Source organism: Amblyraja radiata, chromosome 31 (assembly GCF_010909765.2).
Source record: "Amblyraja radiata isolate CabotCenter1 chromosome 31, sAmbRad1.1.pri, whole genome shotgun sequence".
Taxonomy (NCBI): Eukaryota; Metazoa; Chordata; class Chondrichthyes; order Rajiformes; family Rajidae; genus Amblyraja; species Amblyraja radiata.
The window spans coordinates 11443633-11562593 of record NC_045986.1 but is presented as its reverse complement, the minus strand read 5'-3'; the positions used below and the strand labels follow the sequence as shown (position 1 = coordinate 11562593).

The 118961-nt window shown below is 45.1% G+C and overlaps 1 protein-coding gene across 5 annotated transcripts; it reads left to right on the top strand.

Annotated features, from left to right (window-relative positions):
• Positions 1 to 9106: 9106 nt before the first annotated feature.
• Positions 9107 to 85878, top strand: spsb1 (splA/ryanodine receptor domain and SOCS box containing 1). 5 transcript variants are annotated; one of them, XM_033048558.1, is made up of 4 exons: positions 9107 to 9247; positions 67044 to 67091; positions 68510 to 69339; positions 84757 to 85878. In XM_033048558.1, the coding sequence occupies exons 3-4, from the start codon at positions 68649 to 68651 to the stop codon at positions 84882 to 84884; spliced, it is 819 nt and encodes a 272-aa protein (XP_032904449.1). In that variant the 5' UTR covers positions 9107 to 9247; positions 67044 to 67091; positions 68510 to 68648; the 3' UTR covers positions 84885 to 85878. The 5 variants fall into 5 exon arrangements, with proteins under 5 accessions (XP_032904449.1, XP_032904448.1, XP_032904452.1 ...); XM_033048557.1 differs by lacking the exon at positions 9107 to 9247 and adding an exon at positions 22424 to 22549; XM_033048561.1 differs by lacking the exon at positions 9107 to 9247 and adding an exon at positions 61687 to 61781.
• Positions 85879 to 118961: the final 33083 nt, after the last annotated feature.

Here is a 118961-nt window from a genome sequence, read left to right as displayed (position 1 = left end):
CAGAAAGGCTCAGCGAGAACTCAGTTGACATGAACCGGGCGACTGTGGTGTGAGGGGGAGTTTTGTACCCAGCTGGCGTTACGGTGAAAACTGATGGGTGACAAAGGTTGTGGCAAGCATCAACCCAGGGCAGCTGTGGTCCGAGCCCCATGTCCCCGCGGCTCTGTGCCCCTCTAGGTGCCGGCACTGAGGCAGAACCCTTCCACGTTTTATTCCGGGGTAAATCTGTCATTGAAAGACTTGAAATGCCTCACGGAAGGAGGCTTTCTCCCCAGTGTCACACGGAGAGGTTGCAGCGGCATTGAAACGCCAAATCCCACCTGCACTGGGTCACAGTAAATCCCTTCCCAGAGCTACACCGTGGGCTGGATAAATCAAACAAAGCTGACTGTGTATTTCTTGTTCATCTCACCCCCCACCACTTAGTCGGCACAGTGGCGCAGCGGCAGAATTGCTGCCTGACAGCACTAGCAACCCAGGTTAGATCCTGACCAGAGTCAGTACGTTCTCCCTGTGACCACGTGGGTTTTCTCTGGGTGCTCCAGTTTCCTCCCACGCCCCAAAGTCTTACAGGTTTGTAGGTTAATTGGCTTGGTAAACTTGTCCCCAGTGTGTGTGGGATAGTGCAGGGATCGCCGGTTAACGCGGACCCGGTGGGCCGAAGGGCCTGTTTCTGCGCTGAATCTCCAAACGAAGCTTTTTTTTTAACCTAAAATAATTTTCATCAACTATTTACAAAAATACAAACAAACCCACCACCAAAATACAAAATAAACAAATATTCTTAAATATTAAATAAGTATTTCCCCATCCTTATTGAGAATACATTCCACCCCCCCCCCCCCCCCCCCCCCCGCGGTGCCCAGCGGTCCCGGAAATCCCCCAGGGCGCCCGTGAACATGTCCCTCTCTAAAACCACCCGGGCATGGACGTAACCCTGGAATAGGGGCAGGAAGCCGGCTCGGGCAGAGCCCTCCCCAGCTTGGCCAGGCCCAGGAGCAACCCAACCAGGACAACTTCGGCCCTACCCTCTCCCCTACGCACAGGGTGTCCGAAGATGAGGATGGTGGGTGTGAAGTTCAGCCAGAAGACAAGGAGCAGCCCCTTTAGATATTGGAACGGGGGCTGCAACCTAACGCACTCCATGTACAAGTGGTACACACACTCATCCAGCCCGCAACAGTGGCAGGCGGTCTGTGAACCGCGAGAGAAACAGGTTGCAGGGAACTCCTCGGTGCAATACCCTCCACCCCAGGTCCCCTGATGTAGAGGGGGAGAATCCCTGCGTAGAGGGACCCCCTCCGGGGGGCCCCCTCGCAACCGGAGGGCAACACCGACTGCCACTTGGTGGACCAGGGTGAGGAAGTGCAGGGTGTGGAGAAGGAGCCCGTACAGGACACGCCGCCCTGCGTCTCGGAAGGAGATGAAGGGTGTCGCGGAAAGGAGGCTCGGGTTGTGTGGGACCGGCGCCCAGGAAGGAGCGGGGGTTTGCCAAGCCGCAAGTACTCCACACGTTCGAGCCTCCCCGACACCCGGTGGGGTGGGACAAGGGCCGGCCGCTCTCCGCCGGTCGATGGCAACCAAGGTCCAGACTCTCAGCAGGTCCCGGTAGAAGCCGGGCATCCTCTGCAGGACAGCACGGCTAACGCCACCACCAGTAACCACGTACCTCCTTGAAGGCAGCGGCTCTGTTGACCTCCACAACCTCTGTGGCAGCGAATTCCACTAATGCTCCAACTTGTTTTAAATTTGAATTTTCTGGATGCTGCGCAGCAGAAGGATACATTTTTCCGTCATCCCAGGACGTTTCAAGGGAGCACAGGACTTGCGGTTCCAGTAAGGGGATGGGGGGCACAGGGAACATCACCTGGTGAACAAGATGCCGAACCTTCAGATGAGAGATGATCAGAATGTTATTGTGTTGCTGATCTGTGCCTGGTTAACCTCAGTTCTTGACAGGAATTGACATGTCATACATCACTGAAACAGGCCCTTCGGTCCAACTTGCCCACGCCAACCAATATGCCCCATCTATGCTAGTCCCACCTGCCCGCATTTGGCCCATATCAATCTCAACCTTTCCCATCTACGTACCTGTCCAAATGTCTTTTTAAATGAAAATCTGGAAGGTAACGTTTTTTACGCAAAGGATGGAGGGAAGGGGTGTATGGAATGAGCTGCTGGAGGAGGTAGTTGAGGTAGGTACTGTTGCAACCTTTAAGAAACTTTTAAGGTGGGTACATGGATAGGATAGGTTTGGAGGGTCATGGGCCAAAAGCAGGAAGGTGGGTCTACTGTAGATGGGACATGGTGGTCGGCATAGGCAAGTTGGGCCGAAGGGCCAGTTTCAACGCTGTATGACTCCGTGACTAAAGGTTGTCCTTGCCACCATGTGGTGGACTTCACTACAAGTTGACTCGGGCAGCTGCAACTGAATTGCCACCAATGTTACATGACGTTTAAACATTTCCAGGTAGTTGGCTTTTGTGAGTATTAACATTTAACCCTGAGTTAGTGCCGCTGATCCAGAAGAGTTTAGGTTTGTTATTTCCACATGTCCCGAGGTACAGTGAAAAGCTTTGTTTTGCATGCTATCCAATCATAATAGCATAAACCCAAACTCAAGTACAATAGGTAGAGCAAAGGGGAGATACAGAATATAGTTCTCAGCATTGTAATCCGTCAGCTCCAGAGACAATCCATTCTATATTTTAGACACAAAAAGCTGGAGTAACTCAGACTTGAGTCTAAGAAATGATCTCGATACGAAACATCACCCATTCCTTCTTTCCAGAGATGCTGCCGGTCCCGCTGAGTTACTCCAGCTTTTTGTGTCCATCTTCGGTTTAATCCAGCATCTGCAGTTCCTTCCTACACAATTCTCCATCTCCACGCCCTTTGAGTCTGAAGAAGGGTCTCGAGCCAAAACGTCACCTATTCCTTCGCTCCATAGATGCTGCCTCACCCGCTGAGTTTCTCCAGTAATTTTGTCCACCTCCACCCTCTTTGATGTCTTTTTCTCACACACTTCCTTATCTCTGTATCTTCCCCTCCCCTGGCTCTCAATCTGAAGGAGGGTCTCGACCTGAATCGTTGCCCATTCCTTCTCTCCAGAGATGCTGCCTGTCCCGCTGAGTTACTCCAGCATTTTGTGTCTATCTTCAGTTCCAGAGACAAAGTCCAATGGCCGCAATGAGGTGGAGGTGAATCACACAGTACCCTTGCTTATGGAAGGACCGTTCAGTAGCCTGATAACAGAGGGGAAGAAGCTGCTCCCAAGTCTGGTGGTGCATGCTTTCCAGCCTTTGTGTCTTCTACATATCGGGAGCTGTTAGAAGAAGGATTGACCAGGATCGTTGATTATGTTGGCTGTGTTTCTGAGGCAGCGTGAAGTGTAGATGGAGTCTAAGGTGGGTGTACACAAAGATGATGGAGAAACTCAGCGGGTGCAGCAGCATCTATGGAGCGAAGGAAAAGTTTCGGGCCAAAACCCTTCTTCAGACTTCTATGGTGGGGGGTCTGGGCTTGTGATGTGAGCTCTGTGGATGAAATGTTCTCAAATGTTCCTTTGCATTGAGAAGCCAACAAGTTAAGGCGTTATGATCTTGACCTATATATATAGGGTCTTGTTCATCAACAGATACTTTGTGCAGGCGAAGAGTTAAAAAGAATGTTATTTGTAAAATGGAATGACGTGGACGCATCATAGTTTTGGTATGAATGTCACAGACGCATAGCATTTGTGATACCAGGTGCTGGAACAGTATCAGGGTGAGTCAGTGGTGCTCGAAGGCCTTTAAGATCGGCTCCAGTGGTTCGAGGGAATTGCAGAGAAACTGAAGAGTCATCAAACTTGGGACAGCACAGTGGCACCGCTGCCACACAGTGCCAGAGACCCTGGTTAAACCCAACCCCCTCCCCCAGCGCTGTCTTTGTGGAGTCTGCACGTTCTCCCAAGTCTGACCAAGTGTGTTTCTTCCGGGTGCTCCGTTTTCCTCCCACATCCCAGTAACGTGCAGGCTGGAACGTTGTAAACTGGCTGCTGTAAATTGTCTCTGTAACGAGGATGAGCGGCAGAATCCTGGGATGTGGAGGGAGTACATTGCGGTTAAGGGGCATTACGTGCTTGATGGTCAGCATAGACGAGATGGGCCGAAGGGCCTATTTCTGCGCTGGACGTGCTGACTCGTTTACCATACTCTCTCCTTGATGGGAACTTTCCATCAGTAAAGTTAATTTTAGCAAGTACATTTGAGACTTGAATTACAATTTTCAGGAAACCTATTTTTGTAAGTCTTATGTAGAATAACTCAATGTTCTCATTTCTTCGACTGAGTGCATGAAATGTTAAAAAAACGTGACACCTGAACATCAGGGGCGCAGCAGTAGAGTTACTGCCTTACAGCTCCAGAGACTCGGGTTCAATCCTGACCTCGGCTGCTGTCTGTACGGAGTTTGCATGACCTGCGTGGATTTTCTCCGGGGACTCCAGTTTGACCCATATGGCAACTTTAAACCCAGAGACAGGCCACAGAGTTGCATATTGTACGAGGAGATTCTTAGCCAGACCTTTGCTCAGTATTCAGACATAGCAAGGAGGGCTGTCGAAGGTGAGCGTCCTTTTGATCATCTCTTCAGTGTGGTGGGCATAATAATAATAAGGGGGTATCTGTCCTAGATTCTTAACATGATAAAGTGGAGCAAAATGTAAGGAAGATGACAGATGGGAAGTGGGAATGATAAATGAACTCCAGTAATTCAGGAAACACCATCACTCTGGGGATAGTGCGCTCGGAAGAACAGGTGATCTATCTTTCTGGAAGAATGGATGTCACTGCTAAATGCGTCCTTTTTTTTTAAATGAAAGGACTTTGGAGGGTAAAACGAAGTGCCGTGGCCCTGCCTGACACTGTTATATCGGGTTCCAAATCGCAGGTTGCAAGCTCAAACTCTGGACAACGTCGTCACAGATTCATTCAGCACTAGGGGGCGGTGTTGGTCAATTTATGCAGACATCAGAAACTGCAGATGCTGGTGTACAAAAAAAAAGACACAAAGCGCTGGAGTAACTCAGCGGGTCAGGCCGCATCACTGGAGAACCTGGATCGGCGCCGTTTCCGATCGGGACCCTTTTTCGGACTGGGGTGGCGCAGCGGTAGAGCTGATGCCTCACCGTGCCAGAGACTTGGGTACGATCCTGACTACGGATGCTGTCTGTACGGAGTTTGCATGTACACCTTGTGACCACGTGGGTTTCCTCCTGGTGCTAAGGTTTCCTCCCACATTCCAAAGACGTGTAGGTTTGTAGGTTAATTGGCTTCTGTAAATTGCCTCCAGTGTGTAGGATGTGAAAAGCGGGATGATATGGAACTAGTGTGTGAATGATCGATGGTTGGCGTGGACTTGGTGGGTTGAAGGGCCTGTTTCCATCCTGTATCTCTAAACTCTATAAAGAGTCCCGACCCGAAAAGTCACCTGTCCATGTTCCCCAGAGACGCTGCCTGACCCATTGAGTTACTTCAGCACTGTGTCTTTTTTTTAATCACTTTATTCTTGACCACAGGAGGAAGTAAGGACAAAACAAACATGCAAATCTTCTTATCGAGTCCATATCACAATATTAGAAATTATTCAGCCAGAGCTGAACACACTTCTCGGCATCTGCATACAATGCGTCTTGCGCTTCTTGTGCGCAGTGGTGGAAACAGGGCCGCGACGTGAACGCTCTTTCCTTGACCCCAACATACAAACCTACAAATTATACAGGAGGAGGCCATTCAGCCCATCAGCTCCTTTCCACCATTCGATTAAATCAGGTTTTATCTGTAAATTTAGCTCCATCAGCCTGCCTCATTCCATGAATGTCAACTTGGTCAATGATCCAATGATACTTCATTGCCACACCTCCACCTCCAGTTTAAATTCCATTTGGAATATTTTGGAAAACCCAGAAACCAAGGTGCAATGAAATGCTTTGTTTCGCAACAACCCGGTAAAATCATGTGGAAGACCTCACGTAGGCAGTACACAAGAGTTGCAATTTTTTGATGCAGACCAAGATACAAAGGTTCACCAAAGAGTCTTATATACTGCCTGCCGCCCCTCCTGCACATGCCAGAATCCCCCCCCCCCCCCCCAATCAGGTCACTCCTTCGTTCACACTGACGCCACTGCATTGCTCTTCGTTCTCAGCCCGCCGGGTTCCCCTTCATTTTTTAAGGCGTATGATAAGCTCACCTTCAGCAGCCACAGCAGCAAAATTGAGTATAAGAGTCGGGAAGTCTTGGGGCAGCTTTATAAAACTTAGGCTAGGCCGCACTTGGAGTATTAGGTGTTCTGGTCGCCCTATTACATGAAGGATGAATAGTGAAGAAGGGTCTCGCCCGGAAACGTCACCCATTCCTTCTATCCTGGTCACAGGAGGAAGCAAGGACAAAGTTACTGTCCCGCTGAGTTACTCCAACATTGTGTGTCTATCTTAAGGATATGGAGGCTGTGGAGAGGGTTCAGGTTTACCAGAATGTTGCCTGGGTTAGAAGGTATTAGCTCGCGGGAGAGATTGGACAAACTTGGATTGCTTTCTCTGGAACATCGTAAGGTTGGCAGTTGTCCTTATAATAGTACATAAAATGATAGGCAAGGATAGGGTAGACAGTCAAGACTTTTTTTCCCCCAGGGTGGAAATCTCAAAGACTAGAGGGCAGAACTTTAAACTCAGAGGGAGAAAGTTGGAAGTAGATGTGGTGCAAACTTTCATCCAGGGTCTTGAGACCCACAACTTGGAACCACTTTGTGAAATGTACATTCAGTCGAAGGGGCAAATTGGGTTGGACAACACATATCCAGCAACGTCCACAGACTGAGGAAGGATGACAAGGAAGCTTGCAGCACTCTTCTGATAGCCAGGCTGCACTGGTGCCAGCTGCAGGAATTGGAGCGCGCGCTCCGAGGTTTGTGGAGACCTGCACCAGCGTGGGAGAGATCATCAAAAATGGGACCCAATGGAAAATAGAACAGGAGCGGCGAGTTATTCCTGTCGGAATGGTCTCTCTTAACATTACTGACTTTACTGGTATTGTTTTATTGTGGAGGTTTACAATTGGTGCCCGCTCACTGTATGTGATTGTATCGTTCGTCCTTCTGAAAGCCAAGATCTTTAAATGGTGGCGAAAAATTTTATGGATATTTTTGAGCTAGACTTTTTCCATTAAAATGTGCACAGTTGTGAAAATCTATTTTTCCAAAATGGGTATTTTTTAAGTCTTTTCAGATTTTTTATATATGAATAATGACAATCCGTGGAATGAATGCACCTGTAATTATGTCAAATTTAAGATTTAATAAAGCTATTTTAAATCCAATTTGATTGGTATTGTGCACCTGACTGGGAGGGGGTGGTCTGGTTTTTGAGGAATGAAGGATTTCAACGCTTTTGTTCAGTCACGATCTTTTCCAACATAACATTCCTGGATTACTCCGTTGGGAAAAATCATCATCCACCATTCAGCATCCCAAACTTGATGCAGTGCAGTGCATCGTATAAGCTGCAGTTGTCCATGTCCTGACCAGGAGGTTATCCACCCATTATTAATTGACAACAAATTTGGTAAGATCAGTCTGAAGAAGGGTCTCGACCCGAAACGTCACCCATTCCTTCTCTCCAGAGATGCTGCCTGCCCTGCTGAGTTACTCCAGCATTCCGTGTCTACGATTTAAACCAGCATCTGCAGTTCTTTTCTACATATTTGGCAAGTTTATTGTCAACTTTATTGTCAGAAGAGGCTGAGGGGCTTGTATACACTGCTTACAGAGGTGCATAAAACCATGGGGGGAATAGACAAGGTGGATACACACAGTCTCCCAGAGTAGGGGAGTCACAAATCAGAGGACGTAAATTCAAGGTGATGGGGAAAACATTTAATAGGAACTTCAGGGGCAACTTTTTCACGTCAAGGGTGGTGAGTATATGGAACAAACTGCCAGAGAAGGTAATGGAGGCAGGTACTATAACAACATTTAAAAGACATTTGGATAGGGACATGGATAGGATAGGTTTTAGAGGGATACGGGTCAAACACAGACAGGTGTGGGACTAGATGGGGCATCTTGAACCAAAGGGCCTGTTTCCATGCTGACTCACCTGACACTTCATTCTGTAAACTTGGGACAACTGTGATGATCGGGACATTGTATTGTTACAGCACATGGAGCACATTGCCGCATTAGTTTGAGCAACTGCCTCACGGCGCCAAGGATCCGGGTTCAATCCTGACCTCAGGTGCTATTTAACGTGGAGTTTGCATGTTCTTCCTGTGAAAGATAGGGTTTGCTCCCATGACCCAGACATGTGGGCTGGCAGGTTGATGGGCCTGTGTAAAGTGCCTGTCGTGTGTAGATTCGTGGTGGAATCTCAGATGAGTTGATGAGGTTGTGCAGAGAATGATAAAGATTGGATTAATGTAGGATCAGTGTGAATAGGAGGTTGATGGTCGGCATGGGCTCGATGGGCTGAAGGCCCTGCTTCATTGCTCTATGACTCTATATATGTCATCAACCCCATTAAGTTCCCATTCCTACCCAATGGATAGGAAAGGTTTAGAGGGATATATGGGGCAAACGCAGGCAAAGGGGACTAGCTTAGATGGGGTATCTAGGTCAGCATGGACTAGTCTGGCCGAAGGGCCTGTTTCCATGCTGTATGACTGAGTGATATGTAAATGCTATCATTAAGTTCCCATTCCTACCCTATGGATAGGAAAGGTTTGGAGGTAAATGGGCCAAACACAGGCAAATGGGACTAGCTTAGATTGGGTATTTTGGTTGGCATGATGAGTTGGGCTGAAGGGCCTGTTTCCATGCCTGATGACTCAGACTCTAAGTGCTTCCTGTCTCTGTTTTACATTTGAACCAGCATAACTTTGTTTAACTTGTAACCTGTCCAAATATTTCGAAAACCCCATTCATTTCCTTTTGTAAATCATGGGATGGGTGTTGCTGGTGAGTCTGATAATTGTTGCCCATCCCTAACGGCCCCGGGGAAGGTTGTGGTGAGCTGTCGCCTTGAACTCCGCCTGTGCTTCTGGTGTCGATGCATCCCCTGCGCTGCGGGATAGGGTGTTCCAGAGTACACCGAGGGAACTGGGATATTTTTCCAGTGCAGGCTGGTCTACCACTTCGAGAGGACCCGGGCTTCCGCCCTCGTCACTCCCAACAACAGACGGTGAGGGGAGCGGATGGAGTAACACAGGTGAGAAACTGCAGCGCATTTTGTGAATGATGCCACTGTGTACGGCTGGTGGCAGGGGTTATTTTTTAGAGATACAGCGTGGAAACAGGCCCTTGGGGCCAGTGAGTCCACACCGACCAGCGATCCCCGCACACTAATGTGCAAGATGACGTCCAGTAAAGTCTGATCAAAGATTGTCTGAGAGTTCGAGGGCGATGAGTCAGCAGCCACAGAATAGCTTCAGTAGCTCCGTGGCCCGTCCAGCTACCTTCAGCTCAATAGACACAAAGTGCTGGAGAAACTCAGCGGGTCGGGCGGCATCTCTGGAGAACATGGATAGGTGACGATTCAATCTCTGAAGAAGGGTCCCGACCCGGGACGTCACCTATCCTTTTTCTCCACTGATGCTGCCTGTCCTGCTGAGTTACTCCAGCACTTTGTATCCATCTTTGGTATAAACCAGCATCTGCAGTACCTTCCTAATATCTTCAGGTGGGAGTTGGGCACAGTGGACGTTATTACCGGGGGAGGTTTGATGATGGTGTCGCCTTTCATTGTCCATGGCAACTGGCGCCTCAGTCTTTTATTTTAGTTTGACAGATGCAGCATGGAAACAGGCCCTTCGGCCCACCAAGTCCATGCCGACCATCGATCGCCCGCTCACACTCGTTCTATCTTATCCCACTTTCTCATCCACTCCCTATACATTAGGGGCAGTATAATAGGGCCAATTAACGTACAAACCAGCACGTCTTTGGAGTGTGGGAGGAAACCCACGCGATCATAGAGAGAACATGCAAACTCCGCACAGACAGCACCTGAAGGTTGGGATTGAACCCAGGTCTCTGGCGCTGTGAGGCAGCAACTCTACCTGAGGCCTGAGGCGCCACCGTGCTGCTTCCTCCACACAGTCGGTGCAGATCCAGTTGCTTTGCTGACACGACCTTACTTGCATTCACCACCCCGCCCTTGTACATTGTGCAACTCTTGCGGGTTGTAAACCTCGCCTGCTTTGCTTCCTGCAGCAGGGAAATGATGCTGATCGTCCATCAATGGGGTGTGTCAGCGGTGGGTGCAGTCCTGACCTCGGGTGCTGTCCATGTGGAGTTTGCACGGTTCCCCCTGTGACCGCTTGGCTTTCCTCCGGCTGCTCCGGTTTCCTCCCACATCGCGAAGACGTGTGGGTTTGTGGGTTAATTGGCCCTCTGCAAATTGCCCCTTGAGTCTAGGAAGTGGATGTGAAAGTGGGATCACATAGAACTGCCTGGAGGTGGTGGTGGAGGCAGATATGATTGTGGCGTTTAAGAGACTTTTGAATCGGCACAACATGGATGTGTAGGGAATGGTGGGATATGGATCTTGTGCAGGCTGGTAAGAGTTGGTCTTGGCATCGTGTCCGGCATAGACATGGTGGGCCCAATGGCTGTACTGTTTCATGTTTTATGATGCCATTTCAAGAAGCATCTCATGGCCAAGCTCCTTTGAGACCTTCTGACAAAATGCACAGTGGCGCAGCGGGTAGAGCTGCTGCCTCGTAGCTCCAGCGACCCGGGTTCAATCCTGACCTCCGGTGCTGTTTGTGTGGAGTTTTCACGTTCTCTCTGTGATCATGTAGGTTTCCCCTGGGTGCTCTGCTTTCCTCCCACATCCTTAACCAACATGCGTAGAAGGGGCATTTTGGTTGGCATGTGACTATTCCAACGATGCGTGGATGGAGTGATACAGCATGGAAAAAGACCCTTCGGCCCAACTCATCCATGCTGACCAACATGCCCCATCGAAGCTGGTCCCATGTAATCCACAAAGATAGACACAAAAAGCTGAAGTAACTCAGCGGGACAGGCAGCGTCTCTGGATAGAAAGAATGGGTGATGTTTCGGGTCGAGACCCTTCCTCAGACGGAGTCAGGGGAGAGGGAGTTACAGAGATAAGAGATCAAAAGAGATGCAGATCAGGGAAAATGTAGAACATTCTTAGCTCGGAGAAGGTGACAACAAAGCAAACAGCGATACTATGTAATCAGAGGGACAGTCAGACTGGTCGGCGCAGAACCCTCGTTGGAGAGAGGAGGAGAACTTCTTCAAAGTTGATGTACCATGAGGAGATATCGCAGTGGAGCACGTTTGACCCATATCCCTTTAAACCTTTCCTATCCATGTACCTATTCAAATGTCTTTTGAATGTTGTTATTGTACCCACCTCCACCACTTTGTCTTGCTGCTCGTTCCACATACCCACACACAACTCTCTGTGTGGAAAAATATGCCCCTCAGGTTCCTATGAATAATTTCCCCTCTTCCCTGAAACCTCTACACTCTAGACCTTGATTCTCCAACCCTGAGGTAAAACCATTATGTGCATTCACCCTATCGATGCCACTAAAGAGAATGTGCAGAGAATAACAATATTTGAATTAATTTAAGTAGTCGATTGTTAGTACAAACAAGACAAGACAAGAGACATTTATTGTTACGTGCACCAATTGGTACAGTGACATTTGGGGTCACCATACAGCCATACGAATAAAAAGAGAAGAACAGAACACGATAGTCTTTAACATAAACATCCCCCACACAGCGGAATCAAAGTTTCCCACTGTGAGGGAAGGCCCAAAGTTTAGTCATCCTCCTCTTTGATGTTCTTTGGTGTTCACCTCCCGAAGCCCGCCCACGGGTGGCCCGATGTTCAGGCCCTCTCGCCGGGATGATGGAACTCCGTCGTCGGAACGGGAGAACATCCTCAGGGGCTTGGACATCCGAATCGGCAACTTCCTACCGGAGTCCGCGGCTCCCGAAGTCCACAGGCCGCGCTGGGCGGGGATTCAACGCTGGCGGCCATCGGCAAAGGGATCCCAGGACTCCGCGATGTTGAAGTCAGCGCCGCCCGCGCTGGAAGCTCTGCAAAACACAGCTCCACGATGTTGAAGCAGCAGGCCCAATACTCCGGAGATTCAAACGGCGATCCAAGGTAAGGCATCGCCCGCTCCGCGGTGAATCCAGTGCTGCGCTGCCGCTACTGAAGCTTTGGCCGGTCCCCGTCAGGGAAGGCCGCGCCAATCCAGTTGGTAGGCCGCGAGGAGGGGGGGCGAGGACGCGACTTGGAGAATAGTCGCTTCCTCGCCAGGAAGTGACTGGGAAACGGTTTCCCCCTTACCCTGCCCACCTCCCCCACATAGAAAAACTAAAGAAACCCCCACAACATACTTTTAAACAGACTAAAAATTATAAAAAGATGGAAAAACAGACAGACTGTACTGTAGGCAGAGGCTGCCATCATGCGGCGCCCCTTGTGGACCGAAGGGCCTGTTTCCGTGCTGTACCTCCACATGCCGGGCGGCACGGTGGCGCAGCAGTAGAGCTGCTGCCTCACATCGCCAGAGACCAGGGATTGATCCTGACCATGGGTGCTGTCTGTATGGAGTTTGTACGTTCTTCCCGTGACCTGCGTGGATTTTCACCGGGTGTTCCGGTTTCCTCCCACACTCCAAAGACGTACAGGTTTGTAGGTTAATTGGCTTTGTATAATTGTAAATTGTCCCTAGTGCGTGTAGGATAGTGTCAGCGTGCGGGGGTCGCTGATAGGTGGGCTGAAGGTCCTGTTTCCACGCTGTATCTCTAATCTCAACTCAACTCAGGCTGTTAGCTTTGCAGAGATTTAAGTCTTCCTTTACTTTCAGTTCTCTTGTCTGTCTTAAGGTGGCAGTGTCTCCCCAGTTAAGCGGAGAGGGCATTAACAGTCCTCCAGCAGAGCTTGGAGCTGGATGTTACAACACCATAAGCTAAATATTAATAATGAGAATAGACACAAAAAGCTGGAGTAACTCAGCGGGTCAGGCAGCATCTCGACAGAAATAGGTGACGTTTCGGGTCAGGACCCTTCATCAGACAGAGAGTCAGGGGAAAGGGAATTGAGAGATGCAGATGGTGATATAGCTAATCATAATATGATGATATAATAATGAGAAATGATTTTTAAAATATCACTAATAGTTTGGTTTAGTTCAGAGGTGCATCACGGAAGCAGGCCCTTCGGCCCACCGAGTCCGCGCCGACCAGCGATCCCCGCACATTAACACTACCCTAAACCGGGAACAATTTACACTTATACCAAGCCAATTAACCTACAAACCTGTATGTCTTTGGAGTGTGGGTGGAAACTGAAGATCCTGGAGAAAATCCACGCAGTCGCGGGGAGAACCTGCAAACTCCATACAGACAGCGCCCATAGTCGGGATCGAGTAAAGTAAACAAAGTAATCTCCTAAACGTACTAAAGTTAAACTAATCTCCTAAATTTACTAAAAACAATATTTTTAATAACTAATTACCTCTACCTGCGCATAATCCCCATCCTTCCATTATATCCATGTGCCAATATGTAACCAACGCCATCCTGATAGTGCCTCCACGCACCAATCACTCTCCTGCCCTCTATGGCTCTTCAAACTTTGGCCCTCTCATCTTAAAGCTATCTTTGACATTTCCACCCTGGGGAAAAAGGTTCTGACTGTCTACCCTATCTATCCCTCTCATAATCTTATACACTTCTATCAGGTCTTCCCTCAACGACCGACGATCCAGAGAAAACAACCCAAGTTTGTCCGACCTCTGGCGTAGCGGTAGAGCTGCTGCCTCACAGCGCCAGAGGCCTGGGTTCGATCCCAACTGCGGGTGCTGCCTGTACGGAGTTTGTACGTTCTCCCTGTGACTGCGCGGGTTTTTCCCGGGTGCTCTGGTTTCCTCCCACACTACAAAGACGTATAAGTTTGTAGGCTAATTGGCTTGGTATAATTGTAAGTTGTCCCCGGTGTGTGTTGGATCGCTTTGGTGTGCAGGGATCGCTGGTCGCCGCGGACTCGGTGGGCCAAAGGGCATGTTTTCCGCACTGTATCTCTGCACAAAAGTCGAGTAAACTCTTCATGTAACTAATACCCCCTCTAATCAAACAGCAAGACACCAAGAACTGCAGATGCTGGAATCCTGAGCAAAAAAAAACAAAGTGCTGGAGTAACTCAGTGGGTCAGGCAGCATCTGTGGAGGAAATGGACAGGTGACTTTTTGGGCTGGGACTTCTTGAAGTGGGGTGTTGGTGAAGCTCTCTCTCTGGTGATGTGTTTGTCTAAGCCAGGGACCTGTCTCTGCTCTCTGCTTGAAGTAAGAGTTCCCATTACACTGGAATACGTGCAAGGGAGTTCTCCCTGAAGTCCAGACCTAAATTTAACACCCAATTAACACAACCAACAACAGATTACCTGATTATCACGTTACTCTTTCTGGGACTGCATTGTCTGAAAATTGGCCAAGTTCCTTTGATTTCCACAATGGCTATTCTCAGCGCATTAATTGCTCGTAAACTGCCTCAGGACATCTGAGAAGGTTATTGATGAGAGCTGCATTCATGCAAACCTTTCCTGATAATGGAGGCAAAATGCATCAATTATTAAATGCAGTATAACTAGATGACGTAACCAATAATAATAGTTGAGGAGATAATTGCGTTCTGATTGCAACACAGCAGAAGTCACCAACTTGAAAGTGACCTTCAATTTTCCACCTGTTCACTCCACACGCATCTCATTATCCACTCCTGCATTATTTCTGTTCCAGTCTGAAGAAGGGTCCCAACCAGAAACCTCGCCTGTCCATTCCCACGCCAGATGCTGCCCGACCCACTGAGTTCCTCCAGCACTCTGTGTTTTGCTCAAGATTCCAGCATCTGCAGTTCCTCGTATCACCCGCATTATCCCTGCGAGTTGCTGAGAAGAGTGTGTATGACGACAGTGTTGTCACAGGAACGGTTGTAGCTTTGTTCATGCAGAAGGCAGGCGATCATCGGCATTAGACAGGGCAGGCCACTCGGCCCATCGACCCTGTCACTAACCCTGATTCTCTGCCGTCGCTGAGTTACTCCAGCATTTTGTGTTTTTTTTTCTCTGCAGCTTCTTTAGACTTTAGTGGGAACAGGCCCTTCAGCCCACCGAGACGGCGTTGACCAGTCATCACCCCGCACCTTAACACTATCCTACACACGCCAGGGACATTTTCACCGAAGCCAATTAACCCACAAACCTCTACGTCTTTGGGGGGTGGGAGGAAATTGAAGCACCCGGAGAAAACCCACATGGTCACAAGGAGAACGTACAAACTCCATACCGGCAGCAGCAGTAGTCGGGATCAAACCCGGGTCTCTGGCGCCGTAAGGCAGCAACTCTACCGCTGCACCACCGTGCCACCCTAAGCTTCTCTGCGCTGTTTCTGAAACGCTTGATATTTCTTGCACAGATTAATTTCTGGAACACGTTTTCTGGAAACAAGCAGATTTGGTTTCAGAAGGGAATACCTAAAATATGTTTGACTTGAAGGAAAGAACAGGGAGAATTAAACAAAATGGATTGTTCTGTCCCAGAGACACGATGGGCTGATTGGCCTCATTCTCCGATCTCATTCTGTGACGGTGTTCATTTACGTACTAAATAATAAATTAATTACTATGCAATCACAATACGATACAATACAGTTTGTATACCTGCATCATATGTAACCTGCATCAGCCATGATCATATTGAATGGCGGTGCAGGCTCGAAGGGCCGAATGGCCTACTCCTGCACCTAATTTCTATGTTTCTATGTTTCTATCACTCAGCCCTTGTAAAGCCATCCGTGACAAATGCACTTCAGGTTATTTTTTTATGTGGGGGTTATGAATGGGCAACATTTCGGGCCCTTCTTGAAAGGCCTGTCCATTTCCTTTCTCAGATGCTGCCTGACCAGCTGACTTCCTCCAACACTTTGGGCGGCACAGTGGTGCAGCGGTAGAGTTGCTGCCTTACACCGCCAGAGATCCGTGTTCGATCCTGACCACGAGTGCCGTCTGCACGGAGTTTGTATGTTCTCCCTGTGACTTGCATGGGTGGGTTTTCTCCGGGTGCTCTGGTTTCCTCCCACACTCCACAAAGACGTACAGGTTTGTAGGCTAATTGGCTTTGGTAAAATTGTAAATTGTCCCTAGTGTGTGCAGGATAGTGTTAGCGTGCAGGGTGATTGCTGGTTGGCGCGGAGTTGGTGGGCCGAAGGGCCTGTTTCTATGCTGTATCTCTACACTTGGTGTTTTCTGAAGTTTCCAGCATCTGCAGTTCCTCATGTCTTCAGGTCAATGTTTCTATCGGTCCAGCTGATGAATACATGGCTAAAACTCTACAGGGGCTGCAACATTGTACCGCTGCTGACATATTCATTTCACTTGCACTTTATGTGCAATGTGACAAATAAACCGTATTGTATTGTATTGTAACATTGTCCAGCAACACTTGCCGTGTACAATGTTTGTGTGGATTGGTATGATGGCAGTAATCTTAAACTTGCTTTTGACCATGGGGTTGGCTTTGTCTAGTTTACAGATACAGCGTGTGTCCGTGTCGACCAGCGATCCCCGCACATTAACACTGTCCTACGCACACTAGGGACAATTTTTACATTTACCAAGCCAATTAACCTACAAACCTGTACGCCCTTGGTTGGGGACGTGAAAATCCCACTGTGTGCAATCCGTAACGAAGCATCGATATATTTATAGTTTCAGTGCCAGTGGAAATTTAACTCTGGGATATCAGTACACTTGAGCAGTGGTTTATGACAGTGTGTCCTCTTTAAAGTTTAACCAGTCGCTAAGTACTCGTCGAGCTCCTAGCCGTTCTCTGACGAGCTGTGCCATCTCGATTATTGGACTGAGGATATGAAATATTCATGGCAACAAACCTGAAGCCAGGAAGGAGGAAAGATAAATATTTCCACCATCGCCACTCTTGGCTTCGACCTCACAAATTGAGGTTGGCCCACGAGAATAGTCATGCCAAGGATTTGTTAGTCACTTCTTCCAAGTGTAACAATGCAGATTTCCTACTGATGGGTTTTGATCTTACAGCGGCCAAGATGGGTTTTGATCTTACAAGCGGAAACATAGCAACACCCGGCAAACATTCAGTCAGAATCGCTTTCCCATTGGAAGAGAACACAAATACAATGTTAATCTTGCTCCAGTACTTACTCGAATGGCTTTTTTATGTGGAGTTACTCCAGCACTTTGTACCTTTTTCTATTGACTTACTCCAGCACTTTGGGTCTTTTTCTGTAGTTACTCCAGCACATTTTTTTTTGTTACTCGATCACTTTATGGCTTTTTCTGCAGTTACTCTAACACTTTGTGCCTTTTTCTGTAGAGTTACTCCAGCACTTTGTCTTTTTTTTGTAAACCAGTCCCTTGTGTCTAAACTAATCTTAATGTTTGGAAGATAATTAGTGTTACAACACCTTTCTCTGTATCACGGCACGCGTGACAATGATAAACGGATGTCCATATCAATCTATTGCATAAGACTGCAGGGAAGGAAAGTGAGTGTCTGGTGGTGGTTTCTTGTTCAAGAAAGTGGACGTTACAGAGGATAATCCAATGTCTGTGGGGTCCAGTTTGAGTCTGGATGTGACACTGAGGAATGCGTGTCCTATTTAAGAAGTAGAACTCAAAGAAACCCAAACTGAATCTTGCAGGATTTATCACGAGCCACATTCTATCATAGAGGAACGTCCCCTAGGATGAGTCTTTCCAAGTTGGGCAGTAATGGGCGGCAAGGTGGCGCAGCGGTAGAGTTGCTGTCTTACAGTGCCAGAGACTTGGGTTCAGTCCTAACGATGGGTGCTGTCTGTATGGAGTTTTACGTTTTCTCTGTGACTGCGTGGGTTTTCTCCGGGTGCTTCAGTTTCCACCCACACTCCAAAGAAGTACAGGTTTGAAGGTTTATTGGCTTCGATAAAAACTGTAAATTGTCTGTAGTGTGTGTAGGATAGTGTTAGTGTGCGGGGATCGCTGGTCGGTGTGGACCCGGTGGGCCAAAGGGCCTGTTTCTGCGATGTGTCTCTCAGAGTTCCGCCCGCCCGCGGCCTACATCAGCTTGAAGCCGCAGTCTGCGGTGCTTCTAACCGCGGGCGCGGCGGGGACTTACCATCCGGAGCGGGATCCCTCGCCGGGGATCCCTGGAGAAGAGCTCCGACCGCCGGCCTGCGGCCTACGTCATCTAACAAGCCGCGGTCTCCGGTAGGGAAGCACCGATTCGGGACTTACCTTGCCTGTACATCTGGGCGCCCGCAGCGGCGACTGCGGAGGTTTATGGTCCCGACCACGGGGAAAAATGGAGGAGGACTGACTGAACCTCGTGCCTTCCACCACAGTGAAGAATGCTGTGGTGGGTGTTTTTGTGTTACATTTTGTTATTGTGTATTGTGTGTTCTTTTTTTATTGTACCGCTGCTGGCAAGTTCATTTCATTGTACTTCATTGTGTATGTGACGAATAAATCTGACTATTGACTATTGAACTAAACTAAACTAAACTAAAATGTGATTGTTGCGCTGAAGAGGACGGACATCCTAGATATACTCGTGTCTTTGTCTTTGTGTCTTTTATAGAATTTGATAAGGTGAGCGTGGCAACGTTTAAAGAAGGTGTGTGGGGCAATTTGTTAACACAGAGGGTGCTTGGTGTGTGGAATGCGCTGCCAGTGGTGCTGGTGGAGGCTCTGCTCTGTGATCTTTGGTCGGCATTGCAGCTGAAATCTTGGCTGTACGGATTAAATTGGTGTAAACTGAGATCATAAATAGTTTCTGACCCAAGGAACTGCAGGCACTGGTTTACAAAAAGACAGAGTGCTGGAGTAACTCAGCGGGTCAGACAGCATTCATTAGATCATAGGTCATAGGAGCAGAATTAGGCCATTTGGTTAATCAAGTCTTCTCCGCCATTCAATCATAGTTGACCCATTTTCTCCTCCCAATCCCATTCTCAACTATGACCCCCCCCCCCCCCTCCATCACTGCTATTTCACGGTGAGTTCACATCCTGTCAATGCCAGCTGGAGGCTTCCTGAGTTGGTGCTGGGGTGGCACAGTGGCGCAGCGGTAGAGTCGCTGCCTTACAGCGCCAGAGGCCCTGGTTCAATCCTGAATACGTGCGCTGTCTGTATGGAGTTTGCACGTTCTCCCCGTGACCTGTGTGGGTTTTCCCTGTGTGCTCTGGTTTCTTCCCACAGTCCAAAGAAGTGCAGGTTTGTAGGTTAACTGGCTGTAATTGTAAATTGTAAATTGTCCCTAGTGCGTGGAGGATAGTGCTGGTGTACGGGGATCGCTGGTGTAGAGTGAAGATCAGTTTGGGAGAGGCTTCCTCAACCACAGGGTGCTGCCCTGTCCAGCCGGAGACACCTCATCTGTGGCTGCTTCCACTGAACAACCTTGATTCCGAAATGTGACTCATCGCAGGCACTTCCTCCGGGCTGACTCAGAGCAAGGTTCTTGCATCACAAAAAAATTGTACGACCTTCTGGTGAATAGAACGGGAAGTGAGTGTGCCACACAACAGCACAGAAACACCAGCAGGCCCAGCAGGTTTCCTCAGACCTGACCTTCCAACATCTTTCATCAGGTTTACTCTCCGTCAATGAGCCAAATGGCCTTCTGTGCTCAGAAGTTCATGAGGTCATAAGAATTGGGGTAGAATTAGGCCATTTGGCCCATCAAGTCTGGCAAAATTGCATACAGTTTTGGTCCCCTAATTTGAGGAAGGACATCCTTGTGATTGAGGCAGTGCAGCGTAGGTTCACGAGATTGATCCCTGGGATGGCGGGACTGTCATATGAGGAAAGATTGAAAAGACTAGGCTTGTATTCACTGGAGTTTAGAAGGATAAGGGGGCGATCTTATAGAAACATATAAATTTATAAAAGGACTGGACAAGCTAGATGCAGGAAAAATGTTCCCAATGTTGGGCGAGTCCAGAACCAGGGGCCACAGTCTTAGAATAAAGGGGAGGCCATTTAAGACTGAGGTGAGAAAAAACTTTTTCACCCAGAGAGTTATGAATTTGTGGAATTCCCTGCCACAGAGGGCAGTGGAGGCCAAATCACTGGATAGATTTAAGAGAGAGTTAGATAGAGCTCTAGGGGCTAGTAGAATCAAGGGATATGGGGAGAAGGCAGGCACGGGTTATTGATTCAGGACAATCAACCATGATCACAATGAATGGTGCTGCTGGCTCGAAGGGCCGAATGGCCTCCTCCTGCACATATTTTCTATGTTTCTACTCCGCCATTCAATCAAAGCTGATATATCTAAATACATCTTTATTCCTACTACCAAAATGCATGACTCCATACTTTGCTACACTTTATTCCATCTGCCACTTCTCTGCCCACTCTCCCAACCTGTCCACGTCCACGTCCTTCTGCAGTCCCAGCTTTCTCCACACTGCCTGCCCCCCCTCCACACTGCCTATTTTCGTACCATTTGCAAACTTGGCCACAAAGCCTTCAATCCCCTTGTCCAAACCATTAATTTACAACGTGAAGAGTGCTGTAACTGTTGGAGTCAAGGCGTCATACAACATGGAAACAGGCCCTTCAGCCCAACTTGTCCATGCCGCCCAATATGCCCCATCTAGGTGTTATAGTTTAGATGTTGGAGGTACTGCGCTCACCGAGTCTGCGCCAACCATGAACCCCATACTCTGGGATGTCGGAGGAAACCAGGGCACCCGGGTAAAATCCAAGCGGTCACGGGAAGAACATACGAACTCCGTACAAACAGCACCCATAATCAGGATCGAACTTGGGTCTCTGGCGCTGTAAGGCAGCAACTCTACCGCTGCAACACTGTGCCTGGGTTTGGCCCATATCCCTCTCAATCTTTCTTATCCATGTAGCTGTCCAAGTGTCTTTTAAATGTTGTTATAGTACCAGCATCAACTACCTCCTCAGGCAGCTTGTTCCACATACCTACCACCCTCTGTGTGAAAAGGTTTCCCCTCAGGTTCCTTTTACATCTTTCCCCTCTCACCTCAAACCTATATCCTCTGATTTTTGTTTCCGTACCCAGGGTAAAAGACACTGTGCCTATATATTGCCCTCATAATTTTATACACCTCTTTTAGATCACCCCTCAGCTTTCAATGCTCTATATTTCACTCTAATCTTTCAGGGGAGCAGATGGGAAAAGCCCACTGCTTCCATGGCAATAGACAATAGACAATAGACAATAAGTGCAGGAGTAGGCCATTAGGCTCTTCGAGCCAGCACCGCCATTCAATGTGATCATGGCTGATCACCCCCAATCAGTACCCCATTCCTGCCTTCTCCCCATATCCCCCGACTCCGCTATCTTTAAGTCCTATCTAGCTCTCTCTTGAAAGTATCCAGAGAACCGGCCTCCACCACCGTCTGAGGCAGAGAATTCCACAGACTCACCACTCTCTGTGAGAAAAAGTGTTTCCTTTGTTACTCTTTCCTGACAGTTCTAGGATAGGTACAGCCTAGGATTTAGGGTGCGCCACTACTAGGTGGTGATACGGTGGGATTTAGAGAACATCTCTACTAGGGGCGATACCGTGAGATTTAGAGTGCGCTGCTACTGGGGGCTGTACGGTGGGGATTTTAGGGTGTGCTGCTACAAGGGGTGGTGTGGTACGGTGGGGATTTAGAGAGTGCCTTTACTCGTGGCGGTGCGGTGGGGATTTAGGGAGCGTTGCTATTAGGGGCGGTGGGGGTTTGGGGTGTGCCGCCACTAGGGGCAGTGCGGTGGGGATTTGGGGTGCGCCGCTACAAGGGGCGGTACGGGTACGGTGGGGATTTGGGGTGCGCCGCTACAAGGGGCGGTACGGTGGGGATTTGGGGTGCGCCGCTACAAGGGGCGGTACGGTGGGGATTTGGGGTGCGCCGCTATTAGGGGCGGTACGGTGGGGATTTGGGGTGCGCCGCTACTAGGGGCGGTACGGGTACGGTGGGGATTTGGGGTGCGCCGCTATTAGGGGCTGTACGGGTACGGTGGGGATTTGGGGAGCGCCGCTACTAGGGGCGGTGCGGTGGGGATTTGGGGTGTGTTGCTACTAGGGGCGGTACGGTGGGAATTTGGGGTACGCCGCTACTAGGGGCAGTACGGGTGCGGTGGGGATTTGGGGTGCGTCGCTACTAGGGGCGGTGCGGGTGTGATGTGGATTTGGGGTGCGCCGCTACTAGGGGCGGTACGGGTGCGGTGGAGATTTGGTGTGCGCCGCTATTAGGGGCGGTACGGTGGGGATTTAGGGTGCGCCGCTACTAGGGGCTGTACGGTGGGGATTTAGGGTGCGCCGCTACTAGGGGCTGTACGGTGGGGATTTAGGGTGCGCCGCTACTAGGGGCTGTACGGTGCGGGCAGCGCTGGCGGATAAAAGGTGGCCGGAGAGTTGCCGCCATAACCGGCGCGAGCAGCGGGACACGACAGGAGAAGGAGAGGCTCGGGGTCGTCGCACAGGTAATGAGGGCCCACTGGACCGCCAGGCTGCCGGGAGGGTCAGGTCAGGGCTGGCTCACCGGGCCCGCTCTCCCCCCTGCCGCCCGGGTCCCCGCTCCCCCTCCCCCGAGGCCGCATCCCCGCCTGCAGCCCGACCCGACCCGACCCCCAGTCCCTGCATTGCTGTGGCGCCTCGCACTTGCCCGCTGCTCTACCGCCGAGCACGGGCGGGGGAAGCCTGCAGTTCGGCCCGCTGCGTCCGTACTAGCCCACTAGTAGTAACTATGTAGACAAAAATGCTGGAGAAACTCAGCGGGTGCAGCAGCATCTATGGAGCGAAGGAAATAGGCAACGTTTCGGGACGAAACCCTTCTCCATAGATGCTGCTGCACCCGCTGAGTTTCTCCAGCATTTTTGTCTACTTTCGATTTTCCAGCATCTGCAGTTCCTTCTTAAACACAGTAGTTGCCCCTCTACACTGTGCTTGTTCGGTCCCTGCAGCTACATAACTGATGTTGAATCCCCCTCCACTGCAGCTGGCGGTGCCTTCCCAGCCCCAAGTCCTTGTGTCATTTTTACTTACTTTATTTTTCTCAATCTCCAGCAATGTTCCTCATATTCTTGGTCCTCTGGTTAGTCTCACTTGCACCCTCCCCGCTGCCCTGAAGCGCCCCTTTGTTTGCAAGAACTACCGTCCCCTTTGGTTGTGTTACTTTATTAAATCTCTCGCCAAGAGGCAAGAGTTGTTTAATTGTCCTGTTTACCGACCAATGGTACAATGAAATTCGTACTTGCAGCAACTTAACACGTCTGTGAATGCAAAAGTCGGCAACTGTGAACTTCTATGAACTGCCGTTGGTTACATCCAATACTTTGGTTTTTGCACTGAAGATTTTTTTTTTAATTGAATAAAGTAAGAACTGTAGTACTAGTGCAAAGACCAAAGTCTTTTGCAACCAAGTATATGGAAGTTTATTGTTACGATTTCCAGATCTGGGCACCGCCGTGGTTGTTCTCATAGCAATAATTTAAAGTGTGGTAATGACCTGGTTGAGAGAACAAAATACTTTTGGCCGGAACATGGGAGGATGGTGATGTGAGCTTGCCTACCTACTCCTTGAAATAATATGGTTGGGTCTGCTGTATCCACTTGAGGGCAGTTGGCACTGCAGTTTAGTGTCTAGTCTTGGAAGATGGTACATCTATTATTGCAGTATTTTGTACTTTACTGTCATACTGAGTTTTGTGCCTGGCATTTTGTTCAGTACTTCTCTTTCCCCAACCCACCCTACCTATAATTTATTTTCAGATTGGCTTGATTCAACCTGTAGGTTACTATATAATTCCTCTGTGCAACCCCCACTCTGTATTTGATGCTACCACAGAGTGCCTTCTCCAGATCTTCAGGCCAGCCTCAATTGTCCTCATTTGCTTTATTCCACTGCCCCCCACTCTTCTGTTTACTTACTCAGTTGGTGTGCAGCGATTCCTTCTATGGCCCCATCTCAGCATTGTTCTCTGCAGAAATGTTTGATAGTTTGCACAGATGGTAAATGCATACTCATCTGGAGCGGGGTCTGAGGCTCTTTGCTGCTTTAAAAAAACAAAACAGCAACGGTGTATGTTTGGCTATGTTTGGGTCTTCCAGCCTTGCTAAAAATAATGAATGCAGAAGGGGAGAGGGAGGAGGAAGGGGAAGAATGTTGGAAGACATTATAGATCTAGTCTCTAGGTTCATTATGTGAGCGCAAGTTGCATTAATACTCCAGTAGTTTGCTTTCTCTCTGCCTTGTTCCAAGCATGAGTTCTGTGGTGAAATTACTATCAAAGTAGTGTTCTGGCATCCTTGAAACTTTGGTACCAGACCAGCTGATTTTTCAAATTATTAGATGCGATTCCTATTAATAACCCAGCATCTTGATTCATGTTTGTTTATGATAACATTCCCAGTAATTCTGAGTTTGGCGAGAACTTGGCAAATGGTGTCCTGCAGGGTCAGAATCTTAAAGTAGGGTTTTCAAACGATAGATTATTGGAATTTTACTGTGGTACTTCGAGGATCTAACTGTCGGTTGCATGTGGTTTGAGGAGGAGGGTATTGGGAAGACAATGGTTGATGAGTGTAGATGAATCTATTCCACTATGACTATGTCCTCTGGAGTATGAAGTATTTGGCAATTTATAGAATTGGGTAACAAAACTTAATCGTTATTTAGAGACACGAGAAACTGCAGATGCTGGAATATTGAGCAATGCACAGTGTTGGAGGAACTTGATGAGTCAGGCAGCATCTGAATTAGGGGGGGGGGTCTTTTCTTCAGACTAATTATAGTGGGGAGGGAGGTGGAGAGAAAGTTGGAAAAGCAAAGTAGGATTGGGACAAAGCCTGGAATGTGATAGATGGAGAAACGCAGAGCTGCAGATGCTGGTTTCTACCAGTGATAAACCACAAACAAAGTAACCTAGATGGTTAGGCAGCTTCTCTGGAGATGGGCCCTGACCTGAAATGTCACCCGCCTGACCCACTGAGTTACTCCAGCATTTTGTGTCTATCTTAATTGATAATTGGATACAGGTGAAACTTTGGGCAGAAAAGATTCCTGTTATCATGGGGAACGCTGGAAAGGCTTAGCTAGTTGGACTGCATCTCTGTAAAGAGGAGCAGAGTTAATGTCTTGGGTAGACAAAAATGCTGGATAAACTCAGTGGTGCAGCAACATCTATGGAGCGAAGGAAATAGGCAACATTTCGGGCCGAAACCCTTCTTCACATTTACACTATATTGCACCCCAAAGCTATTTTTGGGCACTTCAAATATCCAGTACAGCTTCATTTAAAAAAATCTTTGACATTGTCAAAGACTTTTTTAAATGAAGCTGTGCTGGATATTTGAAGTGCCTAAAAATAGCTTTGGGGTGCAATGTAGTGTAAATGTGACCATGCAGTTGTTTCTGTTTTATTTGAAATGCGACAGACTGGCCTTTGGTTCTGACAACATATGTTGCTAGTTTTAATTTTAGAAAGTGTGAAAATGGGCTCTTGTTTCATCATGTCCATGTTGACCATTGATCACTCATTCACATTAGTTCCATGTTGTTCCACTTTCTTATCCACTCCATACTCTGGGATGTGGGAAGAAACCGGAGCACGTGAAGCAAACCCAGGTGGACACGGAGAATGTGCAAACTCCACAAAGACAGCGCTGGAGGTCAGAATAGAACCATGGGTCTCGTGTTGAGGCAGCTCGACCAGCTGTGCCACTGTGCTGCCTTTGTTTTATTTTAAATGCAAAGGTATGGCTGTTGGTGGTTCTGCCAGCATCATGGAATGTTGGAGTTTGAGAAGAGTTTTGATGGACGTGTATAAAAGTATGAGTGGCATGGGTAGGGTATACTGTTAGAACCTCTTTCCCCAGGGTGGGAGTTTCCAATGCGAAGGGACATTGGTATAAGGCAAGGGTTCCCAACCTGGGGTCAATTTCACCTGCCCAGGGAGTAAATTTGTTGATTCTGGATTTGTACATATTTTTTCTCATTGACTGACTGTGTTTGGTACTGGTATGCCGGTATCTGTTCAGCATTAGTTGTTCATAAATAAGTGACATGACATTGTTATGTGCTATTAAAGTTGCCAGGGGTAAACGGGGCCAAAAAGGTTGGGAACCCCTGGTATAAGGTGAGAGGAGGAAATGTTTAATGGATATGTGCGCGTGGAGTTTTCTTGCAGAGGAGTGGGCACTTGGAACGCATTGCCTGGAGTGGTGGTGGAGGCATAGTGGCATTTCAGAGGCTTTTGGATAGGCACATGGGTATGTAGGGAATAGAGGGATATGAATCAGATTTCAGATTCAATCTTTATTGTCATTGTGCAGTGTACAGTACAGAGACAACGAAATGCAATTGGCATCTCTCAGAAGAGCGAACATAGAATAATGAGCAATAAATATATATACTGTTCAGGCAGATGAGTTCAGTTTAACTGGGCATCATGTTTGGCACAAACTTGATTGTGGGCTGAAGGGCCTGTTCCTGTGCTATACTGTTAATATTCTAACGTAAAGTTGGTGGGTCTGCAGTGTTGAATGCATATCCTGCTGTGATCATTGGGTCGGTTGTACTTATAATGGCAGCATTACTTGTAATGGGCAGATTTGTGCGACTGGCACCAGCATTTTGTTCAAAGCTTCTGAGTCTATATTTAATGGGCCATATGAGCCATGGACATTCTATGCGGCATGCACAATTCATTATATTAAATGTGTCCCAGTGCTAATTGGTCGTGCTATTTATGGGTGCATTTTGATAACAGAGTGACTCTGCATTTCTGGCAACCCATTGTCATCAGGTCGCACGTCATTCTGTTTGTTGCTGGGGATTCAGTTTGTGTTATGTTAAACCTGTTGCGCTGCCTGTCGTGAGGTGCTGCATTCTTGAGGAACCCATCTCTCCCAGAAGCAAGGTTCACCTTTGGGTTGCTCTTCTCAAAAACTTTTTGATTAATTTTGAGAGCAGCAAGTTTTGGATCTCCTTATTAGTTTTGGTTTTGTAGATACAGCGTGGAAACGGGCTCTTCGTCCCACTTAGTCATCAGCGACATCACCACGGAGGTCCGCTGGACTGGAGAGCGGCATCTTCGGCCTGGATCGATCGCCTCAACGCAGAGGGAGAACAAGGAGGGAAGAGACGGAGACTAAGACTTTGCCTCCATCACAGTGAGGATGTGCTTGGTGAACTCACTGTGGTGGATGTTTAATTTGTGTTTATTGTATGTTTTGTTATTATCGATTCTGTGTATGACTGCAGGCAACATAATTTCGTTCAGACCGAAAGGTCTGAATGACAATAAAGGATCTATCTATCTAGTCCATGCCGACCAGCAATCGCCCATACACTATCTCTCTACCACACACTAGGAATAATTTATAGGAGCTATTTACAAACCTGCATGCTTTGCCATGAGGGATGAAACCGGAGCACCAAGAGAAAACCTATGTGGTCACTGAGAACATACTATCTCCACACAGACAGCACCCATAGCCCAGATTGAACCCAAATCTCTGATGCTGTAAGGCAGCAAAACTACTGCTGCTCCATCTGTGCACTAGTCTAATGCATAATCATAGAGCAAGCAGACATCACCTGAGCTTGTTTGGGGGTAGGATGCTGTGGCCCCATGCTGCAGCCAGGCCGGTTTCTGGCTGTGAATTGTACATCAGCTATCAATTGTACATGAATTGTTCAGCTTTGAACAACCCTTCATGTTTTGCTATGTCCATGTGCTCTGCCAAGTTGCGGTGGGGTTAGATTTTAGGTGTTTTCTGTCCTACTTTTGATTGGGATTCATAGTTCTTGTGTGGGATGTGCTGGGTTGATATTCTACATTTTGGATGATGAAGTTGGTTTGGATTTGTGGTGTCATGCTTGCAAAAATTGGAGCACCGTATTGAACAAATGCAATAACAAAGGTGGTCTCTTCAATATTCATTTTAAAATAAGAGGCTGGCTGTTGGTGACTGTCCACATAACATCATTTCCAAACTGTTAAGTGTTTAATTTTCGGATGTACTGATGACAATGACATTCTTGCATAAGCTTCGCTGGCCTGTAGACTCAATGCATACAGATAATTTATTTATTGTTTTTGTTACATTAATAAGCAGAATACCAGAGCCAAAAAAAAGTCATTTGTGCAATCGGTGTCCATAGTTGTGGTCAGTGTGTAATGTTCAAGATCCTGCTGTTTAGAGACCAAATGCTGGAGTAACTCAGTGGGACGGGCAGCATCTCTGGAGAGAAGGAAAGGGTGACATTTCAGGTCGAGACCCTTCTTCAAAGAGAACTTCTTCAAAGAAGGGTCTCGACCTGAAATGTCCTTCTCTCCAGTGATGCTGCCTGTCCCACTGAGTTACTCCAGCATTTTGTCTTATCTTCAGTGTAAACCGGCGTCTGCAGTTCCTCCCTACGAAGATCTTGATGGTTGTTGGAAAGGAGCTATTCTTGAACCTGGTGGTCAGTTTTCGGACTCCTGTACCACCTTCCCGATGATAGGAGTGAAATGAGAGAGAGGGAGAGAGTAAGTATGCATCCCCATGGATAGGAAGGATCATGCATTTTTGATGACTATTCAATGGAATGAATTGTCTGAAGTGCTGTGGATATTCATTTTAAAAGTGGGTACCAAAGAAATCAAAGCCCATGATAGGAAGATGGAAAAATGTTTACTAGCATGGCTTGAGAACTTTAATTGTATAGAATAATTTTTTTAATGTACAGGTGCACAACCTTTTATCCGAAAGCCTTGGGACCAGACACTTTTCGTAATTCAGAATTTGTCGGTCTTCGGAATGGAATTTTTTTAGCGTAGATTTTAATGGCTGGCTCAGTGGTAGAGTGCTCGGCTCGTATCCGCAAGGTCGCGAGTTTGCGCCTTGATCCCGGCAGTTACTCGGTCGCGAGTTTGAGTCTTCAATGTCGTTTTTTCTTGCAGAATAAATGTTTGTATGAAATGCAGTGTAGGAGAGGTGTACTGACTGTGTGGGCAGAACTTTGGAAGTGATTGCCCACCAGTCTAAAAAGCCGCTGTGTCTCCCTGTCCCTGGGATAGCAGGCGGCGATCAAACAGCACAATACCCCCCTCCCCCTCCAACTCCAGAGGAATCCGCTCCCCGATGGGCCGCTACGACGACAAGTGGCAGTTTGCCCACAGCCCGAGCTGCGCCCCCTCATCCGCCACCCCAAGAACAAGACGTACCTTGCACACCATCAGCTTCTGCCCCTACGTGTTCCTCTGGAGTTGGAGCGGGGCTGGGCTGGAGTTGCTGCTGGCTGTGGGTCTCTGGGATCTCCGTGCTTGCAGTGGGCCTGGGGGTCGGTGTCCCGTTGGTCCTGACGTCTCCGGCCACCCCCCTGGACTGGATCTGAGACTGGGAACTGTACCGCCCTTGCCCCCTCCCTCTGCAACTGCAAACAACCCCACTCTCCTGCAAGGGCGGTACAGTTCCCGGATGATGGCAGGTGGCCGGAGACGTCAGGACCAACAGGAACCCGCTCCCCGATGGGTCCCTACGACGCCCCGAGCTGCGCCCCGTCATCCGCAACCCAGGTTCCTCTGTAGTTGGAACCAAAGATCTTTGGTTGGAACGGGGCTGGGCTGCTGCTGGCTGTGGGTCTCTGGGATCTCCGTTCTTGCAGTGGGCCTGGGGGTCGGTGTCCCGATGAGGGGGCACAGCTCGGGGAACGGCTTCTGGTGGTCCTGACGTCTCCGGCCAGTTTGCAGTTTTCCTCTGTAGTTGGAGCGGGGCTGGGCTGGGCTGCTGTTGGCTGTGGGTCTCTGGGATCTCCGTGCTTGCGCTTGAAAACGTTCACCGAGGGCGGCCCGCAGAGGTGACAGCGGAACCTCCGGTCGGTCCTCGAAGAAAGGGGAACTAAATCCCCATTCATAAAAGAGAAGGTGAGGGTATATTGCGCGGGAAGGTTAATCATTGACAATATGCTGCTGCCTGCCCGCTGAGTTAAAAAGTTCCCACGCAAGACTCACGATACACTGTGTATCGTGAGTCTACCGTGGGAACTTTTTAACTCAGCGGGCAGGTAGCAGCATATTGTCAATGATTAACCTTCCCGCGCAATATACCCTCACCTTCTCTTTTATGAATGGGGATTTAGTTCCCCTTTCTTCGAGGACCGACCGGAGGTTCCGCTGTCACCTCTGCGGGCCGCCCTCGGTGAACGTTTTCAAGGACCTTTCTTCAAGGACCGAAAAAATGGCCGCTATTCGGAGGTTTTCGTTATTTGGATCTTCGGATAAAAGGTTGTGCACCTGTACTTAAAAATAAAAATAAATAAATAATAATAATAAATAAGTAAGTTGTGTATGTTGACCAGGTTGCGTTTGTGTTGAACCAGTAAGTGATGACGTGCCTGATCCACTACCTTGAGGCCCAGGATCTTCTGCGTCATCACATGAAGGTCAATAATGAGTCTTCTGGGGCTGTGGTTTATGAACTCACGCCTGGCCCGCCGGAGGTGTATCTGGGTATTGACAGCTTCAGAGTTGTTCTCTGCTCGAGGGAAGTTCCACCTCCAGGATTGACGGGGACATTTAAATGGTGACGAGTGTTCGTGTTGCCGGCACGTGCTGGTAACATCAAGCCCCGAGGGCTGTTGTCCGTTAGACATTGGAATGCAGTGCTTCATTGTTAATACTCGGATGGAATACTTTCGCAGTTAATATGCAAAAATTGTCCATTAATAGATAGACACAAAAAGCTGGAGTAACTCAGCAGGACAGGCAGCATCTCTGGAGAGAAGGGATGGGTGACGTTTTGGATCGAGACTCTTCTTTCTTGGTCTTGGGTATGCAAACATCAATGGTCAGTTATGCAAACCAAAGGTTGGGTTTCTAGCTATGATTCTGTGTTACTTGTGCAGTAAAATAAATGGGGTCTCCTATGGTATGGTCTTCAGTCAGTGACATGGTTGACCTCCACTGAGTCTTCATTCAATGTTCTTGCCTGTTTCCCTAACATTAGTTCAGATCCATCACCAGATTGAGTACATTTAAAGACTTCTTAGATGTGTGTAATCCAAAAATTCAAGATTAGATGGGACAAAATTTGCTTCTAGTTAGTCTCAGCAGACCAACTTCATCATGACTATTTTCTCCCGTTTTGAAGAATCCTCTTCCAGCATCTACCTGTTCAGTCTTTGGGTAAGATTCCTCCCCTGCAGTCAGAAAAATCTGGTTTCAACCATCAGCGGCTAAAATGTATTGTTTAAGAAGGAACTGCAGATGCTGGAAAATCGAAGGTAGACAAAAGTGCTGGAGAATCTCAGCGGGTGAGGCAGCATCTATGGAGCTAAGAAAATGGGCAATGTTTCGGGCCTGGCCCGAAACGTTGCCCATTTCCTTCGCTCCATAGATGCTGACTCACCCGCTGAGTTTCTCCAGAACTTTTGTCGACCTCCGCTAAAATGTATTTTTTGCTTGTCGTTCAATCCTCTTGGTGCTTGATCTTTAGTAGTTCTGAATTAGTATTAAACTGTTTTTTGCTGCTGATGAATCTGTTTCCTGATACATTTCAATTGCCGTTGTATTGGAGTTTGAATCCTCTGTCATCTTGACGAAGGAGACTGAGGGGATTTTCTCTACTGATAAACTGTGAAACAGATTGGTGCAGTCTGCTGTAATCCCGCATCTGGGTGAAGACAATGGACCTTCTTCAATTCACCCTTTTGCACAGCTTGCATTGAATGGTGATCACAATGATGCAAACGTGCGATCTGTTCTGTAACAATGCAACAGGTGAGGCTTTGGTTATCAATTTTGAAGTGCAAGCATGCAGTTGACGGCCAAACACCAGGTGTCGTATTGAATGCGGGGCCAGAATATCAAAGTGAAAAATGCCCTTTGTATTAAGTGGCTTTGTCACTTTCAAGAAATGCCACAGTGTTAGTTGATTCCTGGACGGTGTCCCGGCAGTCTTCTGTAAACACGAAATGCCCCCAGGGCCTGAAGATGAAGACTAGGTTGCAGCCGCATTAACGCGGACAGTAGGCTAGTGTCTACTATAATCCACATGTCAGAACTGTTACAGATCTTTGCTGGACACCCCGAACAGCAGCAATGGCTTATTTTCTTATTGTAGTGAAATTCATTCAAAGACGTTGCATTACTTTTGAGCACAAAAATGGGCTAAAAACCAGCTTAAAAAAAAATGTTAGTGTCTTAAAGACAAGAGGTGAGTTTGTCAAGGAAGCAGGGCTGATCGTGGCAATTGTAAATGTAGGTGGGTATTATTGTGAAAACACAAGGTATGTGCTCCAACACCAGGATAAGCGCTCAACTAAGAAAAGCAAGGCAATGCCAACAGAGTATCCAACCTACCTATACACACTTGTGCTGTAGGACAATAACTGGCCTCATATTCACTAATAAGCTGTCTACATGTGAACAAACACACAAGCTAAATATTTAACCAGGTAACCCAATCCAAATGCTACATGAGAGTTTAAAATGCCTTTAAAAATGCACAGTTAAACTTATAACAACAAAAACGAGGGTTATAGTTTTATAATATGCCATTATATTATTGGGGTTTTCTCGTGGGCACCTCCCTCCGCTGGCGTTTTGTTGAGTTGGGCCCACAACATCTCGGGAAGGATCAACGGTTGGTTCTGGTGTCCCAGGACCCCCCCCCCCCCCCTCAATACCTGCTCTCACCACCTAGAGTGGTTGGTTAAGGTATGGGGCATAACTGGTCTAGAATCGTGCTACAAAGCTTGACCCAAGCTGGAGTGAACCCACTGGGCAAACTGAGTATTTAACGGTAACCTGGCTTGCTGGGTGGATGGACTATTTTGAGCAACTTGTGGCAGCACTCTCATGGCGTGCACACCTTCAATCTCTGAGTCCAGTGTATAATTGACATGTGTACTGGCAATGAACAATGAAGGGATAAATTAAACTTGCCTTGTTCTTGAGTTGCCACATCTATTATATCATATCCCCCCCCCTAAAGGTTGCTATTAAGAGGCTGAGTCTGATGAACAGCCCAGACCCAAAAGTCACCTATCCATGATCTCTGTAAAAGCTGTCTGACTCGCTGAGTTACTCCAGCCCTTTGTCTGTTTTTGTTTTAACCAAATTTAAACTTGTGTCTTGACAGCTTTTTTCTGTAATTACTTTGGGTAGTTCTGTGGCCTGTGATTGTTAAGGATTGGCACATGTTTCTTTTTAAATTCTCTCCATATCAAATCGCTGAGCATTGTCAATAGTTGTAGTTAATGGCCAAAGACTGTACATGTAGATGACATAGTGAGAATCTTTCTGGTGCACAGACTGAGCCAGCATATTGGAGGCACAACACATCTCTCCATGTTCTTTAGTGCCACACTGAACAGAGAAAAATATCCCTCAAATCTATAGCCTACTAAGTGGGAGTAATTCTTCCAGAATAATAATTCCTTCACCAGAAATTCCTTCTCGGCAGCAAATATGTTATTGTAGCTATGACTTTGTTTTAAGGGCATGACTGAAATCATCTTAGTTAATCTGGAAAATATCCATGCCAACGGTAAAAGCAAGCTGATCCATCATTTCCCTAAACTTGTTTAAAACAGTTAGCAGCTGTTAAGTGTCTGGTCCTGTGTGACTGTTTTGAAGCTAACATATTTGTTCATCTGTCAGAGCAGCCTGGTATTAAGACTTGGGATTTTATTTTTAAAGAAAATAACTTGAGGTTACATTTTGGGAAAATTGCTATTTAAACCAGGAAAAGAATTGACAAATATTTGAATGTCTCATCCCCCCCCACTTGGGGAACTCGCAACTTGGGGAACTTGGAAGTCCCAGTGAGGGCTTCCACTAATTCTTGTGTTACGAGCTAAGATCCCAATGGGACATTCTGGTTGGGCGGATGAGTAATTTGGGGACTGGTGGTATTTAAACTGGACTAGTGCTATTCTCGACACCATTCTGAGAAGTAGAGTGTCAAATTCCTATGAATTAGTGGAATGTTGTGCTTTCCACATGAGGTTTTGAGAGCCTCTGTCTTGGTGACATGGCTTGGCATTTGGGGATGGGTGGTGGTGGTGTCCATTGGAACTGACTTAATTGGGGTCTCTGGAGGATTTTGCAGATAATGTATCTTTGGGGCCCCCTCTCTATTTTGAGGGCTGTGGCTCAAGTCCCAGAAGTACACGAGGGTAGATTCAATGAAGCCAGGTGACTGCTTTGTATTGGCTGAGGCATCTCTTCCACTATTGCTCTCAATGAGCTATGGACTGGTGCAATGCAGGGAAGGAACATTGATCATTGTTTGTGTTCATGAACTGGAAGTGTGGGAAGCAGCTTTTGTTGTCGACATTATTCTTATTGCGAGGTTGTAGTGGTGTAGTTGTTTGCTGGAGAAGGTTCCAGTTCAAGTGAGTTTATTGTCATGTGCCCCGATAGGACAATGAAATTCTTGCTTTGCTTCAGCACAACAGAACATAGTAGGCATTGATTACAAAACCGATCAGTGTGTCCATATGCCATTATATAAATATATACACACATGAATAAATAAACTGATAACGTGCAAATAACAGATAATGGGCTATTAATGTTCAGAGTTTTGTCCGAGCCAAGTTTAATAGCCCGATGGCTGTGGGGAAGTAGTGAAAAGGTGACTTTTATAACCACTAAACAGGTTCGCTTCTTAAATCTCGTTGCACTGACGTGCAATGACAAAAGATATTATTATTATTATTATTATTATTATTAAACAGACACCACACAAACTGTTTGGTAGACCAGTTCAAAACTTTACTTATTATTGGCCGATGGAAGGGAGGAAGAACTCTAAGTCAAGTGAGCAATTACAGACACTTCACCGTCCTCCCCCACTTCTCTGAACAACAGAATTACATCGCATTATATAGTGTTTCTTTGTCACCTTAGCACATTCCACAGACATTAGTCATGGTCAGAGGTACAGGAAAAGGCATCACATCAAAGGCATTTTGTCACAATCCCTTAGATCGGTCTAGCTTCTCCTCTCTTGTCACCTCCTCCCTCATAAACATAGGACACTTGGTTTACGACATCTTACTTCAAAGAGATGACTCTAGCTCTCTCTTCCTCTGTCACCTCGTCACTTGGGAGACAATGTTATAGTATTTATTATCTCACACACCGCAACCTGAGGCAAGCCTAATTTGAGACTAAATATAAGCTGTAAGCTATCCCAGAAGCCAATTTAATATCTTCTTATATTTTTAACTAAAATTCGGCTTCATCAGTAGCTATTCCTGAACCTGGTCGTTGCAGTCTTTAGGCCCCTGTACCTTCTACCTGAATGTAGCAGGGAGATGAGTGTGTGGCCAGGATGGTGTGGGTCCTTGATGATACTGCCAGCTGACAAAGTGTTCAAGAAGGGACTGCAGATGCTGGAAAATCGAAGGTAGACAAAAGTGCTGGAGAAACTCAGCAGGTGCAGCAGCATCTATGGAGCGAAGGAAATGGGCAACGTTTTGGGCCGAATGGCCTGAAACGTTGCCTATTTCCTTCGCTCCATAGATGCTGCTGCACCCGCTGAGCTTCTCTAGCACTTTTGTCTACGTTAAATACTGACATTTGGTTAACCTTGCTTCCTACAAATATTGCAGTACTAGTTGCATCAATACATAATTGGGACATGAAACATTTGATGCTTGGTTATTTTAGAGAAGCTCAATGGCAATTCTCTGTTACTGCATGAAACTCGTAGTAACTTGTTTCTGAATGGAAGCCGTGCTGAGTGTGCATTTTCTTTTGGATTTGTGTGGTTCACTGTTCCACTGTATGGTGAGTAGCAGCCTTGGGAGGAGTGATTCTGCTTTACCTTGGCCTCGAGCATTAATCTTGAGTGAAGAATATTGACTAGTGCTTGCATTGTCACGTGTGCAGTGTTCTCCGTGGTGTTTTCGTTAGTGACTCTGGCAACGAGGAAATAATGTTTGGATCGTGTACCTTCCTCCCCGACGTTTTTGATCAGTGTGCCTGGAATCATCCCATCTATTCTGATTTGTAATGTTTGCTGTAGGTCATTATAACCTGTGATTCTAAAGCAATCTTAGCAGCTATTTTTCTTTGTACTAAGCATTAGGAAAGATTAAAGGTGGAATTATAGAGAAAGCAGTGTGATCTGCTTGGTTCAGCCAACTTTTCAAAAGAAATGGGGAACATTTTGTGTTGATAACCAAAACTGGAAGAAGTTGGATTTAAACTGCATTTAAAGTACAGAGGGAAGGGATTAAAATACAGGGCACAAGGGATAAGTGGTCGTTGTGCAACATGAGTGTGGTAAAGGGATTAGTAAATGAAGATTAGAAGTGGGATGAAGACCAGAGAGAAACTAACTCGAGCTGCAGCTCCAGCTGTGTAGTCCTTATTGATATGGAAGAGGTGAATTAAGTGTACTGTTCATAATTTCTGAATAGTTGCTGGATTGCAATGTGGGCTGTGAGGAGGAAGTAGAAAAGCTTTGGAGGTGCAAGAAACTGCAGATGCCAGAATCCTGAGTAAAAAGCAGTGGGTGAGTAACCCAGTGAGCTCGGCAGCATCCGTGCAGTGAATGGACAGACAGCATGTCTATCAGGGTCCTTCAGAATGAGATGAAGACAAGTAAAGCTTTACTGATGCGGATATCAAATGGAATATAATGTGGAAAAGCAAATTCGTCCAGTTTGATAGAAATGTTATTGAAAAATTGTATATTTGAAAGGTGATGTTTGGAAAGATCTGAGTGTTCTTGGACATGAGCCACAAAGTGAACACTCAGATATTCCCAGCTATTGGGAAGGTTAATAGCATTTCTGTTTTGGTGAGGAACGGTTTGTGTACGAGGATTGATCCATCTTTCTTTAACTTGCTTAGCGCCCTAGTGAGACATCTTATTTTTTCCAAGTCGTGTGTTTTTGCCTTGTGATGAGGTGTATTGAAATTGCATTGGATTTTATCCTAGGAATAATGGAATTGTCTTTCTAAATTTCATTTGGAAGAATGAGCTGGTCCCATTCAGAGCTTTTCCTTTTGTGGGTTGATGGGGGTGAATGTTGGCATGTTTTCCCCCAGCTGGTGTCTAGAATCATGTGTAGGTCAAATGGAGATTGTTGTTCACGACTGCAGTAGTTTTCTTTCACATGTTTTTACCCTGAACCTTTAGAATTCACTAAACAATAGTGGTCTAGGGGTGGGGTGGTCGGGGGGGATATTTAGCAATGTAAGGGATTGGAAGGGTTATTGTTGGTACAAAATGGGGAAAGTCCACTTCATCTGTAGATCAATTTTATTACTAAGTGATACTACTTGCTTATTACTAAGTAGAATTGTTTTCTCTTGTTGAGAATAAAGTGTTTTTTTGCTGGTATATCTTTGGATGCAGCACAAAAATAACAGCTGTTTGTAGTGTTGAAACTGTCTCCTGGTGAAGTAATGAGACCATAGAGATGCATGTCAGAATAGAATTCTTGATCTTGCCTTGTGTTTGTGTGGAACATTTCCTTGGCTTGATACAAAAAAGTAACCATTAAATCACAATGGACCTCCTAGCTCACTCCATTCTGTCACGTTAAGAATCCTCTGCTTTAATTTTCCCTACTTTGCATCTGCAAATAATCACAATACTAAGCTTGTCTTTGAATATGTGCAGTATGAGCCAGTCCTATTGAAAAGTTCTTTTGATGCTTGAAGGGGTAGAAGTGTAGAATATATGCATGCTACAGCAGGTCAGATGACAGAAATTTGTCATCGTGGCATTTGCATTGGGGCCTGAAATCTGACTCTGAATAATTTGTCCATGAAATTCGTGTGAGGAAAGTAAATACAATTTATTAATAAAAAAATTAATTAAAAAAATTATATCTTGTTTCTTCAAGCATGTGCAGATGACATGGGTTTGCATCACAGAAAATTGTGTTAATGTGTGGCGATCGCTGGTCGGCCTGGACCCGGTGGGCCGAAGAGCCTGTTTCCGCGCTGTATCTGTCATATTTTTAAAAAATGTTAAAGGTGTAGGAGGAAGGAACTGCAGATGCTGTTTTAAACCAATGATAGATGGAGTCTGAAGAAGTGTCTCGACTCGAAACGTCACCCATTCCTTCTTTCCAGAGATGCTGCCTGTCCCGCCACTGAGTTGCTAAATGTTAAAGTACTATTTTTGGCAGCATGCGTTATTGTCTGTTAGGAGTCTGCTCGTTTAGATTTGTTCAGAATATCACAGCAGCAACTTTGTTTCTCTTGGTGTCTTTTTTGTGTCCCAAGAGTTTTAATGGGAATTTTGGTGACCAAACATGTGATGCTGAGTTACAGGGGTATGTTCAGGCAGGTAACAAAGTGCCAAGGAAGAGGACATGTTTTTGGTCAAATATGTAATGGCTTGAAGATTTAACTTGTCACAGTGGGTAAATTATGTTAATAAATGTGGTGAAAGGCCTGTAAAATGGCTGCAAATCAGTTCAAGCACAAGAAGCAGAATAAAGAATTGCTAACTAAGGTTGGATGGTAGAAAAAAGGCATTGGGCTAAATAACCTTATTAATCCTGGCATTAAATGTAAGGGTGATGAATAAAAATCGGAGGTGATTTCATGGAGCTGATTCCTTTGAGCATTCCACAAGCCGAAAGAAATTACTTCAGAAAATTGGGGCTGAAATGAAAACTGACTAATTTAAAATTTTCTGTTCCAAATCCCCAGAAGTTCAAATGCAGTTAAATATTCGGTCATCTGTTGCATTAAAATTCTATAGTCTGATATGGAATATTGCCCGAGTTTTAATATTTAAAATCTCTGCATGGAAATTTATTAGATTGTTGGTGCAAAGTACATCAGAAGTACTTTGGCAGAAGGTGTTTTGTGTACTGAGGGGGCACAAGGCCTTGTAAAAAAAACCCCCAGGGCATTGTCTGTCTATCTTTGCTTTTTTTTGGATGCCTTCTTGTTCCCTAATGTGTGTGGATGTGAAAGTGGGATAACATGAAACTAGTGAGCAGGTGAGTGCGGATAGGGTCCCTTAGCCCATCGCGTTCCTGCTGACTATCAGTCACCTGTACACTGGTTCTATGCTATCCCATCCTACACACCAAGGGCAGTTTACAGAGGCCAATTAACCTACAAACCTGCACGTTTTTGGGATGTGGGAGGAAACTGGGCAGCTGGAGAAAACCTACAGCCTCCGAGAGAAAGTACAAACTTCATGCACCCATAGTCGGGATTAAACCCAGGTCTCCGGCTCTGTAAGGCAGCAGCTCTACAACTTTGTGGTAGATGCTGTAACATGGGAGTGAGTTCACAGATACAAACACTGGCTAATATTGTGATCGTCTGTTGACGCAAAGCAGTGAAAATTAGAAAGCAGAGGATTCTTTCTGACAAGCAGAACGGTGCGAGCTGCAAGGCCCTTTGTGCTTTAAGGGTCAGCCCAAGGGTCAGAGGCAAGGAAATGTTCTACCACATAAACTGGGTGCAATCATGTTTTCTATGAAGGTGTAAATGTGGCTATGTCTTATGACATAATTAATGTCTGGCCATCAAATTTAATTCGGTGACTTAATGTGCATTTTGACTGTATGATCCAATAAACCATGCATGAATGATTTGCAGTGCAATTTAACACACGACCTGGTCCAAATGGAGTTTGTTTTTCTTCATGAAGGCAAATACTTAAAAGCAAATGGCTTAAATGGTGTGATTTGTAGTGTTAATTTTGAGCCGTTGTTGCCTGCTTGAGTGATTTGGTTCGTACCAGGGCTAGCTGTGACTAGGCAAATTCATTTGGAACACTTCACCAGACTAGAAAAATCTCATCTTCCTTTTATGGACTATGAGCAGCAGTGTAGTGGGTCCCAATGTTGTGTAATGGCTGTTCTATTTTAATACTTACTACCTTCCAAAAAAGATTATTTTCCATTGGTTATGGAAGTTAATATTCTGTCCATGTGAAATTCCTCAAGTGCTTTGTGCAGAGATTGATGGAAAGTTGCCAAAGTAACCTTTCCTCCTTCTGTTGGAATTCAGACTTGGGCATAATCCAGTAAGTGCTGTTTTGTGTCAGACATAGGGTTTACTGTCTCGCTAGTACAAATTGTCATTAGATTTTGGATATCTTTCAACCGAGTCTGGTATAATTATAGAGTCTGTCACTGGAGACTCTAGTCTTACACTTTTATGCTATTCAATTTATCCATGATGATAGGATTGGCAATGCATTTACATGATTCAGTAAATGGAGGTGGGGTTTTGCGATGGTACTTGATAGTTTTTATCATAAAGTCATTTATGTTTCATCAGTGGTTCAAACTGTTGAGTTTTCAAGCTATTGTGTGTCACCAATGCTCCTACTGTCTCAGGTTGGCTGTTGTCAAGAGTGTTTTACTGTCATATATCCCAGATAGAACAATGAAATTCTTACTTGCTGCAGCACAACACGATATGTTGTACTGACCATGGGAGGATGTGTGGGCCACATCATTGTCGATCTAGCCCATTGCACAAACCTGCTATGTCCACCCACTTTGTTCTGTATGCAGATGCCCTGATGAGCTTTAAGTGCCTTTAAAATTCTTATTTGGTGGACATAGCATTGGTGGTGTCAACCACTTCAATTGGAAATGGCCTTTGTACCAACGTGCCATTGTAACAGAGCACTGCCTTTTAGTTTGTCATTGATATGTTGTGTCATGATTTGGGCAAATGATTGGGTTTGTGTTATTTTTACAATCCATGCATTTTTGGATGCAAGTACCTGAGCAAGCATTGTATGTGCTGAACTGGATTGTTGCTAAATACTCTGCTCTGCAACAGTATGGGGATACATGGATAGTGTAGTGCAAAGTTAGGAAACAGACGAGAAGAAAAGAACTGGCAAGTGTGTAGGAAGTAACTGCAGATGCTGGTTTAAACCAAAGATAGACACAGTGCCGGAGTAAATCAGCGGGTCGGGCAGCATCTCGGGAGAACATGGATGGGTGGTGTTTCAGGTTGGGACCCTTCATTCTGAAGAGATGCTGTCTGACCCACTGAGCTACTCCAGCACTTTGTCTACTTTTAGCGTGTACCTGCGATACAAAGTAATGTATCTTTATTCAGTCCAGGCATTTAATGCTAGAGTCAAGTATTGAAATTCCAGCAGGAGCTTGTTGGTCTGTTAAATCCATTGTGCGTTTAAAATGTTATATTCATGCAATGAAACGTAGTTGTACAGCAATGAAGTTGGCCCTTTGGCCCACTGCGTTGACCAAGCCTCGATTTTATAGTGTTTTATTCTCCCAACATTGCTTTCGACTCCTTTGACTAATTCCTTCCCCCTTCTCCCTGGGAGACTGTTATACATCAGTAAGTGAATAGTACAAGTTTGTTGATTCAACGTGGAGTCTTGTAGTATAATATTTCACTTCAACAATGACCAACCAAAGAGGATTATGGCCTCTTCTGTTTTCACCAGTTGACTCCTCTGTGCAGACTGTGGGATGTCTGCATGTTGTACTTCCCTTTTTCTGTGGGAGTTCTTTTTCGCTTCATGGAATTGAAACTCTGTCACAAAGGGAATTTTTCAGCTCTAGAAACTGAACCTTGCCTAAACTTCGGGTGCTTATTGAATTTTAAACTGGACGATATGTGATCACTTTGCCTGTCTTTTGTAAACTCTGTATATTCTGATATTCCCAAGTTCAATTGACTTTGTACTTGATCACAATCTAGACTAAAGTGAGGTTTTATCTTTAAGTTCCTCCCTTTTTGTTTCCCTTGCAAAAAAATGTGGTGGCACTTCTTTAGTTGAAATGCAGCAATTCTTCCTGGTCTGTTCAGTATTTATCCTCTTGTTTCCAACAAGATGACTTTTTTTATAACTGCTCTGGGTTCACACCAGAATTTAGTCCATTTTGGAATGATGCACATCTACCGGGTGCCTACAGTATATTGAGTTAGAGGTTCAAACTACTTCAGTCGATGATATGGTCAATGCAGCAGCCATTTCCACTGTCCAGATGCTAAAGTATCTGAAATAGCACTTCCTGATCGGGATTACTGAAGATTAAAGCACTGAGATGACTTCCCAGCTATTATCTTGCTGAGGTAGCAGAGGAGACTCTAATTTTCATCCGAAAGACAGTGGCTTAGTATTTTTTTTAAACCATTCTGTAAGGTCTGGTGTACATTGAAACTCTGACAGACAGCTAGTAAATTGCCTGTACGTTAAAAATGGTGTGCCTCGTATCTGTTCAGAAATGTCGCAACAAATTAGTGGATCATGTATATTTAACTAAATGCAGGGCAAAGGCAGTTTGCATGTGGTACTTGGGGGCTTGCAATCAAACCACGTATTGGATTCGTGCCTGGAGTAAATGACTCCTCTGATCCTTGCCTCTTACCTCTGGCCCCCAACAGGCCAGGGCCGTCAAGTTGCATGGATTCTCGGCCCAGTTCCAGATCGAGAGTCTGAAGAAGGGTCTCTGTGTTCTCCAGAGATGCTGAGTTACTCCAGCCCTGTCCTTTTGTGTATTAAACGGCATCTATAGTTCTTTGTTTCTACTACGTGCAATGATACTCTATTACTCGGACAATTGGCTGTAACGGCCATTTTCCACTCCCCATGTTCTGCTATAACAAGGGTTTAGTTGACTGTTGCTTGGAAACTAAACTAGCTTTCATCTGTGCCATTGAACATTCTTCACAGCCATCTGGCAGGGCCTTGCAAATGAGGCTTGATGCATTTCTTTATGTGTAATACAGAATCTGGAGGTTATTAACATGTGCTGTTTTCTTACTTGAAGTGCTCTAAGAGAAGTATATTTACTTGTGTGAGGTTGGTTCTGTTTTATCCACCAGTGCGATATTAGTGGAGATTTGTCATCTTGGGGAAACCCACAATGGCATTTGAGGATCCAAAAGGAAATGAAATGTTATATAAGAAGTTGGTGAATTACAGGCTACGATTGTTCCTATCAAAATTCTGAAAACCAACATGAAGGATTAAATTGGCTATTCATCTCTTCAGGGCATGTAGTGTTAACCTGCCTTAATTCTAAGAAAAGGTGCAAACCTAGCAGTGGGTTGTGTGTAGCAGCATCTGATGAAGATGCCACAATTGGCTTGCTGGAAAGATAAAGAAATGAAATTCAGGATGTGGTCACAATAGTGTAAGTCTGAAGGAAGTTGATCAGACTCTGTAGTAAAAGGTGTTCCATACCAATTGGTGAGAGCAGCTTTTTGTCCCTGGGTGTCAGCCTTGCCTTATTGTTAATTGTTCACCTCTGAATCAAAATCCCTTCTGGAAACTTGAGTGCGACAACTTATTTTGTAAGATCAAAGGAGTGCCTCAGGCATTAGGTGTACTCTCGGAGCTGCTGTACTTGGCGCAAGTGTGGCTTGTTCCTCCCTCCTATGCCACAGGGATCACCCGGGCCGCCTTCCAGTTCATCTGGGGGTCGAGGGCGGGCTGCAATTCGGGGGGGGGGGGGGGGGGGGGGGGGAACTGTGCCCAACGTCGCCCTCGCCCTAACATTTAACATTTTTCAAAGCATAGATATAAATCTGCACATGCATGGCTGGGACTTATCTTGTACACTAAGCATCTCAGGAGAAAAAGAATGAGTGAGGTTTTGGGTCGAGACCCTTTTCAGACAAGTGTGCAGTCCCAACCTACATTATTACAGCTCTTGTGCTTTTTAATATATGTACTTTTGCTGTAACACTATTTACTGTGCTCTGGTGTTTTACCTTTATGGCCTGATTGTGTATTATATGACTTGACTAGATAGCATGTGAAAGTTTTTTTTGTTACCTCTGTCCATATAACATGCTCCCATTTGGTGGTGATCATTGCCTGATTAGGCCATGTTTGTTTCAAATAAAGTCTTGTTAAACCTTTCCTTAAAGGCTGAAAGATGTTCTGGCAGAGAAGGTGTTGCTTACACAGTGGACTTGATGCCTAGTGTTGTGCACTGAATGGAGGGCATTCCTTTGCAGAAATTTGTTGCATCCTTGGCTTGAGCTTCAACTGAGTTTGCACATGAACAAATCTGGAAATTGTTGCTAAATTGTATGTGCACTTGTACGATGTGTTTTGAGACTCAAGTCAACCGGGCCACGAGGTGTCTCTGCTTTAATCATTGACTTGATGGTCGGGCAACTTGTGTCACTTGCACCAATGATCTGCCATAATATTGTCATCAGATGAAGCATTTGAGTAAAATGAGAAGAAAAATCATTGCTCCAGCAATTGAAACAGACTTCAGTGATACAGCGTGGAAACGGGCCCTTGGACCCACCCAGTCCGTGCTGACCAGCGATCGTCTGGTACTCTAACTCTATCTTACAACTCACCAAAGCCAATTGAGCCACAAAGCTGTATGTCTTTGGAACGTGAGTGAAAAGGTTAAAACCCACTGGTCTGGATAAAACCCACGTCTCTGGCAGCAACTTTACTGCTGTGTTGATGGAGGTTATGCTGAAGGCAAGAAGACTGTTTGTTTCCTCCAATATGACTCTTCTGACACATGACTTTGTTTTCAAGTGGAACGTGCTTAATGCTTGTTACTTGCATGGACAGATCCAGTTTGCTTCTTTGTCATGTTGAAGTGTACACAAAATCAAAGCTGCCTACAGCCTGCATTTATTATATTAAACTGTTTGAATCTGCCTGACTTGCTCTCGCTGTATCCTTCAAATATCTGATTTTTCTTGATCTCTGACAATCAATTGTGGTCCAGTTCTTGTGTTGGAAATAAGTCTTGCAAAGAAAACTAAACATAAATTGTGGCTCCACACTGCAGGAACTAGCACCTTGTGCAACGCAGACCGTTTATATCATCAGCACCATAATGCTGAATGTGTGCTTGAGCAGCTTGGCAAAGCATCCTCGGTACTTCCCAGATCCTTGATCTGGAAGGGCACAGGTAGGAGGCACAGGAATGTTTCACTCCATGGGTTCTTTACAAATTGCAGTGTGCTTGTTTGGAAACTTCACCATTCCTTCATCACTGAATCCAAATCCTAAACTCCTTACCTAGCTAAACATTCACTTCAGTCTGCCGTCTTCAATAGTGGCTCCAAGTTGCAACATTGAGGCAGTGGTGGATGCACAAAGCCTCGCTGAAATAGTGGACAAGGTGGGGGCTCTGCAGCATCTTACTGCGCCTCAGCGTTCCTGGTCCAGGTACACTCCAAGGTATTTGTACTCCCTGGTAAATTGCACATCCATACCATTGATGGAGACTGGACAAGGGTGTTTCCCTCCTCCTAAAGTCCACCATTAACTCCTTGGTCTTGTCGGTCCCTGATGTATCGAGGTCTTGTCTGTGTAGAGCTGCAGGTGATTCACCCACACCACTCAACAAAGTTGTTGACTGCCACTTTGTATTCAGCTTCCCACCCCTCACTGATGCAGCCCACAATTGCAATTTACTGCCTTCTACTTGCCTTCCTTGCGCACTGCCAATGTTAGTTTGTCATGTTCTTGTGCCTTGGTCACCCTGACAGTTGAAATAGGCCAAAAGGCATAGTGCTAGAGTAACTCAATAGTTCAAGCAGCATCCTTGGAAAACATGGATAGGCGATGTTACACACCCCGACCTGAAACATTGATCCATGTTCTCCAGAGATGCTACTCCAGTGTTTATTTTGTTAAAGAGCAGTACCTTGTATCCACAGTCCACATTGGCAGTATAGTTAACATTCGTAAGGGGTAATTTTATGCCTCTACACCATAATTTGAAAAAAACCAATTCTTCCATTTTCCACTCCAAACATGTTATAAAGTCTTTCCACAGTGTAATTACAGGCAATCGAAGTGTTCAGTCGGTATTAATCAAATGCAGCAGTGCTAACAAACCAGGTGATCTCATAATTGAGTGGTTGACCTGGATGCTGAATGTGTTTTGGTTGGCAACCTGCCAGTTAACTTCAGCCAATGAATTATCAGGGGAGCCCCAAAATCTCCAGTTGGCAGTCTCCATTTTGCACATAATTAAATATTACAAGCTGCTGTTTTTAGCACCTTTTGGTGGTGCAGAATAGCTAAGCATGGTCCCTGATGAATCGAGGTTGGCTGCTGGAATCTTGTGAAGTTCAAAGGATAAATGTTGTTTGAGTATCCCAGCTCCAGAAAGATTCCTTGTAGTAATCTGTGACTGTGGGTAAGGACTTTGGGGATGAGTAATGTTTTGTTTACCTGGAATTTGTATCAGATTTTGCATCAACAATTGAATTGGATTTATCACGATTTGTTCCATGCGCACATTAGAGAATTGCATATTGTAAACATTGTCTAAGCTGTAAATGCAAATCTTTAAGATGCAATCAATGAGGGAATTTTCAAAATTACTCAAACGTGTGGAAACATCAGCTCTATCTTAGTATTTTTGCCCTTTAAATGCCTGTCGCATTTACGTGATTTTTTTTTTTTCCCTTTTTCCGGCGACTGCTGGCACCCACGATAGTTGCAGCAGGTCGGCGAAAATGTTAAATCCAGCGGCGACCAGAAAAAGATACAACTCTTTGGGCGACTACTCACAACCATACTCACCCCGCGGTCTCTGGGAGTAATTTAAAGAGTCGTACCGTTTTCTGGTCGTCGCTGGATTTTCAACGTTTTGCAGACCTGCACTGCACGGGCACCCATCAGTGTTTGTTTACTGAAGCATAAAGGGCATGTCCCACTTGCGTATTTTGGGACATGCCGGCAGTCGTCGAAAAAAAATGCGTAAGTGGGACATGCCCTTTATGCTTCAGTAAACAAATCAAGAAGAGAGACGCCTGCGCCTTTGTGTGCAAATGCATGTATTGTCTTGGTGCTGAAACTGATGACAATCAGGAATTGATTAAAGGTTGAATAGTTTCCAATGGGTTGAGATTAACTCTATTTCTTTGTAAAGCTTCAATTGAAATTGGTTTTAAGACTCTGCCCCCGTTTGACATTGAGTTTTGGTTTGTGCTGACATGAAAAAAAGTAAAACTGTAATTTAAAGGCAAATTAATTTGTGCAGAAATTCCGGTCCCTATAATTGTACGTCTGTACTTTTAAGAGGTGAAGAGGTAATGCATTGCGAGTGAGGCTGCTGGCTACACTTGGTGAAGTTGTGATTTGGGGAGTGACCTTTGCTGCTGGGAGGTGTTGGTCGAGTATATTGGCCACTAGTTCAAGTTCAAGTGAGTTTATTGTCATGTGTCCCTGTATAGGACAATGAAATTCTTGCTTTGCTTCAGCACACAGAACCTAGTAGCCATTTACTACAAAACAGATAAGTGTGTCCATATACCATAATATAAATATATACATACATGAATAAATAAACTGATAAAGTGCAAATAACAGATAATGGGTTATTAATAATCAGATTTGTCCGAGCCAGTTTTAATAGCCTGATGGCTGTGGGGAGGTAGCTATTCCTGAACCTAGTTATTGCAGTCTTCAGGCTCCTGTACCTTCTACCTGAAGGTAACAGGGAGATGAGTGTGTGGCCAGGATGGTGTGGGTCTTTGAGGATACTGCCAGCCTTTTTGAGGCAGCGACTGCGATAAATCCCCTCGATGGAAGGAAGGTCAGAGCCGATGATGGACTGGGCAGTGTTTACTACTTTTTGCAGTCTTTTCCTCTCCAGGGCGCTCAAATTCCGAACCAAGCCACGATGCAACCGTTCAGCATGCTCTCTACTGTGCACCTGTAGAAGTTAGAGAGCGTTTCCTTGACAAACCGACTCTCCGTAATCTTCTCGGGAAGTAGAGGCGCTGATGAGCTTTCTTGATAATTGCTTTAGTGTTCTCGGACCAGGAAAGATCTTCAGAGAATTCCTGTTCCCTGTTGTAATATGCAGAGATGCTGTTATCGCCGTAGGGGTTGGTTTGTTTTAAAGGTCAACCTTATAGCGTCTGGGATTCTCCGGTACTTCTTTCCAGATGTGGACAGTGAGACTGGATTTGTGACTAAAATTCTTCAATGGCACTGCAGTTTGCTTCTACAAAACTTTATTTCGTAGCTGGGATGTGGCCTATTTGTTGACTTGTCGGTCGGTATGGCAAGGCTAGACTGACTGGTTTGGTGGGGGGGGGGGGGGTGAAGAGGGGTTGCTAGCTTTTTGCCTAAAATTTGGGTTGATGGATAAATGATCGATTTTTTTCCAATGTAATTTTTCTAGTGCACAGGAGTAAAGTTACTGTTGCATGTTTAAAGTTCGTGGTCAATTTGCCTTGGAATTGTTGATCAGAGTGGTCTAGTTAGTTGGGTCAGGCAGAATGCAGTATGACATTAGTAGCCACCATTTCTCCTAAACGATGTGACTACACTTTAATGTCTGTCTAGTCCAAGACTAAATTGTTTTACGGTAGACAAAAGTGCAGGAGAAACTCAGCGGGTGCAGCTCGAAACGTTGCCCATTTCCTTCGCTTCATAGATGCTGCGTTTCTCCTGCACTTTTGTCTACCTTCGATTTTCCAGCATCTGCAGTTCCTTCTTAAACACTAAATTGTTCTACATTGTGTTCTGAAAGTGTTTTGTTGTCATCCACTTCTTGTAGGCTGAGTCCTTGCCAAATGTATTTCATAAGATGCATCAAATTCTCCACTGTTGATTTTCTCTCTTAGTGGGGATAGGAAAGGACTAGATTGAGGAGAATCCTGAACAATAATGTCTACCTAATGAGCTTCAAAAATTGGCAGCATGCTTGTGGTCAAAACTGGGTTTGCTGTGTTTTCAGGAGTTGTACGTTGTGGGCTTCTGTTTCTTCCAGAGATGAGAATGGTAACAGCTTAGAGTATAAGAGCAGGGAGGTTCTACTGCAGTTGTACAGGGTATTGGCGAGACCACACCTGGAGCATTGCGTACAGTCTAGGTCTCCTAATCTGAGGAAAGACATTCTTGCCATAGAGGGAGTACAGAGAAGGTTCACCAGACTGATTCCTGGGATGTCAGGACTTTCATATGAAGAAAGACTGAATAGACTCGGCTTGTACTCGCTAGAATTTAGAAGGTTGAGGGGGATCTTATAGAAACTTACACAATTCTTAAGGGGTTGGACAGGCTAGATGCAGGAAGATTGTTCCCGATGTTGGGGAAGTCCTGAACAAGGGGTCACAGTTTAAGGATAAGGGGGAAGTCTTTTAGGACCGAGATGAGAAAAATATTTTTCACACAGTGATGAATCTCTGGAATTCTCTGCCACAGAAGGTAGTTGAGGCCAGTTAATTGGCTATATTTAAGAGGGAGTTAGATATGGCCCTTGTGGCTAAGGGGATCAGGGGGTATGGAGAGAAGGTACGGGATACTGAGTTGGATGATCAGCCATGATCATATTGAATGCTCGAAGGGCCGAATGGCCTACTCCTGCACCTATTTTCTATGTTTCTATGTTGATGTTTGTACTATAAAAATTGTGCCATTTGATACTGCTTGTGGAGTACTTAACTACTATTTTCTCAAGTAATCCTATGGCACACTAGTTTATTGCTGCAAAGTCTGCTTCAGAATTGGAGTGATTCAGTGGGTAGAGGTGGTTGGGAGTGGGTGGCCCAATTGATTTTTTTTTAAACCAAGGTGCAAACACAGTGCAGGCTTGTCAAACAAGTGTGAAGAAATTTGATTCCAAATTTGTGCTTTTTACCTTGAGCCTTCAAGTCTCCGCCATTCTAAACAGCATTCTGTATAGTCACAAAACATTTCAATATTCAGGGTGAGCTTTGCAATTAAAGTTGCGGTGGGTTTCTGGGAATGTGTAGTTGTGGTGACAAAAAAATCCTGTGTACATTTGGAAAGTTGGCTTTTATCCACAGTTGAAATAGTTGGGAGGGTTGAAGTGCAGGGAGTTTCCAATAGTGAAGATGGGGAAATGCCAGATCCAACTTGTTTTATTCACATTGTCAATAATTTAAAAACTAAAGGTCCCAGCTTGATGTATTACCATCAACATTAATTCAATATATTGTGGGTAAAAGCAGCTTCCCAAATGCCCGCGACTTTTGCAATCAGTCAGCAAGGCCTACACGATCTCCCAGTTGCTTAGCATTTATCCTTGATTCCCATACTGACTTTTCTGTTGTGGCCCTCATTTGCAAACTGGAAGAGCATCTCTGATTCTGCTTGGGTACCTTACAATCCAACAGCATAAATATTGAATGATCCAATTTTAAGGAAGGTTTGTTGGGGCCCTCTCTCCTTTGATACATACACATTTCGACCTTGCCCTTCATTTACCTGCAAGGGCAGCTGGCTCTCTTGATGGATTTAAGGGCGGAGATATAGGAACAGGTATTCTATTTGCAGGGGAATTATGTGGGGAGGGCCCTTTTTTTTTCTTTTTTTTTTTAAGCATCCCTATTTTACTTCGGTTTGTATTTTTTTTTTTTGTAGTCTTGTGCTAATGACAAAACTACATTTTAAATGGATCTCTTTGGTATGGATAAAGAATCTCCAGTCTGGCGCTGTTAAAACATGGGAGAAATAAATGTAATCACTTTCCCATTGTCTTACAACAAATTATTTGCTTGAAGCTTGCTAATTGTATTAAAGGAAGGCACTATTTACGTGGAGCAGTTTCTCACCCAACCACCCCGCCTGCAACTGATGGCATCGCGCTAACCGACTGAAGATGTGACCTTGGTTGATATCTGCGCCAATGATAAAGACGCATTTGTGTGGAACTGCTGGGTGTGACTATCTGGAACAGGCTGAAGGCTCGCTCATGCCAGTTATAGGGCCAGAGCTTGATGTTTTGTTCCTCAAAGATACACACTTATGACAATTTTACTGAGTCAGTTGAGAAAGTTAAGCTGACCTGAAATGTAACAATGATGGGAATGGTATAAAGTACATTTGATGTTTAATAGAAGACTCTGTTCAGGAAAATTTGTAGTTAACAGACCAAGTACATATAGAATTTGGCTAATTTTTAAACTAGGGCATAGATTGACCGAATCGATTCTCCATTTAAAGCACCGTATTATTTGGTGTAGTTAAATAACTAAACATACCATTGCCCAAGGTTCAGTTGGCATGAAATTCTTTAATACTCTATAACCTATCCAGTTACATTGAATATTTCTCTGGATGTGGTGATCGCTTTAATCATAATGTCTGAAATGTTTGGACAGTTCTTGCTGACTAATTGTCAAGTGGGAAAAATATCAAATTTCTTTCAGTCTTGTAACAAGGCTGGATTGTTTCATCAGAAATGTGTATTAATGAATTAACTTTAGTTGTCCTTCCTGATCATTTGTATGTGTGAATTTGATCCATTGTTTTAAGTGCATTTGCAGGCTGTCCTGTTGATGATTTTTTTTTTTACCTGGAGGGTTGCCTTAAACCAAAGCTGGCTTAGACACTTACAAATACTCTAGAGAGTGTAGTTAAGAGTACAGGAAATAATGTATCCAGGACTAAACGGTGATAGATATGAAGTTGGAGAATTAATGTATCATAACAACAATCAAGGTAAATTGTTAACTAGTGATTTCTAATTTTGGGATAATAGAAGAAACTGTGTTAATGTATCTTGGCCTTCAGTTGATCTGCAGGCATTGTGTAATTAAATTTGTGTAACCGTGCATGCAGTCGTTGAAGAAAAGGTTGAGATCAAGGACTTTGATATTGAAGTCTGGAATTGGGACCATTCCACCATTCCACCATGTTGACCTGGCTTCCTTAAGTATCAGTCTGATCAGCTTTGACTAATTATTTATAAGATTCCCACAAGTTACTGCTGCAAATTGTTTTGCACCTTGTCACTTACAGTACATAGAAACATAGATCGTCATCCAATTTTTCCAGCAACTCGTGGTATAGACAAAATGATGAGTGCGCTTGAAATCACCACTACCACCACCCCCCCCCCCCCCCCCCCCCCCCCCCCCTCTTCCAGAATATATGGCGCCTAGGCTGGGTGGGCCAGCCAATCTCTGTCTCAACGGGACTTCCACAGCCACTCAGCAGGTCGTATCTGCGCTCTGCAGCTGGGGCCCTGGTCAGGCTGGAGCTGGCAGATCCGTTCCTATGTCTGACTTTGAGAGCTGGTGTCTCAGCCCCTCTGCACCATTGGGGACCATCCCAGTACCCGTTCAACTCCTCCCTGAGGCTGTGACCTCTGGTCTGGAAAAACAGATATTCCAGCAAGGCTCTGGAACCAAGGGTGCCAGAAAATCGGCTGTGGAGCTGTATTTTAGGATTAACGCACTTAAGGGCTTGTCCCATTTGCGTGTCATTTACATGACATCATTTACGCGTCGCGACGTGCGCATCGTAATGCGCACATGGTGTGCATTATGCGCGAGCGGTGACGTATGCAGTTGCGCGCGGTGCCGCAGGGTTTTGGGACTTACGAGAGCTTCGCGCGCCACCTGTGTGACATGCAAATGACGCCCAAGTGGGACAGGCCCTTTAATAGGCTTTAATGAGTATTCCAGCCAAATGTAAGAAACAGCCTCTCCACAAAATGGATGCTCAATTGATAAACGACTGATCAACCTGCGCAACTGAAACTTGCTTTATTGAAAATTGTTAACATTTTAAAGTATTTGGTATGCATTAAGGAATAAAGGTGTGGAAGATAAATTAAATTCTCATCACAAGACAAACCACCTTCTCCCCATGTGTAGGAAAGAACTGCAGATCTTGGTTTAAAACAGCGGAGACACAATGCTGGAGTAACTCAGCAGGACAGGCAGCATCTCTGGAGAGAAGGAATGGGTGGTGTTTCGGGTTGACACTGAGGAAGGGTCTTGACCCGAAATGTCACCCATTCCTTCTCTCCAGAGATGCTGCCTGTCCCGCTGAATTATTCCAGTATTTTGCGTCCACCTTCTCTCCATAATGGATAACGGTGCTAGCCTTTTAGGGCAGGAGGTCATGTACTCACGATGGCACCTGGAATATTGTGTGGGTCTCCTCCCGACTCCAAGGATGTACATGATGTAGGAAGAACAACAAAGGTTAAATGGGCTGACTTTTTCTAGTTTAGAGGTACAGTACGGTAACAGGCCCACCGGGTCCGCGGTGACCAGCGATCCCTGCACATTAACACTATCCTACACCCACTAGGGACAATATTTACATTTACGAAGCCAATTAATCTACAAACCTGTATGTCTTTGGAGTTTGGGAGGAAAACGAAGATCTCTGAGAACCCACGCAGGTCACAGGGAGAACATACAAACTCCATACAGACAGCACTCGTAGACGGGATCGAACCCGGGTCTCCGGTGCTGCATTCGCTGTAAGGCAGCAACTCTAACCCTGAGCCACCTTGACTGCCCGATTCTTGACTTGGCGGAGATTTAGCCTATGGGTTGGTGTCGTGGATGCTGTAGAAGGGAAACTGGCAAAAGCGTGCTGAGTTTGTCATAAAAACAGTGCTGCTGCACACTCGGCTGGTCAGGCAGCATCTGTGGAAAGTTAATCTGAGGTAACTTCCGAACAAGTAACTTCCGAACAAAGTAATTTGAAACAATTGATAATGCTGAAATGTGGGGTGGTCAAATGTGTCTTTTTTCCCCGCTCTCTATTTAATGTCAATGAGGGTTTTTATATCCAGGAAATGAGTGAGGTTTCTTTGAGACAAAGCCGAGGGTCTTGGCAATGGAGGTGTTTCTCGCTAAACTGGATTCTACTCCATGGCCCCACTCTCAAGATAGGAACAGAATGCCATTTGTGTATTTAGTGTAGTAACTAAAATGCTATTTTACTCATCTCGATTATGAACTGTCCTAAATGTTGTTTGTGGAATTGACCTGTCAGATATGTTAAGACTTGGGTAAATGCCAGAGACAATTTGAAATTCAAATTCTCTCCCAGTATGTTGGAACATGTGCTCTTTGCCTTTCACTTCCCCAATTATTCAGAGTTTGGTACTTCCCAGTAATTTAATAGATTATGCAGGAGCCTGGCCACTCTTGTATGGTTCGGTGCGTTCTGTCGAATTTGCTATTCACACACTCCCAAGAACTTGCTTAAAGACTTCTCATTTGCATCCAGGCTGAAGGGTGCGTAATCATTCTTTTGATTATTTCATGACAAGCTTGCTGCATAGGTTAGTGGGGAGAGGGGAAGGAGAATGGATGAATACGCTGGTTTCCAGCCGAACAACCCACTCGCAGCAAGTAGATGTTTTAATTATTGCATCTTAATTTTTTTTTTGTTAATGCTACCTCAGAGTTGGGAGTTCAGTGGTACTTTTCATGTGTACAGAGTACAGTGAAATTCATTTTTTTGCATACTGTTTAGTGGCAATCCTGCTATAAATTAGGCAAAATCATACTAGGTATAAGTATCAGATAGTAGCCAAAACTGAGTCACTACACAAGAGTCACTACGTTGTGGGTGCCATCCTGCACTCTTCCAAATTCAAATTTTAAAAGTAGTTTTAATTTGACCATAAAGGCCCCTTTCTTCTGGCAGGAAAAGAACTGGGTCAGAATTGCAATGGTCGGCCTGGCCAGGCGATGTGTCAGTGTCCTCCACAACTGCTGTGCCGCCACAAGCTGCACCCATCAATGCAGTTACAGACTAACAAGTCATCTGTCCATGTTGGAGACTGAGGAATTCATTTCCTTTTCTTTGCCCCTTCTAACTCGCTCTCTTTGTAAATGTTGAATTGGGCAGTCTGTGTCGGAGTCCACTGTCTAGACTTTCGCAATGCGGTAGTAAGGTTGTTGACTGGGCGGCATGAGTCATTTAACGCAGAGTTCTTGTACACTAGAACAAAATTATGGATTGAGCAAACCTTAAACACTGCTGTTTCCACATTACCCATGATGTCATGGGTTTTGAAACATCCTTGTATTCATCATTCCCACGACTAAATATTGCACAAACTGAATACTGTCCGTTTTCTCTGCCATTTAATCCAAACATCCACCTCTAAACAACATTTGCTTTATTGTTTTTTCATTTCATATACATATTATCTTGAAATTATGAATTGAGAATTGAAGTTATCTAGTGAGGCTAGAACTTGTACTTTTATACCCATCGGCAATTTTAAAATTGAACTAGTTGCCAGAATATTTCCATGATAGCAGTTTTAGAAAAACCTGCTGAGACGGGTAATAAGACTAGGGCAGAATTAGATCATTTGACCCATGGTGTCTGCTCTGCCATTTGATCATGGCTGATCCATTTCCCCACTGAACCCCATTCTTCTGCCTTTTTCCTGCCACCTTTTGGCTCTCTTACAAATCAAGAACCTATCAATCTCCATTTTTAAATGCCCTTTACTTGTCCTCCGTTTCCATCTGGGGCAATGAATTCCACAGATTCACCACCCTCTGGCTAAAGAAATTCCTCGTCCTCTCTATTCCTAAGATGCATCATTTTATTCTGAGGCTGTCCCCTCTGGTCCTGGACTCTCCCACTACTGGAAACACCATATCCAAGCAGAGTCGGCAGATAAAATCCATGTACAAGAGGGTATAGAATCCTGATTTTGCTTCAGCCATCAGTTTTGAATCCCAATTTGAATATTTAAAAAACCATACCCAATTTAATAATAGATATTGTTTTTGTCCATTTGGATACGTGCAGAATGGACTTGCCTTGTCAGCAGAAATCCTGAAATTTCCGTTCAAAGTTCTTGAAAGTAGGATAAGATTTTGTAAACTGGCGTGAGGTTAGCTAATCTCGGCCAGAGCGCTGGTATAGTTTAATTACAATTGACCCCTGGGATGAGCAGAAATTGGCCATCACTCGCACGCAGAGTTGAAGAGTCAGTAAATCCCGCTGGTAACTGCGTAAGAGCGTGACGGCCTTTTTTCCTGATGCAACGGGTCAATTTCTTGGTGCCAAGCAGCAATTTGAGTAATGGCACACCAGGCAATTCTGGCCTCTTGAGGAGATGGGGCAAATGCCAAAAACATTAAACTTGTTCATGCCTTGAACTTGGTTGGTCTCACTGTTTCCATTCTCACTGAAGGATTAAGAGAATGGGGAATTTCTGGCAGAAATCCTCTCTGCTGATTGTAGGCAGCAGCTGTTCCCAGCTTGAGTGTTTGTGGATGGCTAACAGTGTATAGAACTACTACTTGATTTTTGCTTTTTGTGGGTGAAATGTTTCTGCCCTTTTAATTTCCTACATTTGTATAATTTTTTTTTCTACTTTCTTCACAGACTTGTATACTGCTTTCAGAGCAGGTGAGAACTATAATGGGCGATTGCCGGCACCCGTCATAGTCACAGCAGGTCGCCAAAAATTTTCAACATGATGAAAATCCAGCGGTGACCAGAAAGAAATATGCCTGTATGGTCGTGAGTAGTCGCCCAAAGAGTCCTACCTTTTGCTGGTCGCCACTGGATTTGCAACATGTTGAAAATTTTTGCCGACCTGCTGTGACTATGACAGGCGGCGACAGTCGTCGAAAAAAAATTGCATAAGTGGGACAGCCTCTTCAGTCCCTGTACACAAGGCAGATCTTTGATCTTGATTCTGTTAATCTGTCCTGTAGTTCTATTGATTTAGCAAGCAAATGTTTTGGGAGGTTGACAGGAACCATAGCAAGAGCCTGTTTCACACCACCCTACATAGTTTGACTGCCTTCCTCTCCACCCCCATTCCAAGTCGAGCTTGTGGAGCCCTATGTGTGCATTATCGAGATTTGTTGTTCCACCTTCAAGAGTCTAGTGTTTAATTGCTATTCTTATTGAAACTGAACAATGCAGCTCATACTTGCAGCAGTATAACGAGTCTGTAAACACTTCTCAATGGATGGTATCATCAACAAAGTCCAATCAATAAATAAACTCCAATATTTATGGAAAAACACAACAAAAGTCTTGAGTTCTTAGTGCGACCAAAACAGTTTGTAGTTTGAAAGTCCAGTTGGTGTTTGTAGTATTGAATAGGTTGTTTGTAGGGAAGAAGCAATTCCTGAACCTGGAGGTCAATTTTCAGATTCCTGTAGTTTCAGATAGGAGTGAAGTTGGAGCGTGGCCAGGGTGGTGTGGGTCCTTGATGATAGTGGTTACCTTTTTGAGGCAGCGACTCCTATAGGTCCATTGGGAAGATCAGTGCCAGTGGTGGACTTGGCGGTTCTCACATTTTGTATTCTTCTTTGTTCCTGGGCATTTGAGTTGCTGACCCAGGCCATGATACAACCAGTCAATGTGTCCTCCGTTATACACCTGTAGATGTTCGAGTATTTGTTGAAATACCAAATCTACTTTTCTTTTTAAAAAAAATAAAAAATGTTGAGCTTTATAATTGCATCAGTGTGCACCTCTAGTACTAATGCTTGTTATAGGAGATAGACACAAAATGCTGGAGTAACTCAGCAGGTGAGGCGGCATCTATGGAGAGAGGAATTGGCGAAGTTTCGAGTCGAGACCTTTCTTCAGACTGATGTCAGGGCAGAGGTCTGGACAAAGATAGAATAGGCGGAGACAGTAAGACTAGTCTGAAGATAGAGAAGTCAATGTTCATACCGCTGGGGTATAAACTACCCGAGTGAAATATGAGGTGCTGTTCCTCCAATTTGCACTGGGTCTCACTCTGACAATGGAGGAGGTCCAGGACAAAGGTCAGATTGGGAATGGGAGGGGGAGTTGGGTGCTGGGTCACAGGGAGATCGACTTGGTTAAGACGGACTGAGCGGAGGTGTTCAGTGAAATGATCGCTGAGCCTGCGCTTGGTCTCACCGATGTAGAGATGTTGACACCTGGAACAGCGGATGCAGTGATGAGGTTGGAGAAGGTGCAAGTGAACCTCTGCCTCACCTGGAAAGACTGTTTGGGTCCTTGGATGGTGTCGAGGGGCGGAAGGTCAAGGGACAGATGTTGCATCTCCTGCGGATGCATGAGAAAGTACCTGGGGAGGGGGTGGGTTGGATGGGAAGGGACGAGTTCACCAGGGAGTTACAGAGGGAACGGTCTCTGCGGAAAGCAGAAAGGGGTGGATGTGGCCAATAGTAGGATCCCGTTGGATGTGGCGAAAATGTTGGAGGATTATATGTTGATTGCGACGGCTGATGGGGTGGAAGGTGAGGACAGGGGGGGACTCTGTACTTGTTACGAATGGGGGGGGGGGGGGGAGAGTAATAGCGGATCTGCAGGATATCGAGGAGACCCCAGGAGGGCTTCATCTATAATGGAAGAGGGGAACCCCCGTTTCCTGAAGAATGAGGACTTCTCCGATACCCTGGTATGGAAAACCTCATCATGGGCGCAGATGTGGCGTAGATGGAGGAATTGGGAGTAGGGGATAGTCTTTACAAGAAGCAGGGTGGGAAGAAGTGTAGTGAAGATAGCTATGGGAGTCGGGTTTGTAGTAGATGTCTGCCAATAGTAGAGTTGGCTACAAAAGTTGCCTCTGTTATAGTCAAAAAATGTTGGTGATGGTTTGAAATATGTCTATTGGAGCATTTTCATCTTTGTATGACTTGTAATGCCACATTATAATCTTTAGTATAAACCTAGTCCTTGCTGCCGAGAGTTCTGGGAGAAATAATAACATGGATTGAGAATTGGCTGTGAGACAAAGTCTGGAGAAGTCATTTCCAGATCAGCGAGCTGCAGTGAGTAGGATGTTCCAGGAATCTGTGCTGAGGTCCTGAGTATTACAATCCATATTAATAACTTCGATAACCAGGCCAAATACCTCACCACATTACGCCAGAATGTGAAGCCAAGTGAAAAGGAAGTAACAATGTTCGGAGGCTGCAAAAAGATAAGCGGGTGGGCAAATATTTGGCGGAGAACTATGTTGGGGAATGTGAGGTTATTCGTCCTAATGGGAATAGAAATAGAGAATATTGCTTTCTGGAGAGACGGCAGATGCCGTGTGGGGGGATCTGGGCTTTCATTTAACTGAAGCGCAAGGTTTGCATGTTTGTCCAGCAAGTATTTAGGAAAGTTAATAATTAAATGGCCTCAATTACTAGGGGTTGGGGTATAGAAGTGGGAGTACTTTTACAGCTGCATGGAATTGGAGACGGCAACTGGAGTACCGTGTACAGTTTTGGTTTCCTTTCAAGAGAAATTCGCATTATTTACTCCTGCAAGAAAGGGGCTATTATATTTAAGGTTGAGCAGGTTAGGCCATTATTGGAGTTACTGATCGAGTGGTGTAATTGAAGCCGAGGATTAACGTGAATGCTGACAGTTGAGCTGAGTTTAGTTTACTGTCACGTGTACTGAGGTATAATGCTTGCCTAGAAAATCTAGTAGAACTAGAAGGCTTGGCTTCAGAAGGAGTTGTGCATTAAAGACTTGAAAGGAATTTCTTGTGGATTTTGAATCCTGAGATTTTCTATTCCACAGAGCTGTGATAGCTGGATCACTGAACATCAAGGCGGAGGGATTGCATTTCTTTGTGTGTCTGTGTACAAGTAGGCTTGTGGTAACTGCGTCTGATTTGTCTTTAAGTTTGCTACATGTCGATCCTTTGGGTTATTTCCCTTTAAATCACTATCATAGCTCTAATGTTATTGTAATGATGACTGGTGCGCACCTTTTGACTTTTGGATATTGATTGAAAATTGATCGAAGTAAAATTTAGACCTGCAATATTTATAAATAGAACATTTTGGAAGAATATCCTGTCAATAGAGGCAGGAGTCTTTCACGGAGGCATTGAATTGTTAATCGAAATAGTGTGGCTACTATTGATGAATGCATGATTTGCAGAATATGTAGTATTTTTTCTGACACGAGTGACTTTTGCGATTCTTATTCAGTGCCCAGGCATTGAAGCTATTTCCGAGCTAATATTGAATAAGTAGGGAGCTGGTAAGGACTTGCTTGCCATGCTATGGATCCAAAAGCACACATGATTTACCTTAGTGGAGTTTCTGCACAGTATTTTATAAATCTGAGCTAGTTGACAATTTTCCTGCAGGTTTGAAAATGTGCACCATGCTCATTCAGCCCAGGACTGTGTAACACTAATCTTTTTTGAGGTTTGTGCAACTGCATGTTTTTGTTCTATTGTAAAATCTCTTGCACAGGTTGATTTCCACCCAACCTCCATTTTCCTATTTTGTGGTTTACCTATTAGGAAAATGCCCTTTTTATTTTTAAAAAAAGGCTTTCAGTGAACTTTTTTAATTTTTTTATTTATTTTATTTTTTTGGCAAGCACTGCTCCAAATGGTAAAGTTTCATGTCCAGATAGCGACATTAGAAGAGCGTGTAAATGCTTGCTTGCACTCCATGGATATTGACAAATGGGAGGAGTGCTGAATGCTTTGCTGAAGCTGAAGCAGGAAGCGTAGAGAGAAGTCAGTCCTGCCGTGTTGGATGGTGCAGAGCAAAGTGGGATAATTTAACCATTAAGTAGGATGGCTTGGCCATTATATACTGGACAAGCAACATGCCACTATTTTCCGATCAAAACAATGTTGCGTCAGATTGTCGCTGGCTTGGAAAGGTGATTGAATGCTCTACGTGGAAATTGGGGTTTCCTTGCCTTGTATACAGCACACAAATATGTTCCCTGGTCAAATACTTGGATGGGTATTTGTGCAAAACACTAATTATGATAAATGTTTCAGGACATCTTGTTTCCTCGTAATTACAAAGTTCATCACAGGAATTGTGACTGTATAAAATGTCCACACCTCATTGAAAAATCCAGAATATTAGCTTGTTTATAAGAGCAGAACCCATGACCTTTGAGCTGCAATTGTTTATTGGTGTTAGTTGTTAGCAGTTGTGATCCTGTTCTTCAAGTGTAGCCTGGTAACTATTGAGGTTGCTTAAAAATGACCTGTTTTTGTTTTCGAGGTCCTGGTTGACTTTACTAAAAACCCATTTTTAAATTGTTATAGCACTAGAAAAATTGCCCCAATTAATTGAAGTGAAGGGAGCATGATATCTGCTTGTAGAGTCTGCAATGCTCAGTTATTCACAAAACCACAGCAATACTTGCAGCTTCCAATTTGCATGCCAAATTTTTTAAATGTTTCTGCCTGATGGGAGAAGTTTTTTTTTTCTCTTTTTTTTTCTCGAGGCTGAATGAATTGGCAAATATTCGGACCCAGTGTTTTGCTGTAGTGGAAATGTGCCTTCAAAACTGATTTTGTTGTTGGTGGTGGATTCTTAAAAAACATTCTTAAATTCGGACTAAATTTTGAACCTACCCATGTTGTTCAACTTCAAACTAGTTTTTAAGCTGTAAATTGGAGCTATTAATCTCAAGATGTCTGACTTTGGTCCATGTCTTGCTCATTCGCACTAGAATGTTGTTGTCTTCCACTTTACCAGTGCTTAGCTTTTGCGGAGATGTTTATCTTTGTTTATTTTGTAACTCTGTGACGCTGCCTCTTCCTGTAATCCAACATTGTGAATAACTTTTTCAAGCATCTCTGAATTTAATTGCTGCCTGCTCCACCTTCAAATGTGGATTGATCTTCCCCAAATCTTCTCATAACCAAAGCGACAGTTTTCAGAAGGGGTTGAGGCTTTGCTCCTCTATCCTTAACCGATGATGTGGCTTGGGATCAAATCTTTATTTGATTTGTCGGGTCCGTGAAATACCTTGGGCCATTCTATAAATATATATTGTTTACTTGCTGTTGGACCAGCGAAGTTGCCTAACGAGTTTCCCCCCTTGTGATGTTGACGACTTGCATGACTTCATGTCCTCCGTCATATGCACACTTGGCAAACAGGCTTGGCCTAAATATATTCCATATTGTTTTTCCACCCTCTAGTTACTATAGTAATAGACCAGCCACGTTTGGGCTTTGGTGCACAAGTGTGTGACCATCTCTCGTCTCTAGACTACACCACGTTACTCTACCCAAGCTGCATCTGACTTCAAATGGTAGGCAGTTCCTTTTAAACTTTATGTAACATTAATTTTGTGGCTACTTTGGCAGCTTCCAATGTTTTGTGCCGTAGACTTAGCTCATTTGGACGAGAAAGTAATGGATTTAATTCCAATTCAAATACGAGTATATCTTTCGAGGAAAGAATGGCGCACTGCCACTAACTGCAATAATATGGTTCCCGGCATGGTTTGTGCCTTTGTTTGCAAATTGGTAGTGGTTTCCATTGACAGCTTTGGGGTGTTGAAGGGCAATAAATTGTGTCCTTGGTTGTATTGGCTGTGTTTATACTAATGAGATGCCATAACTCGCGTCAGTGAATTAATCTTTGCTTATGAATCTGAATTTTTGACAACCAGGCAGCACGGTGGCGTCCCCTTAGTTACGCCCTTGTAGCGCCAGAGACCAGGCTTCCAGCACCTGCCTGTGAGGAGTTTGTACGTTCTCCCCATGATCTGCCTGGGTTTTCTTTGAGCTCCTCCCATACTCAAGGCATACAGGTTTGTAGGTTAATTGGCTTGGTATAAATGTAAAAATTGTCCCTAATGTATGTCTGATCATGTTGGTGTGCGGGGGTCAGTGGGCCGAAGGGCCTGCTTATCTCTAAAGTAAACTAAACTGAATGTGGACATTCTGAAAAGCCTATGCAAAAGGTGCTGAATGTAGATTTGAGTGTAAAATTGTTTAGTTTGATGTTGCCATTAGAATTTAGTGGCCTTTTTTGAATGGCCCTCTGAGCATAGTTTCAACTGATGCGTTTCATGCTTGATCAGAGTGACTTTTGGGTATCGTGTTCACTTTGCCAGTTAGACTAGTTCATTTTTTTGTTAGGGTCCTTCTTGATTGTGTCCTTTGATTTTCGATTGATTGCGTTGACTGCATGTCATTTGTCACACTATGTTGGATTTGTGTAAAATTAATGCATGGCTGGTTTTTCTTGGTCAGTGTTGGAGACTTGGTGAAACATAGAAACATAGAAAATAGGTGCAGGAGTAGGCCATTCGGCCCTTCGAGCCTGCACCGCCATTCAATATGATCATGGCTGATCATCCACCTCGGTATCCTGTACCAGCCTTCTCTCCATACCTCCTGATCCCTTTAGCCACAAGAGCCACATCCAACTCCCTCTTAAATATAGCATGGCTATAAATAAAGAGGGCTCCAACTCGTCAATAGAGTGATCATTTGCCGGACCACCTTGTAAATTTAACCTTATGCTCAGCAGGGAATGCTTGGGGCGGCCACTCCAAAGGAATGGATTTGAGTTGATCTTGATGCCTACCTTCTGCATAAAAAGCATTGCTGCTCCAGGGATGTTGCGAACTGCTGATAACCCTTTTTGTTCCTGCTCGCTTTTAACTTGTAGCAGGACAGCTTGGGATGTGCGTCCCAAGGACTCCTTTTAGGAATAATAATATATTAAAATTGAAGTCTAGAATTACAAGATTTTATTTCTTTGCCACTTTGGGCCAAATTTTCTTTGCCTCTTGCCTCTGCAATTGGCTCTTCCATCTGGAGAGGTGTAGAGTTTCCTTAGTGTTGGTTATTGCTAGTAATGCCCGTATAACTATATTGTAGTAAAGCTGTCTGAAGAAGGGCCCCAACCCGAAACTTTTCCTCTCCATATTCTCCAGTGATGCTGCTTGACCCGATGAGTTTCTCCAGCACTTTTCTTTTTTTTTTTTTTTTTTTTCAAACAAACATTTGCAGTTCCTTGTTTCTACGAAAGGAGTCTGTTTCCTGGCCAGAAGTCCTCGTAGAAAGAGTGACTGAAACTGTTCCATGAAATTGGTTGCACTCTTCCTGTGGTAGGATTGCAGTTCAGAAATGATTTGGCGACAATCATTTTGGGCTCCAAATGTAAATGTGTTGCTTTCAGAACCTCTATGTTAGAATGGGGGAATCCCTCCGAACTCAGTGCAAGGATTTTTGCCTTGTCTTGCAGCAATTGTAGCTAACTGCCAGCGATTTAAAATGGACTATTTGAAGTTTGATTTAAATGCCATTTTATTGCAGTTGTGCAGCTGGTTTATGTCAATCTATTTTAAATGTTAATTAAAAACAAAAGATGCTGGAAGTACTCGACAGTTTATGCAACATTTGTGAAGAAACAGTTAATGTTCCAGACACCCACTGGAGCAGTAACTACGGTCCAGGCAGCATCTGGAGGGAAATGAACAGGCTCAGGACTAACTAAAATATCATCTATCCATTTCCCTCCACAGACTTGAATTCCTCCCGTTTTTATGCTCAAGATTCCAGCATCTGTAGTTTCTAATGTTTCAAGAAGCATTTAACTCTTTCTTTCCCATATCCTGCCTGATCTGTTGATCAAGCATTGGTCCCCATTTCAGAATTCCAATCTCTGTAGTTACCTGATCATACATTGGCAATGCAGTAGATTTCTTGGTGTGCAAGCTAACTTTGAAATTCTCTTGGATGCCTTGAATTTGACTTCATGTAAAACAATACAGTGCAAAAGATCCAATCTCCTAAATCACTTTATTTTAGTAGATTGGATTACAAAAACCATTTAATTAAAACTAGTTGTATGACTTTTGGAATTGTTAAATGAATATGCTATCTGCTTGCAGGGGTGGGGAATTCTGAAGCGATCAAGCCACTTGTGGATTCTTAAATTGGTCCATGGTATTTGTTCAAAGCAATTCAAACTTTTTCTCAAAATGGAAGGAATGAAGGAAAGACTGCACATGAATTTGTTGAAATGCCATTATTTTACCAAGGCTGACCACATCCACACCGTAGGATTCCAAAATTTTTGTTTCCTCTTTCAGATGGATGCTTCAGTGGCTGCTGCGTTTGAGTCCACCCCTTGAATTTTTTTGAGGATTTGGACTGTCTAAAATTATGTTCTGATCACTGCCAAACACCCTATTCAAGTCCTGTTGGGCATGATTTATTGTCTGGCTTTACATTGAGGAATATAAGCCTTTGCACTGCGGGCTATTTCGGATCAGTTGGTAGTCGTAGAAATGCAACACAAACTGACCACAGATGATGGCCAGCTGTGCATCAACACTAATTCTACATAAAGCCCACTTAATTCTGTCCACATGGTCTAAATCTACCCAGATGTTCATCATTAACTTGCACCCAAACAAATTAGTGGCCAAATAACCTACAGAGCACAGGCAGCAGCTTCTAGCTTGATTGATCCAATGGCAGAGTTAAGGTGAGCTGACGATGAGGACAAACTCTTTATGTCCGTTAAATGTCCCATCAGACTCTGGTTAGGTAGATATACATTTGTCCTGCTCTACGTTCATGCTGTATGTATTCAATTATCCAGCTTAATTGTTTGGTTTCTAATGGTGAGACTTCACTTTTGCTGTGAAGTTGTGAATTTGCTGTGCTGCAAGTTGCCCCAACAAAAAATAGTGTGCTTCAAATTCTCAAATCTTTGCTTAAGAGCACTGTGGCAAGACATGGTAACTTGACAACTAGCTTGGAGGGCTAGTACAGGCGACTCTTGTTCAGATAGTGGAGACTTTCCCAAATTGAATTTGCATATTGCTACTCGTTGAAGAATGGTCCCGACCCAAACGTTGCTCACCCCTTTTCACCATAGATGCTGCCTGACCGCAGAGTTACTCCAGCACTTTTTCTCTTTGGTATAACCCAGCATCTGCAGATCCTTGTTCCGTAATGAAATTTGTTTTACTTGTGGAATGCAATGTGGGGAAACCGATAAATAAACTGCAAAATTAGTCAATTTTATTCATTCACGCAGTACTGCAAGACAGTAAGATTTATAATTTGATATGCTTTTTCTATGACCAAATTAAACATTTTCATTTGTAGTTGGTCTGGAAAGAACCTGTCGGGTATTTTGACCTCCCCCAGTGAATCTCAACTGGGGATTGGTAAAAGATAAAATGAATGAGCTTTCATCTTGGGCTTTGTTGATTTTTAGATTACAATCTCCCCAGTATGTGAATCAACCAGACCATGTGTATGCTGCCCTATCCAGTTTCGGCTAGAGTTGCACTGGTTTTGTATCCACTTTGTAGTTTGAATTTTGCGACAAGTCTATGAATGCTGGTGCTTTTACTAATTTAAGTTGCAAGAATAAAAATGAATGGTTGCAGGATATTGCACAGTACAGTAACATGTTTTGTGTGTACCTTCAGCAGTGTTAACTGATAGATATTATCTATTCCCAAAGCCTTTGCAAATTATTCCAATCTTTATCCATTGTTAATAGATTCCTTTTTGAGTCTACTGCCTTGGTTCGAGGACGCCATTTAATGTATGAATTCTCTGCACAGTTAATGCGGAGATTGCATAGCAAATCCTAAAGATTGCATATCACTTTTGACTTGTACTATGCTCCCTTATAAAATAAACAGCTATGATAGTGGGATTGGTGATATCTTTTGTGGGGGTGGGAGAGGGGTCAGAGGCATGTGCTGAAATATGCTGCAAATATTTAGCATATTTAGCTTGACACTTGTTAATAGTTTTTATGTTTGCAATCTATGTTGAAAGGTGCACTTTATAGTTCTTCATGACTTCTAATACATTAGCTGCTTTGTAGCAGTGGGTCATGTGAAGTTTAAGTTCCAGATTTACTGGATGGTTGAGAATGAAGTGTTTAATATATTAGAACTAGTATTGCCTGTCTGTATAGCATTCCAGGATAAGCATTTAGGGAGGTTTTGCTGCAAGTATCACCAGTCGATCACCTAATTCTCCAAGCGATCTTCTTTATCTAAAAAAGCTATAACAATCGAGCTAGCCGAAGCCATGCAAGAAGTTTAGCAAGTTTAGTATCACTGTTTTGTTTCCATCTCGATTGTTCAGGCCACGTTGGGTTTGTCGTGATGAATAGTCTACTCTTTTGCCCTGAAGAATGGGCGTGTCTTGTCAAATACTGACGTAGCCTATACATGCACACTGTCATACCTATTTAATTGCTAGTACGTAGATTCCTTACTAAGAGCACTTTTGCCAGCATTGCAAATGGGACAGGTCTGTTCTCCTAACCATATTTTAAAGCTATCTTTGGTAATGTCTGCTTCATCTTGACTTTAATTTTTGTACCAGAGTTGCTCCTTAAATTGTAAATTTGCAATGTTAGCTTTAAATACTTTGTAGTTGAAGACTTTCAAAGTAGAGAGTACTTGGTATATGCTGCACTATATTAATTGGATTCAATTCCTCTTCTGCTAAATATAAATAGACTGAATTCGCAAATGATGAATGCGTCTTGATTTTGATTTTTGTTTTCCTTCCAGATCATTTGAAAGTATGTTTTGGCACAGCGGAGATTAAAGCAATGTGAGGTATGCTTGTTCATTGCATTAAGTTTTAAAAAAAAAATAACTTGTTAAATGGATTTGGTGTGTCTTACTGTGAACATGAGTGTTCTGTTGGGGAGTCTCTAGACTGGCATAATGAAGGTCTGGGTCATTCTTTTAGTGATGATCACCTTGCCTTTTCATAGTGCAAAAGCGTAGAAGCTTGAAGAAAAGTAGCAGCCCTAATTAATCATGTGAAAACATGGAAATTAAAACATTTTCATTGTAAATTCTGGACTTTGCATTCTGGACTTTGATTTGAAAGGGCTAACTTCAGAGAGTGATTACTCTGCTGGTCACGTAAATTCGATAGATTCTGGAATTCTAGGTTTGGAGGGTAGCAAATGTCCTTACTTTGTAAATGGAGAACTGGGTATTTGGTCTAATGTCTGCAAAGTAGGATATCACTCGACAACACATTAAGATTGAATAGAATCAGCATGGATCCATGAAACCAGACTTGGCTAATCTACTGGAATGGCTTGAGTAAACGCCCAGTAGAATATATATGAAGGGAATCAGTTGTAATGTGTTTGGGTTCAAGGCTTCCGACAAGATCCCATGCACGAACATGGTCAACAAAGGGCAAGGGGTAATTATTGAATGGAATCAAGAACTAGTTATTGGACAAGACTGGGCAGGAAGAAATGGGTCTTGGATGAGAAGTGAGAGTCTGGAGGAATCTGTTTGGAGCCCCAGCTATTTGCAGTTTGACCTTTGGTCCCTTTTTGCCTTGTTTCTAAGGTTGACTAGATGGGATTGAGTACAGAGGTGAAAATTGAGATTTTAAGGGAACACAGCCAATAAATGGTCAGGAGTAATATAATCTGGAAAGAATTGAGTTACCCACTTTGCACAAAACAAAAGCAGTGTTTAGAAGTGCCAAGATTGAGCATTGTGAATGAAGGGTACTTGGGTTTACTTGTAAACAAATGTGCGTGTGCAGCAAGCAATTATAAAGGCAAATGGCATGTTGGCCTCGGACAAAATTTGGGTGCGGGCAAAATGTCGTATTACAATTATAGGTTTGCATTGAGACTACACCTTCAGCTTTGTGCACCATTTTGCACAAAAAGTGTTGTACTTGCCATGAGAAGTGCAGTGAAGATTCCCTAGACTGGTTCTGGAGATGGCAGCGGGGTGAGATTGTTAAACTAAGTCTGTTTTACCAGGGCTTAAAATGAAGTGACCTCTTTTGAAACGCGTTCGTAGAGGGCTTAACGGAGGCATTACCCTGCCTCTCTCCCAGAGAAGTCTCTATGTTATTGTTGGTTATCTTTTCAATTGTGTTTAATGTTTTTGATTTGCAAGTTCTGTATGAATATTAGCTGTAGAATTGTCTTGCAAACAATATCTGAAGAAGGAATGTTGACGTGTCTTTTTAATTTGCTTCTATCATTCAGGAAGTGAAGCTAAATATTTCCGTTTGCCTGATGTTTTTGACTGACTTGAGAATTCGATTTGAGGCCGAGCGAATTGGAAGGCTGGGTAAAAGGAGGTTTGTTTGTTTGGCTCTTTTCCTTTCTGCTCTGAAGTTTAACCATGGGGCAACGAGTTGCTGTTGGACTCAAGACTGTGGATGTGAGAGATCCTTACAGGCCCCTTCGACATGAGCAGCAGGGGCTCGACTATTGTAAGCCAGCTCGGCTGGACATGCTACTGGACATGCCGCCCGTTTCCTGCGAGGTCCAGTTATCGAACTCGTGGAACAATGACGACCGATCACTGAATGTATTTGTTAAAGAAGACGACAAGTTAATATTTCATCGGCATCCAGTGGCGCAGAGCACCGATGGCATACGAGGCAAGGTCGGATACACCAGAGGACTACACGTGTGGGAAATTACTTGGACAATGAGACAGCGAGGGACACATGCAGTGGTTGGCGTTGCTACAGGAGATTCTCCTTTGCACTCTGTCGGTTACACGGCACTTGTTGGAAGTAATTGTGAATCCTGGGGCTGGGACCTTGGTCGTAACAAACTCTACTATGATGGGAAAAATCAGCCAAGCCAGACCTATCCAGCTTACCTGGAGCCCCATGAGACTTTTATTGTGCCTGATGCATTCCTAGTTGTTTTGGACATGGACGAAGGAACTCTGAGTTATATGGTTGATGGACACTATCTGGGAATAGCATATCGAGGACTTAAAGGGAAAAAGCTTTATCCTATTGTAAGTGCCGTCTGGGGTCACTGTGAAATCCGACTGCGCTACATTAATGGACTTGAACGTAAGTAAGCTAAAATTAATTTGGAGTTGTGGACTTTATTTTCAGCTCGTCTAACTTAAGGCAAGTTTAAAATCTGGTCTATTATCTGACTAATTCAAATGTTTTGTCCATTCACAAATACAGGTTATTTAATTAGTGCCGCGGTCACTTTAACCAGTTGAAATACATTGTTTATCTGAAGTTGCAAATTAAGTCAATTTTAAATGGAAATGAAACGATGCTCAATCATATTTCGAGTTATGACTGGAACGGTTCACAATACCGTTCTCCATTTTAGTTGAGTCATTGGGTAGAAACTTGATACCAGGTCTGGTTTGATTCTGTCAAATAAGCCACGATTTTGTTCTAATTATTAACTGGTGCTTTGGTGTGACAAGTGCTGCTTATTCTGGGAACGTAGAATATGTGACTCTTTGAAATGGCTTTTTCCAGACTACCTCCATGCATGTGCACAGTATAAAATGTTTAATGGTCCAAAACGTGACTTGTATTTGGGGAGGTGGAGCCAGTTTAGATAAATGTGACGTTACGATTTATTGCCACCTCCCATGGGTATTGACGCACACAGTGACATGATTCTGTCGGCAGCAACATTCTTCCAATACCTTGCAGAAATAACTTTTGTCACCTGCCGTGAATAATGAATGCAATCAAGGCATAATCTATAGAGCAAATCTGAAATGAAAGCGGGGACCACCCTAGTTGCAACTGCATATTTGTTTTTCATAATCATCTTGTCAGAGGCTGAAGGCTTTTAAAGATGAACTAATTTGAACACCTGTCGAGGTGTTCAAGTTGGAACAGATCCTACTGCATACATTGGTAACTTGAATTAATGATATAGCAGTTACATTGCACATTAATGAGCAACTATTTGTCTGGAGTTTAATTAAACAAGTGTGAGTTCAGTCACAAAATCATACCAGGAATATCCATTGCATCTCCTCTAAAAACATGAGAGCATTTGGTCTCCATAGATGAGACAGTTGCTTGGAGTGGAGAAACTTTAAATGGTCGGCAGGCCAGAATTGCTGCTTGGATCATCGGTCTGGAGGAGATTTGTAGTCTGATTTAAGTGTAATGTTGTAGTTGAGCCAATGTGGTTCAAGCAAGCCGAAAGTTTTGAGTTGGGTTAGGGGAAAGCCCGTGAGTAGGAGGTAGCAGACTGGTCTGAAATGTAGACTTGTCAAATCTAGCGATTCGATCCAGTCTACAGACTTGGTAATCTAAAATAACACACCAGCTAGATGGTGTTATATCTCTTCCCTTCTACCCACTATTTCCGATCACTGTATGACCTGGTTCTTGATCTTGTAACTCTTTCATTTTGACTCTAGTATTTCTTCATCTTGCAGGACTTTGTTTACTTTAAATACAGCTGTGAAGCCTATTGTAGGATGTTTTACAGCATAAAGAATAGTGGTTTAATCCCTATGCTGTAGAGGGGTGCATAATTGAATTAAATATTAAATATTCTAGAAAAAACTCCAAATTAGTCATTTTGCACTTATTTGACATGTTCAGAACTGTATGGTAAATAGTCTGCAACCCTACAAGATAAATAAAACAGCAGAATATTCAACCTGTGGTTTAACAAACAACAAATGTGTTTGTTATACAAAGGAAATGTAGGATAATATACTTGTATACCTCCTACTCAACCAGATGTCTTGAAGACCATCTTCAAAGGATTAGAAATGGCAAATTATATCTACTTTGAACCAATGTAGACACAACATGAATTGTGACTAGACAAAGTTAAAGACTTGGGGTTAGAGGGGTGGGATTTATGAAGAATGCAATTTGAAATGAGGCATATGAATTGGATGTTTGGACTAGCTGGCACTAACGGGCAAACAGAATGCTCTTGGACAGTGACAAATGTTGAAGTGAGATTAAGTTGTGGAAGTGCAAGGGTGCAGTGTGAGACATGCCGATAGAACAAGTGGTTTGTGGATTTGAGCAGCTAATGGACTACGACAAAAGTGGTGTTGCTAATCTTCTGTAGAAATGACATTCTTGGTGTGGTACATTTTAGTTGGAGGATCATCGTGGCCAAATAGACTGTTTCTGAGCAGTTAGGATCAGAGTTGCCAACAGACAGACAGTCACGTGTATTCTGGGGATTGAAAGCAATGGTTTGAGACGCTTGGATGATTTTTGTCTGGGAGCAAGTTGTTAATGAAGTAGTCTTGTCAATTTGGAGACTGGGTTGAGACTGATGACACGGCTGGGTTCCATGAATAAGGGATGAGTTCTGAGAAAACTGTTCTAGCTATTGGAAGTGTGCTTACTTCCTCAACTATCATTAAGTTTTTTTTTTAAAGTTGTCTGGGCAGCCTTCCACCACAAAATCCATTAATTTCCTTTCAAACATTCTTATGAGTACTTGATGCATAGATTGATCCAGAAACCTGGAACAGTGTAGTTTGTGGATATTCTGTTCCAAAGATGACTTTCCTTTGGGAATTGACATTAAATATACAGCTCCTCCCCGTGTTATGAACGCCTGACATGTGTGCAACCCCGACACACTACTGAACATTTGGATGACCATTGGAATGGATTTGCCAACTGTTGTGTGTATCCTTTGCCAACTGGCTTCTCCCGCACTTCTGTCTAGCAAACTGATTATGAGTGGTTCATGGGACAGAACCCTGTCATAACCTGGGGAGTTGTTTTAGGTTTTACTTTATACCTCTTTAACTAGAGTGTAGGTCCAGATGTCATAGCCTCAGAATTAAAAGATCCCTTTAGGAAGGAGCCGAGGAGGAATTTCTCTAGTCAAAGGGTGGTGAATCTGTGGAATTTATTGCTACAGAAGGCTGTGGAGGCCAAGTCAGTGGATATTTTTAAAGCAGAGATAAATTTGTTGATTAGTGCGGGTGTCCGGTGTTATGGAGAGAAGGCAAGAGAATGTGGTTAGGAGGGAGCGTTGGATCAGCCATGATCAGCGGAGTAGATTTGATGGGCCGAAAAGCCTAATTCTACTCCTATCAGTTATGAAAAGAAATCACTCTGGGGTTTTTAATTATCATTCTTTGCCCTTTCATTTTTTTTTTTCTGGTAAAATCTAAAAATATTGCTTTTCCCGAGCAGGTCAGGCAGTGTCTCTGGAGAACGTGAAGAAGTGATGTTTAGTGTCGCGACCCTTCTTCAGACTAAGTGTTTCTACTGAGTGCGACCACTAAATCATTAGACCGTATCTTGGTGAATGATTGTCACAGAATGCAAAAGATGTTATCGATGTTGAAACGCTATATGGTCTCATCAACCCTAAAACATTTGTGGAAAGCTACAACTTTGGAATTAGGAATCATCTCTAGTTCATAAGACTGCTGCCAAGTATTGTCTTGTCATGGCAACGTAGTCAGTTATACAGCATGGAAACAAGTCCTTTAACCCAATCTGCCCATGCCAACTAAGATGACCATATAGGCTAGTTTACTTTAGAGATACAGTGTGGAAACCCATGCAGTCACAGGGAGAACATACAAACTCCATATAGACAGCATCGGTGGTCAGGGTCGAACCTGGGTCTCTGATGCTGTAAGGCAGCAGCTCTCCTGTTGTGCTGCTGTTTCTCGCCATAACAGGTGAATTCTCACCCTCTGTGGAACACTCCTTAAACTGAATGTGTTACCATTGTACTATTGAACTGCTTCAGGGTGTAACGACTTACTGGAAATGCGGTTGTTTATGAATGGTTTAGATAGATAGACAGACAGACAGACAGGCAGACAGGCAGGCAGGCAGGCAGACAGACAGACAGACAGACAGACAGACAGACAGACAGACAGGCAGACAGACAGGCAGACCTTTATTGTCATTCAGACCGAAGTCTGAACGAAATTGCAGCAGTCATACATATAATACAATAAAATAAAAACAACAATAAACACATATTAACATCCACCACAGTGAGTCCACCCAGCATCTCCTCACTGTGATGGAGGCAAAAGTCTTAGGTCTGCAGTCTCTTCCCCCCTCTTCTCCCTCTGCACTGAGGCGATACCCCCCGGGCGATGTTATAAATCAGTCCCGCGGCTCAAACACCGCGGCCCGGGGTGGTCGAAGCTGCCGCCCACCAGTCCTGCAGACGCAGCCGCTGGCCCGCGGCCGAACCCCGGACTCAGGCCACCACCGCCAGAAAACTGTCCCAGCCACCCTCACGTGAGTACCGTGCCGTCTTCAGCCTCGGGCTGGGCCGCCCTCGACATGGGCGCCGAACCTCCCCCGGGCTGGGCCGCCCCGACATGGGCGTCGCTTCTTCCCCCGGCCGGGCCGCCCCGACTTGGGCGTCGCTTCTCCCTCTGGCCGGGCCGCCCCGACATGGGCGCCGAACCTCCCTCAGGCTGCGAGCGCCGTACCTCCCCGAGCTCGGCCGCTCCGACGGGAGCCTCGTTCCACCCTTGGACTGGCCGCCCTCACGGGAGCACTGTTCCAGCCCTGAGCCGGACCACCCTCACAGGAGCGAGCTCAGGGCGAGTCCTGATGGGCTCTGCCTCCAGAGCCTCGAGGTCATCAGCTCCATTAGGCCTCAGCGCAGACGGAGGCAGAGAAGGGGAATGCGACAAAAAAATCGCATTCCCCCGCAGGGAGAGACTGCAAACCCCGTTTCAACCCCCCCCCCCAAAACACAAACTAAGAAACAAAACCTAGACTAACCAAAACAAAATAAACAACACAAAAAACACAAACAAACGGGACTGCCGGTGAGCCGCTGCAGCCAGGGCCGCGCCGCCACTCCGATGGAGAACTTGGTGGATAGACTCAAAAATGCTGTAGCAACTCAGCGGGACAGGTAGCATCTCTGGATTCCTTCCCTCCAGAGATGTTACCTGTCCCGCTGAGTTACTCCAGCATTTTGTGTCTACGTTCAATTTAAACCAGCATCTACAGTTCTTTCCGACACATTTTGAGAACCTGGTGGATTTGGGCAACTTTTAATCATTCAAGTTGTTCAACGCCACTTTTTTTGGCAAGGGGATGTATCTGCACCTGGTTACTTTCAGGGGTCCCTCGCCTTGACTGTTTCCCAGAGGCTAATGGTAAGACTGATGCAATTTGGTTTGAAGACTAACAGGAGGCTATGGATTACATGCTAGTAAATTTAAATTGGCACATTCAACTGCAAGAAAAAGGAGCACAAAAGTGCTGGGGAAAGTCAGCGGGTGCAGCAGCATCTATGGAGCGAAGAGCCTGAGGGCTGAGGGAGAGCTGAGAAGGGGAGGAGACAGCAAGGGCTACCGGAAATTGAATGGAATGTTTATGCCGCTAGGGTGCAGGCTGCCCAAGCGGAATATGAGGTGCTGCTCCTCCAATTTCCGGTGGTGCTCACTCTGGCCATGGAGGAGGCCCAGGACAGAGAGGTCGGATTCGGAAAAGGAGCATGTCCTCAACATGCCGGTCTAAAGTGAGGGTTAATCAAAAATAACTAGTTATGTGAGTTCTGTGTAGAACGGAAGTTTTCACAGCAAAAAAGCCACAGGAAGCCTCCAGGGCAGTAAAGCCAATGGGGAACAATGTAAAATTGGGCATGTCCAAGGTTTTATGCCAACAGCAATGGTGGGAAGCAGAATGACTTGAAGATAAAGAATAGTTAAGTGGTTCATGCATGGACATGAGGTAATATGTGGACATGATTGATACAGCAACAGATTCGTTAATTTTGGGTGAAGGCCTATGCCCAAACCTGAGCACATCCCTATGAAAATAAGTGAGTGCGAAACATTTGGTCCATGCACTGAACACCAGGTTTTAGTGTATCACAAGTTATTAAGAAGGAACATCTGATTGTAGTTCATTAATCTACCACCAACTTTGCACAAAGATTGGTATTGAAACTTGCTTCAAAATGTTCCCATTCAAATGCTAATGGAAATATGCTGAAATATTCAAGCGTGTTCCATGAGTATTACAGATTATAATGCATGTACTTGCTCTGCTAGATTCAAAGACATCTATGATCATGTAAATGCACTGAAGAATCAGATGGATGCTGTTTTTAAGAGCTTTGTAAACTAGGTGACGGTTGTGGTACTTAAAGTGAGCTGTTGACTGATTACAAGGTGATTTGAGCTGTGCAGGATGTTTTCTGCATGTTGCAGTTAATACAGCATCTCCACTGTCCTGAGGCATGTCAATATTTAACGCTAAGCAACGAAAGGAAATGGAAGTAACCAAAAGCTACTTTCCAAAATAAATCCTTGGCTGGCAGCTTTTAAAGATGGAGAGAAGTCTTGGTCTAAGGTGGGAGTTTCATCCCACCAGGTAAATGGGTGACGTGTACCGTTTGATGCAGTTGGTGCTAGTGAGTTGGTGTTTTGGTTACCACCTTGCCAAAACTAGGTTTAAAAGGAGTCGTTTGAGATTTGGTGAACTATGAAGCTGATTCTCACTGAAGATAGACACAAAATGCTGAAGCAACTCAGCTTATCAGACAGCATCTCTGGAGAAAAAGAATAGGTGATGTTTTGGGTCACGACCCTTCAGTCCATATTTTTCTCCAGTAATGCTGCCTCTCTTACTGCGTTACTTGATCATTTTGTCTATCTTTGGTGGAAACCAGCATCTGCAGTTCCTCCTACACAGATGATTCTCACTTTTGGAGCTGGTGGGTGTCCACCTTGAAATGATGGAAGTAGATTTTAATAATGATAGGGACATGTTTATCCTGAGGTGGCATTTGTACATTGCACATAAATCCTACAAGGCAGTGAAAAAACTGCAAAAATAAAATAAATTGTATGTGCCCAACCCAATTAGGAAAGGTGACCATGGTAGTGCTTAGTGTCCTGCTTCTGTAGCCAAGTAGGGTTGGGGCTCTGCAGTTCAGTTCCTGACGAAGGTAGCTCTTCCTGAACTTGGTGGTGTGGGATTTTAGGCCCACACTGGAGGATTTGTACCTGATAGAATAGGCAAGAAGATGGCAGGCCTGGATGGGTGTGGATCCTTAATGCATGCTGCTGCCTTGAGGTAGAGCTTCGCAATGCGAGGGTGTCTGATGCTATGACGCACTGGGCCGAGTCAACCACTGCTGTCTCCTGCATTCGTATGTTTAGTTTAGAGATACAGTGTGGAAACAGGCCCACCAGATCCGCGCTGACCAGTGATCCCTGCGTACTAACACTGTCCTACACCCACTTGGGACAATTTTTCCTTTTCCAAGCCAATTAACCTACAAACCTGTACGTCTTTAGAGTGTGGGAGGCAACCGAAGATCTTGGAGAAAACTCACGGGGAGAACGTACAAACTCTGTACAGACAGCATCCGTAGTCTGGATCGAACCCGGGTCTCCAGCGCTACATTCGCTGTAAGGCAGCAACTCTACCGCTGCGCCGCCATGTCGCTGTGTTGGGATTACTGTACCAGGTGATGCCACCAACTCTACAGTGCATCTGTAGCAGTTTGTTTGACTATTCAGCGACATGCTGAATCTAGTTCTAAAAAGTAGTCACTGACACGCTATCTTCATGATTACATTTTGTGCTGGCCCAAGGACAAATTATCTCATCTATTATTGCCCAGAAAATTGAAACTGTTAGCTCTGCCATCAACTCGCAATTGAAACTGGCACATGGCTCCTGGCTTCACAATTCCTGTCAAGGTGGGAGGATTTTAATTCACAGCATCTTTATGCAATATCAATTGCGACATCAACTCGGTGCAATTGTGTTGAGACACTTCTGTTGGCAGCCAAACATTCTTCTGTCTAGACTACGTAGGCCAATGTAAATGATAATCGGCTTCCCTGTAAGAAGCACTCCAGCTCACAAGTGTTCAGGCTAACCTTTCTGTTTGACTAATCTTAAGTTTTGAAGCCGGTAAACATACTGGAACAGTTCTGTGTAGGTGGCATTGACTCAGATTTGATGTGAAATGTTCCCATATATAGCCTGTGATACACAAAATGCTGGAGTAACTCAGCGGGTGAGACAGCATCTCTGGAGAAAAGGAATGGGGTGTTTTGGGTCGAGACCATTCAGACAGTCGGTGGAAAGGGGAACGAGAGATATAGACGGTGATATAGAGATATGGAACAAATGAATGAAAGAAATGCAAAAAAAAGTAACAATTTTTTAGTAGCCTATTGCAATTTATGTGTGTGTGTGTATGCATATACACATACGCGCACACAGGCACGCGCACACATACATATCCATATACATTCACATTCACATATACATTCAATGGTATATGAACACACTGATCTGTTCTGTATTTATGCCTACAATATTCTGTTGTGATGAAGCAAAGCAAGAATTTCATTGTCCTATCTGGGACACATGACAATAAACTCTCTAAAATCTCTTGAATCAATGATAAAGGAAACGGGCCTTTATTAGCTGTGGCGTAGGTAAAAACGAGATAGACAATGAGAATCAACAAGAAATAATCTCATCAGCCTGAGTTTATTAATCCTCTGAACAATTTGTGTTGACTTGTGATTGGATTGTCTTGTTGACTGTAGGTAATAACATCGGTGTTAGTGACAAGTTCAAGGAAATTTCCCAGGCAAGGCATGGAAGGGATAGATTCTATTTAGTACTATGTTTTTGTGCCCCCAGTTGGCAAGTTGCAAATGACATTCTTATATTTCAGAGTACAAATGAAATGAGTGTTCATTGGATCGGGATTAATCCTCCTACACCAATGGTACCAGCTCAATGTAAAAACAGCAAGAACAATTTTCAGCGTTTTCACCAATCGCTTGCACTCTGCCCGCCAGGACACGCTGGATCTCCCGGTTGCTTACATTTTAACTCTTTCCCCTTCCCATACTGACCTTTCTGTCCTGGGCTGCCTCCATGGCTGAAGGTGACCAGATTCCTGGCTTTAAGTAGATCTCAAATAAAAGCCAGGCAACTCCCACCTAGCGTGTCGACTGATGCCCGCCACCGGAAGCTGTGTGCCCTCCTGAAGGCAGCGACCCTGGCGGAAAACGTACGTCGCCAGCGCATGACATCTATGAGGACACTCGGAATACATATACCTCCGCAGGGTCCTGAGACTGAGAGCAGCCACCTGGGTATGGACGCAAACCAGCGCCTGACCGCCCTCCTCCAACTGGAGACCCAGAACCTCTGCAGTGACCCAATGATTCCTCTCCTGCCAGAAGAAGTTCACCAACCTCCTCTGGATCATAGTGACAAATGCAGAGGATGGGACCAGAGTGGCCAGCCGGTACCACAACATAGAGGCCACCAGCTGGTTTATGACCAATGCTTCCCCCCCCCCCCCCCCCGGTAAGAGAGCACGCCAAGGAGGCCTGACCAACACCCTATTTGGGCGAAGACCTTCGCCTCTAGCTCCTGCCAGTTCGCTGGCCAAGCCCCCTCAGTGGGACTTGGGTAGACCCCCAGGTAGAGGAGGTGCGTAGTGCTCCACACATAAGCTGTCATCTCCGGCAAGGAGTCCACCTCCTACTGATCCACCGAGAGACCAGAATACTTCCCCCAGTTGATCCTGCTGGCACTCGCCCATCCTCTGCAGGTCAATAGGGTCGGTGAGGCCAACGTGGGACTGCAGACTGCCATGTGATGAAAGAATGGATCGACTGGGCTTGTGTTCACTAGAATTTAGAAGAATAAGAGGGGTTCTTATAGAAACATACTTCTTAAAGGATTGGACAGGCTGGATGCAGGTAAAATGTCCCCGATGTTGGGCGAGTCCAGAACCATGGGTCACAGTTTAAGAATAAGGGGTAGTCCATTTAGGACTGAGGTGAGGACTTTTCACCCAGAAAGTTGTGAATCTGTGGAATTCTCTGCTACAGAAGGCAGTGGAAGCCAATTCACTGGATGTTTTCAAGCAAGAGTTAGATTTAGCTCTTGAGGCTAAAGGAATCAAGGGAAATGGGGGGAAAGCAGGAATGGGCTACTGATTTTAGATCTGCTGTGATAATATTGAATGGAGGTGAAGGGCCGAATGGCCTACTCCTGTTTTTCTATGTTTCTAGGCCAAGCAGATGGTCATTGGCTAGCTTAGTTTAAGAGGAAAAAGTTTCAAATACTCATAATGTGACTGGCTTCTATGTACAGCTCTCTCTCTCTCTCACTCCCCTCTCTCTGTGCACTAGGACTGGATATTTTCACAAGTCTGCTGATATTTTTCCCTCTGCGAGGTGACTTTGATCATTCTTGAGCCCATTGTGAGAGGACACAGCTCCTTTCTGTGATGAGATCAGCGTCTTGTTTCTGGTGCCAGACATGTAAATTGTGACTTGCCTGCGAGTCAGCTGAATGTAAGTGATGTTACTGGCACCGTGGCCCTTGGAGAGTCAGTAAAATGATTCTGCCAAAGATGGAGCAAAATGCTGGACTAACTCAGTGGGACAGGCAGTCTCTGGAGAGAAGGAATGGGTGACCTTTTGGGTTGAGACCCTTCTTCAGACTGATTCTACCATTTTGATCCATTCCTTTTCAAAATCCCCCTTGATTTGCTGATAATTTTTCTTCTCTAGATTGTAAATTAGATAGTAAATTAGTGAAATACTCATTGGCTGAGTCTTTTTTCTTCTCCAGTAACTGGTGGTTTTGACACTTTGTTTTAATCCAAACATTTGAGCACACTTGAAATGGGACATTTAATTTTTAGGCAACGATATCTAAATGTCAAACTTAAGAAGCTAGAAATATGTAACTAATGCTAAAAATAATCAGCAAGTCGGATAGCTTCTGTGAAAAGAGAAAATCGTTTGGGTTAAAGATGTTAACTATTACTCGGCCTTTCATGAATGTTTCCTGCATCTTTGTAATCGGTGTTTACCTGTAACATAACATACAGCAGCCTCTACTTCTCCTGTCTGACATTTAATTGAATATGTAAGAAGGACCTGCAGATGCTGGTTTAAACTAAAGACATATACAAAAAGCTGAAGTAACTCTGGGTCTGGCAGCATCTTTGGAGAAAAGGAAGTGGTGATGTTTTGGGTTGAAACCCTTCAGACTGAGTGTCAGGGGAAAGACAAATGAGTGATAGAGATGGTGACATGGAAAGATGTAGAACAAATGAATGAAATATTTTTTTTTTTTAAAGAAGTGACAACGATAAAGGAAACAAGTCATTATTAGCTGTGGGATAGATGAAAATGAGTTACAGACAATGAGACTCAACAAGACTACTTTGAAGCCAGTACAACAACTTGGGTAGGCTGAGGAATGGGGAGTGAGGGGATGCAAGGGGTTACTTGAACTTAGATTCTTTTTGCACAACTACTCAATTGATTAGAATTTAGTTCCAAACCTAAATCAGCAGTGTTCATCTTAGCTGGAATATCAGTGCTGGTATGCGGAACGTGAACAAGCTAACACGCCATTGCCAAGTAGAAATTCAAAACACTGTCTCCATTCACAGCCTGTATGTGCAGTTGTAAACCGGACTTTTTTCAATGTTTGCAAAAATCCTGCCCACGCTCCTCTGGAGCGGAAATGTAGAGTTTTGCAGGCGCGACCGGGGTCGGGTCCACAATGATGGGCTGTGTGTGGCTTTAATATCAAGCGGGGTGAAGTGATGGTCAAATGTTGTATTCAGATCAGAGTTCTGGATCTGCACAAGCAAGTAGCCACTGGTTTGGAGGTGATGGTGGGAGAGGGGGCAGTGGTGGAAGAGATGGGTGGGAAGAACGACAACTGAGGCATCCCTGAAGATTGCCACAAGTTTTCTGCTTGGTCATGGCTGCCAGTGGCATGCCAAAACTATGTTTTAAATTGCAAATACTGAATCTGAAGTAAAACCCAAAGTGCACAATGCAATTGGCAGGTCAGGCCACAATTATTGAAAGAGCAATGGTTAATGTTTTGAATCTGGGACAATGCCAGGCAACAAGATAGTAAGTTTTCAGTAGGAGAGAGGATTGGTGAGCAAAGAGAATCTCCGGGTGAATCTTGATAGAATAATTGCAGCTGTTAATAGCAGCTTGTGTCTAATTGTTGTAAATGGCATGAAATGTGTCCAGGGAGGACGTATGTACAAATAGAATAAGGAAAATCTGACCAAGGTGATGAGCAGAATGATGAATTCTGCTACAGGCCAATTTAGTTTATTGTCACGTGTACCGAGGTACGGTGTCAAGCTTTTGTTGCGTGCGAACCAGTCAGCCGAAAGAGAATACATGATTACAATCAACAAATGTTGGCATGGAGAGGTGAAATAAATTGGCAGGCACCAGAGGTTCAAGGTGGATGAAGCAAGTGCTGTTTCTTCTTGGTCCTGGTTAGCACACAACAAAAAAGCTATTTGCTGTACCACAGTACATGTGACATGAACCTAAACTATCCACAGATGCTGCCTGAGCCTGCACTTTCTATTTAATTTCTGGTGGCATAATATGTCGAGTACTTCATTTAAAGTAATTTCTGATCAGAGAGCTTGTTTGAACCGACTATGAATGTCTTGGTGCCGGGAGTTTAGTGCAGTACGCATCTAGAATGAGGATGTTGGCAGCATTTGCAATGAAGCCATTTGGCACAAGGTTTTATCTTGCAACATTTCCTGCATGTGTTTGGGATGCTAGATAACTAACATGTTATTCATCGTTCCCCATTCTTACCCACGTCTGGGTCTTGTGACTAGTTGGACTACTTAAGAATTTTTAAAAACAATTTCCAGCAGCTTTAGGCCTATGATGCTGAATGGAGTTAACTGGATGTTTGAAGTGGTTTCCAATTCCACTCTTGGGTTTGTTTTGGGCATGTTTTTGTTCTTGTAACGACCCCTGATATCCAAATTCTGGTGGAATGATAGTTTTGGAGACCACTTGGCCCCACTGGCTTCCATTGCTCTGGTACAATGAGTAGTCAATGTCTTTGAATTCAGTAGGTTAGTGCATAGCACAGTGCAGGAACAAGCCCTTTGGTCCACAATGTCTTGTGCCAACATGATGCCCCTGTCTGCAATTGATCCAAATTTCTCCATTCCCGTGCCTATCTAAAAGTCTCTTGAATGCTATTATAGATTCGGGCTCACTACCACCCTGACAACTTGTTCCGGGCACCCGTCACCCTCTGGCTTAAAACTGCTGGTGGAACATGGTGGGTCAGGAAGCATCTGCAATGGGCCCTTCATTTGGACAGAGTATAGGGGAAATGGCCAGTCTTGTGGTAAAGGAAAGGGGGCAAGACCTGGCAAGTAATACGTGGATGAGGAGGTGTGTAGTAAGTGTATTGGGGAGAGCGAGGTGGAGATGGCAACGGAGGTTGGGAAGGGTTTGGTGGGGGTGGAGGGAGGTGGTGTGGGCAGATGGGACCAGTGAGGGGGGGGGGGAGTTGTGTGGGAATGGGACAATAAGGGATGCTGCCTCTCCTATGGAATTCCACCAGCAGTTTTTCTTTACGCACCATTAAAATATGGTCTGGCATTCAGAAGGTCCAGAGGAGTCTAGATTATTGTTTATTGTGGTCATTTCGTTACCCTGCAGAATTACATCACAGATTGAAATAGGTAATCATGCTACCTATGATGGTAGTTGCTGCAAAGCCTTGTAGAAAATAGTGTCATAAAATCTGGCAATGGGGAAACGAGGTCAGCGGCTGGACTTTCTGACCCTCAAGGACAAAGTTATTTTAAGTGTTTTTAATAGCTGCATACTCTGCCTCTGCAAGCTAAAATTAAAGCCTATATATTAGGTAGACACAAAATGCTGGAGTAACTCAGCAGGACGGGCAGCATCTCTGGAGAGGAGGGTCTTGACCCGAAACGTCACCCATTCCTTCTCTCCAGAGATGCTGCCTGTCCCGCTGAGTTACTCCAGCATTTTGTGTCTACCTTCGATTTAAACCAGCATCTGCAGCTCTTTCTTACACAGTCTCTATATTAGATTGTTCAAGAATAATGTTGCACAAGTGACAAAAGCGATCAGTTTGCAATGGCCATCCACAGTTAAAGTAGCAATGGTGTCTGATTACTGGCAAAGCCTAAATGGAAGCTTTTTTTTAGCCCCTATTCTGCCCAGATGTAAGACTGTCTTGCTTGTCAACTTCCAAAGTAACACGTGATTCTCTGGTTAACAATCCAATTTGTGTTCTAACAATTTGGCCTTTGTAATGCAAATGTTTCCCAGTTCCTCTCTTACATTATATCCAATTGGAATTATGGAAAAAGACAAACTGCTGGAATAGTCGGCTGGTCTGGCAGCAGCTCGGGAAGACATGAATAGGTGAAGGTTTGGGTCAGGCCGGGCCTTTCAGACCCACGTTATGGAATGGCAGTTTATAGTAGAACTACCTGCAGCTGATTTTCTTTTTAAGTTGAGACTTTTGGTGTTTAATTTTAAAGCCACATGGAATAACAGTTTGATTATTGTCTTTCTGCATGAGTTTGTGTCTGAGAATGTACATGGCCAAAAGCTGACCAACAATATGTCCCAGAGAGGTGACTGGACATCAGCTGTAGAGCAGTCATTGCCTCCAAGGAGTCCTATTGTCCCATTAGCAGCTGCTCTAAACCAGCAGTTTAATCCTTGGAGGGCAGTTGTAGCTTGATGCCAGATACAGTAGTTTAGAATATGGAATGAAGACTCCTTCCTGCATTTTCTCAGCTTGTGTAAACTCCCTTAACTGTTGAATTTAGTACAAGAATTTACAGAATCTATCACACAAGTATGTCTTGAAATACTCTAGGAATTAATTGGAGGGGTTGTCCTGTATTTACCAGTTCAAACAGGTAGTTATACTGTTCCTGTAATTGTGGTATGCTATCAGTCACTGTGCTCCTGAGTGCTGTATAAACCAGGCTGTGTCAGATGTCAGGACCCATCATGGAGTCTGGAGCTCCTAAGCAACTAGTAGGAACTGCCCCGTTTCTGTGAGATTTGCGAGTTTTTCGTGCACCAGACCGAGCATTAAGCAATAGTTTGCAGTTTCATTTATTTACTTTTAACAAATGTTATGCTTTAATTGTAGTATTTGCCAGTGAAATGTTAAGATGTCCATTGGTGCTTATCACTCTTGTGCATAATGTACCCACCGTGACTTCCCCAGTGCAGGGGGGGGGGGGGGGCGTTTTGGAGTGACTCCAATAGGGGTGGCACAGCAATCACCTTGCTTTCAGCGCCGGAGATGCGGGTTTGATCCTAACTACAGGTGCTGTCTGTTCGGACTTTGTACGTTCTCCCTGTGACCCATGACGTGGGTTTTCTGCGAGATCGTCTGTTTTCTCCCACGCTCCAAACACGTACAGATTTGTAGGCTAATTGGTGTGGTACAAACTTAAATTGTCCCTAGTGTGCGTAGGATAGTGTTAATGTGCGGAGATCGCAGGTCTGTGCGGACTTGGTGGGCTAAAGGGCCTGTTTCCGCGCTGTATCACTAAACTAAGCATGCAATGGCTTTAGTATTGGATATTTTGCATTGAAAGCTTGGGCACTGTGAATATATTACAGATTAAATATAAAGCTTTCCCCTTTCTGTTTTCAGCCGAACCACTGCCATTGATGGACCTCTGTCGGCGTTCAGTGCGAGTCGCTCTCAGCAAGGATCGCTTGAATGAAATCCAGTCTCTACCACTACCAGCATCCCTGAAGAGTTACCTTGCATACCAATGACAGCTGAAGAAAAGGACTGTAACCTCCAGACATGGGCAGTTAACCCATTTATCTTCCATCCATTGTGTGGTGGGCATTATTTTAAAACTGGTCTTATTTTCCCCAAAGCCCAGCAACTCTAACATTTTCATCCAGTCATTTTTGGGGGTCCAGAGGTTTTTTTTTACAAGTTGGGAGATTTTTTTTAATCTGTGGAAACCTTTCCATTAACTTTTGAAATAGAATCGGCCAAATCCCCAAAGATGCTGTTGTTTTACAGTTTTTGATGGCAGCTTTCTTTTAAAATGATTATAATCTACATTTCAGTTTGTCAGAATAGAGATTTGTTCTAGTTTTTCTGCAGTGTATTGCTACTTCGCAAAAAAAATAATGCTGGGCATAAAATATATTCTTTTAAAAGCTGCTATTGGAGTCTTTAAGGAGAAACATTAGAGTATTTGGTGTAGAGAATGGGTGGGTGGCAGCATTGGGTGTGGGGAAATTTCCATTGGATGTTTGAGTGGAGGGAAAGTTTTTTTGAAGATTTTAGTTGGGTTGAATTCAGTCCATTGAAAAGACCCGATTTAGTCTATCCAAAGGAAACTTGCCTCTAATACTGAATTCATTACTCTCTCTTATAATAAAAATCTTAACATTAAATTATCCTAACCTAACTTTATGAAGTTGGTCGGGTATCATTGTCGTGTCGTTTTGAGTTGACCCATTGTTGCTGGAGTGCACAAAATGTATCCAAATTGTGAATAAAAGGAATGCTGTTTCTGAATGCCAAAATCCTAATTACAAAGACTTTACTAGCCGTGCTGGTAGAAAATGTATTCCTAATACCTACACTTGCAAGTAACTACATATGTGATTAGTTTTGGGGAGGGGGGGGGGGGGGGGATATATCTGCCTGGTCTGAAGGTAACCCAGTGCCTCTTGGTTTTAATGTGCAATATGTCGATAAAATGGTTGTTTTTAAAACTATCATTCAATAAAACTTAAATTCTAAATTGGCTTCTGTTTATTTTGAGAGTTTGAACTTTTTTTGCAACAGAGTTTTGAATTAAATCCTGCAGGTGATTGCTGAAAGATGTCAACAGAAAGCTTGTGGAACATCGCAGCCATTGGATCTATTTTTGTGTGTTGCCAATATATTTAAATGAGCCGCTGCCGAACATTATTACTTTACCTCTGCGTTCTGTTTAGTTTAGGAATGCAGCTTGGAAACAGGCCCTTCGGCCCACCGAGTCCGCACAGACCAACAATCACTTGTACACTAGTTCGATCCTGCACACTAGGAACAATTTGCAGAAGCCAATTAACCTAAAAACCTGTACATTTAGTTTAGAGATGCAGTGCGGAAACATTTCAGCCACCGAGTCCGTGCCAACCAGCGATTCCCTCACACTAACTATCCTACGCACATTGGGGACAATTTATATTTATACCAAGCCAATTAACCTACAGACCTGCGTGTCTTTGGAATGTGGGAGGAGGCCGGAACACCAGGAGAAAACCCACGTGGTCACAGGGAGAACCTGCAAACACTGCACAGACTGCACCCATGGTCAGGAGCGAACCTGCGTCTCTGGCTCTGTAAAGCAGCAACTCTACCGTTGCGCCACTGTGCTGCCGTCTAATACTTTGAAGGCACTAATGAGAGTTTGTGCAATTTCCTTATCATGGTTTCAGTTCGGCAACTCTGTGATAAACCTGACCAGGAATGCAACTGACATAGTTTAAAATGAGTATGTGTACAAGGTCAGATGTGTCCTGTGGGTTGCCTTGCTACAAGCTCTGTGGCATCACTTGCAAGGGGAACTGCTGTGTATCCCGAGAAGGGGCAATTCAAAGAGCATAGTATATTACTTTTAAACAAGTTTACCAATTGACCTAATTTTAAATTGGTATCAAATGGCAACAGGCCAGAGGGCAACCAAAAATAAATTTGCAGGTGAACCATATGGTCTGTGATATTTTTACATTGGTCTATTTACTTCTTGACTGAAGCCTCCATTTACTGGGTTAAGAGTGGTGGGATAAAATGGCTGTATATTTAACAGTGACTAGTCAATTTTGAAGCTCGTTCAATGCTATAAGTTTTCACAATTTAGTCTAAACAGACGATTAACTGCACCTGCTCACTTCATGATAAAGGTTCCCATCAGTATGAATGCATTTCCTTCTGATTTGGAAGGAATGAGAACAGTTGGCTTTATCACCAATCTCTGTGCAAGCCAGAAAATACAAGCCCATAACTTCCTAGCGTCCTCTGAAGTTTGAGTGTCGCTGAAAGGAGTAGTGTTTTTACAACAGCAAACATTGTTAGCAGATTAGCGATTCTACAAGGAATTCCCAATGTCTGTGGCACACATGGTTGCTGTAACTGCTGAACGAGCTTGAGGAAGTCTGGCTAAGCCTCAAAGCTGCAGCAATGAGTGAAACTCTATCAACTTAACTTAATTGCACCTTGAAGGAAGTTGGACCATTTTTCGTGCATTTTTGATTGCAGCAATTATTGGGATTGTTTAAACTCTGATTTGGCATCTCTGGGCAATGGAAAATGACTTGTTTCTGCTGATGTGAGTTGTCAAGTTACTAATTCTGAAGAAGGGTCTCTACCTGAAACGTCACCGATTCCCTTTTCTCCAGTGATGCTGTCTGACCTTACTCCAGCTTTGTCTAAAATATTTTGATATATGGTTTATGATATGACAAAATATATATTTTGATTTATACTTTGATATATGGTTTGAATCTTGTGTCCATGTGGAATATTGTATAATAAACTGAAGAAAAGTATCAGTTCAGTCACCAAGTGTTTGTTAGTGGAAGGAACCACTTTAATCGAGGGCAGCCTGGGCATTACTTCATGAACTGAACAAATCCGTTCAACTGACCTCTATTTTCAATGCTGCGATCCTCTGATTGGAGACAAATCTTGAACCTTTATACCATGCTACCTGCTGCATGGTCGGATAGTCAGCGACTAAACCGTCTCGCCCATCTGGTTTGCCAGGTGAGGAGGGGGCTGTGGACCCAGCAGGACCAAATATGAGACCTGTCAAACGGCAGATGAGCTCCTAGCGAGCAAACGGCCATCCACACTTCAGTGGAAGTTGTGACCACTGGCTTGCGTAGCATTGTAAGGAATGCCCGTCAGAAACCGGCACCACTGCGTCGCTAATGTTTTCAACGATTTAAATAAAAAATAATAAATCTATTATGCCGTAGATATTGTATACAAATATTTTTTAATCTATTTAGAATTGAAAAGTTTACTAATGCAAATGCTTGACAGATTAATTTAAAGGTTCGCTTTTGAAATGACGTTATCATCAGATTAGACTACCATTCTATTAATCTCATCGTGTGATGGTCAAATAGGATTTAACTGCTGTGGCAGGTATTGTGTTTGTTGCTTTGTTTCCATCATTCTGTTATCTCTTCCCCCAGCCCATGTCCCAAAGGGACAATAAACTGACCTTGAATGGGTAACAGTAATGAGGAGCTTTTTCTATGGATGTTAGAGATACAGCGTGGAAACGGGCCCTTCGGCCCACTGATACTGTGCCGACCAGCGATCACCTCATACACTAACACTATCCTGCACACTAGGGATGATTTACAATTTTACTGAAGACAATTAACCCACAAAAACTGTCTTGAGTGTGGGGGAAACCAGAGCACCCAGAGAAAACCCACGAGGTCATGGAGAACATACTAACACCATACAGACACCAGTAGTTGGATTCAAACCCAGGTCTTTGGCGCTGTAAGGCAGCAGCTCTACCTCTGCACCAATATGACATCCTTTGTTGTGCCGCATCAGGGATTTCTGCAGAATACTGTATATTTGCTGAAGTAATGTACTAGTTTTTTTAAAGCGGGGCCAGTCTTTTACAATGAATCTGTTCGCTGGCATACTTGGGAAAGGCCCCTCCTCGTGTGTGTGTGTGTGTGTAGCACTCGCCCAACCATTCATATTTTGCTGCTGATCTGCGTGTGATTTTCATCTTTTGCTGATTGAATCCAGGCGCTAGTGGAAGATTCTGAGTTTTTATTCTGAGTAAGTTTGGTGTTGCTGCTTCGGTCAGCATTTCACCATTTGTGATGGGGTCTGAGAATGTATTGACTGCCCATTCCTGAGCACATTTGCAATTCAAAGACTCGAGCACTGTAGATTATACTCCTCTCCGGTACACCAGTGAGCCGGAGGTTTTTAATGACAGTCCCAATAACTTTGTCACTCGCTGAAGCTTATGATTCCTGTCTTGTGTTAAAAAATTTCCCAGTTCTGGTGGGATTTGAACTTACTTCTCTAGACCAGCAGTCCTTGGCACTCGAGACCAGATGCTAACTTAATCACCTATTCCACTCTCTCCAGTTTAGAGATACAGCATAGAAATGGACCCTTCGGCCCACACAGTCCTGTACACCAGTTCTATCCCATACACTGGAGACAATTTATGGAAGCCAATCAACCTGCATGTCTTTGGAATGTGGGAGGAACCCAGAGCATCTGGAGAAACCCCACGTGGTCACAGGGTGAATGTACAAACTTCACAAGGTCTGAATCAAACCCGGCTCTCTGCAGCTGTGAAGCAGCAACTGCACTGCTGGTCCCAACGCGCAACGGGTGAATTCTCACCCCCTGCAGTCTGCTGCTTAAACTGAATGTGCTACCTTTGTACACCTTGAGCTGCTTCAAAGTGTAACAACTTATTGGAAAAGTGGCTGGTTATGAATTAAACTTTCCAGTGGACAAGGCTTGAGCAGTAATTGATCAGAATGTGCTTGACAGCTCCTATTTTCTAAAGGATAGGGACTGGGCAGAAGTAAACCATCTTCCATTTGTAATCTGGCTTTCCCCCCCTCTTCTAAAACGCTTCTAACTGGGTTTTATTTGTCAACACCAGACATGGTCCTTTTTATTATATGTTTCTATCAGTTGTAAACATCTAAGGACCAGTATTTCTGTCCATTCTTTTCGTCATTTGTAAATTTTCTTAACCCCAGCTTGATTGAATTTCATCTTTATCTTTTCACATTCATTGAGTCATGGAATTGTAGGTGTCATGACTTATGAAATAGTGAAAGGCCTGGATAGAGTGGATGTGAGGAGGATGTTTCCACTAGTGGGAGAGTCTAGGACAAGAGCCCACGGCCTCGGAATTAAAGTTTGTGCCTTTGGACGGAGATGAGGAGGAAGTTCTTTAGTCAGAAGGTGATGAATCTGTGGAATTCATTGCCACAGAAGGATGTGGAAGCCATTAATGGATATTTTTTAAGGCAGAGATTGATAGATTTGTGATGAGTATGAGTGTCGGGGGTTGTGGGGAGAAGGCAGGGGAATGGGATTGAGAGGGAAGGATAGATCAGCCATGATGAAATGGCGGAGTAGACGTCTGGACTGAATGGCCTAATTCTGCATCACTTATGAACTGGTGACAAGCCCAGCATTTTCCAAATATTTTTAAACTGAGTATTTTGAAGGTCCCATTTTGAGCAGTTGGGCACCCACATGCAACTCAGACCAACAGTTCTATCAGGTTGGATAAAAGATCACAATCTACTTTCTGGCAGCAACTGGTGCGAATGCTTCTGTCATTGCTGGTCCACTGCTGGTGTTTGCTACTAATTTAATATCAGAAAAGATATTTTAATGTAGCTATGGATTTCTACTAGTCAGGGTGGCATGGTGGTGCAGAGGTAGAGTTGCTGCCTTGCAGCGCCAGAGACCCGGGTTCGATTCCGACTATGTGTGCTGTCTGTACGGAGTTTATACTCTTTCCCGTGACAGTGCGAGTTCAAGATCTTCGGTTTCCTCCCACACTCAAGACGTAGAGGTTTGTAGGTTAATTGGCTTGGTATAAGTGTAAATTGTCCCTGGTATGTAGAGTACTGTTAATGTGCGGAGAATGCTGGTCGGTGCGGACTCGATGGGCCGAAGGGCCTGTTTCTGCCCTGTATCTCTAAGCTAAACTAAAGTTGTATATTGATCCCTGTGTAAAATGATGGGCAGAGTGTAGAGGATAAATAGTAAAGTGAACTTACGGAAACAAGATATCTGGTCTGACATCAAGTGGATTCCTGCTCCCCTCAAAGTTCTGCATTAAAGTGAGCCTCTGGTTGAATAAATATTTAGACTGGCTACAGCTTGGTATTAGTGATGTATGAGGAAACACGCCTGGTTTCTTCACAGTTTCGAAACAAGAAAAAAATAATTGAAGCAAAATATTTGGTTATTTCTCAATGAGGAAAGATGCAAATTACAGTGCTATTGCAGTGGTGAGAGGGGGGTGTCTCTTCCAATTGTGAACTCTTTATAGCTAAATCAGTGTTATTAATCAGTATTAAGTTATTTATCCATGCCTCCTGAGTTAAAGCCAAATATAATTAATCCAAGCAGAGGATTCTGTCTGCTAAAGACAGATGGAAAGATTTTGAGAAGGAGTTAGTGTTTGGTTCCCTGGGGTGATGGCACAGCCATTTCCTGTCCCTACCTATAAGATGGCCTCCTTGGCAATGCCGAACAATGGGGCAGTAGTTCCTGAGGAACAAGAGTTCCTGCAGGTTGGAGGCGAGAGGAGGCCTGTGTTTGAACACATTAGTGAGCACTGAAGTTAGATAGGTTTACAATCAGGGTAATTGACACTTCTATGGCCAAGAGCTAGCAATTATCAAATCAGCATTGTGATGATGGGTCGAGGTTTCTTTCCCTGGAATGGATAATTTAGTTTAGAGATACAGCGCGGAAACAGACCCGTCAGCCCACCAAGTCTGCGCTGACCAATGATCCCCGCACACTAACACTATCCTACACACACTAGGGACAATTTACAAACTTTACCAAGCTAGGAGCAAAGAGGTCCTTCTGCAGTTGTACAGAGCCCTAGTGAGACCATACCTAGATTATTGTGCGCAGTTTTGGTCCCCTAATTTGAGGAAGGACATTCTTGCTATTGCGGGAGTGCAGCGTAGGTTTACAAGGTTAATTCCCGGTTTGTCGGGACTCATATGCTGAGAGAATGGAGCAGCTGGGCTTGTACACTCTGGAGTTTAGCAGGATGAGAGGGAATCTCATTGAAACATATAAGATTGTTAAGGGCTTGGACACACTAGAGGCAGGAAACATGTTCCTGATGTTGGGGGAGTCCAGAACCAGGGGCCACAGATTAAGAATAAGGAGTAAGCCATTTAGAACGGAGATGAGGAAACACTTTTTCTCACACAGAGTGGTGAGTCTGGAATTCTCTGCCTCAGAGGGCGGTGGAGGCAGGTTCTCTGGATGCTTTCAAGAGAGCTAGATAGGGCTCTTAAAAATAGCGGAGTCAGGGGATATGGGGAGAAGGCAGGAACGGGGTACTGATTGAGGATGATCAGCCATGATCACATTGAATGGCGGTGCTGGCTCGAAGGGTGCTCCTGCACCTATTGTCTATTGTCTAATTTGCCTACAAACCTGTATGTCTTTGGAGTTTGGGAGGAATCCTGGAGAACCTGGAGAGAACCCACGCAGGTCACAGCGAGAACGTACAAACCCCATTACAGTAGACAACAGAGTTTTGACTGAGCTGCAATTCCAGGAATGTGGAAGACACCAGCCTGCACTGCAGCAGAGTTTAAATCTAAAAATGTTAAGTATGGATGAAGGCTTCAGTTGCAGATTGCCTAATGCAACAGTCGTTGCCTGATGATGGTGGATATAATTAGTGTCTAAGTTACTGAACTCGTTCCTGGCAGATCCTGAGTTAGGATTGTGTAGGATCCTGAACTTGAACCATCCAGTTGAGTCTAAAAATGTGGCCACTAATCCGAATCGTGCAGTGGGAGCAAGAGAAGGATTTGTTATCTCCAATATTGAACTCCATATTGTGAAGTGTCCTGTAAGCACAGCCTGTTGTCCCTGCAGTTGACTTGATTCTGTAACGAACCTATACATTTGTCGTTCAAAACAAGATCAGGCAAGGGGCTGCAGATGGAGTCACCTCTGGCAACCTTGGGCCGAGTCACCCTATTATGACTGGAACCTGTTGGGGTGCACTTGCACTTTGATTAGTACGGGTGTCAGGGGTTATGGGGAGAAGGCAGGAGAATGGGGTTAGGAGGGAGATAGATCAGCCATGATTGAATGGCAGAGTTGACTTGATGGGCTGAATGGCCTAATTCTGTTCCTGTCACTTATGAACACTTCCAGACTTTTATAGTTTAGAACATTAGAAAATAATTGACTATATATCTTCAGTGGTTGTTGGCCATTATTAGTAAATGGTCACATTCTTGGACAAAAACTATATTGAAGCTGAAAACCTTTTTTTTAACAAAAAGCTCCAGAACTAATTGACTTGCCTTGTAAGTAGGCTCATTATGTAATCGGGATCGTGCAAATGCAATTTGTATTTGTAGCCCCCAACTCTCAGCCCCAACTACTGGAGCTGTTCCTCGTTCTCGTGCAGCAACATTTTGCTGAGCAACTTGTGTTCCTCAGTAAAGTTGTCAAGGCAGCAAACTGCAGTGCGTGAAGCTGCTCCCTCAAGCCTCGACACCAGCGTTTGATGCTGCAAGCGACTATGGCCTCCATGGAGTATAACTTTGTTTTCCCTGTTTCCAAATGCCAAACATGTTGAGTCAAGAATGTTTTATTGTCATGTGTCCAAGATAGAACAATGAAATTCTTACCTGCAGCAGCACAACAGAATATGTAAAAATCTGTAAACAATAAATGTGAAAATGGTTCAGTGTGTGTATATTTATATATGCAGTGTGTATGTATATCACTGTGTGTAGATATATATGTGTGTGTGTGTATGTATGTGTGTATATGTATGTGTGTGTATACATATATATAATATGTATGTGTATATATATCTATGTGTGTGTATATATATCTGTGTGTGTATATATATATATGCATGCGCGCACGCACACGTACAGCCGCTGATATACACAAGCTGAACTTTTTCACGTTTATTATATTGTTTACAGAGTACTATTATATATATGTGTGTGTGTATATATGTGTGTATATATATATTTGTATGTGTGTGTATATATTTGTATGTGTATATATGTGTGTGTGTACATATATACATATACACACACACGCTGAACTTTATATATGCTCACATATACGCACGCACATACATACACAAAGACGCACATGCATGCAAACATACAAAAGCAATCTATGTAGTCTTGAAGGTAGATAAAAGTGCTGGAGAAACTCAGCGGGTGCGGCAGCATCTATGGAGCGAAGGAAATAGGCAACGTTTCGGGCCGAAACCCTTCTTTAGACTATGTAGTCTTGAGATTATTTGAAGGTGAATTGATGATTGTAAATTGCCCCTGTACAGTGGTGTGTGGGGAGAAAGGCAGGTGGGGTGCAGTGTGTACAATTGATGAGGGTAAGAGGAAAATGGAGTGGTTGCTGGTGGATGTGAGGCAGTAAGTCGAAAGCCCTGGACCTGTGGTGTATGACTTTTACTAAAACAATGCAGTATCTAGCAAAGTACTGGGTTGATTATGAGATTAGGACAGAGAATAAACAAAACGACTCATCTGTAAATAAGTCTTTAACCAAGTATATCCATGAAGAAATTCTAAATTCCTGATTAGATTGTTTTGACAGATCCCTACAGTTGGCCCTTGGAAAAGTCATGTTTTGTATTTGGTATAATTTAATCCTGATGGAATAAATGTCTGTGGTTATTTGCCAAAGAACAGATGACTCGTTTGTCTGTTAACAATGTCCAGTGACTGTACTGAAATGAGCACTTTTGCACTTAACCAATCAAAAAAAATTCCATGAACCACTGAAGGCTTTGTTACGCAAGGTCCACAATGGGGAGACATACCTGACATATTTATTCCATTATGGGTTCTGGCTGTTTACTGTCCATCTCTAAATGCAGTTAAAGTACCTGATGAGCAGTTGAAAACCATAGCCTGAAGGGCCACAGACGAGAACTGCGATTAAACTCAAGTTAATTTCTAGTGTAGGAAGGAACTGCAGATGCTGGTTTACACTGAAGAGAGACACAAAAATCTATTGATGATACGTTTTCACACCTTGCCCTTCCTTATCTCTGTGCCTCCGCCTCCCCTGACTCTCAGTGTGAAGAAGAGTCTCAAACCGAAACATCGGCCATTACTTCCATCCTGCGATGCTGCCTGCCCCGCTGAGTTATTCCATTTTGTCTCTATCTTTGGAGTTAATTTCTGTCTGATATTGCTACACACAGCAACTAGATTGAGTCTTGTACAGTGTTTAAGAAGGAACTGCAGATGCTGGAAAATCGAAGGCGGACAAAAGTGCTGGAGAAACTCAGCGGGTGCAGCAGCATCTATGGAGCGAAGGAGATAGGCTGGGTGGGTCCCAGTTCAAACTAAGCAAAGATGAGTCTGCCTTGGTCTAAGCGATCTCCCATTTGCCAAACATTTAAACTCCCGTTCCCACACTGACCTTTCTGACCTGGGCTTCCTCCCTAGCTGTTATCAAGCAACTGAACCATCCTGCCACAACCAGAGAGCAGTGCTGATCTAATACCCACCTCAATGGTGACCCTCGGACTATCCTTGATCGGACTCTGCTGGCTTTACCTTGCACTAAACGTTATTCCCTTCTCATGTATCTATCCGCTGTAAATGGCTTTGTTATTGCTCGATTGTAATCATGTTTTTGTCTTTCTGCTGGCTGGTTAGCATGCGACAAATAGCTTTTTGCTGTACCTCGGTACACGGCCAAATTGGAGGAACAGCACCTCATATTTCGCTTGAGCAGCTTACTACCCAGCGGTATGGTTATTGATTTTTCTAATTTCAAGTAACCCTTGCATTCCCTCCCTCTCCGTCCCTCCCCAACCCTAGTCACCCTGCTAGTTTCACTGTTCGTATCCCTTCATTATCATCTTTTCCACAGCCAACAATGAACTATTGTGGGCTCTTTAGCCATCGGAGCCATCTCTGCTTTGTTCTATACCTTTTCATACCACTAGTTTCCCTCTCCCCTGAATCTCTGTCTGAAGAAAGGTCTTGACCCGAAACATCGCCTATTTCTTTTTCTCCAGAGATGCTGCCTGACCGGTTGAGTTACTCCAGCATTCTATGTCCATCTGGAAGCAAGGATGAGCTTACAATACTGGATGTTCCTGCAGATGGCAGATGTTCCTCCTTGATCCAGGAATTCCATGTTTACTGTTACTGAGACAAGCCTTTAACTTTAAATTTATTGAACCTGAATCCCATAGCAGATGAGGAATTTTGCATTTCCGGATCAGCTGTCCAGAACTGTCTGCTAGTCCAGTTAACCTTCAGTGTCCTGAGCTGATTTTAGTTGGAATTAGTCCAGATAGATGTTATTCTAGTTAATTTTCAAAGCTTGGTATTTGGGAATAGCAATGGGATATATTTAGAAAAGAGGTCTGATTTCAATGTTGGTTAGTTTAGAGATACTGCACCGAAACAGGCCCTTTGGCCCATCGAGTCCATGCTGACCAGCAATCCCTGCCTAGTGACATTTTACAATTTTACCAAGCCAATTAACCTATGAACCTGTGTAGGAAAGAACTGCAGATGCTGGTTTAAATCGAAGAAACTCAGCAGGCATGGCAGCATCTCTGGAGAGAAGGAATGTGTAATGTTTCGGGTCGACCTACAAACCTGTTCGTCTTTGGAGTGTGGAAGGAAACTAGAGATCCCAGATAAAGCTCACGCAGGTCATGGGGAGAACGAACAAACTCCGTACAGACAGCACCCGTAGTCAGGATCGAACCTGGGTCTCTGGCGCTGTGAGGCAGCAACTCTACTGCTGCGCCACCGTGCAGCCCCTGAGATAAGGAATTTAGCATTTCTGGATCAGTGGTGACGAGCTGTGTCTGCTGGTCCTGTTAACCTTAACCTCCAGAGCTGATCTCAGTTGGATCCAGTCTAGATGTTATTCTAGTTAATTTTGAAAGCTTGGTGATTGGCAATAGCAATGGGATTTTATTGGAAAGGAAGTCTGAATTAAATGCTGATAGTTCATGACGCAAAATGTGGGGAAAACAAAGTGGTCTGGCATTCCTTTGAATATTGCCACTGGTAAGAGTTTAAAATGAACCCAGTAATCAGTAGTTCCTGAGTTACCATATGTGGTAAAACAGGTTCTAAATAACTGCTTCCTAAAACACATTTTCTTCAGAATGTCTGCGTTAAAATCCGAAAACTGCCTCACTATAAAACAAATCGCTCTGTAGAATCCAGACACCCAAACATCATCTCGTTCCAGCAATGCTGAATATTTGAAATAAATGAGTCTTCTCTGAGTTTGATGTGTTCACTGTTTAAACAGCACTGTTGCAACAAAACATTGCAGTCGTCTTAGACACTCTAATTGGCAACTGCTGCGAAAGGCAGAAATAAAAACAGTTTTTTAAAAATATCACGGGCTTATCTGAAATGCTGACTCATTATACACAAGGGCAATTAGAACTTGCCATGGGCTCTGATTGTGTTCACTCAAATGTTAACTCTTTGGTTAGTTGGATTGAGCAGAGGTCTTTGTTCGTATCCAACTTTCTAGATGCCCTGGGCAGGCGTTCAGAGATCAAATAGACAATTATACCACGCCAATTAGCCTACAAACTAGTTGGAGTTAAATTAGAGCCAAATGACTTGCTTCCACTTCAATTCCAAGGCGGCTGGAGGGTTAATTTTAAGTTTAGATTAGCGATACGGCGCAGAAACAGGCCCTTCAGCCCATCTAGTCCGTACCACACATTCATTGAAAATCCTAAAGATGTGGGTTGATGGGTTAATTGGCCACCAAATTGCCCTTGGGCAGGAAAGGTTTAGAAGTTTAAAGGTTAAGAGGGATGTGGGCAGGTGGTACTAGTATAGTTGGGGCATCTTGGTCGGTGTGGGCCGAAGGGCCTGTTTCTGTGCTGTATTACTCTGTCATGTTTAACCGGCAAAATCTGGCAATGTGGTGGAAATGGAATTGGTGTAGTATTGGTGTCATGGAATGCTTGGTGGTCAGTGTGGACTTAATAGGCCAAAGAACCTTGGAACCAAAGAACGCCAGCACGGTGGTGCAACGGTAGAGATGCAGCGTGGAAACGGAACCTTCAGCCCAATGAGTCCGCGCCGACCAGCGATCCCTGCACGCTTACACTATCCTACACGCACCAGGGACACTTTCCAATTATACCAGGCCAATTAGCCTACAAACCTGTACGTCTTTGGAGTGTTAATAAATACTCATTCACCAGACCTTGAGAATAAAATGGTTATTGTAGCATTATGGTTAAGATGTTGCAAGGCTTGCTTTGCTGATCTTGACATCCCACCATGGAGTCAAAAAATCAAGTCATTTGTGAAATTAAAAACTCAGTGATGGAAAGCAGGCATTCCTTTCAAGGGATGAATATGTTTATTGGGAGTGAGATGCTATATTGTGGACATGTTGCGCCATATCACAAGGTTCTACAAACCTTTGGTTAATACTGGTGTTAGTTGTGGGTGTCAAGGGGCTGTCCCACTGCGGCGACCTAATCCGCGAGTTCACAAGACTGTCTTCGACCTTCAAGCTCGAGGGCAGTCGCGTGGAAAACCTCGAGCTGGATCGACCGTCAACCATGAAACCGTGAGCTGGACCTTGCGTCACCAAGATATATGGAAGATATACGCTACCAGGGTGCAAGGAGTTCAAACTCGGCTATCTGATTAGACATTTTTGGTTTGGCATTTGGCTCTCCAGGAATCTTGTTCCCACACTCTGTGAGTTTGCTGGAAATTTTATTATGCTATTTATTATGTAACATCTTAAAACTGAAGCACCAGTGTGCTTGAGTATTAGTTGGGATAATATTTAATAGTTTGCAAATGGCCAATGTTGCATCCAAGTCTTAAGCTTGCCGCATTAATGCTGCCTTAAGTGCCTGTCCCACTTTCACGAGGTAATTCACGAATTCTCCCGGGTTTTCCCCTTGATTCAAACTCGCAGAATGTTCGTAACGAGTCCGTTGGAGTTCGTAGATATATCGTAGCGGCTCGTTATGCTGACCGTAGGTACTCGTGGCATCAGGTAAGTCGGGACGTTTTTTCCAGCCCGATAAAAAATGTCCACGAGTAAAAAAAATGGTCGGGACGAAAGAAATTGCAACTTTTTACTCGTAAGGGGGGCATCAAAATAACCGTGGGAATTTGTAGACATACTCGTAGGAGTTCGTGAACATAGTCATGGAAGGTCGTAGGAGTTCGTACATTACCACGATCTTGATTTTTTTTTTTATAGGTCCTTTAAACTCGGCAGAGGTATTGAATTAAGTCGTGAAAGTGGGACAGGCCCTTTACTATATTTAATTCAAAGTCCGTGGGGAAAAAGCATGTCCAATACTATAACTTTGACTGCTGCAGTCTTGGAACCTCCCTGCTCTGCAAAGTACGCCAGATCAAACTGAAAAGGATGCCAAAGATGTTATATATCTGCGAGTTTGTTATGGTTACTGTATTTAAACTAGTTCATCTGGTTTTGCCTGTGCTGATGGCGTTCTTAAGTTTGTATTTGGAGATAGTTGGGAATACTGTGAAGGTGTTTGGGAAGAGAGAGAGAGAGAGGAACTTAAACAATGGTAGACAAAAGTGCTGGGGGAACTCAGCGGGTGCGGCAGCATCTATGGAGCGAAGGAAATAGGCAACGTTTCGGGCCGAAACCCGGAAGGAAATAGGCAACGTTTCGGGCCGAAACCCTTTGGGTTTCGGCCCGAAACGTTGCCTATTTCCTTCGCTCCATAGATGCTGCTGCACCCGCTGAGTTTCTCCAGCACTTTTGTCTACCTTCGATTTTCCAGCATCTGCAGTTCCTTCTTAAAGACTTAAACAATGCTGTTTTAACACCTCGTGCATTAAATAATGCTGTAAGCTCGCCGCTTCTTGCCACTTGCAGGATCTCGAAACCCAGTTCTGGGCTGAGACCTACCGCAGCTGTGGGAGCATTTGAAGTTGGTGCCAGTGAGCGCGGACCTGCAAATGATCACCTTCCAACTGTGACTAGTAAAAGACCCCACTCCATTCTGGCATGTTTCCATCTCCATTTCCATCACCTACTCATTTCCATTAAACTGTTCCAAGTAGTTGGAAAGTTGAATCGAGTGTTTAACACGGACTTATGTTGTCCGATCTTGTTTCATCACAAGCGGGATGTGGGAGGAATTTTTTTATTTTTGTTTTTATTATGTGAAATTATTTTTACACATTTGTCCCATTTGGTTCTACAGCACTTTAAAAAAAATCAACTCCAATCTGGCAATTGCTTTGTGGAAAGCTTAAAAGACCATTCTTTTCTCTCTAGGGTCTGCACCTCCAGAATGAAACACAGCAATCTGTGTTAGGGCAGCGCATATTAAATGCAGTGAAACAGCCACGGGCGGGAGATTTATCAGGGAAAATGTAAAGGGCCTGTCCCACGAGCATGCGACTCCATGCAGCAAGCGCGACCTAAAGGGCCGGCCTCACCAGCATGCGACTCCATGCAGCAAGCGCGACCTAAACGGCCGGCCCCACCAGCATGCGGCAAGCGCAACCAAACCAGAAGCGGGGGCCGCGCGGAGGTCGAGTGAGTGACGTGAAGATCCAGCGAAGTCCGCGGGAAGTTCGCGCGTGACGTACGGCGTCGAGGCGGCTGCGGGCCGGCAGGCCATTGGCACGCAGAATTTTTGAACACGGTCAGTTTTTCGGAGCCCCGCGCGATGTCGGGACCAGCTCCGCACAACTCCATACGGCTCCGGCGATCGAAGTGGGACTGGCCCCGCGTGGCCGTACGGCTCAAGCGACCACGTTAGGTCGCGCTTGCCGCATGCTCGTGGGACAGGCCCTTAAGGGTTGAGAAATAACTAAATAGCTTGTTTTAAGAAGTGGAAGTGGTGAAGGCAGGTTCGTTTTATCATTTAAAAATAAATTGGATAGGTATATGGACGGGAAAGGAATGGAGGGTTATGGACTGAGTGCAGGTAGATGGGACTAGGTGAGAGTGAGTGAGTGTTCTGCATGGACTAGAAGGGCCGAGATGGCCTGTTTCTGTGCTGTCATTCTTATATGGTTAGTGGGGGTTGGGGGGAGAATCCTAAAGTCTGGGCATCTCCAGACGTTGCTGCAAAGAGCAGAATGTTCAAAGGGGGAGGATGTTCAAGATGCCAGAAGTAAGGGCAGCACAGTGACGCAGCTGGTCGAACCGCTGCCTCACAGCGCCAGAGACACCGGTTCGATCCTGACCTCTGATTCTGTCTTTTTAGTTTAGTTAGAGATACAGCACGGAAACAGGCCCTTCGGCCCACCGAGTCGGCACTGACCAGCGATCTCTGCACATTGACACTACCCTACACACACTAGTCACAACTTTACATTTACACCAAGCCAATTAATCTACAAAGTTGTACGTCTTTGGAGTAAAGGAGAAAAAACGACGACCTTGGAGAAAACCCACGCAGGTCACGGGGAGAACGTACAAACTCCGTACAGACAGCATACGTGGTCACAATCAAACCTGGATCTCTGGCACTGTAAGGCAGGAACTCTACCACTACTGAGCTGCCCTTTCTGTGTGGAGTTTGCATGTTCTGACTCTGAATGTGGATTTCCTCTGGGTGCTCTGTTTTCCTCCCACATCCCACAAGGACGAGCGGGTTTGTAGGTTAATGGCCCCGGCGAGTTGCGGCCATACCCGACAGTGGCCCTAGCTGGCCCCCCGCCACGGAACCGGGAACCAGCACGGAGACACCCGGTGGGCCGCGGCCTGGAGGGTGAACGCCACCGAGCCCGGCCCCTGCTCGTCCCCCGAAGGCCGGAGAACCGACGGTGAGGGAGCCGACGATGATGGTCCCAAGGAGCAAGGCCGGAAGGAAAGTGAACCGAGGTTGTAGCGTCCGTGGCCTCAAGGCCGGTTGCTGGAGCCGTCACCGGGCAGAAAGGTGGGCGTGTAGAGGGACGTCGCTTTGCTGAACAATCCAGACGAAGGCGATGGCTGGAGGCCCTGCAACAGCCTGGGGCTCGCCTGGATCAGACGCCGCTCCATCAGGCCTAGCACATGGACTGGACTTTCAGAATGGTGCCAAATCGGGCGACTGGTAACATAATTTCACTGTGGTTTGCAGGTTACAATAAAGCGCCATTGAACCAATGTCAATCATCCCAAGTTTGAAGGAAGTGGATGAGAAAGTGGGTTAACATAGAACTAGTGTGAATGGGTTAGCATGGACTTTGTGGGTGGAAGGGCCTATTTTCATCCTGTATCTTTCAATCAAAGTTAAAGGCAAATGCAACACTGTGGGTTGTGGCTCTGGAGCAGATTAATGTTTGGGAGCCACTAACATCGTCTGTGTGGAGGTTTTGTGCAGATGATGCTGTATGCAAAATGGTAGGGGTGATGAGTCCATCAAATAAATTATACCTGCTTCAAGGTAATGATTTGAAACTCGTGGATGGGACAAGCACGAGAATCAGAATTGGACTCTGTGGAAACTAGCTCTTTGGCCCGAGTGGATTAAACCATCCAGCCCCAACCTATACCAGGCAAAAGAACACTGCTGAAGGAACTATGTGGGTCCGACAGCATCTGTGGAGGCAATGGAGTCTGAAGAAGGGTCTTGACCTGAAACATCACCCATCCCTTCTCTCCAGAGATGCTGCCTGTCCTGCTGAGTTACTCCTGGATATTGTGTTTAAACCAGCATCTGCACTTCCTTCCTACATGTATAGACAGTTGATGTTCTGGGTCCAGTCTTCATCTGGACTCTCGACCTACTGAGTTTTTTTGCTTTAGATTCCAGCATCTGCAGGGTCCTATCTTGCATCTCACATCTCATTTGATTCCATTTTCCAGCACTTAACTGTATGTTATCTAAATGTATAAACACAGAGAACCTACACAGCTCAGGAAGTGTTCCACATTTCAGTTATATCTGGATGGAAAAAAATTCAAGTCCTTTCTACCTGCACTTAAATCTACACTTGTTAGTTGAAGACGCCTCTCCGATGGATAAGGCTTCTATCTCCCCCATCAATGCCCCTAATAATTTTGTATCCCTCGATTTGGCCTTCTCTCCTTGTAATTCAAAACATATTGTCGCAGGGATCATCCTAGTGAAGATATACACAGAGTGCTGGAGTAACTCAGTAGGTCAGGCAGCATCTCTCGAGTCCAGCATTCCAGTAGTTTGCAGCTTAAGTGCCTGATGAGTCAGGCGCTCATGTATCTATCTTCAGTATAAACCAGCATCTGCCATTCCTTCCTACACATCCTGGTGAATCTCCTCTGCATCCTCTCCTGTGTACTACTGCTACCTATATCCAATTGCACAGTATCTGATATGCTTATCTAAGATGTATCTGAGTGCTTGTGTATGGTTTGTAGGTTAATTAGCTTTGGTAAAAATTGTAAATTGTCCCTAGTGTGTCAATCAATCAATCAATCAATCAATCAATTTGTTCATCACATACATAATAAAGTGCAGTGAAATGAATTTGCCAGCAGCAGTACAATCAAAAAAGAATACACAATACACAATAAAAATTTAACACAAACATCCACCACAGCATTCTTCACTGTGGAGGAAGGCACAAAGTAGTCAGTCCTCCTCCATTGTTCCCCTGTGGTCGGGGCCATAAACCTCTGCAGTTGCCGCTGCGGGCGGCCGGATGTACAGGCCCTCTCGTCGGGACGGTAACCCGAATCGGCGCTTCCCTACTGGAGACCGCGGCTTCAGGGTGTTGTAAGCCGCAGGCCGGCGGTCGGAGCTTCTCCAGGGATTCTCGGCGAGGATCCCGCTCCGGATGGTAAGTCCACGCCGCGCCCGCAGCTAGAACGTGTGTAGGATAATGTTAGTGTACGAGGAGATCGCCCGAAGGACATGTTTCTGAACTGTACCTCTAAACTTTAAAAAGGCACCAGTGAAACACGAGGTTTTGATCTACTGTATCTGTGAGCTTCATGTCTGTTGTTAGTGAGACCAACTTTTAGAAATCCCAGACTTGGCTAATTTAATTTCCTGGCTGCTGAGATTTGAGTTGAATGAAAATCATCAGAACACCAATAACAGGTCTTGTAATTGAACTGCTGTGCTAAAGCGGTCCGTTAAACCTCTCGCTCTGATCCAGACTCCCTCAATGGACCAGAGCTGACCTCTGCCTCATGGTAATCAGCGTGTGTTAACCCACAAGCAACAGGTTAGAGCATTGATTCACCTGTTACTCATGGCTAGCTCATTTAAGGGCAGCACAATGGCGTAGAGGTGTAGTTACTGCATTACCCCACCAGGGACACGGTTTACATCCTGACCACAGTGCTTGTCTGTGTGGTGTTTGTACGTTCTCCCCGTGACCACGTGGGTTTTCCCCAGGTGCTCCGGTTTCCACCCACAGTCCAAAGACGTACAGGTTTGTAGGTTAATTGAATTTGGTAAAGATTGTAAATTGTCCCTAGTGTGTAGGATAGTGTTATTGTACAGGGATCACAGGCCTTATCTCTAAAGTAAACTAGACTACCTGGGCAAGCTGCAGCAGGCTGCTGTGTTGGCTCACAGGCAGAGTGCAGGATCCTTTGGCAACCCTAACAAGTTGCTGTGGGTAGAGGTACCTGTAGTGTGCAGATTGGTGAGGATGTGGTCATTGGGGTTGTTTCCTCATGTTGTCTCTCATCTGTGGCTCTGTTGGTGAACCTTTCATATCTGTGGGTTCAAGCTCTGTACGTGAGCCTTGATAGATCAGGGTAGATCTCTGATCGAGGTTCTCATAAAGAACCCGAGTCCACAGATAGGAAATTATCGCTAACTGAGCCGCTGATTATGCTCTGCAGAACCGCGTCACGGTAGACGAGGGATGGGCAAGGGAACAATGGAAGGATGACCATCTTCAGATGATTCATCAGTAACCTTCCTTGGACAAAGAACGGCAGATGCTGGTTTATACCAAAGGTAGACACAAAGCAGCCGGAGTAACTCAGCGGGCCAGGCAACATCCCTGGAGAAGATGGGGAGTCGACGTTTCGGGTTGGGGCCCTTCGTTCAGCGTTGAGGGACGGAATCGAGGGACGGCATGGTGGTGCAGCGGTAGAGTTGCTGCCTTACAGCGCCACAGAGCCGGGTTGGATCCTGACTACAGGTGCTTGTCTGTACGGAGTTTGTCCCCATGACCTGTGTGGGTTTTCTCGGGGAAGCTCTGGTTTCCTCCCACACTCCAAAGACGTACAGGTTTGTAGGTTAATTGGCTTGGTATAAATGCCAATTGTCCCGAGTGTGCGTAGGAATAGTGTCAGTGTGCGGGGATCACTGGTCGGCGCGGACTCGGTGGCCCGAAGGACCAGTTTCCGTGCTGTATCTCTGAACTAGACTAAAACCAAGCGAGGGTCTCCACCTCACTTGTGGCAGCCCATCAGGCTGAGTACATTATCGTTAACGCAGCACCTGACTGAGTGCCGACAGGGCCCTGAGAAACCTGGTATCAAGGGGGATAAACACACCTGTGCAAAGGAAGGTGGATATGGTGGTTGGAGGTGAATCATCCCATCTCCAGGACGGCATTTCATCATTTTTTTACAGTAGTGTCCTTGACATGACTATCCTTGGATGATATCATCAGTAACATTCCTTCCATACTCGGAAGTGAGGCTATCTACTGATGATTGCACAAGATTCCATTTCATTTGAATTTTACTCAAGCAATGAAGCAGTTTGTTCCTACGTGCAGCAAGACATGAACAACATTCAAGCAGCGGCTCAGTGGCAGGTAAATCTGCACCATGGAAGTCCAGAACCTAACCATCTCCAACCAGAGAGTCTAGCCAGTCGAATGTGTAGGAAGCAACTGCAGATGCCGAAGATAGGCACAAAAAGCTGGAGCAACTCAGCGGGACAGACACCATCTTTAGAGATGGTACCATGTGCAAAGTACTATTGATACAGAGTTATTATATATCATTACAACTACTTTAATTAGAATACATACAGAGACCATCGAAATGAGTACTGTAGGCATAGGTTGAACTAACTAACAAGGCTGCCCGCATGCCCTAGGTGGTAGTGTGGAAACCTGACATGGATTATGGATCAGGTCAGCAGCAAAACCAGACATGGATCAAAACAGCAATACTGTTTGATCTACTAGGAATAGGTAACGTTTCGGGTCGAGACCCTTCCTCAAATTTTGGCTTTCTTCTCCAGAATGGTAGTCCAGGGCTACTCTCCAGTTGTGGTAGGATAATTCAGTTGCCTGATAACAGCTGTGTTGCCCACTAAACAGTTCAATATATTTGCCACCCTTCCCAAAGAAGGTGAGTTTGTCAACTGCCACCATCACCACATTGTCCACATGTCTCATCGTTCCACCTTTAGGGAGGCATTTTTATAGAATTAGATCCTTTATTTGTCATTCAGACCTTTCAGTCTGAACGAAATTTCGTGCCTGCAGTCATACATACAATAATACAATAATACACAACAGAACAGACAGTAAACACAAATTAACATCCACCACAGTGAGTCCACCAAGCACCTCCTCACTGTGATGGAGGCAAAAATCTTAGGGCTGCAGTCTCTTCCCTCCTCTTCTCCTTCTGTGCTGAGGCGATACCCCACCGGGCGATGGTAAAATCAGTCCCGCGGCTCACCGAGCTCCGCGAACGGGCCGGTTCAAACACCGCGGCCCGGGGTGGTCGAAGCTGCCGCCCTCCAGTCCAGCGAACACAGCTGTTGACGACGTCGTCCACTGGCCCGCGGCCGAACCCCGGACTCAGGCCGCCGCCGCCGCCAGAACGCCGTCTCAGCCACCGGAGCACCGTTCCAGCCCCGAGCCGGGTCACCCTCACGTGAGCGTCTCAGCCCCACGTCAGGCCACCCCCATGGGAGCGCCATTACCCTCGAGCTGGGCCGCCCTCACGGGAGCTTCTCAGCCCCTCGCCAGGCCGCCCTCACGGGAGCGTCACAGCCCCTCACGGGAGCGCCGTTCCAGCCCCGAGCCGGGCCGTCCTCACGGGAGCGAGCCCAGGGCGAGTCCTGACAGGCTGCCTCCGGAGCCTCGAGGTCGCCAGCTCCGCCATTAGGCCTCAGCGCAGACGGAGGCAGAGAAGGGGGATACGACGAAAAAGTTGCATTCCCCCGAAGGGAGAGACAGCAAGCCCTGTTTCAACCCCCCCCCCCCCCCCCCCCCCACATAAACACAACCTAAAACCAAAAACTTTGCTAAACAAAACGAAAAAAACAACACAAAAAAGTAAAAACAAACGGACTGCAGGCGAGCCGCAGCCGTTCACCAGCGCCGCCACTTCCGCGTACTCCTAGATCTCGCTGTTCTGCAACGCTCCTCGCGGCTCTACCATTTACTGTGCAAGCCCTGCCCTGGTTTGAAATACCAGAGTGCAACACTCCAACTTGTCAGAGTTAAATTCCACATGCTGTTCCTTGACTGACCTCCCAACTGATCTAGGATGGCACGGTGGTGCTGCGGTAGAGACCCGGGTTCGATCCTGACTACAGGTGCTGTATGTCCGGAGTTCGTATGTTCTCCTTATATAACCATATAACCATATAACAATTACAGCACGGAAACAGGCCATCTCGACCCTTCTAGTCCGTGCCGAACACGTATTCTCCCCTAGTCCCATATACCTGCGCTCAGACCATAACCCTCCATTCCTTTCCCGTCCATATAACTATCCAATTTATTTTTAAATGATAAAAACGAACCTGCCTCCACCACCTTCACTGGAAGCTCATTCCACACAGCCACCACTCTCTGAGTAAAGAAGTTCCCCCTCATGTTACCCCTAAACTTCTGTCCCTTAATTCTCAAGTCATGTCCCCTTGTTTGAATCTTCCCTACTCTCAGTGTGAAAAGCTTATCCACGTCAACTCTGTCTATCCCTCTCATCATTTTAAAGACCTCTATCAAGTCCCCCCTTAACCTTCTGCGCTCCAAAGAATAAAGCCCTAACTTGTTCAACCTTTCTCTGTAACTTAGTTGCTGAAACCCAGGCAACATTCTAGTAAATCTCCTCTGTACTCTCTCCTTGTGACCTGCATGGGAGCTCAGGTTTCCTTCCACACTCCAAAGACATCCAAAGGTTTGACAAATGTAATGCGTTTTGATTGCTATGCATCCAAGACTAGGTTTGTAGGTTAACCTGTTCAGTGCCACCCTCGAGTATACAATAGTAAAAAAAACACTTGGTAGTGAACAGGTTAATTGGCTTTGGTAAAAATTGTAAATCGCCCCTTGTGTGTAGGATACTGTTAGTGAGCGGGGATCGCTGGTTGGTGCTGACCCGGTGGGCTGATGGGCCTGTTTCCGCGCTGTATCTCTAAACTAAACTAAACTAAACTAAACTAAACTAAACTAAAATCTTCCAAAATTAGATAACCTTCCTCAGTCTACCATACTAACTAATCTATTGTATCCCTAAACCTGTTATGAGCAAGAGATATCAAAGCTTTCACGTTTACACAGCTTCAAGTCATGCCCATTGATAATACTGGTTACCTTAACATTAGGAAATATTACCTTTGTTCAATACAAGGAGTTTGAACTTTTTATTCAAGACTAGTTTTGCATCTTGTTCATCACAGTAGCCCCAGTGATGTGTGTCTGGGATCAAGACTTATCAGGTACATCGGAGACCCATTCTAAGTGGGCTCTGTCTCTATAGTTCTTTGCCCAAGAACCTTTTGAGTTGACAACTTTCTCTGCCAAAGTTAAACGAAACTCGGCCATTATTTATTATCTGAATCTTACCGTGAGGTTTCTTTGCGGTGTTTGAGTTTTCATTTTTAATTTCCCCCTCTGCATTATCTCACTGAATGTGGATGTTTGAACTGTAAGATGGTGTACGGGGAGTCAACATCAGTGGTGATTCAACAGCCATCGACTCAAGGAGGCTTGGTTTTGTTTGTGTTTGGAAGGAACTGCAGATGATGGTTTACACTGAAGGCAAACACAAACCGCTGGAGTAACTCAACGGGTCAGGCAGCATATCTGGAGAAAAGGAATAGGTGACGTTTCGGGCTGGAACCCTTCCCTATTCCTTTACACCAAAGGCCCTACCTGACGTGCGGTGTTACTCCAGCATTTTGTGTCTCTCTGGTACAAACTAGCATTTGCAGTTCCTTCCTACTCATTGGCAGGAGAGATGGTATGGTTCATGTTTAGTGAAGTTTATGATGAGCAGGCAGATGTATGGGGTAGGGGGAAAAATAGATCAGCTATGAGAAAATGGCAGAGTAGAGTAGATGGGCCGAATGCCCTAATCCTGTTCCTATGTCTTATGGTTTTTTGATCAAATGAACCACCAAACCTTTTTTTGGTCGCAAAATAAGAGGTGCAAGGATGCATAGCAATCAAAATGCATGTTTACTTGCACATTCATGGGATTAGCCGAAATGGATGCTTGATGGTCGGCACAGACTTGGTGGGCCTGTTTCTGTGGGGTATTGCTCTAGGACTGCACCACCATGACAGTATAACTCGTTATCACCTAGCCTACAGCCAACAATGGACCATTGTGGGCTCCATGTTTCTTTAATCATCGTTACATTTTTTGCATATCTTTCATTCATTTGTTCTGTATCTCGCTATAGATCACCGTCTATAGCTCCCATTTCCCTTTCCCCTGACTCTCAGTCTGAAGAATGGTCTCGACCCGAAACCTCACCCATTCCTTCTCTCCGGAGATGCTGCCTGTCCTGCTGAGTTACTCCAGCGTGTTGTATCTACCACTGTGATTATTCTGGTTGAAAATTCTTTATCAAACACTTTAAAGAAAATATTCAGCCGTCCTAAACCGGGGGATAGATGTTTAGTTCTCAATATAGCACCAGTATTTATTCTGTTTAGACAAAGCATGTGGGGGTATTGTCTTCGGAGGAGAGTTTGAAACGGGAAGGGTCTCGACCTGGAATGTCACCCATTCCTTCTCTCCAAAGATGTTGCCTGTCCCGCTGAGTTACTCCAGCATTTTGTGTCTATCTTCGGTTTAAACCAGCATCTGCAGTTCCTTCCTCCACATGCTACTTACTGCTGGCCCAGACCTCATCAGCGGCTGTGTATGGGACTGCGGGCCAATGAAGAGGATATGTGTGTTACCCAACCGGAAACCATGGATGGACCATGAGGTCCACTCCCGTGTGAAGTCCAAGTCTGCATCGTTCAAATTAAATGAGCCAGAGCAGTGCAAGGAATCTATCCACAACCTTCACAGAGCCAGTAAGGATGCCAAGGGGGAATTCTGCACCGAGCTGGAGTCTCCTGGCAGTGACACGGATATCCTAGATTGGGGCATGGCTGGCACACTATAAGGTCATAAGGAATAGGAGTAGAATTAGGCCATTCGGCCCATCAAGGCTACTCCGCCATTCAATCATGGCTGACCTATCTCTCCCTCCTCACCCCATCTCCCCATAATTTCAGAAACCTGTACTAATCAAGAAAATCTATCTCTGCCTTAAAAGATATCCACTGACTTGGCCTCCACAGCCCTCTGTGGCACCGGCTTGAAAGCGAAGTTGGGCTGCTTTACCGATGGCAACAGTGGTTCCTTCCCGATGAACTCAATGCACTCTACACTCGCTCTGAAGAGAAGGTTGGTGGAGGTACATCACCCGCTCTGCCAGTCTCGGGAGCATCTGTACCAACGGTTACTGAGGCAGGCGCAAGGTGGACGTACCTGAGAGTGAATCCACAGACTGGCCCGGATGGAGCCTGTGGCCGTGTCCACAAGACGTGTGTGGATCAGCCGGCAGAGGCATTCACAGACATGGGTGCAGCGGTGGTGTTGCTGCCTTACAGCGCCAGAGACTTGGGTTCAATGCTGACTACGGGTGCTGTCTGTATGGAGTTTGTACGTTCTCCCAGTGACCTGTGTGTATTTTCTCCAGGAGTTCCATTTTCCTCCCACACTCCAAAGACGTACAGGTTTGTAGGTTAATTGGCTTGGTATAAATGTAAATTGTCCCTGGTGTGTGTAGGATAGTGTTAATGTGCAGGGATTACTGGCCGGCACGGACTCGGGGGGCCGGCACGGACTCGGGGGGCCGGCACGGACTCGGGGGGCCGGCACGGACTCGGGGGGCCGGCACGGACTCGAGGGGCCAAAGGACCTGTTTCCGCGCTGTATCTCTAAACTAAACTAAACATCGTTAACCCCTCACAACTCCAAATGAGACTGGCTTGGATAGACATCCTGGTGGGCATGCATATGTTGGGCCGAAGGGCCTGTTTCCCTGCCCTATCACTGTGACTTTGCTATCTTTGTTTCTATGTTTCAGACAACATTCACCTCATTGCTAGGAAGGTACTTACAACCTATTTATAGCAGGGACCCATAGCATTATCCAGCAAACAATGTGGCTTGAATGATATTCTTTTGTACAGGCGGGATAATTGGACAATGGGCTCAGTGCGGTCTCATTGGGATTAGGTTCCAGCCACGCATTGTTGGGGGACTTTTGCCCGACGGTTGGTTGGTAAAGATCTTGTTTGGTTGCTACCTAGCAACGGCAGAACCAGTTCTTTCAGGTCCCGGAGCGACTGCAACCTGATTCATTCTTAGCAGCCGGTTACACCTTTATCCCCATCGCGGGCTTTGCACCTGCACGTTCCAAATGGCATCAGATGAAGTGAAAGAGCGGGGACTGGCTTCCGCTAAACTGGGACAAACGCGGGGAGACACAAGAGACTGCAGACGCCGGAATCCTGAGCAAAAATCAAAGTGCCGGAGGAACTCAAGAGTGTTTTATCGTCATGTGTCCCAGATAGAACAATGAAATTCTTAAGGGCGTGTCCCACTTGGGTGTCATTTGCGAGTCACGCAGGTGGCGCGCGAAGATTTGGTGAATCCCAAAACCCTGGGGCACCGCGTGCAACCGTGCGCCACGGCCTACGCCACCACGCCTCACCACGCGAGCGTAATGCACGCCATGCGCGCGTCATGACGTGTAAATTATGTCACGTAAATGACGGACAAATGACGCCCAAGTGTGACAGGCCCTTTACTTGCTACAGCACAACAGAATATGTAAACATAGTACACTGTAAACTCAGTGGGTCCGGCAGCATCATCTGTGGAGGGAAATATACATTTTGGGTCAGGACTCTTGTTCGAACAAGTGGGCCGGGTTTGATGAAGGATGCCAATCTATAAACATGTACGTCCTTTACCCTCCACACGTTCTGCCTGACCCGCTGAGTTCCTCCAGCACCTCGTTGGAGACAACAACTTATTTATTTTCAATTACCTCTGAGAAATAAACCCCTGAGTCATGCTGAAATGTTGGAACTGCAGATGCTGGTTTACAACAGAGAGTTGGAGTAAACAGAGAGTGGGTCAGGCAGCATCTCTGGGGAACGTAGATAGGTGACGTTCCATGTCGGGGTTGGGTTGTGACCCTTGTCCAGAGACCTTGGTCTCGAGTCTGAAGAATGGGCTTGTTCTCCAGAGATGCTGCCTGACCCGCTGAGTCACTCCAGCACTTTGTGTCTTCTCCAAGTCTGGTGAACAGCTTGTGGCACTGGTTAATGACCGGTTCTAACCATGTAGTGCTGCTCTAATGGCCCCTGTGTTTGCAAGCGGCTCACGTGCGGCATTGACAACTTCCCAACTATCCGGTTCACTCCTCCGCCCGCGGCTCCTGGAGTGAGGGAGGAGTGAGATGGAGGAGTGTGTCTGCCTGTGTTCATTGACTCAGCAGCTCCCTCGGGTAGAGCCCGTGTCTGGGTTACAAACGCCTGGAGCGGCACGGTGGCGCAGCGGTAGAGTTGCTCCCTTATTACAGCACCAGAGACCCGGGTTCGATCCTGACAATGGGTGCTGTCTGTGCGGAGTTTGCACGTTCTCCCCACGACCTCGTGAATTTTCCCCGGATGCTCCGGTTTCCTCCCACACTCCAAAAACGTGCAGGTTTGTCAGTTAATTGACTCCGGTAAATTCTACATTGTCCCTAGTGTGTGTAGGATAATGCTAGTGCTACAGGGATCACTGGTCGGTGCAGACTCAGTGAGCCGTAGAGCCTGTTTCCGCACTGTATCTCTAAAGTCGAAAGCCTGACATCAGAATGATCGAGCTCCCACAATGTTAGTAAATTCAAAAGACTGACGTACGTACTGTACGTACATTCGCTCCTCCGAATTTTCTCTCTAATGTAGAAACAAGGAACTGCAGACACTGGTTTACACTGAGGACACACAGTTCTGCAGCAACTCGATGGGTTAGGCAGCATTACTGGAGAACATGGAACCCGAGTCTGAAGGAGAGTCCCAACCCAAAACATGTCCTGTCCATGATCTCCAGAGATGCTGCCTGACCTGCTGAATTACTCCAGTACTTTGTGTAAAGGGGCTGCCCCACTTGGGCGTCATTTGCTCATCACGCAGGTGGAGAGCGAAGATTTTGTACATCCCAAAATCCTGGGGCGCCGCGCGTGTCACTGCCTAAGTCACCACGCACCATGCGCGCGTCATGTGTCGTGACCCGTAAATTATGTCGCGTAATATACGTGCAAATGACGCCCAAGTGGGACAGGCCCTTTACACACTCTCTCTCTCTCCCCCTCTCCCTCTCTCCCCCTCTCCCTCTCTCCCCCTCTCCCCCTCTCCCCCTCTCTCTCTCGCCCCCTCTCTCCCTCCCTCCCTCTCTCTCCCTCTCCCTCTCTCTCCCTCTCTCTCCCCCTCTCTCCCTCTCTCCCCCTCTCCCTCTCTCTCTCTCTCCCTCTCTCCCTCTTTCCCTCTCTCCCCCTCTCACTCTCTCCCCCTCTCCCTCTCTCTCTCTCTCTCTCTCTCTCTCTCCCTCTCTCCCTCTCTCCATCTCTCCCTCCCTCTCTCTCCCTCTCTCTCCCTCTCTCTCTCTCCCTCCCCCTCTCCCTCCCTCTCTCTCCCTCCCTCTTTCCCTCTTTCCCCTCTCCCTCCCTCTCCCTCCCTCTCTCCCTCCCTCCCTTTCTCCCTCTCCCTCCCTCCCCCTCTCCCTCTCTCTCTCTCTGCGTTTAGTAATAATTCTTTATGTGTTTAGTGTGTTTGATACTGTTCATGACTTTACTGCGGGGGTGTGTGTGGTTGCCATGCCGAGTGATATTTGTGTATTTTCTGATTGTGGGACCAAGCTCTGTAGTTCCTGATCTGTGGTCTGTAAAAGAGGAACCCTTTCATGAACGGGACAGGTGTTGACCTATGTCATGTTTGATCAGGAGAAGACACACATTGTAGAGGCAGAGTGGAGATAAACACTTCAACCCACCTTTGTCAATGTGCCGCTGACACGTCAGGGTGTGTCGAAAGCGGATGCAATGTTTGTGTCACATCCTGATGCTAATTGTGTAAGAATGAACTGCAGGTGCTGGTTTAAACCGAAGATAGACACAAAAAGCTGGAGTAACTCAGCAGGACAGGCAGCATCTCTGGAGAAAAGGAACGGGTGACGTTTCATTCCTCGACCGCTGATTCTGCGGTCGAGGAGGAAACGGAGGGCTGTGCAGGTCAGACAGTTCCTTTTCTGTCTGACCTGCACAGTTACTCCAGCTTTTTGTGTCTTTCTTCGGTTTAAACCAGCATCTGCAGTTCCTTCCTAAACTTCAGCTTTAGAGGGATATGGGCCAAACGTAATTAGGTGGGACCAGTGTAGATGGGGCATGTTGGTCGGCATGGGCAAGTTGGGCTGAAGGGCCTGTTTCCACACACTATGACTCTGACTCAAACTTCAAGTGAGGATGAGCAATCAGGGAAAGCAGCTTGTGGGCTCACTTATGTAGCTTTATATATAATACAATTAATATCACAAAGAAATAGAAAGCATAGAAGTGAATCATTGTTCACAGATGTGTGTGGAAGTGTCATTGTAAGAGTGCGTGTGGTGTTCAGGCAGGGAACAGGGACCTGTGAGCCTGGGCTTTGGAGATTATGACCTGGATCATTGGTTTGTGACTACTAAACAAATGAGCTTCAGGGAATTTAGCTGCAGATAAACGTCTGATTCTCATTAATCACAGTTTTAATTTCAAAGAACATAAGATGTGCATCTCATCAGCCTTTAATCCTTCTCAGTCAGCTGAGGTAAAGACATCAAAAGTCTTCCTGACTGCAGATTGGATCTTGCACACTACACTTTTATTTCAGATTGATGTCACTGGAGAGTTGGCCAGAAAATATTTATTTGGATAAACATCAGGTCGACACAAAAAGCTGGAGTAACTCAGCGGGTCAGACAGCGTCGCTGACGAGAAGGAATGGGTGAATGTTTCAGGTCGAGACCCTTCACCGGACTGAGAGTCAGTCGGGGGAAAGGGAAACGAGAGGTATAGACAGTGATAGGACAAATGAATCAAAGATGTGCAAGAAAAAGTAACAATGATAAGGGGAACAGGCCATCGTTAGCTGTGGGCTCGAGTGAAAATGAGTTTCGGACAACGAGACTCAACAAGACGATTTTGAAACTAGTACAACGACTTGGGTGGGAGATTTGAGAAATAATTGGTTGAAAACATAGTCATACAACATGGAAACAGGCCCTTCACCCAACTTGCCCATGCCAACCAACATGTCCCATCTACACTAGTCCCACCTGCCAATATCCCTCTAAACCTGTCCTATCCATATACCCCCTGTCTAAATATTTCTTAAACATTGCGATAGTCCCAGCCTCTGGCAGCTCGTTCCATACACCCACCAACCTTTGTGGGAAAAAGTCACCCCTCAGATTCCTATTAAATTATTTTCCCCCCTCACCTTAAACCTATGTCCTCTGGTTCTCGATTCTGCTAAGATTCTGTTGAATCTTATCCTTTGATAAATTCCACTGATCCACTGCGTCATGGCCTGAAAGAAGCTGTCTGTGTTTTGCATCAGTTTCACATTAAAGAACATCAGAGTCTCTGGTAATGAGACAAATTACAGCAAAGGCACTTCTGAGCACGAGATATCTGCATACAATGGGTCTGATTTTTAACCCAAACAGCCAGGGGGAAAAATTTAGGAAGGGACTGCAGATGCTGGTTTAAACTGACGATAGACACCAAATGCTGGAGTAACTCAGCGAGCCAGGCAGCATCTCTGAAGAAGGCAGAGTCTGAAGAAGGGTCTCGACCCGAAAGGTCACCCATTCCTTCTCTCTAGAGATGCTGCCGGTCCTGCTGAGTTACTCCAGCATTTTAGAAACATAGAACATAGGAACCGTGGGGCAGCACAGTGGCACAGTGCTGCCTTACAGCGAATGCAGCGCCGGAGACCCGGGTTCGATCCCAACTACGGGTGCTGTCTGTACGGAGTTTGTACGTTCTTCCCGTGACCTGCGTGAGTTTTCTCCGAGATCTTCATTTTCCTCCCAAACTCCAAAGACGTACAGGTTTGTAGGTTAATTAGCTTGGTATAAATGTAAAAATTGTCCCTAGTGTGTGTGTGTGTAGGATAGTGTTAATGTTCATGGATCGTTGGTTGGCGCGGACCCGGTTAAACATAGAAAAATAGTAGCAGGAGTAGGCCATTCGGCCTTTCGAGCCAGCACCGCCATTCAATATGATCGTGGCTGATCATCCAAAATCAGAAATGTTCCTTCTTTTTCCCCATATCACTTGATTCCTTTAGCCCTAAGACTACTCTCTCCTGAAAACATCCTGTGAATTAGCCTCCACTGCCTTCTGTGGCAGAGTATTCCACAGATTCATCATTCTTTGGATGAAGATGTTTTTCCTCGTCTCACTCCTAAATGGCCTAACCCTTATTCTTAATCTGTGACCCCCGATTCTGAACTCCCCCTACATCAGGAACATTTTTCCTGCATTTAGCCTGTCTAATCCTTGAAGAATTGTATATGTTTCTATAAGATCCCCTCTCACTCTTCTAAACTGCAGTGAATACAAGCCCATCATACGTCAGTCCCACCATCCCAGGAATTAACCCGGTGAACCTACGCTGCCCTCCCTCAATAGCAAGATTGTCCTTCCTCAAAATTACACACTATACTACAGGTGTGGTCTCACCAGGGCCCTGTACAACTGCAATAGGACTTCCTTGCTCCTAAACTCAAATCCTCTCGCAATGAAGGCCAACATGCCATTAGCTTTCTTCACTGCCTGCTGTATCTGCATGCTTACTTTTAGTGACTGATGTACAAGCACACCCAGGTCTCGTTGCAGCTCCCCTTTTCCTAATCTGACACCATTCAGATAATAAATGGTGTGCCATTCTGATAATAGATTTTGTGCCGGGAGGAGGGCCGATTTTGATATCGTAAGACAGAATGTGGCAAAATTTGACTGAGAGCAGCTAAGTCAATAAATATGAGTGTTTTAAAAGTGAAATAGTGAGAATTCAGGGCCAACGTGAAAAGGCGAAATGTGAGGAAAACAGGCCCAAGGAACTTTTAATATTGAGAGGCTGCATGAATAAACAAACGATGCAGTGGGGGGAACTGCGGAAAACTGATAATGGGAGAGGGACTTTACGAGATTGGAAAGTGTTGGGAATACCTATAAAAGGATAAAGAAGGGACATGGAATATCATTGATGAACAATGAGTCTCACTCCGGCAACCTCCTCTTCTCTCATAGAATCATAGAATCATAGAAAGTAGGTGCGAGAGTAGACCATCAGGTCCGTCGAGCCCGCACCGCCATTCGCTCATGGCTGAACACTAAACAGACACACTTACCCACAAACAGTAGACACAAGACACAGAACACAAGACACTACCCTCCCCTCTATACCGCTATCACCCCTCTCCACCCCAAGAACCGCGTGATCTCCTGGGGGAGGCAAAAAACCGGATAAAAACCCAGGTCCAATTCGGGAAAAAAATCCGGGAAATTCCTCTCCGACCCCAATCCAGGCGATCGACACTTGTCCAGGAGATCACTCAGGTCTACTATACTAACCATACCTAGGTCCATATCCCTGCCCTCTCCCCGTAGCCCCTTATCCCCTTGGCAGCTAAAAACCATCTATTTTTGACTTAAATAAATTTAACGTTTCTGCTTCCACTGCTCCCTGGGGCAGTGAATTCCACAAACTAACCACCCTCTGGGTGAAGAAGTTCTTCCTCATCTCAGTTTTAAAAGAGCCCCCCCTCACTCTGCAACTATGTCCCCTAGTTCTAGCCTCCCCGATCATTGGGAACATCCTCGGTGCATCCACCCGATCAAGGCCCCTCACGATCTTATACGTTTCAATGAGATCGCCTCTCATTCTTCTAAACCCCAAAGAGTAGAGTCCCAGCTTACTTAACCTTTCCTCATATGTCAATCCCCTCATTGCAGGAATTAATCTTGTAAACCTTCGCTGCACTGCCTCCAGGGCTAGTACATCCTTTCTTAAGTATGGACCCCAGAACTGTACACAGTATTCCAAATGTGGTCTCACTAATACCGTGTACAGCGCATTTAGATAAAGCACTTTCAGATGATTTTTACTACCCTTCCTTCCGTTTTTGCCCCTTTTACATCTAGAGCTTTATCTTCACACATTCTGGATCCTCCTGTCACATTTTGATTTTCCGCTTCCCTAGCCTCCCTTAGCTCACTGTACCCTTACTAAATCACTGTACCTTTAACCAAAAAGCAGAAATGCTAACCTGAGGTTGCACCCAATCAGCTGCTTCCTCTAGTCTGCTCCCACCAATCAGCGGCTTCCCCAGAAACCCTCCCTATGGAGTGTGGAACGTCACGGGATTTGGTAAGCTCTGACCCTCCACCGCTGTCTCCAACGGTCCTGGGTCTCCGCGAGAACAAGCCCCGTGCCCGATTCAAGCCCTCACCGCTCTGACCCTCCACCGCTGTCTCCAACGGTCCTGGGTCTCCGCGAGAACAAGCCCCGTGCCCGATTCAAGCCCTCACCGCTCTGACCCTCCACCGCTGTCTCCAACGGTCCTGGGTCTTCTCACAACATCTCCTCACCCATCAGGCAAGAGGTACAGTAGTGTGAAAATGCACACCTCCAGATTCAGGGGCAGTTTCTTCCCAGCTGTTATCAGGCAAGTGAACCATCCTATCGCCAAGAGTTGTCCTGACCTACATCTACTTCATTGGAGATCCTGGGACTGTCTTTATACGAACTTTACTGGACTTTATCTTGCAATAGACTTTATTCCCTTTATTCCGT

Excerpts from the sequence above, each read along its gene's own strand:
- spsb1 (XM_033048558.1), top strand. The coding sequence starts at position 68,649 with ATGGGGCAACGAGTTGCTGTTGGACTCAAGACTGTGGATGTGAGAGAT. Across the intron at positions 69,340-84,756 it reads CTACATTAATGGACTTGAAC|CCGAACCACTGCCATTGATG; the intron begins GTAAGTAAGCTA and ends TTCTGTTTTCAG.